Raw genomic sequence first — 144,179 nt, 5'->3', positions numbered from 1 at the left:
TATTTATTGGTCTAAAAATTAGACATTGCGCACTAAAATTTATTTGTAAAACTTTAGTCATTAAAGTTATTATTAACTTGTATATGAGTTAATCATAAGTAGGTGAAACTAGTTTTTCCAATACTTTAACTTGTTTTAAACATAACATAAACATTAGATATGTTATTTAGTTATAATATCTAACCATTTTTTTCATAGACTTAAATTCATCTTGATTTCAATTCATTTTGAAAATAGTTTTTAAAAAAATTTAAATTTATAATTAAATTTATAAATTGTATAAATTTATAAATTGTATAAATTTATAATATATTTTATGACTCTTTACAATTAAAGTTTTCTCTGTTGTTTATAGACAAATATCTTAAAAATTAATGAAAAATAATTTAAAATTTATGCTGAAATAGAAATAAAAAAAAGTATTTATAACTTCAAAAAAACTATTTGACAACTTTCTTAAGTTGTTTTATATGTTTGTAAAAAAGTTTTCTCCAAAACTTGCTCAATTTTTTTTTGTAAAAAATAACCTACAGTTTAATCTTAAAAGGGATTGTCCATAGATCCATTTTTAGACAGCTTTTTAGAATCTCTTTTATCATTGATACTATAACAGCCTAGTATATTTTTTAATCTGAAAACCAATTACTTTAGTAATTGCAGTTTTATTTTTCTGACATTATAACTAAACAATTCCAAAGTTTTTTAAAGATACATAAAACTTTTTATTTTGACTAATTTTTATGTAAGTAAATTTATCTACTAGTCTAACCAAGAATGGTCATGGAGGTAGTATTTATTCTAAAATTAACAACTAAGCTACCAATTGATTTTTGATAAACTTACAAAAAAGCAGAAACAGCTTACTATTTTTTGTATTTTAAATAAAATATTAGTTTGTTAGAAACTTTAAAATTGTTTCCAACATTTTTTTGATTCTAAAAAGATCTAATTCATTTTTTTTATTGATCAAAAACTGTAATGGAACATAACTTTTTAGCAATTATAGCATTTTTTCTCCTTTCTAATTCTCCCATTTTATTGGGAACCCATTGATTCACTAAATTTGATTATATGTACCTAAAAATTTACTTTTAATAAAAATTGTAACAAGAAAAATGTTGCTTGGTTTTAATAAAAGTGTTAAGAAAATTTTAGAAAAAATCTCATGTGGTTTTATTCATGTTTGTTCATATTATAATCATATGAGTTTCTAAATTAATTTTACTTATATGTTATATTAATATATTATACATATTTATTCATGTTTATTATTATTTATTTCAAACCTCTTCATCTCTAGGTTTTTTCTCAGGTGGTGGGGGCAAACTCCTGCCTTTCGGACTGTTGTCCGAACTTGACTTGTTCACACTTGGTTCACCTGAAATAAAATTGGTAAAAATACTTTGAGTTGCTTCTGAATTATCTGAAAGAAAGTAATACTTTTATACTTCAAGTATTCTAAACTATTTGGTTTTGGTATACATAAAGTTGGATACAAAATTATGAATAAACTTTTTACTTAAACACAAAGAATAAAATAAGTACAATTTGTTCGTTTTTGATTTGTGTTTTCAACTTTTATTTGAAAACCTTATGAGGTTGTCTTGTGTATAGTAAATAAGTCGTACTCAAAAAGTACAAAAAAAAATTATACTTGTAATAAATTTGTGGTTATTCACAAAAAACTTGCAAAAAATGCTGTAATTCAAACTTATTATTAGTTTTTGTTGAGTATTTGTAAAAAAACATAAATATGAGTAGTATGTTTTTTACTGTATACACAGTTTAATAGAATACAACTTGTGTTAATTTGCTAAACACAAGTTAGTTTTTCGAATATGACTAAATTAATATTATCAATTATGTATATCTTTAAAACTGAATTTTAATTAAGCTGTAATAACAAAACCAAGATACTTCCTTTAAGCTATATCTTATAAAAATTAAATAAAAAATTAAATAAAAAACTTATGAATCAAAGTGTGTTTATTCATTAGCACACGAAATAAAAGTTTCTTATTGAAATAATTATGTTACAAACTTATTTTTAAATTTTGTCTTAAAGTTAAACAATAATGTTTAATACAAACTGTTATTTATAAAACGTTCATGTTCCTGTTAGTTGTTTTTTAAATAAGGGAATAGTTATGAAGGTTTTTTATAATAATGAATAAATTTTAATCTAAATTATGAACATAACCTCATGCACAAGTAAAAATTCAAAATACAGACCAGTGTAGCTTTAAAATGTAAATATGTTCAACTATTTAATTTTATTCAAAATTAGTTATCTAAAAAAAGCTCAATGTTTGTGCTTTTTTCTTGCAAAAACACTTTAACATTGTTCAAATTAACCATGGCTTATATTATTTCATTTAAAATACTTATATGAAAAATAATAAATTCTTACTGTTTTTTTTTTTCTTGCAAAACTTAAACATGTTCAAATTAGCAATGGCTAATATTGATTACTTTAAAACACTTATTTAAAATAACACTGCTTGATATTGTTGTTTCTTTCTTCCCAAAACTTTAAATTGTTCATGTTCACCATGGCTCACATTATTTACTTTAAAATACTTATGTAAAAAGCACTCCTAACTATTGATGCTTCTTTCTCCTCAAAACTTAAACATTGTTCACCATAGCTCTCATCAATTACTTTAAAATAGTAAAAAACTAAAAACTAACTGTTCATGTTTTTTTCCTGCAAAACATTGTTCAAATTGACCATGGCGTAACCATCAGCCATATCCTCGTTGATCTCACTCTCATGGCTGTGGTGCCTCGACGTTTGGTTCGAACTGGTTGACACTTTCTTGCTCGGACTCTTATCCAGCACAACCTTCCTGATTTGAATGTTTATTATATACAACCAATTGCTGACCAATTACTTATTTTTAAGTTCATTTGGGGGCAGGAATTAAATATTTTTTAATTTAAATTTACTCTTAAATTTTATATAATTAGATAAGCTACTTGTTATTTTTTACCACTTGTTAAAATTCTAATTAACTTGTGAGATATAAGCGATCAAAGTTAGAGCTTTCAATAGGTTCTTTATGGTAGGCACAAACTAAAAGGGCAAAAATAGACAATTTACTGAACATCTATCTTCTCCTTCAGTTTTTGAGCAATTGTTTCAAAACTTTTCCAGAATAAGCTTTAATCAATTTTAAAAAAAATCTACTTTTGAAAATGAAAACAATAGAAAAACAAATTTTTTTTTTGGTCATAAAACTATTTTTTGACGTTTTTTTTTTAAATTTGCTTGGTATATGTTATTTATAATATTGAAAACTACACTTCCTGAAAATTTGAATTAAATTTCTTAAAAACAAAGGATGAGATAGATTTTTAGTAGATATTTCAAAAATCTTAGAAAATTGGTCTTGAAAATTTTTGATTCCAAGAGTTGTTTTTTTTTTTACAAACCTTTTTATATCTCAAAAGTTGATTGAAATTTTTCTATTCTATAAAAAGTATCTTATAGAATATACTCTAAGCTTTTAAATAAGTGCTAATGTTATTTTTTGTAAAAATATGTAGGAACCCCCACCTCCCTATGCCCTTAAGTATTATGCCTGAGTGATTTTTTATAAACAAAAAAATTACTAAAAAACTATTCTTTTTTAAATTTTTCAAGTTCAGGTTCGAAATGATTAAAACTTTCTACTCGGACCAACACAATCTTTCTGTTTTTTGTAATTATTTAATAAACTATTTGTGGTTATTTAGTTATTAACAGGAGGTCCAAAATTTGTTTATAAATAACATTGACTCTAATTTGAAAGCTTAGAGTATATACTATAGTATTAATTTTGTAGAAAAAATCATTTTACTTTTGATAAAAATAACCAGTTTTGTGATAACATCTGATACAACTGTATGAAATCTAAAATCTTCAAAGCTGTTTTTTCCTGAATAAAAAAAAAATCACCTGCTTCTTAGTTTTAAAGAATTTTACTTCAGTTTTAAAAGAAATGTGTTTTTCAGTATTACAAACAATTTTTACAACGCAGGTTTTTGAAAAAAAAGATATATGAAAAAATTATGACTAACATTTAAAAAAATTATTTATTTTGTTTTATTTTTTATACATTTTTTAAGCAATTATAAAATTTGATTATTACTGTTTCTTGAAAATTTATTAAAAATCACTAAAAACTAAGAAAAAGTTTTTAAAAAGTTGCTCAAAAAATGAAGGACAAGAAAGAAAATAAATTTAATAAAATAGTCTATTTTTGCAATTTAAGTTTGCACTTTCCATAAAAAACTTCCTAACTTTGTTTACATATCAAAATTTACTTCCAATTTTAAGATGCAGTGAAAAGCAGCTGGTTACTTTACTAATTATGTAAAAAATTAGATTAAAATTAAAAAAAAAAAAAGTTTCTCACCTCCCTCTATTCCTATTAATATGTAAATAATTCACATGAAGAATACTTTTTATACTACTAATTTCAGTTTTTCATAGTTTTAAAATTTAAGTTTGTTAAATTTTAACTATTTAAAGAATGCTTACTGAAAAGTTGAGGTCTTTAACTTAGAATACAGTAGATACTTTTTAGAAAAATTGCTTATAAATATGGTTATTTTTTTATTAGTTTAGTATTGATATATCTTTTCTAAAAAAAAACACAACTATTTCTTAAGCTTTTGATATTTGTAAAGAATTATGCTTAATAAGTATATAAATAGTTTAAATCAAGTTTGTAATTATTTTTTAATTGAGCACATTAAATTACATTAGGAAAATACACTTGCTGCACAAAGCTCGCTAGACTTTAAATTATTTTATAAAACCAGTTTTAATTATTACAGTTGCCTTTTATTTAATTAAGTTTAGTAAAAACTGTTAAGAACTAATAAAAAAAAATCTAATTAAAAAAAAAACTAATTAATAAAAGCTATAATATTAATTATATTACCTGTAAACTTTTTGAGTACATAATAAATTAATTGTAAAACAAATTTTACGCCAACTAGTTTTATGAAAACTGTTAAGACTAAAACAGGTTAGTTTATAATATTTTAGTTTCATTTAAAACTTTAGGTGGGTTACCAAAAAATAGACATAACTGTTGAAAAACATTCTTAAAATAATATTTTAAACATACTAGTTTTCAAATAAGAAGCAACTATAATATTAAATTATTATAACACAAATAAAGAATCAACAACTTGAAGTTGTATGACTTGTAAAACTGATAGAAAAGAACGCACTTAAAGCTTTTTTAAACGTTCTGATATATAAAAGAAACTGTACAACTAGTGCCTGTTTCATTTAAAATAAAACTGAAAAAGTTCAATATGTTGGCTTTGCTAAAAATATTTTTAGATATTTTTTTATAAAAAAATATAAGCCAGACACTTAATGCAATGAAAAAAGTCCCATTACAAGTAACACAAAACTCCATACTTATTTCATAAATTTACTTTTCAAATATTTAACGATGGTCTAGTAAAGGGTTTCCCAAACTTTTTTTTCAAATGGCCCTCTTTAAAGAAATTTAAACAGCTATGGCCTCCTTATACCAAGATTACTCAAAAACTACTATAAAAAACACCAAAGACCTTTTTTTTTGCTTTTCATTAGCAACTCCAGAATATCTAGTATAAGTTTCAAATTATGACCTCATGGCCCCCCTGTGGCTCCTTTACTGCTAATACAATCAGTAATTTATAGTCAATTTTAGTTAAAAGCTAATTTTATACCCCTTATGGCATTAATGTTTAAAGTATTTACAAAACAATAACAAACTTTTTCTTTTTTCCAAGGCATGAAAAAGTAACAAACACAGTAAGTCCAATTACTATAAAAATCCATGCAGGAGAACTCAGTACACTTTCTTTAAACATTTATTTTATTTCAAATTCATGTCTGAAATAGCAAAATAACAAAAAATTGTTAACATTTGTTAATGCAGAAACTATAAATAATCTTAAGAAGAAGATCTTAAGGTTATTTAAAATTGACAACTATTTTTATTAAACATTTAAACAACAGATTACTTTTACATATCTGGAAAAAATATAAACAAGCTTAAAGACTATTAGTAAAGTTTCATAAAGTTTTCATCAGTCTTTATTTAAACCGAGATAATTTTTATTATATTTTTTATTGTTTATAAAACCTCAAAAGATGAAATAATTTTATACTGAGCATAAAATTACATTGAACAATATCATTAAAAGTTACATTAAAGTAAAAACTTGATTTGAACTTTTCAAACGACCAAATAAAAGTAAATATTTATAAATAAATATAAATAATAAAACTTTAAGATTCAAATATACAATTTCATAAATCAAAATTGATTTAGTCTGGATTGTTTCACAAATGCTATTAAAAAATAAATAAAAGTGCTAAATATCTTTTTCACCTTTACAGCTTAAAATATAATTTTCTATGTGTACATCATGTTATAAGAGTACAAGAATATTTTTAACAGTGACAGTAACTGTTTTTTTTTTTTGTAATTTTATTACAAACAAAAAAAGTTTCCACTGTAATTTAAAATAAGCTGAAAACAATAGGTGAGAGGGTAGGCTATTTTTATGATTTTTTCTCATTTTACAGAATTTTCAGTAGCAGTTGCTTAATAAAATGAAACTAACTTGGGAGTAATAAGTTAATTTAAGCATAGTGAGGTCAAAAATAAAACCAGCAAATAAAAGAAAAAATGGTTTGAGTTTTAAAGATAAAATTGAGAAAAATAAATTCTAAAGAAGATGTTTTTTTTTTATGAAAAAAAGTATCCTATGCAGCTAATTAAAAATTTTTTTTTTTGTACTACAAAAACTTTTTAAAGCTATATTTACTTGTATTTATTTCAAACTTATTAAATATTGAAAAAAATGGTAACTTTACTTTTTTTATACATTGTAAACTATTGCTTCTAATATTAAACTTAATGTTATTATAACTGTGTTGAAACTATTTTCTTTAGTAGAAAGTTAAATTACATATATAATTTTCTTTCTTAAACTTAGAAACTTTCTTAAAAAAATTCAATACCTCAAAGTTTAGAGAAAATTATTTTTGTTTTATACTTTAGGCTTTCATATATGAGCCAATGTTAATTTTTTGTACAAAAATGTTGGACCCCTATAACCTGAACTTTAGAACCTACTTGTCAATTAATTTTGATACAATAGTGAGTTTTTAAAGAATAAGCTAAGTGTAGAAGTGAATTTTTAATTATTTAATTGTATCCAAAGTTTCATAACTACCCAAATAAATTTCAAAAAATACAATTTGTAAAAAGGGTTGTCACTCTTTGAGCCAACCAGCCTTAGTTTATTACAATTTCTCAATACATTTTTTGGAGAAATAAGCAACTCTCCATAGTCCATACTATAAATCAGTGGTTCAAAAATCAATGCACACTAAGCTGCAAAAAATAATTTCTGTGTATCCCTTAATTGCGCCGCTAGCGGTATAAACACGTAAATAACTATAATTTTCTTTATTAGGTTATTACAGTAACTTCAGCGCTTGTTAGAACTAGCTTAGTATTCATTGTAAACTCTCACAAAATTATACATTTCTTTATGTTTTCAATAAAAGTTGTTTCATTATTCTTATTTTCACAATAATATTTTTATCGCTCAATTCTTACTTTAGGGCATACAGAGAGAAAATGACCACTCTGAGTATATCTACAGGGCCTGCGAGAGAAAAAACTTACATAAAAAATTCAAGGAATTAAGTTGTATACGAAAAAAAATCTTGGGTTTTATTTGCAAGAGATACCAAACTTCATAATTAAAAAAAGGTCATACAGAATCAACAATTTGGAAAAGGAGCTAAAGTATTTTCGTGTGTTGAACGAGATTTAAATGTTTTAGCCAGCCAATAACTATTTTCTTCCACATCTTGAATAAAAAGGCTGCATACCTCTAACTTAAGATTACTTTAGCAAAAACATTTCAACAGCTAAACTTATACTTAGTCATCTTAGTATGCATAATAAACCAACTACTACGCATCTAATTTGTATTTACTTTCTTTTGTTGATTATTAATTGATTTAAACAAAAAATCGAAAAAAAAAAAGACAGAGTTAATGCAATTAAAAAAATTGAGTTTATTGATAGCTGTAACTATTGGTCATTTTTTCTTGTGCTCACTGCAGTTCTGTTTACTTGGTTTTGCACTGATATGGTACTTCTCAATCCGTATCCTAATTGTTAGGTGTTATAACTATTGAATTTTAAGTTGTAAACAAATAAAAGTAAATTTTAACAAATTAAATAATTTTAAAACTTTAGTACTTGTAAGGAAAAGATTACTTGTAAAATCAATATATTTACAAAACTTAAGAAATTTTTAACAATTTCTTCTTTAGAATTTAGCCACTATTTTATGGGTGCACGACTATTCAAATTCGGACAATTCAAATTCTTATAAAAAAATTGAAAGGGCCACAACTTGAAAAATAATGCATATTTTTCAAATATAAAAAGTGTATATGTAAGTCCTATTAATATCTATTGCTGTTGAATACAATAAAACAGGACTTTATACATGCAAAATTGAAAAATAGTCAATAAAAACTTTTTAGGATGTTTAGGAAAAACATCAAAGCTAACCTGTCTTTTACAAAAAAAAAACAAGCATATGTCAGCCTTTAAATATTTTCACAAAATTTAAAGGTATACTATCTAAATCCACCCGCGCTCAAAATCCATCCGATTTTTTTCTTTATTTGTTATTTTTTTGTATATATTTTTTGCATTTTTTCAAGTTATTTTTCGTTTGTTTTTCTATGTCACTGTTACCGTCAACCGGCGGTTCTCGAATTTGGATTTTGAACGTTTCCCAATTTAAAGTAAAATATGTTAACAAGCCAAATTAAAAAAGAAACCTTAAGTCCTGAATGACCTTAAACTGTCCTAAGTCATTGTGTTTATTTTATGATTTAAATAAAATACTATAAGCTTTTCAAAATCAAGTTTTTCAACAAAATTGTTTATAAAATAACAAAATACTAGAACTATATTAACTAAATATTTTTCAAAGTGTAAAAAAAAAAGCCTGAGACTTTCTGAGATTTTGCAGTAAACCTGATTTTTTTTTTAAATCAACTATCCGAATTTAAAAAACATAGTCAAGTTTCCTGAGTTATACTAAGTCATCTTAAATTCTTAAACTTTCTAAATAGTCAAATTTTATATTTTTACAGAATTTCAGGTTTTTGGAAATCCTGTTACTCTGAAGATGTTAAAACCCAAAAAAAAAAGACTACACTGAGTTAATCTGAAGTATAGGAAAACTCTGGTAGTTTTATTGACATTTTAGTTTTAGTTTATTAAAATGATTCCGTATGTTAAAGTATTATTGAACTACTGATTAGTTTATTACATATTTCATTATAATAGTACTTGATTATTTTAATTCTAGCAAAAAAGCTTAAACTGAAAAATTTGATGAAGTGAAATATAACTTGTAGACAAACCTTTTTCATACGAATGTCTATGAATTTTACTTAAGAAGTTTTCCAAGAGAAAAGATTTTACACTATTGATTTATTTATATTGAAAGTTTTAGAAGTATTACGTTTTAAACAAAATGGTCAAAAAAAAGGAGAAATATTTTAGCTATGATAACTTTAATTAATTTTATTGTTAAATTTTATCAGAAAAAATTATTAAATTAAATAAAACTTTAGTTTTTTTTCAGCGCAACCTGAAAAACTCATGCACCCTAAAATAAGTTTCGTGTAGACCAGTGTAGTTTCTTGACAACCATTGCTATACATTATAGTGTGAACAAAAAATCTAAGCCTAATAAAAAATGTTTAAATATGTGCAAAAATATTTTTGTATTTTTTAGCTTATTTTACATGGTTAACTAACTGAATAAAATTGTGTAATATTTAGATAACTATAACTCAAAAAGTTATACTAATCAATAAACAGAATTAAATTATCTGCTTTTCAAAATATTTCTGTGTGATTAACTTTGGAAAGTTTTTTTTCTGAGAACTTCTGTTTTATGTTAATACAAACATACGATGTACAAACATAAATTTTATGTTGATCATTTTATATGACATAAATCAGGAGTTTAAACATTCGCTTTTTGTATACAAAAGGCTATAAAAAGCTAGTGTCCAAGCAAAACATTTTACATATAATTAAAGTCAACAGTGTAAAATTAATAAAATAAATATGAAAAGCTAAACTAAAATATTATACTAAATAAGAAATAAAAATGTTTACAACTGAGTAAACTCAAAATTATTTAAAGTTCAAGAAAAACTGGGGTAAGATTTTCAAAAAATCTTAATACTAGCTTAGTCAGCCTGAGCTCTTTAAAATAGCTGAAAAAAAAAACTAACCTGAGTTCAACTACTAACTTCAAAAGTCTAAAACTAGCAAAGTATAGAACAACCATGTAATATCAGAAAAAAAAAACAACAACAAAAACAAAAAAAGCCACAAATTTAGCCTGATATGTTAAATATTATATACATATATCAAAACTAAGATATTTTCTGCAAAAAAAGTTAAACAGGCATGTGAGTTTATAATGTTTTAGTTTAACAACTTGACAATTTTTATGCTTATAAAACCGGTATAACTTAAGACATATTTTTAAGCTAAGAATAATTAAAAGTTTTTCGATTTTATTTTGAAAAGCAAATGTTAATTTTTACAATAAAGATTTTTTAATTAATTAAAAGTAAAACTAAAGTTTCTATAGCTTTTAAACAATGTGTAAAAATTATTATTTTTTAAACCATTAAAGTATGTAAAACAACTTAATGTTCTTTTAATTTATATCACTATGAAGCATATCAAGCTTAACTTAGAAGTTTTTTGAAAAGTTAATTTGTTTTTTAAATTTAAATATTTTGTCTTAATTAAATATACATTTTTTCATTTGATTACAATTGGTAATAAAACTTGATAACTTTATTTATTACCAAGATAACACGCTTGAACCTTGAAATACTTTAATAAATAAAATTAAGTTTCTTTTAAAACAGATACAAATGTATACGAGGGTTACTTTAGGTCGAAAAGCATTTTTTGCAACATTTGATAAATGTCCAATTATTAGATCTAATTATTTTCCTTATCTTTAATGCTAAATTAGATTTTTTTAATCTTGACAACGCTCCTTTGCCTTTAATTTTAAAAAATCCATTAGATTGAGGTTTGAACTTAGTAGTGGGACCCCTTTAATAATTTAATTTTTAACTTATTTTAGCTTCTCTTCAAATTTAAAATAAGAATTTTCTTTTTCATAACTTACTTATTAAACTAAAAATTTTATGATGTTTTTTTTTTATTCTTAAACTTTTTTTAAGATATCCCCAAATATCCCTAAATAAAATTTTCAAAAATGTTCAAATTTATTATGGCTTTACTACAAATATATAGTATTTTTAAAATAATATTTATTTTTAATATTTTTATTGAATTAAGTTTTATATCAAAGAAATAATAATTTAATTTTTTTATTGTATTTACATAAATTTACATATTTACAAGTTATACATAAACTTACAAAATTCGAGGGATTTCTGGCTCAAGTGCTATTAGTGGCTAAGTTACATGAATATTCAAATTTCGACAACTAAAATTCTATTAAAAATTTAAAGGTACAAATCTCTAAACATCGTTAAAATTAAAAGAAAATGACTAACAACCAATTAATAATAGTATGATGATTAAAATAAACTAAAATAAAATTATTTCAACAAATAAATCATAATGTCCAAAAAAAAAACCATGCTTTAGTAAGCTTTGAAATATTTTTAAACCATTTCTCAAAACCTTTTTCCAGTTGAAAACAAACGCTCATGTACAATCTATTTGATAAACAGGAGCACTAGAAAAATAAAATCAACGACAATTTACAGAATTTAACAAATAATATTAACTTTATTTACACAAAGACAATGTCGTTTCACCCTAACAACTTATTATTGTTATTAATTATCATTATTTATTAGATTTTAAAAGTTATTAGAATTTGAACTGTCAGAATCCAAGTAGTCGTGGACCTAGGTGAAACTTGATAATTTTAGCATCAACTCATACATGTTAAAATCGCAAAGCATTATTGTTGGTCTCACTGCCATAGCTAATGTATTGGTAATTCTTTCTGTTTTGTATAATATCTCAATACTCTTTAAATAAAATCTATATAGTTACTTGCAACCGATAGCTCTGTAGTCTGTAGTTTATAGGTCTTTTTTGCTTTGTTAAGTTGTCACTATGCCAAGATATTCAGAGTCACCATTTTGATTTTTTGAATGCTAATAAGTATAGGTCTGAAAAATTTGCATGTGTTAACTATAAAGTTGCCACAGTTATCCATGTATATTTAACTATTAATATTAAAAGATTATGTATACAAATTAAAAATATCTATATGAATTAAAAGAGCCATAATTAGTTTAATGAGCCGTTCAAAGTTTCACTGTACATGAGCTCGTACTTAAGCTTGCATGTCTTCACCTTTAACTATGACTACTGGCAGGATCAAATAGAATCTAGATAACTATCTGTTTTTACCAGTAGTAAAAAAACTGCTGACCAAAGCAAAATGTTTACCAAAGATGTAGAAAACAAGTTTCTAATCTTACACATTTTTATTTTGTCATGCATTTGTTTAAATCAAAAAAAAAAGGTTTTAAGGCTTTATGTAATGAATTTTAGAGTAAAAAATTCCAATGTTATAATTATTTTAATTAATCAAGTAATATTTTGATTAAAACTGTAACCTGCTAAAAACTTTTATTCACAATAAAGGTAAGTAAATAAGTATAACTGGTTTTGTTTACTCTATAATTGAAACTTATTTTGACTAAAAAATATGTTAGCTTATTATATCAGAAAATTCTACTTTGTCTACGAATTCGGATCACTAATCATTTAGTTTGTCAGAATTGAAAGCTTTTGTAAGCTTTTGTAAGCTTTTTTCCCACATACTGTATCACTTGCGGTGATACTTTAAAATTTAGTTACACTTGATTACAACATAATATGCTTATTAATAGTTGTTCGAGTTGCAGTTTAAACTATTACTGGTAAGCTTTACTGTGACGTGAGTATAAAAGAGAGTTTTGTTATGTATGATTTCAAATTAAAATGGTGACTGATAAAAGAACGAAAAGTTTAAAAACCCAATTACAATTTCTACAGATAAACTTTTTAATAGTTTTATCTACGTATGTTTTATATTTAAACTAGTTGCAAATAAAAAATCACTTTTGTTTTTTAATTTTATGATGTATACATTATTTAATGTGTTTAGTTTGAGTAATATAGGTAACTTAAAAAAAAAACCATACAACTTAAATAAACACTATTGGTCCTTAAAAAAATATATATCAAAAAATTAGAAAAATTAAGTAAATTTTATATAATCCATCAATATAATGATAGATATTTTTCTAGTAGTGAAATCTGTGCTACCCCATATGTAAAACCTAAGTATGGATAGTGCGCATTTGGTACATGTGTGTTAAATATGGGTAGGTGTAAAATATGCTCGAAGGGTCAATTTCGCGCAAGGGTTCACTTTTGCACGGGTCGAATTTTATTTTAATAGTTTATATTTTATTTATTTTGTTTTTACTATAAGTATTACCCGTAACCCTTACCCTCAGGCGGTAACTTTTTATTTTTTATTGTTTTAATTTTTATTAATTCTAAATTTTCAGACTATTTTTAATAAGTATTTTTTTTTACTATCACTGTTACCCCAAACATTTACCTTCGGTTGTAACTTTTTTTTTTTAAATCTTTTCTTTTTCAATTTTTTTAATCATCTTTTTTTATTAATAATTTATGTTAGTTATTTTTGTTGTTTGTTTTTTTAAATTTTACTATCACTATTACCTCTAACCCTTATCTTCGGTTGGTAACTTATTTTTTTATTAATTTATCTTTTTGTTAAATTTTTCCTTGTTTTATTTTTTAATTGTTTTTTTTTTGTTTACTCTCGTGCAAAAATGACCCTTCATGCAAAAGTGACCCTCCGTACAAAAGTAAACACTTGTGCATAAGTGACTCTTCTAGCATATTTTTCCTTTTGCGCATATTTGTCCTTTCGCGCATATTTTTCCTTTTGTGCATAATTGACCCTTCATGCATGATTGACCCATTTTGTTAAATACTCGTGGTGTTTAGGTGACTAAAATATAAAACATATGCTACTTCTAAACAAGTCTAAAAACAACAACACCAAGGCTTACAAAACGAACTAAATGCTGGAAATCTAAAAATAAATAAAAGTAGTTTAAATTTCATAAAATGTATAACTTAATGAAAAATACATAGAAAACAAACTTGTGTAATATAACATATAGAAAAAGTAAAGAAAATTTAAAAACTGTTTTCTACCCGTTTTCAGCAAAAAAAAATCAAAACAACCTTCTGAAGATTAAAAGAAGTTTAAAACATTAGTCGCTTTAACAAAAACGTTATTTTTATCAAAGTATGTTTTATAGTAAAAAAAAATTACAGAGATAAATGTTCTTTGTTTGAGGCGTTCGTTTAAAAGTTGGCATTCATTAATTTGTTGCAACAATAAATATTAACGGATATTTATATTTTTGATTTGTTTCAACAGTATAACTTTTTTAGTATCTAAATTTTAACTTCCTCCGGAATGTTAACAATTTGTCTAGGAAATTTTTTTAAACATATTTCGAACACTGAGTGTGATCTTGCAACATTCATTTCTAGTTTAATCTAAAGTTTTTAAAGTCGTTATTAGACCCCTACGCTATCAGGCAACAGAATTAATAGTTAAAAGTATAATTTTGCTGGGCACAATATACAAACTAAAAAAAAAATAAATGCTTTTTTATGAGACTAGCCCTTTACCGTAAATTAAAATTAAGTTATATATGAAAAATTCCATTTAAAAAACTTCATCATATAAAACTTTAATTCGTTTTTTTTTTATTTTTTTTCACAACTTAGTTTAAAGTGAGACAGTTGCATCAAAGAGTGTTTACAAGTTTAATAACTTATACAAAAACTTTATATTTTTTCTAATGTAAACATTATATCTAAAATATATAAACTCAAAACTTAAAATGAAATGTTTTAATTTAATACAATAAAAGTTACATTTTAAAAAAATTAAAGAACTTTAATACATTTTATTATAACACAAATTATCAAAGAAATAACAACACTTCAAAGCAAGGACTAATTCGATGCTACTTAATAATAAATTTTATCAAACAACTAAAATTGGTGTTTGATAACAAAACTTTGCGAGTTGATGTGCAAATTTTAATATTAAATAACTATATTTACGTTATAATACAGGGTATAAGAGCTGATAAGTATGAAACATTTTATTAATTTTTGTTAAGATTTGTTATAAGATTTTGTTTCTAACTAAAATAATAGTATAAAGGCTTTTATTATTTAAGGATTTTATTAACACTGACTAACAATAGCTAGCTTTTTTCGGCTTTAACTTCTATAATAAATAACCATTACTTACTTATTTTAACCAATTGATTTTCAAAACAACACATTGCTATAAAAAAACATATTTTAGTTAACGGTTTCAAATCTATAGTTAGATTAATTCTAAAGTTAAATTTAAATTTTCACGTGTATACTTCTTTAAGTATTAGAAAACATAACTTGTTTTTACATATTCATGTTGTACATATTTTGACACCCTTTGTAAAATACTGCATTTTGGCTTTAAATTGTTATGAACAACAGTGAAAAAATACTGTCTTGTTTTCACTTAATCAAAATAGTTCTAAATGGCGGTCGCGTGTGATGGACCAATATAAAGAAAAAACTTATTATTATTTTTATTTAACAAACTTATGGCCGCAAACGAATTGTGGTAATTTTAGTTCTTTTGTCATACTATTTTAGTTTTTAAAGTATAAAACTAAGGGGTTCCTTAAAAACTTTTATACTCCCCATAACAAAAATACCACGCGTCGCCATTAGACTCTGACTAAATTTGCTGATTGAAAAGTTTATCCAAAAAATGTAAATTTTTTACCCGTTTTTGTCTTGCGACTCTTATAAGCTTGTAAAAGCTATGAGTTTTTGTAGTAAAAACTATCTTAATAAAAAGATTTTTTATAAGTCTAAATATTAATAAAAAAATAATGTGTTTCAAAACGCCAAAAACGTCCGCAGAACAGTAAAAAAGCAGTTCAATCAGTAAACTATTAGTCTAACATTATAAGTTTTCAAAATATTTTAAAATAGTTTTTAGATGAATACTTTTTTTAAATTTTTATTGTATAGATATGTTTAATAGAGCTATCAAGAAACTATTAATAGTTTTCTCATTAGTATTCGGTCTAGGATACCAACGGGAGACTCTAAAGCCTCAGAAAACTTAGTAAAACTTGGTACAAACTAAGTACTGTAGAACATTTTTAAAACATTTCCACAAATCTACATTTCTAGCTAACTATTATTTTTGAATTCGTTCAACATTTATGAAATGAATAATGTAATTAAACAAATACTTGCATTTATAAATAAAAACAATATTTTATACTTATCAACTTTAGTCAACTTTTATATAGTTTGTAGTTACTCTTGTTGAATTTGATTTTTTTTTAATATTTTGTTAGTATTAGTTGCACAAAGTAATAAACAGATAAAACTAAAATATTTATTTGAAAGCTTTTAACTATTTTTTATTTTGTCTGGAGACACTCTAGTACCATAATAAAATACAGTGATGCAAATAAAAACGATTAAGAGAATAAAAAATAATTACAGAACACAAAATAAAAGCGGCTAAGAAATTCAAAGATATTAACAGTTTTTGTGATTAATTGTCTCAAAGATAAACTACGAGCATAAAAAGCATTCAGAATAGAAATAGCATTAAGCATAAGTTCTTCTACAAAGTCGATAACAAAAAAAAAACAAGTTTAACCAAACAATTTATTTTTTTAATAAAAAATATAAAGTGTCTAGCCGAAAAAGAACATCATAAAAATATAAACAACCGTTTTTTTTTTTGCAAACATCTACACTATTAAAAGATGGTAAATTTGTAGTTGCACGCAGTCTATTCGGGTAAAAGAATTAGAAATAAAAGACTAAATATAAAACAATAACAAACAGGCGGCCAGGTTCAATCAGACTTGTTTTTATACACTGGAAAGTAGTACGCGCGGCTCCAGTTTGATAATCGACAGAATCTCTCAGAGATCTGATTAAATAGCGATGACGGACTCTATTAAGTTGCTTTTTAATTCAAAACCTACTTTTTAGATAATGCCCTCGAATCAAAAAAATAAAACCATCTAAAACAAGTTAAAAAATAAACAACAGCTCCGATTAGATAACAAAATGACATATTTAATCACACAATACTAAACAGGTTTTTTACTGGAAAATTTTACGCGCGGCTCCAGCTGGATATTCAGCAGAACCTCTCAGAGTCGGCGTTCTGGAACGAGCTCAGGGACGACTTCGAGGGTCTGCCATCAAGCGGCCACGCCTCCTGAATGTCCTGCAGGACGCTCTTGGGCCGCTCCCTGCTCGAAACCATCTTCACCTCGTTGCGGTTCAGCTCGATGGTGAGCTTGTCTGTGGACAAAAAAAATTTAAAATTTAGAATATTTACGAAGTAAAATAATATTTTATTAAATATTATGTAATTAAAATATAAAAAATCTGTGAAAAGGTAGTTTTAGTTTTTAGTACGTGAATAAAAAGAGTTGTTTCAGCTTTTAAGAGTTTTTTTTTGTTTTCAATTGTTAACGCCTTTTTTGATTTTTTTTTAATAAATTTTAAAAATAAGATTTTTGATAAAAACTGAACCGATTGTTTGCAATGATTAATATTTAAAATGTTTTATAAAAATTAGTTCGTGTATACTTAGATAAAACTTTGAAAAAAACAAGATTTTGAGTTTTTTTTACAATTGTTTAAATAGTTTTTAATATAACTTAACCAATAAAGCATGTTGTAAATTTATTTTATTTGTTGTAGATAGTCTTAAACTAAATTTTATTTTTCAAGCTATTGGCTATAATAAGAAATAAGCTGTTTTAATCTTTTGAATGTATAAACTGAAACACAGTAAGTGTTTTTGTTCAGTTAAAAAGTCAAGTTTATTTAGTAAATAAAAAGCATGTACAAATAAGATAATCAGTTTTTATTTGAAGACAATTTAAAATAAGTTTTAAGACTAAGTATAACGATAATACCAAATAAAACTTTTGTTTGTGTTAAAGATAAAACAAAGTATTTAAAATTTAAAATTAAATTTACTAAACGTTTTAAAGACCTTTTAAACAAAATTGTTCTTGATCTTAGCCTAGTTCTTAAGAAATAACTTGCAAAGTTTAAATTTTAAATAAAATTACCCGAAATATTATGAACGAGTGTGCAAACAAAAAACCTTGAGCTGTTTCGATAAAGTTTTTTTAATTTGTTTGTTAACAAAAATGATACCATATAGTTGTTGAATTGTTTTGACTAAATTCCGTGTATTTGACTTTGCTCGAATATTTAAACGCAACTATGATGTTCTTGTTATTTAAAACTTACGGTAGAATTTCTTTTTTTATACTTGAATATTAAAGGTATGTAATCAATTCAACTGATTAAAAAAATAGGACAAATTTTGATATTTTTTTGCACAACGTTAATTTGATTTACTAGCTTTATATATTTTCAACTACTAAAAGTTGTTTAGGATAAGAATTTAAAAATAATTAAGAAATTATAAAATGAAAAAAAAACATTTTCAAACAAATTTATTTCAGCTTTTGTAATGACTTTTACTATCTAATTTTTAAACAAACAAAATAAAAACAAATTATTATGGTATTTCAGTATTGAGAAGCTTAAAATATTGACAATCGAATTCTTAAGAAAATTGAATAAACAAGAAAATAGTACAAGAGACTCAGATATGTCAGAATTGTTATAATTAGTTCTAGTTTTTAACGTACAGTACTATTCAAAAGCAGTTTTAACATTTAAATTTTATCTTCTTTAGTTAAATTTTTTAACCTCTTTAATAGAATTGGTTAAGAAGCTATAAAAAGAAACATTAAAAACACAAAAACTTTAATAACAGGAGTTTTGCTACTTATTGAAACTAAAACTGCTTTTTTTTATCACTTTGGTTATATTAATGATATAAAAGTGATTTACTTCAGTTATATATGACAAAATCAAGCAGTTTAAACTTTTTTTAAATATTTCTTAACATTTAGAGCTTAATTTTTTATATTTTCTAAGCTCAGCCAAATGTTAACTATCAAGTGATGATAATAATGCTAATCATTTAATATATGTAAATTTAAAATTTTACACACTTTGCAGTAACTAACAGAATTTTCGCAAGTTTTTTTCTTCACATTCCTTGCAAAATCTAGATACTTTTTGAAAAAAATATAAAAACTGTGCAAATTTTAAAACTTTATTAAACTAAATTCTGTTTCGTTTTTAAGAAAAACAAAAACATTATGCAAACAAATAAGTTTGTGGGTTTTTATCTTCGTAAGCTTTGTTTTACTTTTTGTAAGTTGTCTGCAATTCTCTCTTGCAGCTTTTTGAAAGCAGACGCTACATTATAATTATTATTTGTCACGTAAAAATCACGTTGTTTAGAAATATTTATGTGTACTTGTTACTAATTGTAATTCACAATAAAAGTTGCTTTTTGTATTTAAAAAATCATGTAAAGCTGCCGCCCATAAAGCAAAAATTTTGTGACCAGTGATATACTTTTTAATAAAAAACGTAGTGTTTGAAAATTAAAAAAAATTTCGTGTTAAAATTTAGAATTAGGTGTTTAATTTGACAACTAGTGATTAGTATACCATATTTAATCAATTTTTTGATTAAAAAGCTGTTTTCATTGATAACTAACGTCATTTTGAATAAATTCGGATCGAGAACTTTTTTATACCTAATGCAGCTAGCGAGCAGCTTTTTCTAGGAAGTCTTTTAAGGACTTTAAGGAAGTCTTTTCTAGGATGGCTTTTAAGGCTGATAGTACTATGTTATTAGTTAGTGCCCCCAATTTACAAAATTTTCCAAAAAGGGTGAAAGCAAAATACTTGAGTTTTTTAAACTTTAAGATTTAGTTACTTGTTTTTCAGAGCTCAAATGAATATAAACCAAAATTCTGCTTGTAAGAAATTATGGTCCAGCAGTTAATAGGATTTTACCAGAAACTTGTGTAATATAGATGGTTATAAAAATTATTGTTTAAAATCGTACTGAGTTTATTTAAACTTAAAGCTGTTTGTATAAAGAAATGCATTCAAATAAACTTAATTGCACAAAGCTTCAACTCGTAAACTTTGTATTAATAATATTTATACGCAATACGTCTGCAATACCACCACGCAAGCTTTTAGACAATGCATTTTTGTGATCTTTCCAAAATGATGACGTAAAAAAGGACTTTGTTTACCTAAGTTTCTATTTGTTTATTACCATAGTAACTCAAGGAAGAAAGTAGCTATTATCTGATCAATCATGTGGGTTTATTTTCAAAATACATTTGAAAACTTTTTCGTTATCTTTTCTAAGAGAAATATTACGTCACTATGAAACAGCTAAATCAGTTTTACAAAATGTCTATGTGTTCTACAAAAATGCTGTAAATAAATGTAGTCATATAAGTTTGTTTAATTATTAACCTAGTTGTGAGCAGCTTCTAATAAATATCTTTAATAATTCATTTGTTATTGTTTAAAAAGGTACTTGATAATAAGTTTTAAAATTTACATAATTTTTATGATAAATATAAACTTTTCTTATTTAATTTAAATTTTGCGTGATTTTTCTGACAAAGTTAAACTTCTGTTAACTTGTTTTTACTCAATTTACAATAAAAAATTAAACTCAGTATTACAAACCAGAGTCAGAGTCACTTAAGTCTTGGTCAGCAATAACATAATTGGCACTTTTGTTTGTACTGCACATGTACGTCCAAATAAGCTTCATCGGAAACAACTCTCCTATCTGTGTGATTATATATTGTTAAGCTATTTGATTTAAAAACATCTTAAAGATTTTCAAGTTACAAGGTTTTTTATAAAAGGTTATAATTATATAACATTGGTTTTTGTGGACGACAAAAAAAGCGCTAAAAATATTTGGTCTTAGGACCTGATGTACAAAAAACCCTTTTGGTTACAAAATGTACCACTTGGATTACAACGTTTTGTCCAGGGCAATATATTAATATAAAATGTTTACATTAAGACGTTTATAACTCACTTTTTGGTATTTAAGCATTTTTTACAAATTTTAAATACAACTTTATACTACCACCCCTTCAACTTAATTTTTACATCACTTAAGGAATGATCTTAAAAATACAAAAAATTAAACATAGTAAGTTAAACTCTCAGGCGATTATTTTGGAATAAATCGTTCCCACTAGTTTATTACTTACAGAGTTCATTGTTTATGAACTAACTTTTTGAAACATTTTCAGTCTAACAAAGGGTTTGCGTACAAAATCAGTTGTTGTTAAAACACATATGCTTATAAGAAATAATCCACATTTTTTAAATCATAAAATGGCCTACAAAAGTTGTTTGTAATTTAGTTAACAATCAAAAAAACAACAAACATAAATAAAAACAAACATGTAAATAAACATAAAGTACCTGCAGAAACATGTAAACAAAAAGTTCCTGCAGAAACATGTAAACAAAAAGTACCTGCAGAAACATATAAACAAAAAGTACCTGCAGAAACATGTAAACAAAAAGTACCTGCAGAAACATGTAAACGAGGGGAACGATGAAGTACACTCCGACTAACAAGGGACTGAAGGAAAGTTTCAGGATCGATGCGGATATCTGGGCATTCTGACATCCCGTTTCTATCATTATGGTTCGGCTGAAAATTACTTGATTTTGTTATGAATAAAATTTCAGTTTATACTATCATGATTTCCGGCTCTTAAATTAGTTGGTTTGTTTGTTGAACACTATTTTGTTGAGATCTATCTATACTTTTAATAGTTTCTCTTTTGAATATAAAATGTTCGTTGAGTCAACGTATTGAACATAAGATTCAGTTGTTGTGTTGTTTATCATCACTATTACGCTTGATACTTAAGACAGTTTTTAGTTTGTATCTCTTAATGTTTAATAAAAAACTTCAATGTTTCTATTTAAAAAAACAATTACCAATTGACATACAACGGGTTTAAAGCACGCTCAGCCTTGCAAAAATACAACCGCGCAGAAATAATAAAACAAAATAATAATAGTAAAAAGATTTTGCAGACAAACTCTGATATATTGTAGTACAGTCAAGGTTTACACGTCATAAATTTATTGAACAATTCTAACCATGATCTAGACTCTTTTAAAAAATGTAAGAAAATAAATAAATAATTTCCAATAGTTGTTATGCTTTTTTACGAAAAACAGATTAATTTAATATACTTGTCGAAACTAATTAGAAAAACTTTTATAAAAAATCCACATATTACTAACCATGATCTCGGCTCCAAACCCAGCATGTAAGACGACGTGAACCCCACACAGTAACCGACGAATGGGAGAATCGCGCACGCCCCCACCAGGTCGAAGGGGAAGTACTTTACGAGGAGGTCCCCAAACAAATATATTGCCATACCCATGACAACGAACGACACCAGCACGACGACGATCATACCGATCTGTAAATTAGTTGTTTGATTTGTTTGTGTACAACACTTGAATCGGTACAACCGAAAGGTTCTTCGTGCATCAGGTTCTAGGACAAAACACTTGGGGCATCATATTTAGTTTCATTAGTGTAGAAATTAACTAAAAAAAAAAAACTTTAAAACGTGCTAAAGTAAGCTTTTACTAAACTTGAAACTAACCATAACGGTCTGTTGAGTTTAAAGAGTAAAATATGATTAATAAAACCAGACTGAATTTTAAAACTAACACAACAAGATTTAACATAAGTTTACACATTGAGTTTCAAAACAAAAATTCAATCGATAATTCTTTATTTTGTTTTGCGTTTTTTGGTATTTTGAACTATTAGACTCAAACGCATGAAGCGAAAGTATTTTCAACGCGTAGTTTTACTTGAAACTTTATCACAAACTAAAATCAGTTGTATCTCAATTTTTTCAATAAAATAAAAGTTACATTGAGATCGACAAGAAAACAAATAAAACTGTACAACCATCAAAACCTTCGTTAGTTTCAACAGATAAATGTATATTATGTTTCATTATAAACTCGCATAATTTCAAACAAATAATAAAATAAAACAACTTAAGATATCATCTCACCCTCTGCGAGACCTTGGCGTACTTCTGCTTGTAGTTGCTGATGTAGGATCCGATCAGGACGGGGATGATGGTGATGGCGATGGACACCATGATCCTGCCGTATGGGATCACCAGGTCGTTGTGGGTGGTCAGCAACAATGACCACAAGTAGATGTTGAGAGGCATCAGGCCCACCCCGACGATTGACGAACAGCAGGTCAGGAGAATGCTGGGAATTTTTTTATTATTATTATTGACTGTTATATTTTACGGATAATAGTTAAATTTGTAAGTTTTAATCATAATCAGAGATCTAAATAAATATTTGAAGATCTAAAGTTATGTTTATGAACTCAAGCAGTAAACATTTAAACTTAATAAACAAATTTTAAATTACAACTAACAAGTGGGCACTTAAACAAATATTTCAAAAATATTTTTGATTATTAAAATGAAGTTGGTGTGTTGTAAAAAGCTTGTTTTTGTCTACTAACATCAAAGCATGAATATTTGCAATACTATTTTTTTGCTAGTTCTAATAAAACAAAACCTACAATTTCTTTGATTGATTTTATTTAAAATATGAATTAAAATTAACTTGCTCAAATTTAACTTGTAACATACACTTGTTTAACGGAATAAAACTTTTAAAAATAATTTGTAAACCTATCTGATGTTGTAAGTTTAAATTTAGGTATGTTGTTACATAAAAAATATTTACATTTCTGATAAAAGTTTATCAAAAACTTGTTTTGGTTTTTTTTTATCACTCGAACATAAAATAAAGCCAAGTTTAAACAGTAAATAATTTTGTTACACCTTTTCTAGTTACAAGCTTTTTAAACATAACAAGTTACATAAAAATCTATCAAAACAAGTTATTTATAAGATTAAGAAATTTTAACTGCTTTAAACTTCTTGAATAATGAAAAAAAAACGGATTTTCTACAAAGTATTAACTACCAGCCTTATTCAAACGAACAAAACTAGAAATTTTATAAAAAAAAATCCATTTTATTTTCTTAACAAACATCAAGAAAAATTTCTTATGGCTTATATACAATTTTGTCGACACAGTTTACAATGATACTTAAATATACAGTAACCTCTCGCTTATTTACGCACACTGTGTCCACAGAAAAAATGCGTAAAGATACGAGAGATCGTAAAGATACGAGAGGTACCAAACATACTTACTATAATGGCTGTATTTTGATATTACTTCTAGTTAAAAGCAGTTTGGGAACTTTCCCACTTTTAACAATTTGTTTACTTTATTTATAGATATAAATACAAAGTATAAAACTATACATATATGAAAAAAATGTTTTAAATCTATATAAAATAATAACACTTGTAGAAAAATTTATGATATGTTTACGAAAAAACAATTGAGATTTGTGTTCAGTGTAGCTATATATTTTTGCTATTAAGTTTCACTAGATTTCTTTTTTAGATGCTTATTCATATATAGGGCAAGAGTGCTGTATTACTTATTTGTGTTTTTAACTGTCATTATTTCATTATACTTTCATTATTTAACACAGCCATTTTTCTTTAAGAATTTTAATTAAATCAGTTATTTTTAATGAAATTTCTAATATACATGGTATAACGAAATATTTATCAATTTGTCAAGAAACATACGTTTACAAAGTCTAAAGATATAGAGAGGTGAGTTAGCATTTAGAACATATTTTAATTTGATAATATATAATAAACCTAACTTGTGCAATATTAAAAAAAGTTAAAAAATTTTTTTTAAATTTTTTTAGAATTCTAAATTGCGTAACTAAACGAGAGTGCGTAACGTCACGAGTGCGTAAAGATACGAGAGTTTACTGTAGGTAACTTTTTAATAAAACAGTACATAACTTTTGTATCTTTGCTTTTACTTATAACACTTGCAAATAAGAACAATTATAGAAAAAAAATCGATGCTAAAAAACTGCAAACTGAATTCCAATACTTATTTATGGTTCGCTTTACACAAAGCTTACATCAATAAATAGTAATTGTGAAATTTTACTAATAAAGATTAGTATTTAACTTATTGCTTTTATTAACTTTTCTATCAGTAAAAGATTTATTGTTTTTTTAAAACTTAAATTATTAAATATACAGTTATACCATTGTTTTTTTTTTTTAACTTAAATACTTCTTTGTGGTAATTAAAAAAAAACACATACAAAAATCAGTTTCTGTTTTGAAAAATAAAAATCTTATTTAAATTAATAGATATTTTATACTTATAAACTCTCAAATAACTTTTACTTTATAGATGTTTTTATGATCTAAATTAATACTAAGTATGTTTTTTTAACTATGATAAAGGCAAAAATAAGAACTAATCAACAATTTAAATAAGCATAATTATTAATAAATATATTTTTTTCTAATATACATAAATAAAATCTAAAATAGTTTATTGTTTTGCCCAGAACAACATCCTTCGATATTGATTATATTTGAAAGTGTATGTTCTCAAAACCAATATTTACTTAGCCCTAACATTAACTATGTTAGTAAAAAGATTATTTAAACCTGTTTAAACTAATGGTAAGTTTAATCCTCCGTTGTTTGTACTTTATTTTGTTTGCTTGTTAATAAGGTTTTCAATAAACATTTTACTGAAAGTATACCGTTGGTTTTTTAGGTAAAACTATCTTGACTTTTATTTTTATAAAACTTTTTTTATTTTTAATAACAAGTAAGCTATTGTTTTGATAATATTTAAACCTATAAAATAGTTTTTTTAATTCTCTATGCAGCAGTTTTATACTTAAACTATGAATCTTATTTTAACAAACAAATTTCTATCGTATTCTAAAGCTATAATAATTTTAACCAATCGAATTAATTTAATAACTGTTACTCAACTTCATAAAACTATAAAGTCTAATCCTTTTTGCCAAGTATTTTTTTAACAGTTTATAAATTTTAATCTTTAAAATTATGTTAGCTTTCATTTGTGTTTTTTGCAGAACAGTTTAATTTTCCATAGATTATAGTTGAAAAAGTGTGTAACAACAAACATTTATTTGTTGTTTAGTTAAATATTTCTCATCGCTGTAATTATTAGCTTAAATAACTTTATTTCAGTTTGTTTTTTAACTGATACAAGAGGATTTTTAAACAAATAGTTCACTAATCTTAAATTCTTTAACAATAATGGAGTTCGAGGTTATAGATAAAAAGATCCAAACACTCGTCATTAAAATAATACTGATAAACAGTTTTATTTCATGTATAATGTTGATGCAGTTCAGAGGATTTTTTTTCACTGGTAAAAATGTTTACTCTGAAATGAACTACTTAAGCAATGGATTTAGTTTTACAATTAGAAAATATAGATCGTAAGAGAATAATTTGGTTTTAGTATAAAAGCTAAAATTGCTATAGCTTGGGTTTTTGTTTATTTAAAAGTAATAAATGCTATAAACTTCTTTTAACATACTAGTTTTGACGAATTTACAGCAGCTTCGTTTTTCAAAAAAAAAATTTAATTGGCCACAAAATTGGGGTAAAAATGACAATTATCACTAAAATAATAATAATAAATCAGATAGACAACCAAATCTTATATAGTTTTCTCACATGCCTAAACAACTTTATCATTGAAATAACTATCAAAGTGAAGTTTAGCGAAATGAGCAATAAAAGAATTAAAACAACTATCTCAGCTTAGATTCGTACTTTGAGTTCAAAATAAGTTACCGAAATATAATTTTTATGCAAATTTAACAAAAAGCTTACAACAAAATTTTCTCACCTCAGGTTCATGTCGCCGTCGAAGAAGTAAGCCAGCAAGTTGGAAATATTCCCTCCGGGGGAACACCCTATCAGGAGAAGGGTGAGCGCCGCGTAGTTCTCGAGACCGAATATTTTCGTGAGCAGGAAGGCAGCAGCCGGCATGAAGCCGAACTGGCAGAAGAAGGCGATCATCACTGCCTTCGGTTGCTTCATCAGCAGCACCATCTTCGAATACTCTATTGTCAGGCCTGGAAGGTAAGTTTACAGGTACAACATTGAAACGATATTTAAATAAACAGAATGTAGTGAGCGTATTGTAAGCAGAACAAAAAAATTTAAAGCAAGGCAGTTAAAACTTCCAACTAATTTGTTGTCTAAAAAGTTTTGCTTAAACCATCGTGTGAAAAACTTTATTACCAGAAACGTAGAATAAAAAAAAAACCGACAAAATAACCAAATTATAGTTAACATGATACTAATAAACTATAAAAATTCACAAGTAACAGTCATATAATTGAAAAAAGCGGCCTGAAGTTAACATGCTAATAATAAGAAAAAATATATATATATAAACTGTAAAAAAAACACTTCTTTAATTAAGTTAAAATCAACAAGTAGCAAACATGATCCTAGTAGGCTGAAGGAAGACTTAAGAAAAAATAACTCTAAATAAACAACCAGCCAATGATGAACTAATCAATTTAAAAAATTACAATTCAAACAAACCCATAGTGAACATGATGCTGATCAGCAACAAATACATGAGATAGTTCATCACCTCATTGAGCTTCTGATTGGTTTCGTCCTGCATTTTCGTCATAATCCCGCACGTTGATTGGTGGAACATGGACGAGCACAGCGTCATGTTGGTCAGTATGGCTTGTTTGATTTCATCCTGCGAAGCGTTCGGGTTGCTGTACACTTCGAACGACATCCTCTTCAGCCACATCGGGAGGGGATTACCCTTGAATGAGAATGTTTGTTGTAAATAAACTACTACGAAAATGAGGTTTAAAGATCTGAAAAAAGGCTTTAGTTTGTTTTATTGGTTCAAATTGTTAATACATGTTAATCTGAAATAATTGTTTGAGCTCTAGAATATAGTTTAACATAAAGTTTTCCTTTTGATTGAGTTAGCGTTTTAAAAAATATTTAAAACTATATTTTCAGCAGATTTGGTTAGTAAACGTAGTACTTTCTTGCTTTATTTTAAACATTAAAATCAATCGAAACTGGACTTCTTATCATTATGTAACGAATTTAAAGACGCTCGCAATTCCTGAAGCATTGAGAAAAAGTGTTAGATAGTATATAGTTTAAGTCATTCAGTCGAGTAACTTAATATTAAAATAATAAACCTAGCGAAGCGCGTAAACGTTTAAATTTTTTATAAACACCAAATAATACAAACCTGTAGAGCATCCCTGAATATTGGCGGGAAATTGGGGAGGAAAAACTGATCGTCCATGACCAACTCGTCTTCTATCTGTTTGCGGGATTTCCCGCTTGTGAACAAATTGACGTACTTTTCATCCATCTCCCCTGTGAAATGTTTTGAGCTTTAATAGAATTGACACATTATGTTGAAAAGTTAAAAAATTATAATTACAAACTATCGGAAACAAAATTAAAATAAAAAAAAGTGGTAAAGAACATTGTTAAAATTTTCAGATAAATTAATAAACAATAAACTTATTATTAAATAAATAAAAACAGTTTTCATTAAATTAGTTATAGAGGTCGCAAAAAACATTCTAAATGAACTTTTTTGTTCACCTTTTGCTATTTTCTCCCTTAATCTGTCAGGTAACTGGCTGATCATGAACTCTTTGTTGCTTGTCAGGTTCTTTTTCAGCCAATCAGGAGTGATTATTCCGGTTGCCACTAGTTGCGCGGTGTTGGGTGGAAGGAGGCCCTCTTTTATGGCGTTGCCAAGCACTTTCATTTGCTGAGAAAAATAAATAAATAAATAAATAAATAAAAAGAGCTTCAGCACTTTGCTTCAGATAAAATTGTTGTAGCATTCTCAAGAATTAATTGATGAAAGTTAATTAATGATTATAAATTTAAGTGTCAAGTAAAAGTCAATGTTTTTGTACATACCTTAAGTGTAATAATTTTTAAGAAAACAATAAAAAAATATAATAAAAAAATGTATTTTTATAATTACTTTACATAAAATTCACCTAAAAAATGCAATAGTTTGCAATTGCTTTTGTCATGTCAAGTTATATAAAAGTGCTTATTGTTTGTTATTTTTCATTAAGAAATTAGTTTATTTTAGTTTATTGAGGCATCGAGTACTATTTTACGTTTTGTAAACAATCATACAGTTAATAATTATTAGTTGTAATCCAACTTAACTTAGTATAAAATATTGTGTTCGTTTCAAACAGAACAAATTTAAATAAAAGATTCATATCAAACGAACCTGCTTCCTTTCCTCGGGGCTCATGTTCAATATTTCCGCTGACAGCTTCGGCAAGGTCTTTTTCGCAGGAACTTTTTCAGTACTCTCAATAATCTCATCAACTTTTGCAGTGACTTCTTCAGTTCCGTTCGCAAGAACTTTTTCAGTACTTTCAATAATCTCATCAACTTTTGCAGGAACTTCTTCAGTTCCGTTCACAGGAACTTTTTCAGTTCCGTTCGCACTTGCAGTTACATTTTCAAAGTAGTTGTCAAAGTAAACGACCTCCCTGGAATCACCAGTCACGTTCACGCAGGGCGGGAGGGTGGGAAGGTCGTTGTCCTTTAAAATTTTCAGGATCATTTCCAATTTCTCCCGAGGCGTCCCTGACGCCGACTGTATCGAAACTGCTTCCATGAAAGGGATTTCCCCGCTGAACACGTGACTCGACATGATGTTGTACACCGAGTCCTTGCGTTCCTCCGAACCGCACACGATCAGCACTTCCTCCTCTGTGACGTCATAGTCGTGTTGCGGGGCGGGGGAAGCGTGCACGGACGCTAGCAGGATCAGAAGGAGAAGTTTGTAGTTCATTAGTAGTTAAAATTTAGAAAATTATACTGAAATAAAAACAATAAACAATTATTCTTACTCGAAAAAGTCGTAGGTTAAATTTAACCAAAAATAATATTGTAAAGTAGAAGATTACAGCAATTGTTTTTTTTTGCAGACTGTTTACATGTAAAATAATTTGTGAAGTATAAAAGCCTAAATTTTTGTATAAAACTGTATTTAAAACATCACTAAATGAAGACAGTTTTGATTAAGAAAAAGTAAGCTTATTGTAAAAAAATATGTATTAATGTTTAATTAAAATAATATAAAATGTTTATACAACTTTAAACTTAAAACGTTCTCTGAAAACGTTTCACTTAAAAATTTATTCAATATTTGTTTTTGCAACGAGGTAAGGAAAGGAAGATTGTTGTCTTTGAGCAAGTCTTCAACTAAGTGGAGCTTCTACCACAAGGTCGCTGAAGAAACTTGAGTTTTAAATACATAGGAAAAGTTTGGCACTAAAAACGTATTCATTCAGAACTTTCTTCACAAAACGACGGTGTTTTTTGCTCCCACAAATCATAATCCCTTTCTTAGTGACGTTGGTTTTGACGTTGTGAGAAGGACTTCCAAGATAAAACTCTGTTTCACCAGCTAAAGCAGTGCTAACTTTATAGTAAAAAGTTAGGTTTTTAAAATAGTGTAAAAAAAATCAAGTTTTAAAAAATGAAAAAAAAAAAAAAGCATTTTGTGCAAAACACATAAATATATAAAATTGTTTTGTATATGTCGATAAGTGTTAAAAATTCTATAAAAGCAACATTTATAGTCGAGATATTACTTTAGAAATGTTTGCATTTGAAGTTGTAAACAAATAAAATATATGTGATTTAAAGTTTTTTAGACTAAAGTCATAGCATTTAAAGAATAATTTTAGTTTAAAAATAAAAGTGTTAATGCTTAAACTTTAAATCAATACAATATTTCTTTTTTCAATTTACAGTGTATTTTCATAACGTTTTTTAAAACTTTTTAAGCAGTGTATAAATTTTTTTGAAAATATAAATTTTAAATAGATATCGCATATTGCTAATTTATTTGTTAATAATTATACATTTGTTGATATTAATTTGAAAACTTGTTTGTTTTTCCAGCAACTTGTATGTCTAAATTTATAAAGCACTAAACAAATAACAAAAGCCTAAATATCTAAAGTCAACTTGAATAGTTTAGAGTGATAAAAGATATTTTTCAATCAATTGTTAATAAACAATTAAATTATTTTTTAGTATAGTTTTGTAAAAGAAAAAAAGCTATAATAATAATAATAATAATAACCATATACTTAAGATATCAAAGCATGTATTAAATAACTTTAAACTCAAGTTTGTATTATTTTTAGTTCATACGATGTATAAGCGTAAAATAAACGATAAACGTTAGCTAGCTTCTAAAAATTAAATAAAAAACCTTCAAGCTATTCTTCAACTGTGTTATAAAACACTAGTTTTTAAATACAAACTAAAAAAGTTCAGATTAGTCTTAAAGAACTGTTTCTAATCTCGTTTTTGAAATCTTATGTTACTAAAAGAGTTAAAAAGAGTTCACTGTAAACTAAAGGAACTACTTGAATGTTATAAAACTAAAACAAAAAAGCAGCTTTGAAAATAAAAGAAAAAATCATTCTAGAAGTAATTTTTTGATAATTATGTAATTTAAAGTCCATTAGCAGTTGAAGTGCAATTAAATCTAATAATTTAGTTAGATTAACAATCTTTCAAAATCTAGAGCGTTTATTCGTTAATTTAAAGTTAAATCTAGATATTGTTGCAAAATTGATAAAAAATAAATTTATACTTTATTTAGTTAAAAAAACAGACTTTTTAGAAACAAGCAATTCAAAAAAAAAACTTCCAATGTACGAAGTCGCAACACTACTAATGCTAACTAACTTATAAACTAATAAACTTCTTTTAATTAAAAGAAGTTTATTAGCTTATAAGTTAAATTAAGTCGAAAAAACCAAAACCTTTAGTTGTTCACTAGACTAGAACCATTTAGAACTATGTTTATTACGTGCACCTCAAAGTAAGCTTTATGGAGAAAATATTGTGCAAACCTTCAATATACAAAGTTTAATACCATCAACGCTAATTAGCTAATAATTGATAAAGTTTATTTGTTACAATTTTTTTTAACAGGATCATAACTTAATAAAAAAAAAAGAAAAAAACAATCCTTTTTTAGTTAAAAACTTTTTCTACTAAAACAATGCTATCATAAAAATAACGTAATGGAATAAAAGATTAATTGATTAAACGCTTTAAAACAAACACATTCAATAAAAACCAAAAAAAAACTGCCATAATGTTTAAACTGTACTGTTCATGTGCAAAGTTGATGTAAGTTTTATGGTGAAATTGTGTAGTGATGAGCATATAGTCAGTTAGAATAAACATCAAATATTTACACACTTTGTTTACTTTTATTGTTTTCAGTTTTTGGTTGTGCTTTATGGCTGGTGATTAAACATATTTTCATTGTTTTATGTCGTGATTTCTGAGTTTAAAAGAATTTCGTTTTACAATTCTCAAGCTGTATTAAACTAATCTCTATAATAGATAAAAACGCTTGCAATATCTGGTCTTAAATAATAAATTGTGAACATAAAAACTATAAGCAGGTTTATGAATGCTAAATATCTATTCAATTACTTCTAACTTTTATAGAACAAGTTTTCATTCATTTTCGTATGTTAAAATGTTTCATTGAATATAAACTTAAAACTGTGCAAATAGCGTAAAACCAGCTACGAGTTCGTTTAAACTTGAATAAAAACCACAAACTTGTATAATACTAGATAGAAAATTTTATTAACATTTGTTTGTAACAGTTACTTGGTTATTTATACATTTCTCGTTTGGTCATTTAAACAAAAATAAATTAATAAATGTTTAGTATTTAAAGTATGAACAAAATAACCTACTTATTTCGTCTTTGAACTTTGAGCCTCGTAAACAATGAGTTTTCATTCTTAGGGACTGAAAAGTTTGTTGAACGTTTTGCTTTTACTTAAACTTATTTAGTTTAAGCGAATTAAAAAAACAACCGCATAAAAATTTTCTTCAAAATAATATTGTTGTAGTACACTTTTATGAAGTGAAGCTTAATTATAAACCTTAAAAAGCAAAACAAATGTGTTTCAAATTTGAAAGCAGTTAGGATTGTAATAATAAATTAGGCAGGACTTAGTTAAAGTTTTCAAACAAATAAAAATATTTAACTAATTGAATAGTTTAACTACTGACACTTATGACTAAACTACAAGTAGAGTAAATTTTAAATACATACTTAACGTTAACAAAATTAAATCAAAACTATGTTTCTTACTTTTAAATTTTGCGTTAAATAAGCTTAGATTTTATTAACAATTTTTTAATTAGTATAAATTTAGTTATGTTTAAAAATAAAATAAAACTTACATTTATAACAAGTGTAAATTCACTTAATACAACACAAATCAATAGAAATAAATTATAAATAAAATAAGTCTACTTAGCCTTCAATAAGTAAATTTTTTGCAACTTAGAATTACCAATTGACTTGTTTTTTCATAAATGTTTTAAGCAAAAGCACTTTTTTTATTAAAAATGCCTAACTTTTCTAAATCCTTAGTACAGGAGTGTTAAATTTGTTTATTTAATTAGAATAACTGCTTTTTTGAGTTTTTTTTTTTTTGATATTACATTTTAACAGCTTAATTGACTTTAAGTTTAAGATTTTTGCAGTATAAGTGAAATTTTGTTTCAAAAACTAAAATCACGAGTATTCAAAATAAAAGTATTATATTCGCGATTTTCGTATAAAGTTACTCGTTTGTTTAAAAAACTATTAATTTTTGATTGCTTTGAGGTTATAATTGTTGTAAATAAAAACTTTCGAATATCTATTTCTAAATAATGCAAAACATTAGCTTACTTAAATCGTTTGTTATTCTTTTGTAGCCTGACTTAATATTATAGTTTAAAGTAGCTATTAATTGCATAGATTTCTTAATCTTAAATATCACAGTCTCACAGATCAAAGACAACAGAATTTCTAAAAGAATAAGCACTTAATTCACATTGCACTTAAGTAAATACTTGGATTTTAACCGCTATATGGTTGTACCTTATAAAAGTACATTTGTAATTTAATTAATTAACATGTTTATTAAAGATTAATTAAGTTATGTCAACTTTGTTTAATACTATTGAAAAGCTTTTTTAGTTTTTTAACCTGCAAAAAAACACATAAAAGTGAAGGTTGCAACTAAGCTTAGAATAAACGAAGAAAAAATACGTAGCTTTTTTTGATAAAATACCAGAAAAACAGCTTAATTAAGTTAGACACTTCGGACTTTTAACGAACATCAACGTTATTATTACTTTATCAAAAAGAAAGAAATTAATTAACGAATTTATTAGTTTATTTACAAGCCGCAGTTGGAAATCATTCAAGATTTTTTTTTTACATTGCATTCAACAAAAACGCCTTAAAGTAATTCTCGTTTTAATACAAACTCGTAAACTTGAACTTACTATTTAAATTAAAAAAAATTGGTTAACAAAAATAAAATTGTCGATGCTTTATAAGTTTTTAGTCATTTTTAGTTTGACTATTGAAGCTGTTTGTACCTGTACAATCAATTGATGTTTTAGAGGTATAAAACATAATTAAATTGTAAAATGGATTCTAACAAACGCATCAAACTAAAATCACATGATGCCTAGTATAGGTCTGGGTATTATGATTTTAAATGTTCAGTATTTATTTTATACTATAAAAGCTCTTTCTTACAAAATATAAAACTACCTTAGCTTTTTATTGAACTAAATAAATGGAAACATACTTTATAGTACAGTTTAATGGTTTTGATTGTAAACTAATAAAAGGAGTATGTGGAAAATAAAAAACTGCCCAGTACACCAAAATTGTTTCGTATTCTTTAAAAAATGTCAAAATTTATTAAAAAATAAACAATAATATTACTAAAACGAGTAAGTACAAAAGTACATTATTTCCACCAAAAAACACCAAACTTGTTTCCCGCCAGATTTTACCTTCTGAAGCAACGAAAGTGGTGGAAAAGCGATCGACGCGGGATACCGGCCCATAGACAGCAAGTGATTGTAGCGGAACCAGCAGGAAGCTTTTTGATTGGATCAAAAACAAGATGGCGCCATTAAGAGGAAAGAACTTTTCGTTGTTTTTAAAAATAAAACTTTTTTCATTTTCACATTTGTTTATAAACATTAAAAGTGAGTTTTACTTCCTATAGTTTACTTTTTAAATGTTATTATATTGAAACAAATTTTAAAATAGTTGAAATAACATATTTATGTTTTTTCTGAACTTCAACTGTCTTTGATAATTTTTTTTTAATGTTTCTGTATATTGTGTCTATTTAGATTGTTATTCATTTAGATACCCAAGTATTTGTTTGTGTTTACTTTTTTTGTGATTTTTATATCTTTTTTTGTATTTATATTAATGCTTTTTTCAAATTTTGTTCTTTTTGAAAGAACAAACTTGCATCTTGTTTTGTTAACATTTAAGTTAAGTTTTATAGCCAGTTTTAAATTTTGTTAATTTCCAAACTAAGGTTAGCACTGTCTTGTACATATATGTTGTGAAATAGAAAACCTACTCTTTATAGATAAAAATAATTTGGCCATATGTATTTTGTTTAAAAGTTTAGAACTTTTAAGCTGTTTTTTTTCTGTAAGTTATTTATATGTATTGGAAACAACAGAGGTTTAAAAACTGAGTCTTGCAGAACACCAACATCAATGTTTCCATAAGTTGAAACAAGTCCTCCAAACTCACGAAACGTTTTCTTTCAATGAGATCTGATTTTAACATTAAAATATTTTTTTCCTAAAGCATAACATTCTAATATGTTTAAATTAATTTATCTATCCACACAAACAAAGGCTTTACTTATAGAAGGGGTCGGCTAACTACGGCCCGCGGGCCAGCTGTGGCCCGCTAAACAAAACTATATTTTAAATTGACTTTTTCGAAAAAAAAGTATTTTTATTAGTTTTGCTTTTAAGTTCCTGGTAATCATTCAAAAACCATTTAATATCTTCACTGCTTAAGCTTAAATATGTGAAATAAGATAGATAGTAGTTCTAGCAGTTTTTCTTTTAAGTTTAGATTTTGCTTTTCATTTCAAACACTAACGTCTTGGAGTGTATACAAAAGCTTACGTACTTGGATTGGAAACATTCTTAGATTCAGTAAGTTGACAATGCAATAAGTAATTTTATTTAGCATAAACGTTTTTATGTGTACAAACATTACAGTGTTTTACTAACATGTCAGTTCTTTATAATTTAGGTCTTTGCTTTGACATGTGATTATAAAAATGTTTCTTTTATAATTATTTTATCACTATATTAGATTTGTAAAGAAACATTTAAAATAAGTCAAAAACTATTTACTAATACTGATTTTTTTTTTCCTAAATTATTTTGTTTAAATATCAATCTTGGCTTTTTTAGATTTTTTTATCTTTTAAAAACACTGACTGGTTTGATATAACTAATTGTAACTTTTTCGTTTCAAAAAGTTGCAACCAAGAAAACGTTAATTAGATTATTAAAGTATTTGAAGGTTTTAAAATAAAAACTTGCTCTGTTTGAAATGAAATCAATAATAAAAGTTTTGTTTATATTTTAATTAACTTAACAAAATAACTGAAACTTTAAATATGTGCTGTGCAATGTATTTAATACATAAAGATTAATTTATCTTATAAAGAAGTTGATTATATAAAAAGTGTACATATCTGTTTTTTGAGCTTAGTTTTTTACAGATGTCAGTGAGAGTTGCTTGTAAACGACTACGTGAAATGGCTATCTTCAAAATTCAAAAGACTGGAAGAAAAAGAAAAAAATAACACTTTATGAAACCGAACTAGAAGAGGAAACAGATATAAAATTTTATTAATTGTTTTATTGCATCATTTAGTTGTAGTTGATCGTCTTTTTTTTTTTTGTATCTTTTAAATTTTTTTCAACACAAAACTGTTATGTTATTTAAACAAATTTATAACTAATGATAGAAGTAATATAAGGACAAAAGTACTATATTAAATATTTATTATAGACACTAAAACAAACATACATCCTAAACAGGCCAGGCCCCTATAAGTTGCTAAGTGTGACAAAAACCGAAATAAAAATAAAAACTGACTAAAAATAAAGCTGCGGCCCGCGGAACATTTTGAAATTTGACCCGTGACAACCAATTGCCTGCCAACCCCTATAACTTAGAGGCATTAAAACTGTACATACAGCTTGACTTCTGTCGAATAAAAATAGAATTCCTTCAATAAATTTAGAAAAAGATAAGGCGGTAGAATATCATTTCTGAAACTAAATTGGGAGTTGTTTAAAATATCGTACTTGGTAAAAAATAGTATATATAAACGGCTATATATACAGTTTTTAATAGTTTTGTTTAAGTTTGACAAGATTGAAATTAATTAAATACTGTTAACTAGAATCTAATAGTTTTTAACTTTGAAAATGAAATATAACTTTTCAACACAAGGTTTTTGAAATCATCTTCCAGAAAAGTGTTACTCATAAATTTATAAGACAAGCAGTTTTTATAGATAAGCATTGTACAGGTAGTAGTATACTAAAGTTTTAAATTAAAAAATATCAATCAGAAAAGATTTATATTCGAGTATTAGTCTACCAAGAGATTTGGTCTAATGACCGAATAATAAAAGCGTGTTGATATAAAGTTAAAGCTTGTCTCATAGACCATTAAAGTCCAGGGTTTGGCTCTAAAGACTATTGTCAACAATTTATATTTTGTAAAATCACAAACTATTATGTCATCTGTCTTGCACGTGGAAACTGCACAGCAATTAGACATTATGACGTCACTATCAAACAGTGGTTTAGTTGTGAGTATAATAGCTGTTTGTAGGTTGACTACTACAGTTTTCTCAATTCGTGACTAACTGACGAGTTTAAATGAGAACTTCGGACTTTGGCCTGACGATCAAGGTGGTATGATTAAAAGTTGTGTTAGGTAATTAAATTTAACAAAACTTAAATTTTTAAGATGATTAACACGCACAGACCGTTAGAGTTTACAAAATTAATTTTTACAATTCTATTGCGCTTATAACTTTCTCTGATTTTATAATATAGTATAAACATAGCAAGCAAAACATTAAGCAATAAACTCTTAAAAAGTAAAACGGTATTTCAAAATCCGCTGCCTTATAAAGGTTTACCACGGTCGTTTACACAGCTTTCAAAAAATTATTATATGATAAATCACCCGAATTAGAAAAAAGAAAAGTATTAAGCACTTCTATTTACATTTGCTACAGCGTTTCAAAACTTCCCGATCATTTTTTTAACTTACATGTCAGATGTTATTTATACGTTTTTAATTTTAAAATTTACTAAAGTTCTTTCAAACTCCCCTTTTTCTCTCTTTAATTGTCGCTATTTAAGCTATTAAATTTGTTACCATACACTTCAGTATACACTTACAAGCTGTAAAGTATTTGTTTTCTTAATAAAAATAGTATAATTATCAACAATATTTTTGTTGTTTTACTTAGTCTATTTTTTGTATAAAAGTAAAAGCTGTTTACCATTTTGTAAGTTTACCATAAAAATCTTTTTTAGCTCTTTTAGTTTTAATCTTCCAAATGATACCAATGAATTTTGAACTTTAGTTTTGATACCTTAAATTGTAAGCTTATTTTGAAATAACTACTAAAAGAAACTTATTGTTTGGATAAAACTCTACAAAATAAATATTACATTTACAACCCCGCCCTCAAGTTAAACTTATTCAAAACAGACAAAAACCAACATTTTCTAAAGTATTTTGCTGTAACTAGCTAATATTTTGGTGCTATCTTTTTATATGATTTGCGACTCACAAAAAGCTAAACTCAGAATCCAAGGTCGGGGCAACAGATGCACACTGTGACACGCAACTAAAAAATACAACAAATTTTAATTATCAAAATATTGGTAGCTATAGATGGAATAAAAACTGATAACTAGTATTAAGTACTACTTAATGAGCAGTAAGTTTGTTACTAAAGCAACTAAATAATTTAAAAATTATTCATAAGTTTTTTTTTTTAATGCACTAAAAACCAGCACAAGTTATTAAAAACTATCAGTACAAAATCATTTTTATATACAGCTCAAAAAAGCATAAAAAAGTTTAAACCAAATAGGGTAAGATATTTTAACAACACCAGTTCATTCTCAAAATAGGATGTAAAATATTCTTTAAATATTTCTTAAAAAAATTGTACACCTTGAAATAGAACTGAGTCAAACAAAATTCAAAAAATATCTTTGAAATATTGTAAGTAAAAAAGCCAAGTATAAAAAACTTTAACAAGTAGTAAATGTTTATTTAAAACTCTAAAATAAGTGGTATGTTGATTTTTAACAGAAGTATTATTTGTTCCATTTATCAGGGTTTTTACGAAGAGATTGAGTTGCTGTTTCTATAGCTTCAAAAATAGCCTGAAAATAATTTAAAATGTTGAAAGATACATAACACAACTAAACTTGTTTTAACCATAAGTGATTTATCTATAAACTTTTCAAATACAACAAAAAATTAAAAACTCTAGATACCGTTACGAATGTAACTATCTAGTAATCTGTTTTGAATTGACTGTTTATACGCACTTGTCTAGCTGAAGCAGTGTTGAAACGCATCAAATTGAACAGTTTGTCGTAATTTTCGTTGGTATACACGAACTTTGTGGTCTTGTAATCTCCATGCATACCAAACAGTTTCACGTCGCCAGAATTATCACCTTCTGCTCGTTTCACGCCTGATGATTGAATGTTACCAGTTTTTTTAGAAATAAAATGCTTTTTTAAACAGTAATATTATACTTTTAAGGGCGTCAGAAATGCACGGAGCATCACTTTAGAACGAACTAAATACAGTTAGTTTAATCAAAAAAGTTCAATTTTTAATGAACAAATCATTTGTTTTTATATGTTGGAAAAGAATGTTTCAAAGGAAAAATTCTTATCACAAAAGTTATTTATAAGAAAAATTGAAGCTCGTGGTAAAGTGACTCTGTGCAATTGTTACCTTTAAGACACTGTGAATAAAACTTGATAAAAAAAATTTAATGAAACACATTAAAACTTTTACATAGTTTGTTTGTGTTACACATTTTGCCTATAGATATAAACTCTAAAGCCAAAGAATAAGTGTTATCACAGCAAAATGTCATTGAACTTTTAGGCATTTACTGCTATAAAGCTTCTTCAACCTGGTTCGGAGTGGGTTTTGAAATTCACCGCGGCGATCGGTATGTGGATGACGACGGGGCACCGCGGCACGTCGGCATCGTGGAACACGTAATACTCTTTCATGCCGCCCTTCGAAAGATTGCCCTCACTGTCGACCGGAGTTTTGCCTTTGATTGTGGGGAACGGAATGCCGTACTGCTTGGCCCAGTTTTCGGCTAAATAAAGCTCCTGTTTGTGATTGTTTTTTGTCTTGACACAAACAAAAATACATATAAGCACCTTTTAAGGCCTTTGTAAGGGCCTTTTAGTCATAAGGGTAAATTTAGTAAAGCTAAAACATTGGTAGTATCTATATATATAAATATATATATTATTTATTCAAATGGCGATTTTAAAAATTCTGGAACATATGTTTCACAAAGCTTTAATTTTTCATAAAGCTTTGATCATCAGCCAGTTAAATTCAAAATACAAAGCACTGTACTAAACAAAGATACAAGAGTTATGCAAAAAAACAAAAAACAGTATGACGTAATATTGTACATTACAAATATTCAGTACAAAAATCGATCTACCTTCTAACTAATTAAACAACTAAAATTAACGAAAACAACAGTTAATTGACTATAAAATGCTTCAAAATTTGTTTTGTTTTAAAAGAAGCTTTTTTATATGTCGACAAGACGATATAAATTCGCTTCGCTTATTTAAACAACCTTCCTTTTTTAACGCATACATAACGGCTGTTGATTCTTTTAAGCACAGCCTACAAACAGGGTTGTTACCATCTGCTATTGGCTGTGCTCTTTTTATCACCTCCCAAGTTAATTTAAAATCAATGTTTTTGCGCTTAAGGCCGCAAACATACTTCGAAAGCTCAGTTTTATTTTCGTATACACCACCTTTAAAGGATTTTTTATGGTTGGCATACCGAAATCTGAATTGAGTGGAGCATAGGCCGATGTAGAACTTCTTTTCAAGGTCAGAGTTAACTGTTGCCTTGTAAAAAATGTTCTCTGACCGGCAATTGCCCCCCTTCAAATTGTATTTACAGCCACCGGCGCAATTACACTGATTTTTGATTGAATTACTTTTGTTTAAAATCCTTTGATTATGTGACTTGATTAATCTCTCCAAATTCGCCATACATGAATAACTGATTCGCATATTATGTTTGTTAAATATCTTTGATAATGGGTTATTTTTGTTGAAATGTTTTCAATTTTTGTTTTGAAAATTTCAACAAAAATAACCCATTATCAAAGATATTTAACAAACATAATATGCGAATCAGTTATTCATGTATGGCGAATTTGGAGAGATTAATCAAGTCACATAATCAAAGGATTTTAAACAAAAGTAATTCAATCAAAAATCAGTGTAATTGCGCCGGTGGCTGTAAATTTGAAGCCGGTCAGAGAACATTATTTACAAGGCAACAGTTAACTCTGACCTTGAAAAGAAGTTCTACATCGGCCTATGCTCCACTCAATTCAGATTTCGGTATGCCAACCATAAAAAATCCTTTAAAGGTGGTGTATACGAAAATGAAACTGAGCTTTCGAAGTATGTTTGCGGCCTTAAGCGCAAAAACATTGATTTTAAATTAACTTGGGAGGTGATAAAAAGAGCACAGCCAATAGCAGATGGTAACAACCCTGTTTGTAGGCTGTGCTTAAAAGAATCAACAGCCGTTATGTATGCGTTAAAAAAGGAAGGTTGTTTAAATAAGCGAAGCGAATTTATATCGTCTTGTCGACATATAAAAAAGCTTCTTTTAAAACACAACAAATTTTGAAGCATTTTATAGTCAATTAACTGTTGTTTTCGTTAATTTTAGTTGTTTAATTAGTTAGAAGGTAGATCGATTTTTGTACTGAATATTTGTAATGTACAATATTACGTCATACTGTTTTTTGTTTTTTTGCATAACTTTTGTATCTTTGTTTAGTACAGTGCTTTGTATTTTGAATTTAACTGGCTGATGATCAAAGCTTTATGAAAAATTAAAGCTTTGTGAAACATATGTTCCAGAATTTTTAAAATCGCCATTTGAATAAATTATTTAAAAGCCCTTCAAAGGGCTCAGTTGAAAGTGTTTACGTTTAAACATTAACCTTATTTTATATATATATATATATATATATATAGAGAGAGAGCTTTTTGAGACTCCGTAGATCTGTTCTTAAATTTATTTGAGAGCAGTGAAACGCCGTTAGTTGAAATAAAGTTTTAGCACAAGAACATCTGTTAATTTATTGAAATGGCGATTTTAAAAATACTGGAACATATGTTTCATAAAGACAAAAAAGATTGTCTTTAATCTTCAGCCAGTTCAAATTTAAAATAAAAAGCACTTTGGTAAACAAAGATGCAAAAGTTTACAAAAAAAAAAAAAAAAAACAATCTGACGTAAGAATTGAACATTGTACATTACAAATATTCAGTACAAAAATCGATCTACCATCTAATTAATCAAACAACTAAAATTTAACGAAAACAACAGTTAATTGACTATAAAATACTTCAAAATTTGTTGTATTTTAAGAGGAGCTTTTTCATATGTCGACAAGACGATATGAATTCACTCCTCTTATTTGAACAACCTTCCTTTTTTAACGCATACATAACGATTGTTGATTCTTTTAAGCACAACCTACAAACAGGGTTGTTACCATCTGCTATTGGCTGTGCTCTTTTTATCACCTCCCAAGTTAATTTAAAATCAATGTTTTTGCGCTTAAGAGCTTTCGAAGTATGTTTGCGGCCTTACGCGCAAAAACATTGATTTTAAATTAACTTGGGAGGTGATAAAAAGAACACTGCCAATAGCAGATGGTAACAACCCTGTTTGTAGGCTGTGCTTAAAAGAATCAACAGCCGTTATGTATGCGTTAAAAAAGGAAGGTTGTTTAAATAAGAGGAGTGAATTCATATCGTCTTGTCGACAAATGAAAAAGCTCCTCTTAAAATACAACAAATTTTGAAGTATTTTATAGTCAATTAACTGTTGTTTTCGTTAAATTTTAGTTGTTTGATTAATTAGATGGTAGATCGATTTTTGTACTGAATATTTGTAATGTACAATGTTCAATTCTTACGTCAGATTGTTTTTTTTTTTTTGTATAATTTTGCATCTTTGTTTACCAAAGTGCTTTTTATTTTAAATTTGAACTGGCTGAAGATTAAAGACAATCTTTTTTGTCTTTATGAAACATATGTTCCAGTATTTTTAAAATCGCCATTTCAATAAATTATTTAAAAGCCCTTCAAGTGGGCTCAGTAGAAGGTGTTCAAGTTTAAATATTAACCTTATTTTATATATATAAATTTATAATCTAAATATTTCAAATACTAAATGCTCCTTTATAAACACTGACTTCAAACGGCTGATAATCGTCACTTTTACGCGCGCTCAAGTCGCACGAAATTATGACGTCAATTTTCCTCTGATGACGCAACAGAAGAGGGTAAGGAGAATTGAAGGCCAGTCCGGCGTCGGCGAGGTTCAATTTGTCTTCCGAGGTGTCCATGGCTTCATCGCAGTCCGCAAACTCTTCTTCTGATAATTTAGTTTGTATTTATATTTTTACTTAAACAACTTTTTTTTGTGAAAAAAGGTAATAATATTTTTAGTTTTACGTGTTCGTTTAAATAACTTATTTTTAGTGAAAAAGTTAATCATTTTTTTAGTTTTACGTTTTTATTCAAATAATTTTTTTTACAAGTTAATTATTTTCTTAGTTTTACGTTTTTATTTAAATAATTTTGTTTTTAAAGTTAACCATTTTCTTAGTTTTACGTTTTTATTCAAATAAACTTTTTTTTACTAGTTAATAATTTTCTTAGCTTACGTTTTTATTCAAATAAATTACAACTTTTGTGAAACAAGTTGATCATTTTCTCAGTTTTAGGTATTCATTAAAATATTTTTCCCTGCGCATAGCAGAATATTTAGCGCGACTTTTTGCACTGCCGGTGGAGTTATTCTGACCTCGTAAGTAACAAATGAAAATAATTTTAACTGAGATAAATATCATATAACAACTTTCTCTTATGTCCTTGGTTCCTTTCCTCAACGGATTCAAAGGTTTTTCATTGGCCCACCTCAACCCCTGCATGAAACTCCAAGATTGTCCGGTTACAAACACTCGAAACTGTTAATTAAAATTAACCATAAAAAAATGTTTATAAACCACTATCTAATACAGCTGCTGGTTTTTATAAACTAGGTATTTGTAGTCTGAAAAATTTAATCGAAAAACTATTTAATATTGAATCTCACTTTGCAAAGCCCATCGTACATCTTCTCTTTCCAGCTTCTGTTATCTTCACTATCCTAATAATTATTAAACTTTTTTAATACAGCTGTCATTAAATAAAGCTGAACACAAAAATTAAAAATACTTGGTTGCTTTGTAGAAGAAAATCATTTCCCGCGTCCTCCCTGTTTGGTTAGAATTTAAAAAATTTAATAAAAATTCTCACCACACTTGTAGTTGGTTTTATTTTTTTCACTTATACTAGTCTCGTCGGTTTTAAATCCTTCTATTTTTGAAAATGCTTTTATGCTGAGTTGATTTTCTTTTGCTTACTTTGTAATTCATGTCAAAAAGTTTCAAAACTACAGTAATTTTAGCAAACTGTTACAAGAAAAGGAATAAAACTACAAATAATAATAAAATGAAAGATAAATCATTTCTTGCCTATCTTCCGCAGTTGAACTTGAATTAAGCAGCCAGTCTGTTGCGGATTTTTTGAAAGATTTTCTTAATTCTGATAAAAATAAAAGCTTTAAGGCATGATTCAAATTCTGACATTTAAAACTATGATAGTTTCGAAAACTGTGAACTATCTCTTTATATAACAGTTTTTTGGTTTTTTTACTACTTTAATCGTATTAGTTATATTATTTAGTTTTTTAATTTATTTTATTTTACTTTTAGAGATATGGCTAACAAGTTTCACAATCCACTAAAATATGGCTATTTTTGTAATTATGAATTTTATCGTTCAGTAAATGTTTTTTTATCATCATAAACTTATCAATATCTAGTAGACTTTTTATAATTTCAAGTAATTATTTTAGAGGCCGTTTAAAAAATTCTTTTAAGAATTTGAACTGTCATGTAACTTGTTTTAAATAGACATATTAAACGGACATTAACACTCAAAAACTAAACCATGCTACATAACTTACAAACCTTTGATGAATTTCCTAAATTCATCTATTTTCATGTTTAAAAACCTCGAAGGCATCATGGCGAAGGCGCTGCCCCAAACACCCTGTAACAAGTTTAATCTAAATACAACTCGCAGCACTCCAACAAATCACAATTTGAAAAAAGTATTTCGAATAAAAAAAAAACCATGAGAAAATGAAGGGGAGCTTCCTCGAAGTTGTGAACCTTGGTTCCCATCGCGTACCTGCAGTTGAAGTCTTCGGTGGGAACGTAGGCGGCGTATTTCGGAATGCCCACTTCGTAAGGGGAAAATTCCACCCATTCTGCAAATTATTACTTTAGATAGATGTTGAATAGCACACGATGGCGCGCCAGCAACAATTTCAACGTTTATGAGATAACTTAATAATGTTAAAGTAAACTACATTTCTTCTACGGGATTGGAAAACAAGCTTTGGTTTCAAAATAAATAAAAAAAATCAAGAGACGCAAACCGTGGAACTGCACGGAGGGTTCGTTCAACCGAACATTCAAGCAAGCCATTAACGGCATAGGGTTTTCCCCGTTATCGATAATATTTTTCATCGAAGACAGCTTGTGATTTTTCCAGCTTTCCATCTAAATTATTTTGATGTTTTCAAAATTTACAGCATTTCGCAGTGCAACAATTTACGACAAAAAAATTAGCTTCTAAAAAGTTTCTGAATGCCGACTTTTCAAAGAAAACTAGTATAGTTCCAGAAACAAAAACGATCACTCACGTTTTCGCCGAACAATATGCTACCAATGATATAGCCCCAATTGTCGACTAGCGATGCCGGCTGACCTTGCTCAAATATGCTGCATTTTATTTTCTCCGAACAAAGTCTGAAAAAAAGCTACAATACGAAAAGATTACATGTTTTTAATATTTCAAAATGTTTAAAATACAGGTTTTTTAAGTAATTTAAAATGTTGATTCATTCATCACCGAATTTAATATGCTTTTATCAAAACTTATTTATACTCATATACATATAAAGTCTAACAAAACTTTATTACGGCACTTGTATTTTTTGTACTTTAACGGATAAGTATTTAAAATTAAAAATTACTTTTTTATTTCAAAAACTACTACGTTTGCAAAATAAAAAAGTACGATTTAAAATATTATAAACTTTTTTACTTTTAAAGAACTTTTTTTATAACTTTATCAGATTTCATAGCAGTAACACTTTTTACGAAAATATTTTATTCTGAAAGTACTATTTTTTACTTTTTTTTTATACCGTAAAACTAACTTAAGAATCTTTTCATGATCACCTACTGTTCTCTTTGAAATTCTCTCTCTTGCCAACTTATTAACAGGGTCAATACCCTCTGAGGAAAACTCTGAGTTCATGTATGCAAAAGACAGAGCCCTGAAATTTTTTAGTCATAATTTTAAACTTTATCTTAATTTTCTTAAGCATTTTGTTGTAGATTACATCTTGTAAATTAAGTTTTAGCTCTATGGCTGCGTATCGAATGTTACCTTTTGACTATATTTAAAACAAAGTATGTTTGAGATAGAAAAAATGACCTCAGTAATAAATTTTGTGTCACTAATTTTGTATTGTAGAAGAAAAGTATAAAAAATTAAAGATAACTGCTAAAAATATAACATATATTGTTGTTTAAATGGTATGCTGTTTGAATTTGATTTTATAGTGCTTCAAAAATAAAACAGAGCAAGTTATATTTAAAATAAAACAAACACTGTTTTATAAAAATTACAACTTTAGTGTTTAAATTGAAATGTTATTGAGTGCACAGCAATTATCGCAAATCATATTTTTGCAATTTGTATGATTAAATGTAAGATTTAAATATTTATGCAATGTACAGCGTTTTTGCAAACATAATCAGCATTATAAATCTATTAAGTCATAAAATTTGTATTTTTGTATAAATATTTACTCTCAAACTAATATTTTTTCTGAAGATAGTTTAAGCACGGTTATGCTAACAAAACTTTTATGAACCTTTCTAACAAACTTTTTTTTAATGACTTTTTATTAAAATTTTTGTATTATATAAGTTGCCATAAGTAAAGCCATAAGGCTTATCCGGGCAGTTCGCCGACTCAAGCTTTCAATTAAACTTTTTTATTGGTATTAGCAAGGTTGGCAAATGTTTTTTGGCAAATTTTCTTCAGGTTTTCAAAATTTCTTCCAGGTTTTCAAAAGTATACATTTTAGGGTCTATTTTTATTATAAAGTTAAGCTTAAGGTAAGAAACTGTATTAAACAGTATAAAATCATTGAAAAGATACTGTAAAGCTACTTAAAACGTGTTTAAAAAGAAATTGATGATGACAAAAAAAATTTATCTATAGGATAAATTTTTGTGTCGAATCCAAGTTTTACTACTTAACATGTTAAAATTGTTAAAAATTCAAGAATTTTCCGGGTTTATTCTTCAAAAATTCTCTAATTCCAGGTTTTTTAGCCTAAAATGTCAAATTTCAGGTTTTTCCAGGTTTTCAGGTTTTTTGGCAACCCCTTATTAGAAGCTGGTTTGACACTTTGCTAGATAGCAGTTGCTTAAAGTTTATATGTTAATGGCATCAATCGGTTTATAGATACATCTGGAGTTTTAAATGTATACTAAGTGCAAAAAAATCATTATTACTGAAAATATAAGTTACTCTCTATAAATAAACAATAAGCGCCAATTTAGAGCATAAGTGAAGTCCGACATTATTTTTTACTAAAAATAACATTTCATCTTATATGAAAGCTTAAAGTACAAACTACAAGCCAGTTTTTATAGAATTGAAAAATCTTAAATAACGTTTGAGATATTTTAGTTTTTATAAAAAATTGTAGTACGAACGTATAGACCGCAAATTTTTTGGGAGTAATTTTCTCGGAAATTTTAAAAATTACTAAAAATCTATCTTCTTCTTCATTTTTTGAGCTAAAAACCTCAAACTTTTAGGAAACGTTCCTTTTATAGTTTAAAAGACTTTGAATGTTGGAATTTTAAAAATATTAAAAAATAAAAATTTTAGATAAAAAAAAACAAAAAAAAAAGTGATTTTTTTTAAATAGTAATTTTATTTTTCAAAATTAAAAAAATTCCTGCATTCAATCGTTTAGAAATTTCATAATACTTTTTCTGTAAAAATTTGAAGAAGATTGCTTGAAAAAGAAGGAGGAGATAGATTTTTAGTGAAATGGTCTTTTTTCGCATTTTTAGTTTGCGCCTTCCATTAGAAACCTATTGAGGTGACAGACTTTGATCACTCATATCTCAAAAACTACTTTGATTTCTTTGAAGCGGTTAAAAATGTCTTATAGCTCAGATAAAACTCTATAAAATAAGATCAACTTGTAAAAATCAAGGTGGACACCCCCCTATGCCCTTAATCTTCTTTGAATTTTTGAAAATGGTGATTGGTCTTCAAAAACTTGCGTCTATTGTAAATAGGCACAATTTTATTTAATACATTAACTCAATTTAAATAAAGAAAAACAATGAAGTTTATTTATGACCAAGATAATTGTAGTCTGGATAAAAACTTTTAATCTTATAGATTAAAATTATTTGCTAATAAAATTTTTATAAAAACTTTGTTAAGAACTGGGTGAGTAATTTTTCAAACGATTTAAACTTGCCTTATCTAGCTTTACAAAAGTTGTCTTACATCTCTGGTCATATCTCTATAACAATACTTTTGAATTTACAGTGTGGAAGTAAACTTTTTGCGTAATAAACATTAAAAATAAAAAAAATCATTTGAAATCAAACCAGGTCGAGCCGGACAGACCGCTGAGGTAACTCGTGGCGTCCAAAACCCCCATGTCCTCCAGCGCTTTCAAGCAACCCAGGTAGCCGACCATGGCGCGAATCCCGCCTCCGGACCCCATCACGGCCACGGTCGGGGTTTCGTTCAAATTTCTAGGAGCTTTTTCACCCAAAATCTTCTTCAGAGCGCTGAAAGCGTTCTTCTTCCTCTTTTCGATGAACTTCTTCTCGCCTTCGCACAAAGACACGCCGAATCGCATGTTGGTCACGTCTCTGCAGAACCAAATGTGGTGCTTAATTTCGCATACTTGTACACGAATAAGCAACAACACATACAAAGTAAAAACTTTTACACATTTTGAAGTGTTACTAACCTTGATGCTTTTCTCGTGACTTCAATGTTGATTGTTGATTCCTAAAAATCATTTAAAGTTTTCAAATACATCACTGTTAAATTTTATTAGCAAAAAAAAAGTTTTTATTTGAGAATTTTTATTTAAAACTCCTTAAGTCGTTTTTACAATCACCCACTTTGTAGAAATTTTTTAAATAATCGACCTCTTTTACTAGTTATTTACTTATTTTCTTGGTATCTTTAAAAAAAAAACTTTTAGGACATGAATGTAAAATTATTAAACTAGCTTCAGCTGTAAGTTAAACTTTTTTATCAGACATTTGAGGTTTAACAAACATAAAATTAAAAATTGATAAGAGATACATTGAGATATTACTAAAAAAATTGAAGTCATTTATGCTATATAAAAACTAGGTAAGTTTTTATATAAATTTAAACAAGCTTTAGGGGTAGTCATTACTATAAGCACTTTTACAAAAAAATTATAATATAAAACAAAATTAGTCCATTTTTTAGTTACTTTTTAAGCAAAACAAATGTATTTAATAAAATAAAAATTTTAAGACTTTGATAGGTGCACAAAAACGTATTTATTTATTTTCACTTGTTTAAAAATAATTATATTTACTTTAAGTGTTAAATATAAAAAATAATTATATTTACTTTAGAACTTATAACTAAACCAGTTTCTTACCCCGAATTTTAAAGAAACTTTTTCAACCTTTTCATATTCTACTGTGTTTACATCGAAAACAACAGTGTCTCCAACTTGAGGTTTTATGCTCATTTCATCTTTTAGTTTGAACTGAAAAATAATACTTTAACTATACTCCAGAGATATTCAGCAAAAGTTATCATGCTCCGTTAGTAGCCGCTCAATTTTACAAATTATTGTGGTAAATTAAAACATAAAGGAATTTTTAAAACTAAACATTTTCAGGGTGGCCAATGGTTTTTGAAAAATTTCATCTGGGTTTTTAGAAATTCCTTCAGGTTTTGAAAGTACACGTTTTTGGGTCTACTTTAAGTTTAAAGTAAAAAACTACTAAATAGTAGAAAACATTGAAAGATACTGTAAAGCTTCTTTAATAGGTTTTTATATTAAAAGAAATTTTGATAAGCACAAAAAATTCTTATTTATATGATAGATTCTTTGTGTCAAATCGATATCTCATTACTTAACATGTAAAAATTGTTTGAAATTTTAGGTTTTTTAGTGATTTTTATTCAAAATATCTCAAACTCTAAAAATATTTTCAGCCTAAATTATCAAATTCTAGGTATTTTGGGGATTACGGTTTTTCGCGGCCATCCTGCAAACTTTTTTGCGTTGAATACTACTTACAGAATATAAAAGTTGTTCAACTAGTTAAAAATTTTAGAATAATCGTTTTTTGTGTTGAAAAAATTTATAATAGATCAAAAACTAAATAAATAAGCTATACTTTAAAAAATAAAACATTGTAAGTTTATTCAAATTTGAATAAACAAGCTTAAGGTAAAATTACTTATTTTACAGTATTGAACACTTTTGATATTCATTATATTCAAAAGTTATAAGTTGTAAAAGTAGTTTTAAAATTCAGACAACCAGATTTTCAAAAAGACTTCCAATATGTCTAGAAAAGTAACAAAAAACTCACTTCAATTTGACATTTTTTTCCACTTGACTTTTCAGGAAAAAGGAAGAAGAACCACTCATTCCACACTGGGCTCTTGTTGTTGTCGACTGTTTCCGTTCTAAGCTCCTCATCGCCGACGGTTCCCATTCCTTTCAGCTTCAAGTACGGATCGGGATCATCAACTGTTAGAAACAAATTGAGTGTTTTGAAAAGTTTGTTCAACTTTTAATCCAAGCATTTAAAGGTGAAAAGTCAGTTTAGATGTATTAGGAAATTTGTAAAGGAATTTGTGATTGCTTTTATGATTTGACATGATGAAGATTAATTTTTCTGAAGCAGTGTTTAGTAAAAATAAGCGATAAATCTTGTTCATTTCTTTGCACTTGTTTAAGAAATGAAAGACCACTTAAATTTAAGTATTGAGTGTTTAATTAAGTGCAGTTATATACAATTCAAACTTTTTATTAAAAACAGTGTAAATACTTTAGAGTAGATTAAGGGTGGGAAACGTTTTCAGTCAGCGGGGGCCAGATGATGAAAACTTTAGTACTTAGCAGGGTGAAGAACTTTTATTCTACAGATTTACGAAAATTACTCAACTATCCAAACAGTTTAAACAAACTACTTATTCTATGTTACTGTTTGTTTACTTTGTCTAATGTAAGTTTCAAATCTTCCGTAAATTGTACATAAAACTTTTTTTTTTCTTTAGTATATCAGAAGATATAGTGCAAGTTTCAAAACTTGGTCTAGTGGCCGTATTTACATGCTTTCCGCGGGCTGTATGCTGCCCAACCCTAGATAAGATTATGGATGTCCAACATTTTGAAAACAGTAATTTATGAAGGCTACTAAACCTTCAATAATAAATTAAATATACTAAAAATTTAGATAAGTAAAAAAATAATGTGAATTAGATTTGTTAATATATGTGTTTTTTTTTAATACAGGACATTTAATATTAAATTTTGTTTTAAGTTGACAAAGGGAAGTTTCGATTAAATTTTGCACTAAGTCCATTTCAATTTAAATTAAAGTGCAATGTATTTTCAACATTAAGTAGTCAATTTAAAAGACTGATTTGGTTGTAGAAATTTCATATAAGTTTATTTAATTTAACTTATAAGTAATTACATGTGTCTAATATCCGTCTTTTTATTTCTCCATTCAGAACTTTTACTAATATCACATCAGAATTTTGATAGCGTTGTGTATCTACCTGTTTATAAACAAATTTAAGTTAAAATATTTGATTTTTAAAAGTTAATTGAATCCTAGTATGTTTAAACAGAAAACAAGTAGATTATTAACCTTTTTTTTACTGAAAACATATCTTTAACTATTCAAATAAGTAGAATTCAAGTATTGTTATTGAAATGAAAAAAAATAAAAAATACTTCAACTTGTTTTTAATTTGAAAATAATTAGCTACAAATTATTTATAGTTATAAATAACAAGTTTTTTGTTTCAAAAATAAAACAAAGTGTGCTTTAATATATTAACTTTTGAAATGTCTTTTAAAATGGATTTATGTTAGTTTTACTATCTTAACTTGCCGCGATACTTGTTTTGCCTAACTTCAAACTATTTTGCTATCTAGAATAAGAAAAGAAGAAAATACAAACAGTTACTTTTTGTTTGCTTATTTATATAAAATATTACTTAAGATAAACAGACTTATATTTACTTTAATTGGTTGAAAACTTATCAAGAGATATATTTACAACTATAACAGCACTATATACATGGTAATAAAAATTTACAATGAATCAAAAAAGTGTTCTTAAAAATAGGCTATGAACTAAAATGTGGTATTGCTGTATTTTGTTCAGATCAAAATATATATAAACTTGTGTACTAAAGCTATTTCTTTAAAAAGCTAGTTTCAAAAATTTTACTTTTTAACTTATTTTGGTTTAACAGTTAAGATTTTAAGTAAGTCTCTTTTTTTTGTTAAAAAAATAATACTATTTATAACAAAAAAGATATACTATATAGTTTTATTATCTAAAGATAAATTTTAAATAAAATTATAAAGCTTAAAGTATATTAACTTTTATATAATATTTTTAATGGTTTTAAATATAAATTTCAATTTTTTTAAGGAAATATGACAGTGAGGTAAATACTTAAAAGGTTTATTGTTAACTTTAGCTCAAAGTTAATGGTTTAAATAAAAAAAAGTTTCAAATTCTAGGTCAAGCGGCCTGCAGAGTTTAACTTTATGTTATTGTATAAACAAGAAATTATGCTACTTACTTCATACTCCTGTTCAAGGTCCCTTTCACCTCCTATATTTAGTAATAGTTATAATAGAATAATTTGTATTTGTAAAAACCTAAGAAAAAAATTACTAAAACATTTAATTATGATACTAAGAATTATATCTACGCAAATAATGTTTAATTGAGGAATTTATTAACATAACTTTTATTCTCAAACTAAAAAAAATTGTACCTGAACTCATTGTTGTTTTTAACTGCAATTAATTTCCAATTTATAAACACCTGTAATACAAATAGAGGACATAAATAAACTTTTAGTTTAAAATTTTTTCAAACTGTTACAATACTTTATTTAGTATTTACATAAACAAAGAAATTTTGTAAATGCTACATAACAGAGAAAGCTTAAACACTAAATATTTAGACTTAATTATGGATGGCAAGCTAGGCTATAGTTCACTTTTAATCTTAAAAAAATTAAAAGTTTATTGCAGTTTTTATCTAAATTAAAGTACTTTTTGTTCATAACTACTATAAAATTTTAGTGTATTGTAGTGTATTGCTTTTTTGCTGATTTTATTTTTTGCTAATTTAGTTTCAGAGCTACTGATGATGTTCAGAGTAACCTTTTAGTTTTCAGCTTCTTGCAATTTTTCAAAATGATTTAAGAACCTTGTTTTGTGTGAGTTGCTTTTTATTTTCTAGGCAGTCTTTAGTTAGTTGGACTAAGATCAAAAAAATTGTTCACGTAAGTATACCATTCCTCCTGCAAGAGTTTAACTACCTCTGAGTTTGTCCTTTCTACCATCAAATTGAACTACTTCTTTTTTTGTTTTAAGAACTGCTATGTAGTTATTTGTCTTACTAGAAAAGATTACTATATTTACTGAAATTTAAAGAGCTTATTTAAATAATGATGCACATCCTTATTTAAATTAAAGTATTTATTTTAGCAATTTTTTATTCTAATTTTAGTCCTAAACTTAGCAATGATACTTCACAACTTATGTAGACACAAGGAAAGAAATTATTTACGATTTAATTTTAGCAAACTTTAATCATAATACAATTTTTGGCTATTTTTCTATACAAGTATATATAAAAGTAGTTTGTTTTAAAGCTAATTTAACTTAAAGGGAATAAAATATAAACAAGGATATTTAATTTTATAAACAAAACAGTCCAAGGACTTTACTGTTTCCACTGTCACTGTTTATAAACTATTTTTTAGTTATATAACTTAGTTTTATAATTAAAGTTGTTTTCTATTTCATAAATCAAATGTACTTTTGTTGAAATCAGTTTTTTTTATCTATTTTTTATATCTTGGTTTGTATTTTTTAATGTATAACAACTTCTTTTCATTTTGAGCTTCATTGAATTTAGTTATAGTATTGAACCAACTTCACACTTTGCTAATTCAAAGTATTGCAAATTAATTAGAAAAAACTTAACCTAAAATTTGTGTAAAAATTTTTTTTATAATTCTTATAACAATGATTTTAGAATGTATAACCTTTTAACTTGGTTTGTGTTTAAGATGTTCAGATGTAATCACATTAGGTTGGAGCAAGAGTGTGAATACACTAAACATGATACACACTGATTCAAAAAAAAATATTAGAAATTTAGGGCATAGGGTGTCAACCTTGAATCTTTGAAGTTGATCTTATTTTGTAGAATTTTATTGAAGCTATTGAACATTTCAACCGCTTAAAAAAACTCAAATAAGCAATAAAAGTTGTCAAATAAGCAATGCTCAATAGGTTTTCTTGTGGAAGGTGCAAACTAAAAACAAAAAAACTATTTTACTAAAAATTTTTCTTCTCCTTTTTTTTATAACTAATCTTCTTCAAATTTCTACAGAAAGTCCATGACTAACATTTGAAAAGATTTTATTGAGGATTTCTTTAATTTCATTAAATAACATTTTATTTAAAAAGTACCACTTTTTTTTTTGTTTTTTTATCTAAATTTTTTGTATCCAATTCTTCTTGCCACATATAAAATCTTTAAAACTATAAAAGAAATGTTTTCTGAAAATTTGAGGTCTATAGCTTAAAAAATGAAGGTGAAAATAATTTTTTTAGTGATTTTATTGATTTTTAAGAAAATGGACCCTGAAAAATTTGCAGTCCATACGTTTGTAGAAGAAACTTTTTACAAAAATTACAACATTTTGAAAGTCAAATTATTTTCTTAATTAAAATAAAAACTAGCTTGTAGTTTATATTGATAGCTTTCATATATGAGTAAATGTTTGACCCTATATGAAACTATGCCCTTAAACACACTTTATTTGTTATAAAAGTAGTTAACTGGTTGTTGTTTACTTAGTTTGTGTCTAAAACAGGGTCTTTCATAATAATATTTATAACTCATTAATTAATACAAAGATTTCAGAATAAAACTAAGCTAAACTAGCTAAAGTGTGTGGTAACCCGGCAATATATAATTATATATATTAGGTGACTTCAACAAAAATTAAAACACTAAAGCATTTATATTAAAAAACTATAGTTGACTTAAGCAAGTTTTGACATACATCAATAAGTTAAGTAGTTCAATTTTGGAAAACTCAGGTAAATTTATGAAAATTTGTTGTGTTAATATGATATTGGCTTTAAATCACACAACCATCAAGAACAATCCATTCTGCAACTATTTTTTGGTGTGGACTCATCAGGTGATGGACATCTAATAAAACCAGGTAGCATAATGTCTCATAGATTTTCGTTGATGTTCAAGCTAATTCTGATAGCAGAAAAACATAACACATGGATAACCAAAAACAGACAAAGTTTAAATTATAAGTTAGAGGTAAGTTCATGTAAACTTGTCTTCAAATTTCATATGAAAGTGTTGTCAAGACTTAAATTTAAATAAATCAACCGCTGAACCAGAGCTCAATCTTTTAAAACAAAGCTAGCTTATTTTTCTTAACTATTTTTTTTAAACTTTCTTTAATTTTCTAAAATTTAAAACAGTTATTAATAACTCTCTGAAAAAATATTTTTTAGTTTATTTTTCTACAACTAATTAAATTTTAAAAACGCAAAGTTAAATAAAACCTTCTCTACATTTTGAAAACTTAATTAAAACTAATTGAATACCAATACTTTTAAATTTTTGGTAGTTGGTATACTTTTTTCCGTATTCTAAAATACTGATTAAGTAATGCACTCATAATGTCATATACTATATTATAAAGTAACCGGTAACATATTATCGAAAAAGCTTTAAAATTCAACAGGGGCGTATTTTCGCTGGTTTCTTGGTGATTGGCACACACTAAGAAAACAATAACAACTAAAAACGTTATTTTTCAGAAATTTACAAATGTGAAAATATTTTATCGTCCTGGACAAGACGTTGAAAGGCATCCGTAGTGTGCGACTCGATAACCGAAAGGTTCTTCCTGCACCATGTCCTAGTACCAGATATTTTGAGAGTCTTTTATTGTCGTTCAATAAACTATATATAGATATATTTATTGTGTTTATCACTAAACTCGTAAAAAATGAATGTTGTATTTATAAGATGTTCAGAAATTAATAAAATGTCAGCATTTGCGTTTGTACTACCAGACCAGCTGTGAGCTTAAAAAAATATAAAGTTTTAATTTAGTTGTAGTGCCATAACATAATGTCCTGGACAAGACGTTAAAAGATACCCGTGGTGTACGACTCGATAACCGAAAGGTTCTTTCGTTTACCAAGTCCTAGGACCAAGTATTTTGTAGCATTCTTTGTCGTTTAATAAATTATATAATGAATTCATTTTTAAAAAGTTCCTATGAAAATGATTAAACAAGTAGTAAATGATGATTGTGCATGTTTTTTAATAAGAAAGCAATTTTTGTCGTAAATAGTCAATATTAACAACAAAAGTTTTAACTATGTTTACTTGCTTGTAGAAATAAAAAGTATGTAAAGCAAACTTTTGTTATTTTCAATGATAAACAACTAAAAATTTAGTTAAATTAAAGTAGAACCCCAAGGTATTTTATATTATTATTATCTTTTAATGGTTTAGATGTCGTTATTATTTACTTTTCAACTACTGATTACTATTATATGTTTTAATTTTTATAAAACGAATCAAAAGATCTCAAATACTAGAGGAGAAATAATAATTTTATTCTTTCAAGACTTTATTTAACAAACTAAGTTCCGGTCAAGGACCTCGTCAGTGCTTAAATAAATCTTACCAAAAAGAACTTATTCTTATAAATTACTATAAATTACTTATAAATTACTTATAAATTACTTATAAATTAATGATACTAATTCTTATAATTAAATAAAAACTAATCACATCATTTTAATTACTTAACCAAACCTTTAGTTTGGTGATATTTCAGCATTTTATATAATAATTTTTAAGTTAACTAACATTTAAAATGGAATAAAGAATAAGCATTGGTGTTTAAACAAATTTATCTTATACATTTTTTTAAACATTAGTAACATAGGCAAATTAAATTCTTAGGAAAATGTTTAAAGTGCCACAATTAAAAAATATTAAAATTAGTGATTAAAATTAAATAAGAAAAAAAAGCGGTAGTATGTCTATTTAATTATATAAAGAAAGAACAAAAATTGAAAAAATAATTATTAAGAAAAAAATTAAAAAACTTATTAAAATTACTTTATTTTTAAGTTTATTTTAGCTATTTTTATAAAAACATTAATAGTTTTGCATAAAAAGTGTTTGTAGATAATGCAACTAAACTACAAAAAATATTTTTTCAATACATACAAATAGAAAATAAATTTAATAAACATCATTAGTTTATTCATAATTTGGTTATTTTTTTGTAAAGTATATAAATGAAAAGACTTCATAACTTTTAGTTCTAATATTTATTAAAAACTGAAATGTAAAACAGTTTTTCACCTTATTTTTACAATTTTCTTTGAAAGTTTTATACACTTTTCGACTATAATTTTGAAAAACGAAGTATGAAAACTAAACAGAACTAAACAGGTTTAAGGTAGCTTCATTTGTAACGCATCTGCTTTAAAACAATACAAAAAGTCCATCAAAATTTACCGTTTACTATTTATATTTTATAGTAATTACATTGTAAAGCTAAAATACAATGATTTGAGTGATACGTAAAAATCCTAGGCAAGACGTTAAAAGGTATCCAAGTGGTATACAACTCGATAACCGAAAAGTTTTTTCGTACTATGGGTCTAAGAACCAACCTTTTGAGTGTTTTTTTGTCGTTCAATAAACAATATGTATATACATTTATAATTTATTACAAAAAGTAAGATTTAAAGAAAACAACAGTACAACCGTTTCATATATGGTTTACCTTTTAATCTACAACTGTTTAAACTCAAAATGAATCTAATACACATAATTTAGCACACAAGTTACATTGTAAAAAAGATTATGACATAATTATAAAACTTTGTCGAAATGCATATCAGTGCAAAAAAGTTCACCAGTGTGAAGTTAGCTTGAATAAATTTTTTTTTTAAATGTCCAAACTTTGAATCCAATTATATTCCTTATCTTAATAGCTAATTAAAAACTGTTATATTCTAGAGAATGGTCCTTTGTCTAAACACTAAAAAAATCCATTGGGTTTCTTTTTTTGAGTGGGGCCCCTTAGAAAAAATTGGGTTTTTTAATCTTCTTAATAATATGTGTATAAACGGCTTTAATTTCTTTACTAACTGTCAATATTTTGCACAATTCGGCCTAATTTTTTTTCATGAATTCTTTTGTTTTATGAGTTTGAGTTCATAACTCATATAGCCGTTTATACATATGTTATTAAGAAGATTTCATAAAAAAGATTGTTATTATATTTTTTTACTCAAACTCATAAAATAAAACTATAAAAAATTTTTTTTTTCTAAGGAGCCCAACTAAAAAAACCAAATCCCAATCCAATGAATTTTTTAAATTAAAGACTAAGGACCGTTCTCTAGAATTAAAAAAAAAGCTTTTAATTAGCTATTAAGATAAGGAAAATAATAAGATTCAAAGTTTGGACATTTAAAAAAAAATATTTAAGCAAACTTCACACTGGTAAAAAATTCTATCCGCAAAGAATTGGTAATAAAACAACCAAAATTTTCAGGTAATTTGCTAAACGTAAGCTAACAAGCTTAAACAAAATAACTAATCACCTTTTCGATTGAAATCTATATCAAAAAAAAAGTTGTGAACTATCTTGATGTTAAAAACAGCAGGCTGCAAAATCAAAGCGTTAATAATTGACCAAAGCTTGTTTTCAGTTTGTTTCTAACAAAACTTCTTTAATTTATTTGTTTTATGTCTTGATAATGTAGTTTAAGGGTAGGAGTTATGATTTTAATTTCAAAATATATTGGGATAGGGGTTTAAAAGTTAGTAATCAATTGATGTATAAATCCCTTATTTGCAATATATTTTAAATAAAAAAGTTTCAAAACCTACTCCGGTTGACTCGTATTTTCACTTATATATATATGAACTTACTTATGGAACTAATATGTACAATTACTCCTCCTAACCTTGTAAAGATAGACTAAAAATAATTATATTAATTAACTGGGAATTAAACATAAATCTTTATATCTTAAGACCAATTATCTTATTTTTAAACTATTATAAAAAATTAAGTTTAAATATTAAACGAATTTTATAATGAAACAGTTACTTAAATTCTTAACTTTCCTGTTAGCACACGTTTCAACTAAAATGCCATTTTATTTATACTCGTTTAAATAACTTTTAAAAAATATTACCAATGCTAATTTTTATACATATAAAATCAAAAAGTTAGCAAGAAAACTTTCGAATATACTTTATTACATAAACCGACAGCTTTTTTCATCATACGTACAAAGGTGGCTAAAAAAACAAGACACAGTATTTGAAAACAACAACCGCAAAAAAAATCACAACCACCAAATTTTCAAAGTAACAAATATGATTGCAATCAAATTGCAGAGTGAAAAAAGTTTTACACAAAAACTGCCATCTTAACACACAAGTTCTATTTATTCTCGGGTAATATTTCCTTCATGGCTGCTTCTACCTGTTCGAACACTTCATCCACGGGCAGCTCGGAGTTCACCTGAAAACAATAAAAAATATTATGAAAAAGTATTTTATTGCATTGATAATCTGTGCTAGGGGCGGGCGATTTTTCTGGTCGTTAACTTAAAAATCTCGGGCGTGAAGTATTCAAAGAAACCCTGACGGGCAGCGTGACTTTGAAAAGTTATAACAAAAAAAGTTAAGTTGTGTACAAAATAACTTTAATGAACACTAATGTGTGCCAAAAATAAAATTAATTCAAAACATTAGTTACTGGCTCTTTACAAAACTGGCTGGAACCGGTAGATCGCTACTTATAAATTCACTTAGTGACATTTTCCAGTAGTTCAAATCTCAAGTATTGTGGTTTTAAAGACGGTTCTTTTATTTTCAATTTTTGTAGATAATTGATAAAGTTTAGCTTGTTGATAAAGCATAACTGTTAGCAGTTGTTGAAATGTTTATTTTAGAGGACATATTTTTACTTCGTTATTGTAGACAAGTTAGTCAAAACTCATAAAACTTAAGGGGTGCACGCCTATTCAAGTTCAATAATTCAAATTTTAGTATTTCTTAACTATCTATTTTAATAACTTTTTTTTCAAACTACTTTTAATAAGTTTGTAATCTTATTTACATAAAAGAGTTTTTTTGTTTAAGCAAGCTTTAAACATTTTTTTGAGATGTGCCTAAAATAAGTTTAACAATATAGTAACTTTTAAAATATCTTTTAGCAAATTTGTTTCGTCAATGTTTTTTACTATGATAATCTAATTAAATAGACCTACAACCGCTTTTTTATTTTTTTCAAATATGTGTTACTTTTTGAGTCACGGTCCTTTAAACATATTTTTAAGAATTTGAATTTTTGAATTTGTATGGTCATGTAACCATTTTAAGGGAGGTGCTGAGTCTACAAAAAAAAAACTATTACTATTAAAAAAGAAGAAAAACAGTTACAAAAAAAAACTTTGGGCATAATTAATGATGGAGTGGATTATGATAATAAAAAACTTACCATTTTTATTGTCAATAAATTCTTTTTAATATATAATTTGCTAAAAAAAACAATTAATTTGATGTTACCATGTTTCGCTATTTTAATAATTAGAAACATTTTTATTTTGTTTTTAAACTTTATTACAGAAAACTAAAATAGCTTGGATAACAATGAATAGCAAAAAGCAGTTGCGTAACGATTTTAAATTCTTTTGTAAATTAATCTGCTTTACATTAAGCACTTTAAAAATATCACTTGCTTTAATTATCCTTTTCTCAGCTTAAACTTAAAAGAAAATGATACAAGTTACGAAAGTTTTTAGAAACAAGTAAATAAAATGTTGTTCTATAGCCTGAATATTTTGTAACTAATTTAACTACATTTATTATTCTGCAAAGTTTATAGGAAAATGTTCAATTTAAAACAAAACATCATAACTATTTTCTTTAACTTTTTATCTGAAAAATTAAAAGGTGAATACAGCGTAATTTATTTACAAAAAGCAAGTGTTTCAAAAGCAAAAGTGTTCTATTTATTATAATGGTTTAGAAACTATAACTTATAAATTTTGGAGTACACGTATAACAATTTATTAAGGCCATAAGGAGTTTTATTCAGCTTTTTTTGCATTAATAGCTAGGCTACAAGTCGTTTTTAACGATTAATAATATTTGAAGTTGATAAAAGTAATTAAAGGTTAAAAATTTAAATAGGTTCTTAATGGAAGACATCTAAAAAGGAAAAAAAATATGCCGTTTAAAAACTATCTCATCCTACAGTTTTTGAGTAATTATTCTTAAAGTTTCTCAGTCTAAAAATTATAAAATTAAGATAATTTGTTGGAACAGAATTATAAATTTGTTGTAGTTCTTTTTTAACAAAGAAAATTCTTTTAATTTTAGTCATAACTTTATTTTTCAAAAAATCACTTTCTACAACGACAATAAATAGCAAGGGGGCAAAAAAGAATCGAAATTTCGAGCAGTTATGAATTTATAATTTTTAGTTTGCTATTTTACGAATTACATTTTGCTATTCAATATGTTTCCTTAGGTAAGATTTAAACAAAAAAGTTCATTTTGCTCAAGTAAGAAAACATAAATAAATAAGTGAGTGATAACTAGCAAGGCGCCAAAAAAGTAAATTGGCAATTAAATAGTAAAGGGGCGTATCTAATAATAGCAGGGGTCAGCTAACTCTGCAACCCGTGAATGATAAATTTGTTTTAACCTGAGAGCCGTGAGCATGCAATTGTAACCAAAAATTATTGAAATTTACTTCTGGGGTTTATGACGATGGCTAAATAAAACAGGTCTTAGGTATTCAACTGGATATTTGGTAACTTACACTACAACAGCACGGCTCAAGAAGATTTTTAATTTTTGAAATTTGGCCTGCAACTATTAAACGCCTGCTGTTAAAGGGGGGGGGGGGGCACTTTAAAAACAAGTTTAGGAAATAACATTGCAAGACACGTTTACAGAAACTTTAACTCAAACTGCTTAAAATTAAAAACAGGGATAGCTTTTTAGTACACATTTTTAATAATCAGAAAAGAACAATCATTCCTCTATGTTTGGAAACTTTTTACAAAGTAGACTTTATTTCAAAAATTAATTCATTTTTATTTGTATGAAAAGCACATAAATGTTTATTACAAAAAGGCGACCTTGAAGTTTTCAGCTATATTTCTTTGCAATAATAAATTCCAGCTGAAAACTTTACAGTTGTATTTTTTTGTGTATATAATACAGTCTGTATTGTGGTGGTTTTCAGAAAATTGAATGGTGAAAGTTTCTTTAAATCACCTAAATATTTGGTGTTTTTGTGGTATTTGTTTTTGTGTAAAAACTATAACTGAATACTCAAAAGTCCCGTGTACTTATAAGTACCTTATTATTCATACTTTGAGTTTTCAAGTATAGCCCATTGTTGGACCCCTTTAATTTAAATAAAAACAGTCTATTGGAAGTTTGTACACCTCTACCCAAACAATTTTTTAGATACAATTTTTATTTTAATGAAAAATTTTTTTTTGGATTAAACCAAAAAAAAAAAGAAGGAAAATGTATAAAACCATAAAAAACCTGTTTAACTTTATTTTTCTTCTTGTAATAGTCAATAACTGGTTCGGTTGCCCTAACAAAAGTATCTAGTCGATTTTTGATCGTCTCCTCATTATCATCAGCTCTTCCGCTTGTTTCAGCTCTATGTAGCAGTCTCTTCATCATTGTTTCCTGCGATGCATCTATCCACAGCACAAACGTGCAACTAGCTATCTGTCACGTCATAAAAATAAATGTAAATACTAAATAATAAATGTTAAACTGTTAATTTGGCTTAGGCTGTATGAAATAACTTATTCAATCTTCTTAAAAAAGTACATGTTTTTTGTAGATTTCTTTCAGGTTTTTTAAAAACAATTTTTTGGTCAGTTTTTATATAAAATTAAACTTAAGTTTAAAAACTGTTATAGATAGTTTTGCAGCATTAAAAATATACTGTAAATCTACTTTTAATATATCTTTTAATGAAAAAAAAGTTTATTTATACAAAAAAAAACGTCTTTATGGTAGATTTTTTGGGTAGCTGTCAAATCTGCACGCGCGTACAAAAAATTGCAACAGGGGACAAAACTGCACGAAGGCACTTTTGCATGAGGGGATAGAATTGCACAAAGATACCTTTACAAAAAGCGTCATTTTTGCTCAAGCAGAAAATTTTGCACTGAGAATTTTTGCACGTTTTGAATTTTTTATTAACTTTTTTATTTTTACTATCACTGTTACCCCTAACCCTTACCCTCAGTCAGTCACTTTTTTTTTTAATTAGAAATTTTATTATCTTTTTTGTTACTATCACTGTTACCCCTAACCCTCAGTCAGTGACTTTTTTTTTATCATTTAGTTTTTATTTTGTTTTAATTTTAAATTTTTTCTGTTTTTTTAATCTTGTGCAAAAATGTAACTTGGGCAAAATTGACCCTTGGTGCAAAATTGTCTTCCTGCAATTTTGTTCCCTTGTTCAAATTTGTCTTTGTGCAATTTCGTCCCTTGGAGCAATTTAGTAACCTTGTGCAATTTTGACTCGTTCCCAGTTTTTTTGTATCTTTTCAAAATTTTGTTACATTACACGAAAAATAGTTTAACAATACAGGATTTTCAATATATTTTTTATTTGTCAAATTCCAGGTTTTATTTGCCTAAATTGTCAAATTCCTGGGTTTTCCAGGTTTTTCGGCAACCCTGAATTTAAAAAAGCTTCTACAAAAAAAATCATTTTATTTAAAAAAATCTTGAATTAACTTAACTCAAGTTGTTTGTAAAAGAAAGGATTATAGTAGCTGTTTATATAATATCAACCACTTTATAATCCTCATTTACTTTAATACCACAATAGAAAAGACAATATTTAAAAATGTATATAACTATTACTTGAACTGCAGAATTTTAAATAACGCATTTCTATAAATACAAAAAAAGCAAAAATTTAGGTATATTGTTTTACCTTCTTTTCAAATTCTATCCCCTGTTGAATTTCACGAGGGTAACCATCAATAAGAAATCCTTTACTCGTGGCTGCATGCTTGCAAATATTTGATTTTATCAGTTCCAACACTACTTCCTGTAAAAAAACAATTGGTAAATATTAAGAAGAAACATCATTAAAAAAAAGATATCATAAACATAAAACCTTTTAAGCACTAACATTTGCTTAATCTACATTGATTGAAAATAACATTTTTAATTTCATCAAAAAAATATCATTATATTACTTGGCCTAATATTTTAGAAGTAAACAAAAGAGCAACAAAGATTTTATATGTGTACTTTTTGAAGACTTTAAATTAGAGTTCTTTCAATCTAATAACTTTTCAGATGTAGTAACATGTTCAAGATATTTTAAAAAAGAAAAAAAAGTTTTGTTAAATTTATCTTCAAAAATTGATTAACTGAAAGAGCATACTTGATCAACAAGCTCTCCTTTTTCCATGATACTTTTCAACCACTTTCCTTTATCAGATCCTGAAGCAACTTCAGCTCTTAATAAGTCACCAGATGAAAAATGAGTGAATCCATATTTTTCTACTATTTTCTCACATTGAGTTCCTTTTCCGGACCCTGGGCCACCTGGTTACAAATAAAAGTTGTTTGGAAGTTTAATTTCTAATTTTAAGTATTTAATAAATACCAAAAAATTATTTTAATTTAGAAAATACTTTAATAAGTTTGCTAAAGTTTTGTAAGAAAAGCTTTGTTATTTTTTCAAATATCTAAAATTAGATAAAGTTTACATGGCTATTTATAGTTTGAAAACCTTTTGTAATTTAATTATTAGTTTTAAAAAGTAGCTATATTGTATTAGCTTATAAATTAATTAGGTAAAAGCTGAAATTTTATTATTGCTCTGGGGAGCCCTAGACAAAACTCTAAGAAATATATCTTGTTTAAAAGTATAGTGCTTAAAAGTATTTAGCAAAAAAAAATATTAATTTAGAAAACTATTTTATAATAGTGCTTATATTTTATTTGTTTAACTTGTATAACAATTACATACTTGTTCAAAATATTGTTGGTTAAAATTAAAAAAAATCATACACAATTATAATTATACAGATCCAAAGATTACTAATCTAGCAGTTGTTGACTTCCAACGTTTATTTGGATTTAAATTTTTGATGATATTGTTAGCATTCACAACTTTTAATTTCTTAAGTCAAAAATCTACATGCTAACGTCAGACAAAGATAAGGGACTTTTTTTTAATTGATTTCATTTTAAAGATTATTTTGTAAACCTAGATATTAAGATCAGTTTTTGAGACATAAGGTATAAAGTTTCAGAGTCAAATAAGCTCAATATGGAAGGACCTTATTAAAAATGCAAAAGCAGACTATCTAGTCTTCACTAATAAAAGCTTTTGAGAAAGTGTCTTTAACTTTTTTGGTCCTGTATTTGTATAATAAAAACTCAAATTGTAGTATTTTATATCTAATTTTAAGTAAAGTTTCTCACTTTTATACAACAAATTTGTTTTAATTAAAAAATATTTTAATAAAAGACTGGAAAATACTTTAAAAATTAGCTTTTAAAAATACAAAAACAAATACAAAATAATATGGGTAAAGAGGAAGTTCACCTTGTTTTTCGAAAGTTGTTCTTATTTTGTAGATTTTTATAACTAAGCTATCAGACATGTTTTAAATTTAAAGTAAGATCAAAGTGATTTTTTTAAGCTCCTTTTGGAAAGGCAAACCAAAATGTAAAAAAGACTATTTCACTAAAAACACATCTTCCTTTTAATTTTTGTACTAATATTTTTTTAAATTTTCACAGTAAGTCCATAAATTTCAATGTAATTTTTTTTTGTAGTAAACAATAAAAACAATATACTTAAAAAAAAAACTATATTTTTTGTTTTTTATCTAAAACTAATAATTTTAAATATTTTTATGATTTCAAGAATTAGAGACAAAACACTTAAGACTATTTCACTAAAAATATTTCTTCACTTTCATTTGAAACTAATCTTCTTCAAATTTTCACAGTAAGTGTATAAATATTATTTAAATCTTTTCAATGCACAAACTTTTTTGGTTGTTAAAAAAATAGTTAATATTTTTTTTGTTCTAAAACTTTTGTTTTTCTATATTTTCTAAGTTTCAACATTTAAAGTCTTTCAAACTGTTTATGGAATATTTCGTTAAAATTTGAGGTGTCTAGGTTAAAAATGAAAAAGATAATTTTTTGTGAATTATTAATTTTCTGAGACAATAAGCAATGAAAAAACTTCGTTCATAGAAACCTTTTACAGAAAACCTGAATCTCAAAAGATAATTAAAGTTACTATATTCTATAATTTCCTATGTATTTCAAATTTGTAATAATTTGTTCTAACCCTATAACCATAATGATAGGAAGTCTGAACTTTATAGTTGCATTATAATTAATGTTTTAGTTCTGATTTTATTAAGGAGTTAAAACAATATTACAGATCCTTTTTTAAAAAAAGTAACTGATTTTAAAGATTAATTAATTAAATATGTTTAAGAAGATGATTTGTACAAAAAAAAAACCAACTATTAATGTAAACAGACAAAGTTGTTTTATTATTTAACAAAGTATAACAAATAAAGTTTTTGTTTTAATAACTTTGTTGTAGAGGGAATCATACATAAGCAACTTAACTTGGATACTGGACTTTTAGAAATTTCTTCTACCTATAGAAAATATCCTCCAAAAAAACAAAAAAAAACACAAACTAACCAATAACAAAAATGATAGGCTTTCCTTGAAGATCAACTAAAAAGTGATTAAGTTTAGTTATTGGAACTAAATAACTTAATTTAACAACACATACAAGTTTTCAAAAAGTTTGCTTTTAGTAAAAGAGTTTCAAAAAATACTAAAATGTTAAGATTTTATAAAAGAGAGTATAAGTTATGTACAAAAATTTTCATAAAATTAAAAACAAATGATAAAAAAAAGAGATTTTGATTATAAAAATTACTAAAAATGTATGCATATATTAAACAATACGTTTAATGTTTTCTACTAAAGTTTTATTTAACAAAATTTTAGTAACAAACTTTTTAAACTTACTGCAATCAGTTCCTTTTGCCTTGCATAATGACAAACCCATAATCTTAGTTTCTTTTATAACAATTATCTGAAATTTTATTAAAGTTTTGAAACTTAATCTCTATTTCTACTATTATTTAAATTGCATTTGTTTAGTTGTTTTATATTGTTTAAAATTAATTTTAAAAAAAATTACTATTTTTAAAAATAGTGACATAACATACACTGTACAAATATAATATAAATTAAATAGCTTAGAAGTTAAAAAAAACTATAAAAAAGATTTTTGTACAACACTAGACAATTATATATAAATAATTTGAAACTTAAAAAGCGCTTTTTTAATACATTACATGTTAATTTTTATTTAATAACTGTTTTATTTTCTTACTAAGACTTATAAAAAAGTATTTTAGAAGTTTAGAATCTAAATATACTACAAAACCGATTTCAAAAAATTAGCTCAAACCAGTTTATCTTCATGTAAACTTTCTTTATCAATAATTCTTTTATATTTAAAATACTAATATATGTTTTGGTTTTAAGAAAACAAATAAGGAGATCTCAACTACTAGAGGAGAAAAAATGAATTTATTTTGCAAACTAATTTTTAAAGTGAGTAATTATTGCTAAATAAGCTAACTAAGCATTAACTTTGCTAACTAAGCAATAATTTGCAAAATGAGTTTGCAAAATAAATTTTTGAAAAATAAACTCATATTTAAGATGCTGTTATTATTATTTCCTCTATTTGTCACTTGTTTGTAAATCAAAACATTTGGGAGTTACCCCAAAAACAAAATACTTTTAATTTTTTTATTAAAAAGCATAAACTCAAAATATCTTTGTTTCGTTTTAATATTTAATAGTAGAATGCGATCCTTAACTGTAAACGTATTTTTTTAGAAAAAAATAACTATTAACTAAATAAATAGCATAAATTATAAAAGCTTGTAAAGTATAAATGCTTGAAAAGTTTGTACTAAATGCTATTTACTGGTTGCTAGATTTTACAATTTTTTAACATCTTTTTCTAGTAGTACATGTAGGTTTTCGTGCTATAAGTATTAGGAACTTTTGAAAATAAAATCTATTAATATTTTTTATAATTAATAATAAAATTAAAATAAACTCAAAAACTTATAAAAATTAGTGGCACAAACATTATCTACGAAATACGTCTAACGAAGTTATTATAAAACTAAACTGTTTTTAGAACTAAAAACTTTCAATAAACCTAAATGTGTGTTTGTGAAACTGAGAAAAACTAAGTAAAGCTTTTTAAAATCATTCAACTTATTGTTTATTTTACCTTTTGTTTGGTAAAGCTTTGGAGCATACTTAAGAAAAGTTTGATTACACTTGTTAAAAGTACCTACGTTATTTTTAACCTTTAACAAAGTTTTAAATTTAACTATTACCAAATATGTTGTAAACTTAACTTTTGTATTATTAGTTAGAAACTAAATCGTAACAAATTTATTTTAAATCCTTTTTAAACACTGTTATGAGAATAATTTTTGCTTTATAGTAACAATTTTTAGTATAATTTAATCAAAAAAACATTTAATTATAAACTACCAAACAGTTTTTATTTAGTTTAAAGGCAAAGTAAAATTTGCACTATATAAAATTTTAATTATCTAAAAATAAAAATGAATAATTCTTAAAAGCAACTACAAATTAAGTCAAAATTTAATATTAAAATCAGAATATGTTTGTACACTAATTATAAATGAAAAAAAAATGTTTCCTTCTTAAAGTTTATATACTTATTTTTCCAAAAACTTTAAAAACTAATGAATGTTACATATATTACAAATTTTTCTAAAGTTTTAAGAAAATAAAAACTGTTTTTTAAGGGAATATCTTAGTAGTTTATACTAAATAAAAGTGTTTAGTTTTTACTAGCTTACTGCATAAATAAGTTTTTTTTTAAAACGAAACTATCTACAAACTAGTTTTTCCTAATGACTTAATCTGATTAGTGAAAAAATTAGTTCACTTACATATTTTTTTTCTTAAATACTTTTATTTTTACTTTTTTTGAACAAAATATGTTTAAACTAACAAAATATAAATAAGCTTTACTCGATTTCTCGAATTTGTTTTGATATAAACAGTTATCTACTGACACAACTAAAGTATTCAAGATATTTTTTATTTATGAGGCTGAAGTTATTTTTTCCTTTAGATAGTTTCACGTTATTTGCTTTCGTTTTAAAGCCACATGCTTTATGTAGAAATGTAGCGACAGCTTTTTTATAAAAGTATTTTGTTCATAGCAACAAAAAAGCTATTTTTTCTTATAGCTAAGACGTCTCAAATAAGCGCTTTTTTGCGTTTAACAAATTTAAAAACATTTTTTAGATTTAATATTTATTTGCAATAAACATGTTGTTTTATTAAACTAATTGCACTATCACAAGCATTTTATATAAATTTATGTTTTAGCTAAGCTTTTTTATTTGTTCTTTGATAAGTAATGTTTTGTTAATGAACTGGAAATCGATGTTTGTATTTAAAGCCATACACTTTTTTAGTAATATAAATTAAGAAAAAAACTTCTTACTTATTTTTTTAATAAGTTATTAAGATTTTATAAGTAATTGTAGTTAAATTTCGTGTAAAAAATTTTATTATTGTTTTACAATTGTTTTACAATCAAAATCTACTTAAAACTTAATAAACTTAAAACTTAAGCAAAGTTGTATAAAAATACAATTAAAAATTTTAAAATTAGGATTTCATAAGGCCAATTAAAATAAACTTTAAAAATTGAAAGTAAAAAATTTTTGTAAAAATTTTGGACCGAAATCAAAATTTATATCTCGTTTTATTACAACATTTTTACTGCAACAGTTTTCAACTTGTAAATTATTCTGTTTAAATGTTTTCGTTCCAAGTTTCGAATGATGCTATTAAACAAACTAAAACTGATAAAAACGAGATTTACTTTAAACTTACGAAGTAAATATTTATTGTAATGAAAAAAAAATTGTTTGTACACAAATACTTTTAGGCATTCTTTAAGGTTTTAGAACAAAAAATGTAACTTTAGTATAAAAGATATTTGGCTTAATAAGTACAATTAAGTTATTTGTTCTTGAAACTCGTTTAAGTTGTATAATGTAGTTTTTGCTACCTTTTGCGATTACATAAGTATTACTTGTTTATACTAATTCAGCAAACTATTTATTGTAAAAAATTATTTCTTTTCTAATATGTAGTCATAAAGATTTATTTAATTCGTTTTAATTTTGGTATAATAAATAAAAGCCTAAATACAATTATGTTTTATAGAAACTTATTACGATGCATTTATTACATATTAAAGTTAACTAAAAAGTTTAAATACTTTTTTAGCAATTAAATTTGATTTAAAATATTAAATTGAAATAAAAAATGAAAAAGTATATAATAAACAAGCTACCTTTTTAAACTTTGTTTTTGGAACTTTCAAAGTCAGTTTCCCAAAGGAATACAGTACATGAGATTAAGAAAACAAATTAACTACTAATCTTTTTGTAGTTCAAATTTAATACATATAATGCATTTGATATTTACTGAAACTGAAGCAAAGGTTATTTTAAAACCTGTTTTGTTGAACTTCTACTTTAAATTACTGAGTTATAAAAATTGAAAAGTTTAGACTTTTATAAGGTTTATTTTTTCAAAAAAAAAAAATCACTACAGACGGATTTAAACAAGCTTGACTTAATAATGGTACACTATTTTTTTTAACAGTAAAAAATCAAAACTTAAATACCTTTTAGTCTTTCATTAGTAATTTTTAATATCTATGTAACAAAAGCTACTATACCACAGTTTTACACAATTGAATTTACTTTATAAAATTTTTAAGCATAGTTATAAATTAAATATATTCATTCATAGCAAGAACTACTTCAGCAAAAACATCATCTTTACTTTGTTCGGAATTGATCTGTAAAACATTTAAAAAAATTAAGATTAAATTTTTTTTTCTTAACAGCTACTTTTCTCAAGACACAAATAGTTTTTTTATTTGTTTAAGCAGTAATATACAGATCAGTAACAATTAAAATTTACTAGTTATTAAATTGTATAAAAGTAATTTGGTTAAATTCTACTTCAACTTTTTTAAAAATAAATTCAAAGAAACTATATGAAAATCTGCATTAGTAAGTAAAACAAGCGAAGTAGTTCTATATGTTATGTATAATTGATAATTTTTCTAATGTGATTTATCACAAGGAAAAATACATAAACAGCGCTTTTAAACTTGGTAAACTCTTAGGTTAGTTATGACTTTAAGTTTAGAATTCACGTACATTAAGTCTAATTAAATTAAGTATATTCTTAAGTCTAATAAAATTTTAAACTTCCATAAATAACGATGGTATTTCAAACTAAATGGTATTTTAAACGGTAAAAGTAAGGCTAAAATTTTTATATTTCTGTAAATTTTACATAACAATTAAAACTTATATCAGGTGATCATTTAATTATCCTTTTATGTTTAAGTAGAATGTAATTAATTTTGTTAACTAGTATAAAACCTATCAAAAGTTTATTTATATTTATTGAAAACAAGCTGTAATTTTTGTAAGAATTATGTTAACTGTTTATATGTGATTAAGCTGCTTTGGTTTTTTTTAACAGTAAAACTAAAAAGTTTGTTCTACTTAAGTTAATAACTTTTCAAATTTAATTTAAACTTTTTAAATAAATATTGAACAGTATCTTCGAACTTAAAAGTTGAATAAAAGTGGTTTAAAATTTATTATCGACATATTATTGTTATTATTTAACTACAATGAAACACTTTATGCGCAGTTAAAATAAATAAAAAGCATACTTTTTTCTTAATAAACTAGTTGAAATTTTTAATAAATATTTTTAGTTGTCTTAAAATACTTTGGTGGGAGTTTTTGACAGCTATAATTGAACATTTTCAACATTGAAAAATATAACAACATGGTAAAACAGGCGTTATTAATAAAAATAAAAAGAAAAACCTGTTTAACTTTATTTATCTTCTTGTAATATTCAATAACTGGTTCGGTTGCCCTAACAAAAGTATCTAGTCGATTTTTGATCGTCTCCTCATTATCATCAGCTCTTCCGCTTGTTTCAGCTCTATGTAGCAGTCTCTTCATCATTGTTTCCTGCGATGCATCTATCCACAGCACAAACGTGCAACTAGCTATCTGTTACGTCATAATATAAAATTATTACATCATAGTAGCGATGCCTTAGAACAAAAGGATTAGACAAAATGAATGCTACGTCAAAATAAGTAGCTAGAAATGTCATGTTGTTTTGTTTTGAAACAGCTTTCATGAGTTGCGTACATATGTAAGATATTTTGTTCAGCTTTTAGATAAAGAATGTTTGATTATCTTAACAGCTTATAATGATAAAAAAACTTTAGTTAATAAAAGGGAGAAGTTAAAAAAAGTTTTACATGTTATTTACACAAAAGCTTTGAGTTTTAATATTTTGAAGTTTCAGTATTTAACTACTTGAAAGAAATATCAATTAAAATAAAAAAAAAAACAAAACAACAAAGTTATATAATAAAAGTTCACTTTTTAATTTTAATTATTTATTTTATTAACCGTATTTTCAAATTTAATTCCTTGTTCTACTTCACGGGGGTACCCATCAATAAGAAATCCCTTGCTAGATCCGCTTGCACTGATCATGTTTGATTTTATCAGTTCAAGTACTTCCTCCTGTAAAAAGTGAACAATTTTTAAGGAAAAGTTTATTTCTATTCAAACGCATAATACACTTTTATACAAAAAGTATGTACTGTAAACACAGGGTAGTCATTTATTCTTAGATAGCATATAGTTGTAGTAAAACAATTTTAAATAGGAAAGTATTGACAGAGTAAATTTTTTAAATTCTGTTAAAACAACCATTTGTGTATACTTTTAACAAACCAGTGGAACGAGCTCTCCTTTTTCCATGATACTTTTCAGCCACTTTCCTTTATCAGATCCTGAAGCAACTTCAGCTCTTAATAAGTCACCAGATGAAAAATGAGTGAATCCATATTTTTCTACTATTTTCTCACATTGAGTTCCTTTTCCGGACCCTGGACCACCTGGTTACAAATAAAATAGTTAAAAAAACTTTTTAGCTATCTAGTTTAAATTGTTTTATAGCTGTAGTATTGGAGAGCTATTGAAAAATTTTTGTTTAATAATTATTTGTTAATTTTTACTTTAGCTTAAAATTATTATGATTTAAGTATTTTTATATTTTAGAGCACAAACTTTGTATAAATTTTACAAAAAAGTCCTTACTATTTTGTAACTCTTTTGAATTAGTTTAACGTTTATTAGTTATTTTTGAGCTAGTGTTTTTTATCAACCTACTAGTTTTTTTAACTCACGTTATCAACTTAAAAATCTTTAAGAATGAGTTTTTCAATACTAGCAACATTTTATTAAAAGTAAGCTTACTAATATTAAAGAGTAAATAACTTAATCTACAACATTGAAAATAAATTTGTCTCAAAATGCTTACTTGAGTATTTATAATAATGCTGATACGTTTTATTTTTGAAAATGAATTCTACAAACAACTTGTTAATTACTACATGGCTATAAGTAGTATTACTATACTGTTATAAAAACTAAGTTAGTTCTAAAAAATGTAATAATTAAAGTACTAAAGTATTAAAATAAGTTTTATTTTTGGTTTTTATATAAAAGTTTTTTAAGTAGACGATAAAAAATAAAGTGAAAACTTTTGAAGAAAAAGTTAATCAACATTTTACATTGTGTTTTAACATATTTGTAACTAATTTTGATTTAAATCAATATGTTTTTTACTATTTTATTACCTATGTTTTTAAGAGGTAAGTAATTAAAGTTGTAAAACTTTACTAAATATAGACCCAAAATGAAAGTTAATTGTAATTTTAACAGTTTATAAAGTCATTAATCTGACCAGTTATAAGAAATATTAATCTAGCTGTCATTTTAATTAGGTTCTTATTATTTTTCTAGAGTTTCTTTTCTTATAATAATTTTACTGTATAAAAAAATAACTTTAATAAGTATGTGTAAATTTAATATCTTATGTGTTTTTTGCTGAAAATGCAGTACAATTAGCCATAGTATCTCAATAAATTCTAAACACAATAAAAGTTTGGATAATTTTTTTCTAGAAAAATAATTCTTCAAATTTTATTAATTAACTTACTTAAGATTTTAAATTAGAAACAAAAATTTATGATTCATAGTTAAAAATGCACAATACTTGTTTAAATATCAAGTTTACACCTAAAATATATTTTAAAGTTAAAACAGCTTACCCACTACGAACACAATCGGTTTTCCTTTTAATTCATCTGTTGAAAAAGTTATATATTGGCTGTTATTTTGTTATTTTAGTTTGAGTTTTTGTCGTTCTTAATGATCGTGTTTAACGACAAACAGTATTTAAAAAAAATTGTGTTGGTGTTGTAAAAGTTAATTGTTTTATAATCTTTCTGTTTCGACAAAAAGCAATTTAAAAAATATGACAAAAAGCAGTTTATTGTAATTTCTAAAAACTGATTATTAAATAAAACTTAGTTAAACCTGTCATTATGGTAATCGGCAAAAACAGAATGTGTAAACTGGTTAAAAATGTTTTCCACCAAAGATTTTCTTTATATATAATTAACAAAATACAGTTGACATAAAGCTATACTTTTTAAATTGTCTCTGAAATATTAAGTAGGTTTGTTTTAGTTTTTGTTAAAATTTAGCAAACATAACTGTAATACTATTATAACATCAACATTTATTTGGAATAAACTATTAATTTTCAAACTAGCTAAAGATTTGTTAGAAAGCAATCAAAAGAATAAATCATTATTCAAAATTAAATTTGATTTTTTTTTTAATAATAAAGTTTTAAAACCAAGAGCTAGCAATAAAAAGAAACAACTAACAAGAATAGAACTAATTTAAAAACTTTTAAACAAATATCTCATACAAAAAAAAAGTAGTTAGTTTATTTTGATTATACATAAAATGTTAATAATCGTTTTTATTTTGGTTAGTCATTACGCAAAATATTAAAAATACTTATATGGCAAATAACAATGTAAGATAAGTACGAAGTTTTTTAAACTTTACAGTAATGTCTTTTTTGCTACATTTTTGTTTTATATATTGCCTTCTTTTATAATAAGTTGAAAATCATATTTAAACTTATTTTTAACATCATGTTAAAAATACTAAATACACCGTAGTAAATATCACAACCAACAGCTTATGTTTGTTTTATTTAAATTATTACAACACTACTTCCACCTGAAACATTTTTAATTCGTGATAAAATTTCTATATGTTGTAATATATTATTTTTGTCAAAAATTTAAAACAATTATATTTGAAAAACTTTTAAGCTCAACTTGTTTTTATAAGTTTAAAAAAAAAAAATTGTTTTTCTTCAACACTAAATATTGTTTACAAGCTTGGAATTGCAAAGTTTAGCTATTAAAGTAAACCAAATAAAGGTTAAAAATAACTCTTTGTACGAAACAACTAGTAATAGCGCACATAAGTTCATTAAAAAACAAAAACATAGTGTGTAACAAATATATTTTCAAGTTTTTTGTATCAAATTAATAAAAACTAAAAGTTAGCTCAATGCTAGTCATTCATGATATTTACTTCCTTAAGTTCAAGTATGAATAATTTATTGTTCATACAACAGTATAAACAGGATTTGCTTTCACTAACAATCATGCATAGAATAAATTGAAAAGCCTGCTATATTACTTTAAGTGGTAGTTATCCTTTCTAATCAAAACATTATAATTTCAAAGTGAATTTTATATTCTTAAAGGTATAGTTTTGACGAAACAATATAAACAAATATGAAGTTTCGAATAACTAAATTTAATAGATCTACTTTCATAACGGCTCACTTTTGAAAAAACAACTAAAAGAAAATTCCAGAAAGAACAAAAGATAATTGGCAAGTATTCAAAATAGTTATTCACAAGTAAAACGCATTAGATAGCTCTGAGTTTATATAAAACAATATAAGTAAATTATAGTGTACTTAAAATGTATAGAGTTTATAACCAACAAAATAATCAGCTATCTATTTCTTTTAAATATTGAACAAACACGTTTTGTAAATGTAAAACAGATTTTAAATTAGCACAGACTTAACATAACTAGCTTTATTCTAAAAAACTACTAGTCAAGTCTTTTACGAATGTATATATATTTTTAATATTAAACAAAGTTTTTAGATTAATGCTTGTAAGTTTTCTAACCAGTAAAGCTTAGTTTAAGCAAAGAGCAAATTTTTATTTCATATTTGATAAAACTAACGTAAAAAAAACAGTTTATTGCTTTTTTAAAATTATATTTAGGAACTGCATACATATTTTGTATAAATATTTTTCTAAACTAATGCATCATATGTAATAAAATTTAAATTATAATTGCAGTATTTAGGTAAGTATTCCAAATAAAAACTTAAACACTAAACACATAGTAATTAGAAAATTAATTAGAATACATCGATGACTCAGTTCTTTTTAATATAAAGCTTAACTAGCAGTAGAAACAATTACGTTTGTTATTTCAAAACAATTACATGCTTTTTGTACTTAAGTAACCAGTAAATTTAATTCATAATACAACAACTTTCATGATTCAAAGCTTTTATAAACTACTAGTTTTTGTAAGTCGTACTTAAATGTAAAAGTGTAAATAATTAATTACCACTGTGACAACGAAAACCTTAAAAACTAGTAAGCAGATGTTATTATACCTTTTGATAACAATTTTGAGCGTTGACTTTTTAATCGGTATCAATAAATTAATATATGGATAAAAATGTAAAGAAAAATAATTTGCATAAGAAATTATATTAAAGGAAGTGAAGTATACAGATGCAAATAAATGTAAACAAAAAGAGTATAAAATATATTTCAGTATAAAAAAGGTTAAACAAATAACTTAAATTATTTCAAAGTCATTACTTGAAAAAAATGTGATAAAAATAAAATATAAAGCTTTATTAATAATATAAATCTTATTTGTAAAAAGCATAAATTTTGATTTACAGGTTTTTTGATGCAACTGTTAAAAAAGTTTAAATGAAAAATTAAATTGATATGAACGCTAAAATTATAAAAAATATACGCTGAAAAATAACAAAAACTAGAATTTTTTTTACATTAAACTAAATTTACATTGTTTAAGTCAAAAATAACTCCTTTTTAAGCAATTTAAAGGTAAATAAATATTCCTTCATTTTAATAACATCTTAACTAGCACCTTTAGCACAATAAAATTTAAAATAATTCTGAATAAAAAAATTCTATACTCTAAGCAAAAACAAAAGTAACTTAAAAAACCTAAAAGTTTTATTAAAATTATTACTTCAAAGATATTTTGTAACAAAGCTTTTTTCTTAATCCAAAAGGGATAACAAATAATAATTGTACACTTTGTAAATTTATTTTCTTAATATGCAAGACTGTTTTATTTTAATGTCATTTATAGTGATGTGTTTTACAAACTTAAATTAAAAACTAAAATTTTTATGAGTGCTAAAGTTATAAAAAACAGATAAGTAACAAACTCAGAAAAAAATCATAACTTTTTAAACAAGCAAATGTTAATTTTTAAGTAATAAAACAACTAATTAAAAATTGAATATTGTAAGCTTTTTACAACGTAGAACTATTTTAATAAACCTTAACTTGTAACTTAAACTAAATTAAAAAAAAATCTACACTATACCTTTTTAAATATTACTTAATAAAATAAAATAACAAACAACTTTTACGTTTTTTATACGATTGTCTTTATTACAAATTTAAATCACCTTGCATTGGATCATGATAAATAAGAAATTACAACAAATTTGCAATTCAACTGATGCAATCAACAACAGCAGACTTGAATGACAAAACTTGAAAGAAAACATCTTTCATATCTTTAGCGCTGCTCAGCGGATAGAAATATCAAAATTACAAAGCGGTACTATCGAAACTACTAACTTAGTTTTCAAAAATAAATAATTAAAGTTTTATGCTAATGGATTTAATTAAAAGAATTTAAAAAACTTTAAAAATTCCATCCATTGCAAAAGCATTAACTTTTTTAAATTAATGGAAATCATGTTTTGTCAAACGGTACTATTGAGTGAAATTAAAGTGATGAAATAAAATGTTGTTTTCCAATGAAGAGTAAAGCAATAAGTTTTGGATGTACATCTGTAAATTGCAGCACTGAATTAAAAAAATAATGGGAAGAACAATACATAAATTTCAAATTCACACAATTTATAAAAAGTCTTTCGAATCCAAGTAAAAGTATAATATTAGAAAATGAAAACAAAAACACGGTGTACTTATATTAAATTTTTATAAAAATTTTAATACCACTTTAAGGGCAGTCAAAGTCGAAATAACGTTTGAGTTAAAACTCTAAAATTTTAAAGTAAATCACTACCTACAATAAGCAATTTTAAGAAGAAAAAGGTCTACTTTTTTAATTCAAAACAATCTAATCTATTATGTAGTAAGCTTTTTTGAAAATAGTCAGTAACTTAACTATATATGTATAGAAAATTAAAAAAAAAAACTTATAGTGAATGATAAGCATAAAATATAAAAGAAAAACAAAATTAATAAAGTTGATTTTCACGTGTAAAATAAACAAGTTGTTATTCGACCACCAAAATATATTTTTTATTGAGGTTTTTATCTTGGTCTCTGTGGAATCGTAGGTTTTGTAGATGGTCTCCTGTAAAATAGTATTATTATTTATTTACAAACTTTACACATAATGTATTTCGAGTTTAAGTTAGATATTCATATTAAAATAGATCCGTAGATCTGTTCTTAAATTTATCTGAGAGCAGTGAAACGCCGTTAGTCGGAATAAAGTTTTTACACAAAAACATCTGTAGTATAAAAACATCAAGTTTAATCTAAAAAATTGTTTCAGAAGCCTTCAAAAGTAGTCAGTTTATTAATAAAGTATTTAATCCTGAATGTACACGTTTAAAAATTATTTTGAAAGCACTTTTACGTCATAAACTTATTCAACTACGTAGTATGTTCGTATTTGTATAAATAATAATACTGTAAGCGACGTGCGAGTAATTAAGTATTTCACACTTTTAACTAAGGTTAATGAATATTTATTTTAGAGATATAACATATTTATGAGCGCTTTTAAAATATTAAGTATCATGTACTTATAATTTTTGTATGTTTATATATTTAATATTAAAAACAAGTTTTTAAATTATAAAGCCATTTCATGACAATTTTCAGCAAGCTTCTTTGTTACAGCTTGAAATATATAAACTTTTATTTATTTTTAAAGCAATATCATAATAAAACCAAACTGTATTTGAGAGCATTTAGAAGTACAGCTAATACTTAACCGTTTTCAACTAAAATTTATGGTAATTCATTTTTTTGTACCTAGTAAAGCGGTAAATGATAAACTTTCACCAGAACTTTGTATCTAATTTCTCATTAAAGTTACTGGTAAGTCTTTATTCTAATGTAACAAATCGTTTAAATAATAACAATAAATATACGATAAACACAAGTTCGACTGACTTGGGAAGAACAGGCTTCCTCGACCCGGGTCTGTTTGGAATTGGCGGGGCGCTCATTTGGGGCGGGCCCGGTTGGTAACTGGACTGGAAACCCTGCTGGGGTTGGGACTGGTAGCCTTGGTAACCGGACTGGGGTTGTTGGAAAGAGGGTCTCTGTGGCGCCGTTGGTGGCTGCCTCCTGTTCGGACTGACGCTCCGCATACTGAGTTATTTACATTTATTATAACAATGAGTTTAATATAAAAATAATTGAACTTTTTACATGAACTTATTATATCAGTATAATTTTTACAACAAGCAACTTGGTACTGAGACAAAAGTTTTTGTATTAAAAAAGTTATTAAAATATTTTTGTCTTCAAAATGAATATTACAAACTTAAAACTAAAATTCAAAATTACAAACTACTTAATTCAATTAACTCAGTCAATAATAAACTAACAATGGGTTATTTTATTGTTTAATTATTTATTTAATCAATAATTTTAATAAACTAACGAAGGGTATCCCCCGCTTCCGAAAGTGGGCGATGAAGAATAATTTAATCTGTTTTCGGTTGAGGCCAGTGGCGGCGGTGTCGGCTCAACCTGTTCAATTATTATGCAATATTTTAATTAATATTTTGTTATATTTTAAACAAGACATGTAAAAAATTACAAGAACCTTTTCGTGCAACAAGCTGTTTGCTTAATTATAAGTTTGATTTTATTTCAAGTAAGTTTTATGTAGCAATTTTTCACAACGATATGCTTTAACATCCTATAAGTTTGCTCACATAGAAAAATACAACCAATTTAATTTTTTTTTATTAAATGTACAACAACAACAAACCTTCATCAAATTGAGATTACCAAGCACGTTCAACGCATCTTTTAAACCTGTGTGCAAATTGCATTGTTACATACCATATTTATTATATTAAATATTATTTTCAAACCTTTGTACATATTAAGCAAGACATCTCTTCTCTCTTTCTCTTCAGGAGCCTCTTGCATCAAGTTGTCCTGAAAATATTTGCTTGTATCATTTTATTGGTTATTTAATAATTTAAAATTGTTGTGTTTATTATTTAATAAAACCTTTGTTAAATTAGCAAACAAGTTGTCTTTAAAACTTGTTTGAATTACTTAAAATATAATTTTTACGTGTTACAAAACTCTAAAAAAAATTTTGTACATAAATTATTTTTCAATTTGTCTTATTTAGATGTGTATTCAAAGTGTATATTTAGAAGTTTTACGATGTAAAAGCGTGTAATTATAGAACACAGCTGTAAACCAGTGCGTAGAGCTTTTATTTAAAATTTTGCAATTAAATCAATAAAAAGTCAACGCAACTCTTACTGTGAACAACTGAATTGAAAAGGTTTCTACTTTTGAATTATTGTAATTATGTGCATTTTTTATTAAAGTTATTAGAAAAAAAAAAGCTTAAATATCTAAGTCTGTATAAATTAGACGGAGAAAAACAATTAAGCATTAATAAAACAAATTGGTCAAATATAAGTAATTGCAAATACAACTACTATTCATTAAAAAAAAAAAACTATAAAACAAAGACTACCTAATTCTAATTATTTAGTCGTTTTAAAGCACGTTCTTATTTTTTAAGCTTACTAATGTAATTTAACAAAGTAAAAAAAGAATGGATACTTTTTAGTACATCAGAGTTAATTTTCAACATATTAATGAATAATCAAAATAAAAACTACATTTGCACTTAAACATAACTAATTTATAATCACTAATGCAGTTAGTTGCTACCTAATAACTACAAAAAAAGTAGCAGTTTGAAAACTCGTGTACTCAATACACTACTCATTAAAAGTTGATACTTTATTAGTTCATGCTTTTATAATTGTTTATTTATTATCATAATTGTAGTTTACTATATAAAAATCTAACCGCATTAGCCGAGTAGATGTGAGCTTGAATTTCAGTTCTCAAGAATTCTTTTGTCTGAAAAAAATATTATTACGTTTGGTAAGTTTCATAAATAAAATTAAAAATCAACGTTCATAGAAAAAATTAAAAGGTCAACCTTGGCGTATAAAACAAATTAAACTTTGACAAAAAATGTAACTTATTACATTTTTTACACTTTTAAGAGTTTATAGTGTATTTCTTAAATTCAAAGTAAAACACACAAATCTAAACTTTTCTTTACAAAATTGGCAAAAATTGATTTTAGTATTGTCGAAAAATTAATTTGATTTGTCAAAAAAATTTAAAATAATGATAACAGCATTAAATTTAAAAAGAAAAAATAGACCATAAAAAATCTATTTTGTTATGATTTTTGTTGCTAAGCATGTACTCATTTATCATAAGGCTTTTATAAATTTTCGGATTAAGTTTCAATAAAAACTAACTACTTATAAGTTTTTTACTGTAAAGAACACTTTTAATTCTGATTACTTTAACATGAAATTTAAAAAATTCAAGCTCATTTAATCACAAAATCAGTAAAAATAGAAGTATCAACAAACTTTGCAATAAAAATCAAACAATACTGACATTGTTGACCATCAGGGTCATGATTATTTTGGGGACGATGTCCTTCACGCTCTGCCTGACAATGGACAGGTAGCTGTCCACCAAGTTTCTGATGTTCTCCACCCTCTTGTCCAACGTCGGGTCGAAGTTGACCACGTCCGATTCGCCCACCGACTGTTGAATCAAAAAATATTGGTATTTGTAAAGAATCGAGTGTCTTAACTTTGTTTGCTCGGTTGTTTATTTTTACCCTGACTTATGTGCGTGTAAACTAACAGACTGCTAATATAACTTAATTTATAAAATATTTGAAGTACAACTGTAGAAACGTTTTCATTGATGGTAGTCGTCTCCTGATTGGCTAAATAAAATCAAACTCATTTACACGATGGTTGTAAAGTTATCATTCTTTTGTTTTAAGACAACTATGTACCCGGTTAAAAAGTGTTTTTTATAAAAAAACATTTGTCTGTTTTAATAACAAGAACTTCACTATTAATAAGAACTTATATAATTAATTAGATTTCACATAATCGAAAACTAGATAAATCTTGTATTTCTTTCTTTAATTGTGTATTGATTACTGCTGTTATATGTTATATTATGTCAAAAAAAGTAACTTCCTCAAGTAAAGTTAACAAAACTTATTGTATCTTAATCAAAAAACAAACATCTTTTATACTTTTAAATCTATATTTAAATAATAATAACTATTTAGAGATATAAATTTTAATTTTTAGGTAGTAAATTTAGGGAATCTTGTTAAACTTTTGAAAGCTAATAACTATTTATAAAAATTTACTTTTACTACTTATAACATTATGTGGTAAGTATTTTTTTCAAACTTTGTATTTTGTTTATTAAAAATTAAGCATGTAGGTGTGAAAACATTACTGAAAATTAAACAAACAGTATTGTGTTGGTGTTGATATAAATAAAAATGCATACTCGTAATAATTGTTGTATAGAATTATTGTTAGCAAAAAAAGTATAAGTTAATCTTAATCAAAAAGTTGTGTTACTGTCACCTAGAAAATATAATTTACTATGAACTTAATCTTTAATTGCTGAAAGTTTTATCTAGTTAATGCGCAATACTTATATATAACATATAATAACTTCTAAAGAACATTAAATACAAAAAAGTTATAACTTAACAATAACTAAAAAAAACATAATTTATTTCGATTGCTTTTTATAACCTATATTTAGCAACTATATAATATAAAAAAATGGGAACAACATAAAAATTAAAAATATTACAACTGTAACTTTTAATCTTGGTTGAAAAGCTTTAAAATATGTATTTCCATCAAAATAAAAAATATGAGTTTTTAACGATTCAGTTTGTACCTAATTTTAAAAGTAAAAGATTAAAAAGAACAGGTCTTACAAACATTTTAAACTGAATTATAAGAATAAATATGGGCAACAAATATTTACTTTTTTATCGGCATTTTCATCAGAATTTTCGCCAATCAAATGAACACCAGCCCTTATCAACGAATGTTTCCAATCGTCTAGTATGTCCTCATTCTCGGCTGCTAACTCGATTGATCTAAATATAAATCGATGAAAAATTATGAAGCATTTATTCAATGAGGGTGTACAGCATGTTGAATTACGATAATAACATGTTTATAACAAGTAGAAAAAATTAAATTATTAATTGTACCTAAAGCGGTTGTGTGAAATAAATAGGTCTCTCTCCTACATGAAAGAGTTTAGAACGAAAACAATAATACTAAATCTTTTACTACTTTACAATGTTATTGAAACAGATCAATTTAAATTAATATAAGTAAAGATGCATTTAATAAGAACATTTTTAAATTCGAACATACATTTGATGATAGAAATACAAGAAAAAAAGTAAGAAGTTCGTTGCTCTGAGTCAAAAATATATACTAAGTCATTTATCAAATAAACAAGGTGAGCTTCCTCTTTTCATACCGACTTAATAAATACTAAACATTATAAAACACCACTTTTGCACTTTTGATTCGCACCTAATATGAAAAACCTATTAAGCTCATAGACTTTGATCCTATGTATCTCAAAAGTTACTTTAACTTTTATAAGTGGTGAAAAGTGTCTGGTAGCTAAGATAAAGCTCTAAAATACAATGCGGACCCTACTAAGTCTTAAAGTAGTTGGTAAAAACAAACTTGCTGTCTTTCCACACGTTTCTTCCGTTTTCGTTGAACAAAACAAATGAAGGCTTGGAACTTCCCAGGGTGAATCCCCCCTTTTCAACTTCTTTCAAGCTCAACCCCTCACACGACATCGCGTATCTCTTCTCGTCTTGCTGTGGGGGATGTTATTTATAATATTAATAATAAAATTTATTGGATTCGACTAAGTGTCAGAAAACAAAAATTGTAATTTTTTTACGACCATACTTAAACAAAATTAGTTTCTGAAAATTTTTAAGTTAAGCAAACGAGATATATTTTACTCTAAATACATAAGTATACAGTTGCTGCCGTAAAAAAACCACTTGTAAATAAAATATCTACATTGAATAAGTATTTTAATGCTAACTCATTTATTAGTTGATAAAAAAATACTGACATGAAACATAAAAAATGGATTTTTTATTAAACCTTCAAGTAAAGCACTTTGTTTCAAAAAATCTAAAGATAAATGCTCTCATTTACACAGATTAATTACTAGCTAAAAAAGAGGTGCCTTAAAATCAACTTTGTGAAGATTAAACGTTTTTCAAGATAATCGACAAAACACTAAATTTACATTTTTTGAGAAAAAAGACATATTTTTTAATTATTTCAACCATTGCTGTCATATTATAAATTATTAAATAACAGAAACAAATAAGAATAGTACTAACAGTTTCGTTTTTGTACCATGTGAGGGTGTCTGTGTCGAGCACAAACCAGAACTCCTTGCTTCCGGACATGACGCCTTTCGAGTGTAGCATCAGCCACCCTTTCTTCAGCATCTGATGATATGTTTATTTAAAAAAGATTAAACCTTGAAATTTAACTGAAACCTTTCTATAAGCATCTGATGACATATTTATTTAAAAATTAAACCTTAAAATTTAACTGAAACCTTTTTTTAGCATGTTTATTAAATAATATTTCAAAATGCAATCAACCATTTAACTGAAAAGACAATTGATAGCCGTAGTTAACAATTTGTAACATAAAAAATAAAACCGTGCGAATTGGGCTTTTTTGATCTCAACATACTTTAAAAGTTACTGTAAACTATTTTTATGAAATTTTAACATAACTTTTTTTATTAAAGTTTTACCAACATACCTAAAGTTTCAGCATATATGCATTTATAAAAACTTATTAAATAACTTTATTATGGTAATAAGAGTTTTATAAAAAAGAGTTTGAGTGACAATTCTATATTAAAAGTACACTTAAAAACTATAAGACTTAAAACATTACAACTTAAAAAATAAGCTTTAAAAAATAAAATAAAAATGATGCATTGAATAAAACCATGCAGTAGAAAAGTAAAAATTTTAAACTGTTTTCTAAATGCTAACAGTTATATTTTATTTAAATTGAAAAATTTTGTTATTGTTGCATGCTTTTAAAGTTGTTACAGCATATAGAAACTTCTCTCCATACGTTTTAATAAGTCGAAAATAACCTTAATATTCAATGAATTGTTGGTTGTGCAACATTAATACTGTAAACAGACATTAAAAAAACAATTTATTTAATTTATTAAACTTTAAAACAACGTAATTGTGAATTATACATGCAAGCAATTTAAACAGAAAAATAAATTTTCAAACAAATTAACTACTTAATTGTTAGTATTAATTTTTAATCATATTACTAACCTGGTGATTATTGTGGTCCATCGTTCTCTAAATTAACATTTAATTAACAACTAAGTAATAAATAGAAAAACTAGTAATTACGAAAAAAAGAAAATTAAAGATACTCTAAATTATATTTTCACTTAATTAACAACTATCTAATAATTAGAAAAATTAAAGAATGCATAACTTTTGATTCGTTAAGGTAATTATCGCTAATTTCAAACAGTTAAAAATAAAACTGATTTTTCAGCTTATAAAACAGTATGCATAGTAAAGCAAAAAAGTTGTATAAGTTAACCTACATACGTACAAATTTTTAAAAGATTAGCAAAAATCTAACATAATTTGATACATTGTTTTAAATAATTACTAATAAATAAGGAAGAGAATTACTTAATATAGCTTTAGAAAAGATTTAAAATTAAAATTCTCATAATTTTTACATAACTAAGTACGTAGCAAATTGTCTTAAATATTCCTAATAACCAAGATAGAAAATTAATGTATACAGCATGCTAGAACAGAATAAATAATAAATATTATTAAAACTAAGCAATAAGCTACAAGACCAAGCAAAATTATGTCAATAAAGATTAACAAAAAAAATTATGCAGTAAAATATATTTAACGTTTATTTTGTTGCATACTAAACAAATAAAATGTTTTAAGTAAACAAATTTGATTTTTTGTAACGTTGTGCAAGGGTCAGTTTATTTTTTCAATATTAAGTGTAACTTTTCCTGAAGAAACTGATGTACTAAAAACAAGTAAAATTGATGTATAAAATATTTTGTTTAAACTTAAGTTTAAAAGTATTAATGGCTATTGTTGTAGAACGTAAACAAGAATTTAAATAAGATAATTTAAAAAATTTTAGTGGTTAGAAAACCTCAAAATTAAAGTGTTACGTACAAGAGGTATTTAATTGAACTTACATTTGTAAGTAAGCTATTCCAATATATAACCTATTTAGTTAAAAGTTTAACAAAAACAATTTAACTAAACAATATTATAAACAAAAACCGTTAAAAACTATTTAATTAAACTGACCTTATTACTCGACTGGTCGTTATTTCTCGATCTGGATTGTGAAACAGTAGCGCTGTAAATATTTTTTGTAATAAAAAATAAAGTTTTGGTTCCAAGAATTTTTTTTCAAATAAAGTTTTTGTATAGAAACTTCATTTTAAGCTTACAACAAATTTGTAAAAGAAACAATTAATGCGTACTTAACTTAATAGAAAAAAAACATATTCAAGTTTTTACATAGTTTATCACAGTTTAACCATGTTTTTAAATTTCTAGAATATTTTCAAATAAATCAGAGGTTAAAGCTAAGTAAAAAATCAAACAAAACAACTTAAAATTTTCAACAAATTAAATAAAACTAACTTGACATTTCCAATAAAATCTGGGTGATGAGTATCAATGTAAGCAAGTTCGGTATCAATCACTGTTTGCATCTGTTGTAATACTTTACTGTTATACAAGCAACACATTTAGTGAATAATATGAAAAGCTTTATGCTAAAATATTTGAATACAAACTATTTTTTTAATAAATACTACAAAACCATGGTCAAACTTAATTTTAAATTTTTAAAAAGAAAACAATGTAATTTACTTAGCATTTAATAAGAAACACAATAAACAAACCATGTCTTTAGTTCTGACTTCTTGTTCTTTGACATGTTCAGTTACAATTCGGTCCGTTTCTTCTCTCAGCATAGGGTGAGATTTCATCTATGTTTGTTATATTGATTAAAATAAAAACATTAAAAATTTTCAATGTACTTTTTTAATTTAAATTTATTTATTATGTTTCAGTGTCAATTTAAATAAAACAAAGTGTATACTTTTGATGTACTTTTACTTGTATGTGTAACAGAACTTTTAACTTTACTTTTACTGCAGTAAAATATGCTGGCATGTTGTCCAAAAAATATTGATTAAAAAGCATAATAAAGTTGTTTCATTTGAAGAAAATTTAAAAATAGTATTACCCTTGAACATTGCTTCATCTTAGTTAATTTATAATTCATAAAAATTTACGTTTTTTTTATTTTTTTTTAGATGAAAATAAAATTTGCTGCTTATCAAAACCGACGTGTTAGTCTTAAAATAACTAAAATATTCATAAAAACAATTATGAATAAAAAAAAAACAACTAAACAAAAAAAGTGAGACATATCAAAACATTTAATACTCTTTTGAACATATTTTAAAGTTTGATAGGCTAATATAAACTATGGTTTTACAAACCCTTTAATAAGTGTTTGAAGTATAATTTTATACTCGGTTACATAAAAACTGCTCTTTTATCTTTTAAGTGCTTTTTGAGCAGTTTAACCTACAAAGTAGTCACAAAAAAGTTTAACCTTTAAGGTTATTCTTTATTTTTTATAATAGCAGAACAATTACAGTTTGCCTAATAATTCCTCTGCTTAAAAACCGGATAGAATAGTATTTAATTGTTAAAAACTTGATAACTTATTTAGATATATTATAAAACTCCTGCAAATTCATACTACTCTAAAATTTTAAATATCAATGCAAACTTTATTAGTTTAAAAATAAATGCTTTGTAGTTATTTGATGAACAAAGCTATTAATAGAATAGTAGACAATAATAATTTATTAGAAATAAAAAGTTTATTACTCATGTTTGTTCTCCTTACAAAAAAATTACTTAATTAACATATATCACTTTATATTTATAAATTAACTAGAAGTATATTGGAAAAAAGTTAATTACTTAGCAGAAAATAATAAAAGTAATACTCAAAGAAAAACTCTATAAAAATTATATAATTAAGTTTAGTTGAATCAAGTTAAAAGTACATACTTAGTTATATAAATATAATAAAAAAAGTAAATATAACACTTTTCATTATCAAAGAAGTAGTTGAGTATTCCAATTTGGCTTCGTATTTCTACTTTATTATAAAACCTTATTAAATCAACGTATAAAATAATAGATGTAAAATAAATGTTTTTGATGCTAAAGAATTATAGATTATGATGTAATTATGAAATTTAAATTAAATAAATTTCATTCATGTTCAGCAAATTTATTAAATATAAATTGATTTAAATTAAGTTTTATAGGTTCGTCAAAATATGTTTAGTTCTTTTGCATCAAATTATTTATACTAGCAGTTATTACTTTATGGTTTGTTGAAAACGGATTAAAAATTCAAGCAAAAATAAAGAGCTAAACTAAAAAAATTGTAGACTTTTTTAAATGTTTTAACATACTTAATAAAACAAGATCAAAAAAAAAAACACAAAAAACTGAAGACATACAAAGAGAATTCGAAGATGTAAAATACTATAATACTATATTATCTTGTAGTAAGAAACATTTAGAGCAGCGGTTCTTAACCTTTTAAACCTTGGGAACATTTATTGGTTAAGAACCGCTGATTTAGAGCATATTGGCAGTTCAAAATCATACAGGTTGTTTGTTGATAAAGTACTTTTAATGATTTACAATTATACTTAGCAACAAAAATTCACAATAAATACTATTTTTAATAAATGTAGTATACAATAAAAAAACAGCTTCACTACAATCCCTCAAAATATAAGTAAATAATAACACAATAAATAATATTATAATATTTAAATAAACAAACTAACCGCTTCACTGCAATCCCGCAATATATTAGTCAGTTCGCTTCCTACTGCTTCTACGCACCACAGTGCAGGTTCCTTAAATAATTATATAATCAAATAAAGTTACTAATGTTTATTTTTAAATTTTGTTCATTTTTAATAATTTTTAAGTTATTGCAAAATATAAAAATAAAAGGTTTGTTTTAAAAAGTGCAGGTTTCTAAAATAAATGAATAATATGTAAAACAAAATTTATATAAATAAAAAACGACTAGTGTTTGCTGGTCATCTAATAATAATGTTTTGTATTTATCAATATCAATTTAAAAAAAAAAATTATGAGAATTTAACAAAAAAAAAACTTGAATACTTTTAAGCAATTTACAGTCAGGGGGGATATAAATACTTATTTATTAGAGATTTATAAAAAATTCAAAAACGAATAGAAAAAACAGCATTTCTTTTAAAGTTATATACTGAAAGGTAAGAAAAACTGCAAACTTACTACATAAAAAACAAATTTACAATAAGTTTTTAATCTAATTTTTAAAAATAACTGACAATGAGTTTTTTAATTTGACCCCTGGCAACCTCCTCGAACGCCTGGTCGGGAGTGAACAGACCCGACCTGATCGCCCGAACGTTCTGAATGCACAACCTGATCTCCTTCCGCAGCTGCTTCTCATCCGTTTTCAACTTTAAAATATTATTATTTGTTAAATTATTACTTATTTGTTAAATTATTAATTGTTTGTTAAATTATTACTTATTTGTTAAATTATTACCTATTTGTTAAAATATTACTTATTTGTTAAACTATTACTTATTTGTTGAAATATAATTATTTGTTAAATTATCACTTGTTTGTTAAATTATTACTTATTTTTTAAATTATTACTTATTTGTTAAATTATTACTTATTTTTTAAATTATTACTTATTTGTTAAATTATTACTTATTTGTTAAACTATTACTTATCATTTGTTAAATTATTACTTATTTGTTGAAATATAATTATTTGTTAAATTATTACTTGTTTGTTAAATTATTACTTATTTTTTAAATTATTACTTATTTGTTAAATTATTACTTATTTGTTAAATTATTACCTATTTGTTAAAATATTACTTATTTGTTAAACTATTACTTATTTGTTGAAATATAATTATTTGTTAAATTATTACTTGTTTGTTAAATTATTACTTATTGGTTAAATTATCACTTATTTGTTAAATTACTACTTATTTGTTAAATTATTACTTATTGGTTAAATTATTACTTATTTGTTAAATTATTACTTATTTGTTAAACTATTACTTATCATTTGTTAAATTATCACTTATTATTTGAAATTTACTCAACAGTTTTCAGAAGTTTCATCTATTTTTTATTATTGTTAATCTGTACTATTTATGTAAAATTGAACCAATATTTCATTAAATAGTTCCTCAACAGACTTTAAGTGTTCAACTTATTGTTCTTCATAATAACATGAATAAAAAATAGTTTAACGAAACCGAATATTTAATAAGCTTATTAAAATTACTTTAATACAAGAAAGTTAGTTCTTTCAGATTATAACTACTAATCATATTTAAAAGTGATATGTCTAATATTGATTATATTTAATCTTTATTCCTAAGCTTTTTGATATATTATACTTTATACTAATATTATAGAATTTTCTTTTTTTTTGTTAAACCCTTGTTATTTTCAAACATATTTTATTTATAAATTTTAAACAATTTTTGTCAAAAATTTAATTTTTATTCGTTAACTAAGGTAAAACTCTTGTTCATAAAATACTAATAAAATATTAAGATAGTACTTCTTAAGTGATGTTTTTTTTTTGTTTATTACTAATAAATTGATAAAAGTAAACAATTCATAAAACAGCGACTTGAAAAAAAATCATTATTAGTATATATAAGATAGATGGACTAAATTAAAAAATAAACTGTATACATTAAACTATTAAAAATATAACTTTATCATTTTTATTAAAGTCATACCTACTTAGAAAGCTAAAACAATGTTCTACTTAACTTGTTATTCTATATCATATATAAAAAGCTTTCAAAGTTTAATTGTTTCTACAAAGGCATTCTTATTTAATTAGATTTCCGTACAGAATTATGAAAAACGTAATATGCACATGTACCGTGTACAAACTTTAATTTAACTTTTCTTATAAAATACTTAACTAAAGAAGATTGTAATAGAGATTCAGGCACTAAAAAACATTCACTGCTGATTTTTGAAGAAAAGTTCTATACGTGCTAATTTATTAAAATATTATATATATTTTTTTAATTACTTTTGATAATTTATAAGAAAATACAGACTTCTAACAACTTTATTAATTACTTATAACGAGATATTTATAAATCAGTTAACTACAAAGACATTTCAAAAATTATATTAAAATATAGCAGATAAAAGATGTAATATTCAAAATTGAATTTTCGATGGAAAAGCAATCTAAAAAAACACATAAATTTTATTGTTTAACCTACTTCTATAAATTGTAAGCAATTTAATTCAACGTTTTGCAGTCTACTAATAAGTAAGTTTCGAATTATCTGAGTACAAAAGTTTTTATATACTAAGGAAAACATCTTTTATGTCAAGTTTGTACCTAATACTGTTAATCAAATGTACATTCAATATATTGCTTACATAAATCTGCCCAGAAATATAGTGCAAATATTAAGAAGTATGCTTATTTAGCTTAGGTTTTGAAATTTGTTTTTAGCTCTAATTTAGAACAAGAAAAATAAGTAGTTTCAACTAAAGAACACAGCCGTTTTAGTTGTTTAGTTATTTAAAAAACTATTCTTACAAACTTAAGAGCGGATAGTTTAATAATCATAAAAAAGATAACTATTGTGATTTTTTCATATGTGAGATAATTATAACAACTTTCATGTAAAGAAAAGTATTGGTATTATAGTTAATCGGATATGTATAAAAAAGTTAAAAAGTTGTATTTTTATTCAATATAATAGCTAGTTCCAATTTGAAAACCTAGAACTATAACGACCTTAGAATTATTCTAAGTAAAAAATATATTACCCTTCTTGAAATCAAAAAACAGCATATTATATAAACAGTTTAAAAATAGTTTTTGCTAGTTAATTTAAAAACTTATTATTGTAAACATGTAAACAGTTTAATAAAACTTTACTTATAATCATAATGTTTAGAAACAAAAAAACCATTAGAAGTTCAGTACACTGTTTAATTAAACTTGTATACAACACTAAACAGTATAATTTTTGAAAAAGTGATTCATAGTTCTAACTTTAACCTTTCCTGATGTATAAACTAAAACTGTATAGTACTGTTACAAACATAACTGTTATTACGTTTTTAATAAAATAATATTTTCATACTTTTTTTTACATTGCAAAAAATAACTTTTAATTAGTGTTTTATCAAATTCGACGAACAATATTTCCAATGATACGTTATGAAAAATACACTAAAACTATGAAAGATCAAGAAATAATTTTAAGCAATTTAACAATGAATTCATATTGATTAATAATGAGTAAGCAGGCGCATGATAAATTTCTTACAATTTTTCTTTCAAACATTCAAAGCTGCTCTGATCAAAAAGATATATTGTGTCAAAACTCACAACGAAATCACACTCTTAACTACAATCTGTTTCAAACTTTTAACCTGATTCATTTGGCTTTTACTCATAATTCTTCTTTTGCTTCTGCTTCCCAGCCATGAAAACGTCTACAACAACAAGTACAAAAGAAAATGTTATAATTTTTTTTTTGAATAGATAGTTGAACATAAACAAGGGTATTTACAAAAAGGTTTGTTAAAAAATAATTTACTCTTTCAAAAAAAAAAAAACTGGAACTGAATAGAACCATAGCTAGCAATAAAGTAAACTTTTTCTTTATTTGTTTTTTATCCATAAAAAACTAACTCTGTTCTAAAACTTGATAAAAATCAAAACACACAAACTTAAAATTTTGGGTTGTAATCTATCTCGAAGTATATAAATACTAAAAAACTCTCCATTCAAAAGAAAAGACTGATTCAAAACAAAAACAAAGCTAGCAACAAACCTGTTTTAACTTTAAAATAGTGAGCTTCAAATAAGAAACAAACTTTTTGTATTTGATAGTTGAATCTCTGATGGAATATCATGTTAATTTTGGCTCCCCCCAACAATTCGTTCTCGTTCAGTGACGCACCTGTTCCCTCAACTTGCAGCACAAAATTGTCGTTCACGCTCTGCACCATCCTGTTGAAACGTCGCTACATTAGTAGTTGAAACGTCGCTACATTAGTAGTTGAAACGTCGTTACATTAGTAGTTGAAACGTCGCTACATTAGTAGTTGAAACGTCTTTACATTAGTAGTTGAAACGTCGCTACATTAGTAGTTGAAAGTCGCTACATTAGTAGTTGAAACGTCTTTACATTAGTAGTTAAAAGTCGCTACATTAGTAGTTGAAACGTCTTTACATTAGTAGTTGAAACGTCGTCACATTAATAATTGAAATATCGTTACATTAGTAGTTGAAACGTCGCTACATTAGTAGTTGAAATGTTGTTACATTAGTAGTTGAAACGTCGTTACATTAGTAGTTGAAATGTCATTACATTAGTAGTTGAAACGTCGCTACATTAGTAGTTGAAACGTCGTTACATTAATAATTGAAAAGTTGTTACATTAGTAGTTCAATTATTGTTAAAATAGTTTCAAAATTTTTTTTATTTTGCAAAAATTTCAATTAAAAAGACTGTACAAACCAAGATAATTGTTTTTAAACATTTTTAGTTAGAAAACTTTTTAAAGAGGCTTCAGCTATAAAACAAGAATATATAATACTACTTATCAACTTTTTGACGATTTATTTTCTAAATAAAACAACAACTTGTGAAGTGAAAACATTACTAAATACAACACATTATAAACATTATAAATCACAAACTTGGTCATGAGCCTCATTTTAGTGCTCGGGTCGTTGGGTTTCAGGTGCTTGAACTGCTGAACGTCCTTCTCAATTTCGTTCAGTTGCCCCTGCAGCTTCTTCTTCAGCTGCGGCAACGTGGCCTTGATGTGCGCCGTCAGTTGCTAGGAGAAAAATAAACATTTTCAGCAAATATGGTTTAAAATTAAATAATATTTAGTACCACTAAAGTTGTAATGATAAAAATGAGACTTTTTAGATTTTTAGATTCTTCATCAAATGCTTTTTTTTTGTAAATCGTTTTCACTGCAAAAAGAATCCACTACACTTTATATATAGAGATACTCTGTATGTCATACGCAAAAATTCAGTTTTAAATATTTATTTCAAAACTATTTGACTTTTTTTCTGCATATATCATTTTGAAATATTATTAGATCTTTATTAGATGTTAGAAACATAAGAACTTTATCACAAAACTTTACATTTTATTTCTTCATACCTCATTGAGTTTCTTCTGCAGGTAGCCGGTTCCCATCCTGTCTACCATGTGCCTGTAGGCTGGATGCTGCAGGAAGTACTGCCTCTCCGCCGCCAACGCCGCCCTGATGTCCTTGTTCTGCGTGATGTCCTTCTGCGACCTGTTCACCACCCCAACGTACCCTGTGTTGAATGTAATGTTGAATACTGAACATCAAATATTATTTTCAAAATACCCTGTGTTGAATGTAATGAAGTTTTATAAATATCAATACTATTGATATTATTGAATTAATACTCTTATCTAATCTTATCCAAATATCTCTTAATAATTGTGAATTGAAGGTTTTTTAATAAAATGCAAGTAAATTAAACACGTGATGTAGTTGGGATGAATATCCCCTATTTAAAACAAGTGAATAACACGTAGTTAAATTGTACTGTTAGGACTTATAATGAAACTTTGATCACACTGAAGCTGCTCTTACTTTTCAAATCGCTAGAAATAAATTTGTGGTTCCACAGTAAACTTTTTTTTGAGTGTGACTCGAATGGGACAATTTTAAAATATATTTAAGCATCGCACGAAGTTTAATAAAAACTGAGTTCATAAAGCATTATTTAATTACAATAAAAAAGTAATCATCTTTCTAGTTTAAATGAGTTAGTTTACAACATATTAAGTCTTGCTTAAAACTTCATTAGGATAAAAGTTGCTTTTGTTAAAAGAAATTAATTTTCAAAGTTATTTCTACAAAAAGTAAAAGATTTATTTAGTAAAATTTATTTTCTGTTCTAGTTTATACAAAAATCAAAAAGATATAAATTTCAAATAATACAATACAAAATACAATAAAAACACCCTGTTCAATCACCTAGTCATTAAAATTTTAATTAGTTAGATATGGAGAAAATACCTAATAAATGAAAGTTTTAGGTACTTCAATTGGTTATTTAACGGTTTTAAACACGTTAACAGGTTATTTTTAACAGCAAAAAAATAGATAGGCTTAATGAATTTTAAAAATAAAGCTTTCTTTAGAAATACTGGTTTCAATTGAGTACTTATCAAATAAATATTTAAACGACAGATTTGTACATTTAAGCTAGACATTTGTAAAAATTATGAAATTTTAATTTGATTAAAAAAAACTAATATTAATATAAAAATATTTCAACATACCGTTTAAAACACTTGAAAAAAATTATTTTATATATAGTTTGATTTCATATTGGGAAAAAATTATTTAAGTACAATTTTTTGAACTTTTTATATAACAATGTAAATATAGAAATGACTTCAGTTTCATTATTTTTTTATTATATGTAGTTTCTATTAAAATTTTGTTTTTACAGCACTAAATATAAAATTAAAAATACTTCATACTGCTACAAAATCTAAAATTTTAATCACTTACATAAAAATACTAGTAAATGTAACAGAGAGAAAACCTGAGAATACAACATTTTATCGATTTATGTTCAAACATAAATGACTACTTAACTTCGTGCAATAAAACTTAGTTACTTTTTTCATTACATAAAAAACAAATCGTTGTTTGTGATGATTTGTTTTTTGACAAAAAATATAAAAAATCTAACTGATCTTAATTTTCTAAGATTTCATATTATTTTACTAATTCTATTCTTGTAAAAAATAATTGATAAAAAATTTAAAATATTTCATATTGCCTAAACACACTGAAATTGTATTTCATCCATTTGATTTCGATTTTATATAAAAACTAACAAATAACTTCTATAAAACAAATCTTTAATTAGCTTTTTTTTTAACTTTTAACAAAATGTAAATCAAAAGTTGCAACCAATTATTAAAAACTAATTATTAACCTCTCCTCAGGGGTAAATGTTTGTTTTCCAAGATGGCTCTCGCGTCAGTGCCATCGTCCATTAAATCAAGTTTTGTGATAACTCCGATTGTTCGAGTTCCTAATTTCATACAACATTTTAGCTTATTTATAAATAAACATTTTATTATTAAGTCAAGTTTTGTGATAACTCCGATTGTTCGAGTTCCTATTTTCATACAACATTTTAGCTTATTTATAAATAAACATTTTATTATTAAGTCAAGTTTTGTGATAACTCCGATTGTTCGAGTTCCTATTTTTACACAACATCTTATTTTTTATCAATAAATTATTAATAACTTATAAGATCAAGTTTTGTAATTACTAGAGTTGCCAATTTTTTTGGCAAATTTTCTCCAGGTTTTCAAAATTTCTTTCAGGTTTTCGAAATTACACGTTTTAGGGTCTATTTTTAGTTCAAAATTGAGTTTAAGGTAAAAAACTGTTTTAAGTAATATAAAAACATTTAAAAGATATTGTAATCTTCATTAAAAGTATTCTTTAATTAAAAAAAACTTGATGATGAAAAAAAAAAATCTATAAGGTAAGTTTTTTGTGTGAAATCAAAATTTTACTACATACTTAACATATAAAGTTGTTCAAAATTCCAGATTTTTTTTGAAAACTTCTCGAATTCCAGGGTTTTCCAGGTTTTTTGGCAACTTTGAATTACTCGAACTGTACCAGTTCCAAATTTAAAAAATACAACAATAGTAGAATATATATTTTAGTTTAAAAACTAATTTGAAATAAAGAAGCAATTTTCAGCACCTATAACTAGTGCCGTTTTTTAAATCTATTCTGTTTAATAAAGAAATTTTAAGAAAAAAAGACAAATTTAATTTGACAGATTTTAATAAAAGTACATTATTTTAGAAGAACAAAAATCAAATATTTTATTTTTTTTAAACGCACTAGAAAATTTTTGTGTGCAATCTTAAAACAACTGAATTGAAACTTTACAATCCCAAAATTATTCTTGAAAAAATGGTTGAAAATTACAAATACCCAACCTTGCGGATCGAACTCCTTGGCGATCTTGAGGGCGTCCGAGTTGGCGAGATCGGTGTTGGCGGGTGATACGGCGAGTATCAGGCAGTTGTCCTTCTGAACGTACTCTGCGATCATCCCTTTTATCTGCTGCTCGATATCAGGTGGCTGGTCGCCCACCGGCACCTTGGTGAGGCCGGGAAGATCCACCAGCGTCAGGTTGAGTACTGATGGGGAATATTTAAATGTAATTAAGTACCACCTTATTGCAAGACAAACAATTTTTTATCCATTTTGTCTTAATCGTTTATAAAAAATCCATTTTTGTTAATTACTTGTCGTTTTAATTAGTTGTGTTTTTAGGTTGAGTACTGTTGAGGAATATTAACTGTAATTAATTGTAATTAATTTTCAGTTGATTCAAACGGGGTGCAGACGGTTTCAAGTATTGATAATAACTGGTAACATTTAAACTTCTCAATAATTAATTTAAAATAATTAACTACCGGAGGGTCAATTAACAAACTTTGTAACGAAATTAACATTTCGTTTTAATATTTTAAAGATCGTGAATAAATATGGAATTTTTTGTAACAATAAAAGCTTTTCCAAAACAAATTTTATAACTCTCAAAACAATTTTCTTAAAACAATAAACAATATAGTTTACTTAAAGGAGTTACATTTGTTTCAGTGCTTATAAACGGAATTTTACTTGCATTTACTCGCAGTATCGTTTGGTGTAGCTCGTAATGTTGCATTATAAAATGTTTAAATTTAAGTTTGGAATGCTTCGTTTTCTTTAGTTTAAGATACTTCTTGTTACTTGTGTTCAATTGTAGTTTTAGTTAGTGTGTCATGTGATTATTTAATATTTGTAAATAAACTTTTGTTTACTTTTAAGTATCTTAGATGTATTTATCTTATCTACCCATATCTATCCCCATTTAATTACCCTTAGCAAAACAGATTGGTTACAACCTTAAACTTTCTAGATGATTTAAAATATCAAAACAAATTGATTTATCAAACTAACCACGACTTAATTAAACAAAGCAACTGATGAATGATTTTTTTTTTGTAATGTTCCTTCAGAATTACGAGTTAAATAACCCCAACTTTAAAATTTAAATATTTCTAGTCAATCAAACAAACCATGGGGAGAGTGAACTTGCAGGTTGATGGGTCTCCTGCTGATTCCCTTGTTGCTTCCAGTTTCCCTGTCCGTTTCAGCTTCTATTTCCCGCCGAATTTCGTTGAAATCCGTGAACTTTTTGGATGGATCGTGCAGAAATGTTCCCCATTCTGAAAAAGTTATGTGTTTCAATATTAGGAAGATAATTTAAAGAATGCTTGCCAATGGATGCACTTATTTTTCCAGAATTTTTTTTATCAGAATAAAAAAGTCGTTACATTGGAGGAAAATAGTCTGAAATATCTACTTCATGTAAAGTTGACAAAAAGAATGTTTATATTTCAATCCGCATTTTTTGAATATGCTATTTTAACGTACACCTAATGTGATACTCTTTAAAATTCTTGTTCAAACACCAAAGAAAACCGAACTTAATGCTTAGTTGTTGTTAAAAATAGTTTTTTGAAAATTGTTAAAATTGTTTTTTCAACTACACTTGGTATAAAACTGCTTCTGGGGTCTATTAAATGTTTAAATTAATATGCGCAGCAATTTACATTCAAAACAAGTTTCAACTCAATGATCAATTTGAAATATAAAGAAATCTTAACAAGTATACAGTCAGTTGATTTGTTTAAAAAAAAATATTATATCGGACAGTCTGTCTATGTTTTTTGAAACTTTAAATACATCAAAATAAAATTTACAACATCTTACATTGTGTATTAAGTTATAACTTAATTGATAGGCTAACAAACAATAATAATATATTAAAAATTTCATTTAGCATACAGCAATTATTAATATTAAGATATAAATAACATCAAAATCATTTCTTTTGTATAAATAAAAACAAATATAAAACTAAATACCTTTTCTAGTATTGAATGTGTTAAAACTGAGGCACCAAAGCTATAGATATTTTTTTATTAATGCAAATAATTAATTCAAGTAAAACTAAGCTTTAAATATGTATTTTATAAGTAGTTTTTTTTAAATTACAATATAATACTTTACAATTACGATGCTTACAAAAAATTTATTAAACTGCTCAAATAGTTTAATTGATCAATACTGTGATATACATGATCTCGATAACTAAATTTTAGATTATTTTTTTAAACACTTATAAAGTATATTAAAAAGTAATACTAGCTATATGTTATAATAATGTAGTAAAAGTTCTAATTAATTTTTTAATTGACAAGAATTACAACATAATCAGTCTATATAATTGCTTATTATATCATTATTTTTAAAATTTACTTAGTTTTTGAAGATTTAGATAACATAAAAATTACTATAATGTAATCAGCTAAAGTTGATACTTTGCAAGCTGTCTATTTGGAAAACTTTGAATTAAAATCAAAACTAAAGCATTTTTTCAGTATTTAAATAAATATCAAAATAAGTTTGACATCAAAAGACAATTGAACGTAAATTATATTAAGCAAGCTTAGTTTATGAAACATTGTAAAAAATAAAGTATTAAAAAAAAGCTATAAAATACATCAAAGTAATAAATTAAATTGATAAAAATAAACTCAAATAAATAAACAATTTTAAAACTGTTAGTTAAAAATTAGGAGTGAGGATTTTAACTATTTAAATATATGACAAACCGAACATTTAATATGTAAAATGGATTTTAGTAAGGAGAACTTTTATTTAATGTTATAAAAAAATTAACTTATGTTTAAGCGATTAAAGTTTGATGTGTATGCACAAAAAGCACTTAGCAATTTTTTTCAACTTATAAAACATGAATTTTGACAAATCAAGAAATAAAATTGCATAGACACTTCGAAAGAGAATTACAATACTGAGAAAACTTTAAAAAAATTAATAACATGTTCGAGTAAAACAAACAAAAAACTGTTTATTAAAAAAGCTAAGATCTAAAACAACTAAAACTTCTATCAAATCTACAAAATTTAAAAACTATAATTCATTTCAGTCAGCAATAACTTGAACTAGTTACTTTTAATAAATAACTAAACAAATACTAAATATTTTTAATTAAGAAGTTATATGAAACATACCTCCTCTAGGCTCGTTGATGAGCTGCAAAACCAATGGTCTCCTCGTGACTATACCAGATCCACGAGGTAAAAAATCCCTGTAAAATTGTGAGTTTGAAATATACTATTTATTGCTGAGTTAACACCCATTTATATAAAATTTACTTCAGTTATATTGTTCAAGCATGTTTTATACAGTTTTGATAAACAAACTAATATATTTATCAAAGAGAATTGTTTTTACTATAAGTAATTATAAAGCTATAAAAAGTATTCGGTTAAACGAAAAATATATTTTAAAGTTAAAAAACTTAGTAGTCCGATCTGACTTTTATAGGCTTCTATAGTTTCATAAAAATTTATCATCTTTATATCACTATGCTTATGTTAAGTAAATCTATTGTTTCATATATCAAAGCTGATAACAATTAAAGTGTTTTTAAACTAAGAGTCAAACTCTTTTATTAAACTAATTAATCAAATTAGACTATTTTTGAATAAATATTCACTTACAGCAGTATTATTCAAGTTTGTATAGTTTATTCTTTGTTTAATCGTAAAGTTTATATAACATATTTTTAAACAACTAAACTCTAAATTGTATTTTTTTTGTTTTTTAAAACTTACAATTTTCAGCTTATGCTAGAATAGGACCACAAGTTTCTAAAATTCTTTTTTTTTAAATTACTGAAAAAAGGTTATATGAAAACTGCAAAATATTGTACTAGAGATTGTGAAAAAGTTAGCTAAACTAATAATTTTAATTTCATAAATTAGTTTCAAAATTTTTCGAAATATATTTGTATTAAACATTCTTAAAGTTTAGATGCTAGTTTTTATTAAATACAATTTGAAACCTTTGAAAATTATAATAAATTTGGTAATAAAATTTGTTTATAGATTTAAATTGTGATGCTTCAGATGATTTAAAGACACTAAAAATTATATTAACAAATTTTAATTCATCAATTTGATTCAATTTACTTTTTTTTAAAGATATTAACCAATTATATGTTCTTACAAGTTTTAAACTACTTACAACAAATTATTAAAACTACACTCATTTTTTAACCTAAACATTTATGAATACATACTAAACTATAGAAAATAATTATAATTTTATCAAATTATATCTAGAAAAACAGAAAATAATAAACTTTTATAGCAAAAGTTTTAGTTATTTTAAAGAAAAAACTACACAATCAATGAAAAGTTGAACATAAAACTATTGCTATAAATACTTAATTCTTTTTTTTTATAATGTTTAAAAGATATATGCACATTAATTTAGTTTTCTTATAGTGATTTTACTATTTTTGTTTAAAATACCTATTGCTACAAAATTTATTTAAAATAAAGCTTAGGCTTTTATTTATTCTCTTACAAAAAAAAAAAAAATACTATAAACAACAAAAGCTTTAAACTTATAAGTTACATTAGTTCAACAAAATAATTCACCAAATTTAACTATTATTATAGTTATGAATATAAACCTATTATTCTTCCCTAACAAACAATAAGTTAATATAAACATACTTAGAACGAAACTAGAAACTATACTTGCATAAAGTTTTTTATACTTTGATTTGAAAAACTGTAAAAACAAAATCCAATAAGTCTGCTAACAAAAATAATTTTAAACTGTTTATATTTTTTCTTCTAATATAAAATGAACAAACCTTCCAACAAAATTTTCCAACACACTACTTTTACCAGCACTCTGTCCTCCAACCACGGCTATCTGGGGCAGGTCAATGTCCAAATTTCCACCTAAATAATTTTACTATGCTTTAATTAAAGGATATTACAAAATTAAAGGGAAAAAAAATAATGAATCAATAACTTTTACCAGTATAATTTTCATTTATTATACTTAAGTCAAGAAACCATAATAAAATAAAATAAAAAGTAAAAAAAAAAATAAACTTTTACCTGATATTATTTTTATCATATTTTATTGAATAACAATTACAAACCTAAAACATTAAAGATCAACATCTATATTTCCAGGTCAAAAATATTTCTTTAAATATTTATTTTACTAAAAATATGTTTAAGGTAAAATTAAAAACTATTAATTTTCAAAAACAACAGCATAGATTTAACCATTTAAACTAATATGCATCCAGAAATAAATTTAGTGGTTATACTAACTCCCTATTAAATAAAAATTAAGTGTTAGGAATTAATAATTAAAATAACGCATGTGGTTTAATATCAAATATTTTGATAATTTGAAATACACCAACGAAACAATAATAAAACAACAAAAAATGTTTGGATACATTATCATTTATATAGAAAACAAGCATGTTTATACAACTTAAACTACCTGATTGAAACTTCAAACAAATAACCTGGTTACAACTTCCACTACAACTATACCACAGTACATTTAAATGACCAAAATATAATATAAATTACCTGTTTGAGCAAATGCATCTTGCAGTTTGTTGACCATCGGAATGAGATGCTCCATTCCCGCGTTTCCAGACATTTTGTTTGGTCAATTTTATTAAAAACTTATTAAACTTATAACTGCTTGAAGATTATGTAATTAGCTTTAAGTAGTTGTTAAGTTTTCTTCTTCTTTTTATTTAACTTTTAAAAAAATTTTTAGTTCTATATTTTTATTTTATGCAATTATTTACTTTTTTTAAATTTTCTATTACAAATATCTGGAAATTATTAGTGTGAGAATTAATGATTGTAGCTGAGTAATTTACATACTTTAAAAATTAGGAAATAATAAAATAGTTTTTCTTTTTTATACTTTTAAGCACATATATCTACAGATTTTATTAAAACATGTCATACTTTACAGTTTATGTTCATCTAATGTTTGCTTTTATATATCTTAAGATATGAAATATGTTTTTTTATAGTAATTTTACTTCTCCTTTTTTAATTTGTTAACAACATACCTGTTTTTTTGCATTTTCAGGGTTGCTCTTATAGAAAAAGCAACAAGAAAAATGTGAGCATATACGATCATAAAAATTGAAATCTTTTGGAGATGGTGTAGTGCCAATTGTGGCCTATTTTTGTCATGGTTAATATTAGCAGAAATGGGTTTTTAAAAGAGTGCATACCATTTTTTAGAATTAAGTTTGTTATTTAACGAAAATAAAAATAAAAACAAAAATTATTTTTTATTGATTAAATAATTAAAACTGATCAAAATTATTTTAAAAATATATGGTGTGAGACTTGATGAATTAAAGATCTTTATCCAATTTAATCCATTGACCACAATTGTGATATATTCCAGTAGTCTTGTAGCTACACTGTGAGTACTTGAGGGCATAGTTAGTACAACTTTTTTACAAAAATGTAATTGGCTTCTTAATAAAATGTTAAATTGTGAAATATAAGTCAGTGTCAAAACAATTTCAATTGTTTTTTGAGAATAAATCATTTTTTGAAAAACTTCCAATACAAACCATAACTCTTTTATTGACTGTATAAATTTGGAAACTTAAAAAACCACTTAAAATTTATATTTGTTTTTAGTTTAATAATTTACATATCTAAAATTTTTACATAACTTTTTATAGAATACTTAGATAAAAAATGTTTTTATTTTAAATGAAAAAAATAAAGTATTATGTCTAAATAAAAAAGTTATTGTTTATAAATAATATAAAGATAAAATTGAAGTTTTTTAAAGATCGCTACAAAATTGAATGAAGAGATAGATTTTTAGTAAAAAAATATTTTTCAGTTTGCTCTAATCATAGGGAACCAATCAAAATACAGAACTTTAATTACTTATATCTCATAAAAATTTCAAATTAAATAGACAAATAAAGATAACTGATAGCTTAATACCTAATGTAAAAAATGTAGCTACAAAACTAGTGAATTAAACCTTTTTATACCTCTAAATTTATTAACTTTGAAATATATATAACTGAGAAAACATTGTTAATTTATGTACAAGTGTTTATATAAAAATAGAAACGTAAAACATTTTCCTGGTAACATTTTAAAAACCTTAGTGTATTTAAAAAAACTTTAAAGGATATAATGATAAACATAGTCCCTTTAACACAAATTTTTGCAGAAGTTCAAAATAATATAGCTACTCTAAAGTAAAATTAAACATTTGCTTTTTTCAATAATGTAACAGGAACAAACCGGACACAATGTGTATAAACTAGATTAATTATATATTTTGGTTTCCCTTTTGATTTCTGTACAAATTCAAGTTTAAATATTTTAAGTTATTGATCTTATTTTTATTATATTATTATTATATTGTTTATTGTGCAATGTTGAACTCAGGCATCAAAACCTGAGCCACTTAAACAGGACACACAAAAAGAAAAAGAAAAAAAAATGATATTCAACACTTTAAGATAAAATATATATATACAAAAACATAATTTAAATGAAAACACAAGTCAAACACAATATGATATACAAATGAACTAAATTAAAAAAATTCAATTCAAAAAATTCAAACTTATATATTACTTAGTACACACAATAAAGAAGTTTGCCTAAAATCATCGCTTATAAAACAAAATTCATAATTACAAAAAAAATAAAAGTAAACTAATAGTTTGTAGGGGGAGGAGTAGAAAAAAGAATACTTTTTTCTTTTGTTTATAGTGGAAAATTAGTGAATTTTACTAGTATTTATTGTATTTAAATCAAATCTTTTTAGCTTTAAACAAAATCGTCTAACCCCCTCACAATATACTATATCCTAAGGTAGTCTGTTCCACATAGCTTTTGCTCTGAAAAAATGAGCCTTGCCACTGACTGTTTTGAAAATCATGTTTACATTTTATTTTCAAATTATTTCCTCTTAGTTGATATTTATTTTGGGAAAAACTAAAAAACTGGTTAAAAAAACTTTTATATTTGCCATTGATAATTTTGTAAAGAGTTAATAGATCAAATTCCCATCTTCTATATTCCAGTGATTCCAAACCAAATTTAATCATTCTATCATTATATGATGTGTAAGATATGTTGCAACGATTACAAACAAGACGGGTAAAACTCCTTTGCACAGATTCAATTTTATTATTGTCCTTTTTTAAATAGTGGGACCAAATTTGGGTATCAAACTCAAGTTGAGGGCAAACATATGTTTTAAATAGTTTTGTCAGAATTGAAGCAGAATTAATTTTGAATTTTTTTAATATTTGATAACATGAAGTTTGTGCAACCTTATATAAATAGTTGATATGTTCATTCCATTTTAAATTTTCAGAAATAAAAATTCCTAAATCTTTAAAAACTTTAACTTCTGGTAACTTGGTGTTATTGATTAAGAGGTCAGTTGGAGAAGATTTTTTTTTTGTTAATGGTTAGAATTTTACATTTGCTAGGATTTAAGTTTAGCTTTCTTGTTTTTAACCATGTGTAAACATTATCTAAAGATAGTTGTAATGAAGTAATTGACTGACTAAAGATTTTGGCATTGTCTGCAAATAAGCTTAACTCAATTTTAATATCAATGTTTGAACAAATATCATTAATATAAATTAAAAAAAGAAGGGGACCAACTACACCACTTTATGGTACTCCACTGTAAATTGTTAAAGAGTCAGAAATCGTATTATTAATGAGTACTCTTTCTTATATCTATTATTTAAAAAGATAAATATAAATACAAAGGAATATTTCTGTTGAGATGTTGTACTTTTTCTAATATAACTTTGTGATGAGAGAAAATATTTTTCCAGCTTTTAAATTTTGATCAAGATTTGTGCTAACAATAAATTACATTAGTTTTTGTTTTTTCTTTTAGAAGTTTGTTGTTTTGTAGTTGTTTGTTTTTAATTTATACTGCTTAATGGTATTTGCTACTTAAATTTTCAACAGCTAGTTGTGGAATCACTTTGGTGGCAGTGATACCATAAATGCTATTGTAGTTTTGTTCAGAACGTCGGCAGGACTTGCTTGGGGATTTGAGCTTCAGGATTTTTCCACACCATGTGGTTTTTAATGTTGAGATTATAACCTTGTGAGCATTTGCCAAACAGCGTGTCACAAGTGGTTTTTTCAATAAGGGTTAGAATTAGTTTTTTATTGTGGTTAATTAAGTGTTCTCCTTTTTTTGCTTATAGATAGATTTAGTTTTATTTTTTAATTAAAAGGAAAAAAAAATCTTGATAAATTTAAAGATAGGGCAGGTGGAATAACACATGATGAGCTCAAACTCACTCGCTTGATGACTCAAATTGAAAAAATTTAATGTTGCAGAGGGGAGTTCTGATGTTTTTCTACCCTAAAAAATATTTAAAAAATAAAATGATTGTTTCAAATTAGTTTTTAGATTAATTATAATCTTTAAAACAGTTAGCTAATTAAACTTATTCAGTTTGAAGCATGCTACCTTTGATAACCATTCAGAAAAATACACTAAACATGTGACAATTTCTTCTTAGTTAATCATTCTTACTACCTTATTATGTTTTGTTCAAAACAATGTTAGACAAGGGGAGGTTTACAAAATCACTGTAGTAGTGGCTTAAAATTTAGCATTCAAAATTAACAATATTTACAGCGAAAGTAGGGTATTTATTCAGCGTTTTTATGAGAAAATTGTAACATAGTTAACTTGAGCATGTAATTTTATCTTAAATTAATCGAACGTTAATTTAGTATTTAAAATTTTTTTTTGTTTTATTTAAGCAAAACAGCACTTATAAATGAGATTATTTCTAATCTAAAACAATAAACAAAATAACATTTATAAGAAGATTAGGTTTTTAATTTTTACAAATAAATTCAAATGTACAAATAGTTCAAATATATTTTAAAATTATATTACATATTTAAAATAAAGTCTATATTTATTATTGAAAACGTATAAAATGTTTTATAACCACCTTTAAGTTGTCTTCTAGATTTTTTAAGTGATCACAAAAGCTACTTGTCTGAAAAAACTTTAGGACATAATTTAAAATACAAATGAGCATTTTGAAAAAGTAAACAAAGACTGAGTACTTTCAGTTATTAGTACTATTATTATTAAATTTCTCTTTATACATAATTGAAGTTATAGCAGATTTTGAAAAACTATCCTTTAGTAAAAGTTTAGTTTATATTTATGTTATAAATTTTGTAAAACTAAAACAACACTTAAATATACGAAAAACGTTGAAAAATAAATTTAGTGTTTTTATGCAATAGAACTTTTAGAAAAAGAAAAAAAATTGAAATATTTTTATTATGAAACCTATACTTCAAAAATGCAGAACAATGAATAAAATAAAACAAGTTTTTATAAGTAAACTTGACTTTTCATCTGTTTTTAGTTAGGTTATAGTATTTGTTTTGTTATTTAAATTATATTTGTTATTTTTCGACACTTTTCCACAAATATAATAATATACTTAATTTTTAAAGTTTTGTAAATAATTTTTTTTTTGCTTACATTTTCTCTGAAAAAAAACAACAATCTTTAATACTAAAAGCTACTAAAAAAAACTAATTCAAAAGTGTTAAATAAGTTGTTGATGTTTAGTTAAAGTATATATTTAATTTTGTAATCAAAATAAGAATTTATTTTGCTCATGTTTTACAAAATACTCATGTGTACATTGTACAACTGTACACACATAATTTGATTTAAAAGACTTCACTCCTCTTATTTAAACAACCTTCCTTATTCAACGCATACATAACGGCTATGCTTAAAAGAATCAACAGCCGATATGTATTTTTGAAAAAGGAAGGTTGTTTAAATAAGAGGAGTGAATTCATATCGTCTTGTAGACATATTAAAAAGCTCCTCTTAAAATACAATAAATTTTAAAGTATTTTATAGCCGCTTAATTGTGTTTTTGTGAATTTTAGTTGTTTGATTAGTGAGATGGTAGATCAATTTTTGCACCGAATATTTGTAATGTACAATGTTCAATTCTTACGTCATATTGTTTTTTTTTTGTATAACTTTTGCATCTATGTTTATCAAAGTGCTTTTTATTTTAAATTGAATCAGCTGAAGATTAAAAACAATCTTTTTGTCTATATGAAACGTATGTTCTGGAATTTTTAAAATCGAATTTTCTTAATAAATTATATATATAAGGCTAAACTCTTAAATCCTTAAAATTAAAGTATTTAGCTTCATGAAACATATGTATATTAACTTTGAATTTTAATTTCTTTTTAAACTATATAAAATTGCTTATATATATATAATTATATGTTTTTGATAAAAAGATTTTTTTTTTATCGTTGGAGCAAGAATAATTTATTAGTAATACATTTTTTTCAATTAGTTAGGTCAATAAATACAAATGTTATAACTTTAAGCAATAAAATAGTATTTTTTTTGAGATCAACACATAGATCAAACATAAAACCAACGACTAAATTAGAATCAATATAAAAAACGTTCATTTATTTTTAGTTTCCTTTAAGTTAAAGATTTAAAAGTTTTTTATCATTAGTTTTACATATCAAAATATTTATACAACAAAAATAAATTTTAGGTACTAATTACATAATATTAAATATGAGTTACTTATGTTAATAAGTTAATTGCGTTTCAAGTTCTGTTTTACTCAACAACTCGAATGTTTATCACAAACAATGTAACAAATTATTAGTGACAGTAGTTAAGAATATTTAAACGTTACGTATATATGCGTTTATATTTACAGAATATTAATAATACATGTCCTTTTGTTCATATTTTTTTCGATAATATATACCAATGATAGTTGCAGAAATCTGTAGCAAAAAATTTAAGAATTAAATTTTTTTTTGTTTAACTTAAGTGATTTATATTGATTACATATACAAGAAAATAGAAAACGAGCTCAAATAAATGTACTTTATAAAAAAGTATGAAAAAAAGGTTCTTACATTTGAAAAAATAGCTGAGATTTGAGTTAATTTAAGTTTTATTAAGAATATATAAACATTTTTTTGATTGTAGTTGAAGAAGTTAAACGGTTTCAGCGAAATATGCTACAAATGCTGTATGTATTACGTATAACATACTAACTAAACTTTAACTTACAAGAATCAGAACTTTTTAAAACAAATTGATAAACAATTCATTAGGAGTAAATTATTAAGCTTGTTTTGTTAAGAAAAAATTTAAAAATGTTTTTGACTCGTTATTATTAATAAAAAGAGTCTTTGAAATTAATAAAATATGGTTTTAGAGAAAAGTATTTATATAAATTTTTTTTTTTTAGTTTTTTCTATAAAAACTTCTAACTGTAAATAAAAGCTATATAAAAGTTAACAGCAATTTTTAATCATAATTCTATACTGATTTACTCACGTATAGAATTAATTTAGAAATATATTTAGAATACTAACTTTAGAAATATATTTAGAGTGTTATAATAGTTTTTTATGCTTATTGGTATACACTTTTAAGTATTTATAACATTTTTTGGTAGTTTATTTTAATCAAAAAACACAACCTAAATGATTACTTTAACATTTTAGTTACCGTTTTATGTTAAACAAAAAACTTAAATCAATCTAAAGCTAAAAATTGAAAAAAAATCAGGCACCTTTAAACAACTTTTAAATTTTTACTTCAATGAACAAGAGTTTATGGAAACAGTTTTAAACTTTTAATCTTAAAATAATCTTTACAAGTAAACTAAATTGGTAATTTTGAAATTAATAAAACTGAGTAGATAAAATAATAACATGTTAATCTTATAATTAAAGTTAACTACTTAATTTTGGTTTAAATTAATTTTTATGGGGTTAAAAAAAATATTTGAAAAAAAGTCATATGGATTAAAGTTTAAACTTATAAACTAAAACTTTTATTTTTGATGGCTTACATTCAAGACTTACAAAAACTATAAACAAAGCATAAAAAGTTTAATGATTATTATGTGTAACAAAAAACTAAAATAAACTAGTTTTCTAAAGTGATTTATTATTATTAACAAATGTTAAGTGTTTATTATTAAAACTTGTTATATTATTTCTTCTCCATTTTTTTACTAATCTCTACATAAAAAATGATTATATGACTGAACTTTATTTATTTCATTATATTTTATATACACTGCAAATATACAACAACTTATGAGCTGATGTTTTAGAATGCAACTTACTACAAATAATAATACAATTATATTAGCATACTAAGTTTATAGAATTTAACTTGAAATGATAAAATGTTCTAATATGCTTAGCTGTAGCAGTAAATTATGTTTTTAATGAGATTGCATTCATTATTTTCACCTAGTTCGTTTTTATACTTTGTAGCTATCACCTATTTTACTTAATATTTTTTTTAGTTTGTTATTCTGAGCTAAAAGAAATTAAAGTTTATTATTTCATTATCGTGATTTTATAAGTCGGTTTTTTGGTAAAAATAATATAATAGAAATATAATAATAGAAAATTTAACAAGTACTAAATAAGTAAAATGGTTTGAGATAGTTTATTTAGTTTAAATGCGTTTATTACTTTGAACGTTTTGTTACAAAAAATATAACACATTTATTAAAATTATCTAATAAAGTTCAACTTTAAATATGTTTGTTTTTATTTAATTTAAAAGTAAGTATTACTTAGTTCGCTTTTTTGTTTAGTTTGTTCTTTTTGTTATTACAAATTATCAAAGTTTACTTGTTTATTCAACTTTATATAGAATTTTGTTTTAACTAATAATTAGTTTTATTGAGTTAAAAACGTTTAAATTTTTTTAATTTTTATGACTTTTAAAGTATGATTTAAGTAAGTTAATTTAAAGAAAAATTACAATATAAAAATTAAATAAAAATCAAATAAAAGGATTATTTTGATTAATATTTTTTGTGTAATTATTCTACTTTACATCATTTATTTAAGTACCTCTGGTATTTTATATAACAAAAAGGGTTTTAAACAACTTAATACTTTAGTATTATACAAATGACGGTTTTACTTTAGTAAAAGTTATATTTTCTATAAATTAGTTATTAGATTAAGTGATTAGTTGAAGTTTATATTTATAATTTACTGCCATTTATTAACATTAAATAAATCTTACCAGGTTTTAATACGGCGAAATGAATGTTAGTAATACTACTGCTCCGGAAATGATAAGAATCACTAGCGATGTTACTACAGAAATTATGAGAATTACCAACATTAGTACTATGGAAAGTGTGAATGTCACAAACAATTTTATTTCTAAACTTGATACAAAACACCATAAAATAAACTGTAACTACACCGTTCAGACGATAAACATACTCAACATTTTGTTTTGCGCGTGGATGTTTTCTGCGGTGTTAAACTTTGCCATACTTAGAAACAGAAAGTGCAAAAAAACGAAACAGAGGACGTTTTTGGTGAACTATTCTGTACTCACAACCGCATTTCCACTCATCAGTAACATCCTCGCTCAATCAATACTATTCGTGGAGTGGTCATCAAAAAAACCGAGTAAAACGGCGTGCCAAACAGTGACCGACTCGGCTGAAGCTTTCTTCTTCATTTCAATGCTGCTGATATACGCGTACCCTTGGCTCAAACAACGCTACCTGTACCGGCAGCCGCCTCTCAAGCACCTGAACACGAAATCGGTGAAAATGATGAGCAACGTCGCGCTTGCGGTTTTGGCGGTTTTAATTCTTGGCATTTGTGGGTTGGTGGTCGTCCCGCGTCGGGTCGAGATGGACCGCAAAACGATGAAATGCGTGGCGATGAATAAAGGTTTAAACGTTTCGGTTTGGAAAATTTTCTACTACATCGCTTCGCTCGGCGTCTTTGCGAACCAATTGGTTTTGTTCGTGCTTCTAGCGCGTCCGTTACGCGATTTCACTTGCAACAAAAACACCAAAAAGTCAGAAACGAGCAAGAAGGTCGTGAGGACATTGAAGCAGGCGGTTGTGAGTTTCGTCATTTGCTCCGTCGCCACAATCGCGTTTGCGTTTTTGGGCGAGTACGTCGACCTGCAGAAAGACATCCGGGCGAGTTTGAGGAGCTCCGTGTTCAATGTGGCGATGAACGCGTCGCTGTTTTCAGTGGTGGTTTCCTACGAGAACTGGTGGAGCATCCTCACTTTCTCGGTGAAAAGAAGTTCCGTGCGCGAAGGAACGTCGGTTGTTAGTAACTCCAGTCAGACGAAAAGGCTTTCTAAATTTGCAGAAAGAAGTTAAAGGAAGTTATTTGAAAAAATAAAACGTTTTAATTGTACTGTTTAACTTCATCACTGTTAAATGATTTGTATTTTGTGAGTTTTATCAAACTAAGGTTTAAAACTAATTCGAATACTATACTTTATTAACTAGAAAAATCCTTTATAGAAAATTCAAGGTCTAGTTAGAAAAAAATATTTTTGACTATAAAATAAAGCAAATTTTAAGTAAAAATTTAAGTACTGTTAATTGAACATATAATACTAAAAAGATTGATAAAATAACTATTTTATGAACTACTAATCATTTTCACTGAACTAAGTTTGTGTAGAATTTTTACTTACTTTAAAGTTTACTTAAAACTATTTGCGCTTTTAGTTTTTAAAGCAAATTTTTTTAAAGCATTCATGCTATACTTTGTACAAAGTAATCTACTGTATAAAATTTTGCTATGTAATTTTTTTTCAAACCATCTACAGTTTATTGATATGCGTCTATTTTGTTTCAGGTTCAATTTTTATAATTTAATTTATTAGAGCTTATTATGAAAAAAAAATTCAATAACGTCTAACGTTTAATGTCTTAACGCATTTGAAAACAAAACATTTTTTGACGATTAAACGAGTTAAAAAAAAATATTAGTCTGACTAATTTTTTTCTTTTTATTTAACTTATTAGTATTGTGCTTTATTTTTTTTTTGTACAAGTAGTATATTTTGATTTTAAATAGAACAGAAAATTTCAAAAGAATTAATAAAGATAAATGAAACAACTTGTATAATGTATATGCTTTGTATAACATTACCTTTTAATTCTACTACTAATCATCATTAAAAATTTATTTTACTTTACATAAATTGTATAAATATAAGATTTGTCTAAGTCTTTGCAGAATCTGCTTAGATTTAAACAAATAAAAAAATTACCATTAAGTATTTAGCATTTAACTTATAATTTGACTAAGGCTTTGTATAGTTTAATATTTTTCTAATATATTATTATAAAAGTTACTTGAATGTATGTAAGAATCCTAACGCGGTGTTTCATGAAAAAAAAAACTAAACGAAACAAATAAAAGTAACAATATTTTTTTGCAAACAAAATTGACAAAAAATTTAAATAGATAAAGTATAAATCTTATCAATTTTTATGTTTAGAATTTTATAAATTATTTTAGAATATAAGTTATTAGTTTACTGAGGTATTAGTTTAATATAGAGCAGAGATTAGCAACATGCGGCCCACAAAGGGTAAAAGCATGGTCCACAAGCATTGTTTTTATCTAAATTGAATGCGGCCGATGAAAAATAAAACTGTGGCCGGCGAAAGGTAAAGTGTGGCCCGCAAGTATAAATATTTTTTAAGTTTGCCAAATATATCCTGGGGTCTAAAATGAAAAGCAAAAAAGGTCTTAAAAACATTAATGGGAAATTTAAAATCTACAGTAGATACTTTGGGTATTTTATGATGAAAAATACTAAAATTACAACTGCGGCACTAATACATTTTTACTTTCCAACTTTTTTCCGATACCAACAAGTTCATACCGACCCTTTTCATAGAAGAACAACGTTTATTTTAAATATTTTGAGTATTTTTTATTATTTTTATTTTTTGAAGTTTATTGTCAAACGAAGGACCTAGGGCCTAGGCATTAAAACCTAAGCCACTTAAACTGAAAGACACTTACATAAGAAAAAATAAATTACAGTTTTAAAACAAACATAAAACTCATACAACGCACAAACTGAAAAAAAACTCAAAATTTCACAACAAAATATTCAACGATTCCAAAGCCACCAATCTCCAATTATACATATTTTTATATTAGTTTATACATATTAATTATGCATACTTTTTATTTTGAATTTTTTAGATGTTGTAATTTAAAATACTAAAATTCTAGGTTATTAAATATTTTGATCTCTGAGTACTAAATTGGTCGTTTACTACTAACTCTAAACTTTTTAAAGGACTTTAAGTATTTAACTTTATTACTTGTCGAATTATTTATGGAAGTATCTTTCAAAAACAAGTTTTATTAAATAGATAAAAATCAAAATTTAAGAAATATTTCTATTTTAAAGCAACATAAGCATTATTGAAATAATTTTTAGATATTTCAAAAATATTTACACAATATGTCTAGTTTGTTCTAAAAAGATAATTTTTAATATTTCTTTGGAATTCATATATGCTTTTTGCAAAAAATATAGAAAGATTAGTACTACTTGTAAAAACTAGTAAAACAAGCTTGAAAACTGGAAGTAAGTTAATAGAACTAAAAACGTTTAGCTTGTTAAAAAATATTTTGGTTAAACTACTGTGCTATTTTTTTTCACCACTGCTATAAAACAATACAAGTATAAGACACAATATTAGTCCGTTTTTTTTTTGTTATCCCTCCTTATCTCACCAATAAAAAGCTTTTTGACGCACTGTTTCAGTTATAATAAAATGTTTTGTTGTTTGTTGTTATGTAGAACTTAGCTTTCAACACTCATTAGTTAGTGTTGGGTTGGGTTGGTAAAAATTTACTTGTTATTAAAAGTTCATTTATAATACAAAAGTCACTTAATGTTGAACCTTAGTATTCAAAGATATTTACGGCTTGCTAATCATATGTAGCGCGTAAAGTAAATTTATCCGGTCCGTCAATACTTTTAAGCATTACCATTTAACAACTTTAGTCTTTATTTTTTTGAATAAAAATTTACAAAAGATTTTTGATAAAGTTAGTTCAACAGAAAAATTATAAAAATTCTATTGTGAAGTATTACATTCATTTGTAATATTTTTTATTCTAAAGGTTAATCCGAACGGTAAAATGTTTCCTTTGTTACTTAACTAGTTTATCGACCATGAGTATTATACATGTTAATAAAAGTAAAAGTTAAAAAAAAACATATCTAATGGTAGTACAATAAATAAAGAAACGTTTACCGAATATTAATCTATCAGTTCTGATTTGATCAACAAGATAAAAATTTTGAATACACAAGTTTTATGCCATGTTTATAAAGTAAAATTCCCTGTAACGAGACTTGTAAAAATACTAGACTTGACTGCAATTGGATAATAATTTGTAGGTTGAATATGTGTCTGCATTTAAGTTATAAATAACAACCTAATAGACTTGGCAATTATTTCAGATATCAAACAATAAAAAACATAAACATCAACAGGATGGCCACTAAGTCTGGAAATTGACAAATTAGGCTAAAAAACCTGGAATTTGAGAAATTTTGAACAAAAATAACTAAAAAGCCTGAAATTTTAAGCAATTTTACTTGCTAAGTAGTAAAATTTTGTTGCAACACAAAAAATCTATCTCACAGATAAGAAAAAAAACATTTTTATTTTTTAGTAGTTTAGCTTTACAGCATATTTTCAATGTTGTTATACTATTTAATGTAGTTTTTTTTTTAAGGTTAATTTTAAACTGAAAAAATGACCCAAAAACATTTACTTTGAAAAACCTAGGAGAAATTTCTCAAAACCAAATTACCATTCTGTAGAAAACTTCTCTTTTTTTAATTATTTACGGCATCAGTTAAAATTTAGGTACTAAATTCAACTACAATAACATAACTAAAAAAAATCATTAAGTTTTGGAAAGCTTTAATCTCTTTATTTACCAAAAGAATATTTTTACTGACAATAATAAAAGAAAAAGAAATAAGTATGTTATGGTTAATTAAATATGTACTTTTTTAAAAGATATTTTCATAATTTTTTTAGAGTTTGTATGGACCTGGGGCAGTGTTGCCAGATTGCTATTCTATGCCAACAGAATACTTACCTGATGTATATCCATTAGATTTAATTTAAAAGTTTTGCGTTTTGTTAATTGATTTGTGAGTTCAGCAATTCTATTTTTTTAAGAAGCTTTTAAGAAGCCATAGAGGTCCTAGCAATGCCTTTGAAAATTTTCTTAGTTGAACTTTGCAAAATCATATCTTAAGGGTCAACACAAACACAAAATGAAAATCTTAAGACTAAAATTATGGCTGAAGATCATACTTTGCTAAACTAGTCTAGTCATCTAAACATAAATACTTGATATTTTTACTCTTTCAGTAAAAGTTCAAAATTATTTATTCACTTTTCCCCAAACTTAAAAGAAAGTAAAATGTTTGTCCTTGTATAATTTAAATCTTATTACTGAAATGCAACACAGTTTTAAGAATTTATTAATATAGTTTTGTAGCATTTTAATAACATACAAGGTAAACCCTTTTTTACTAGTTGAAATTAATTAGAGTTATTCAACTTATATAGCTTTTTACTGTTTTTTTTTTAAATTTAATTAATTTTTGATATATAAAGGTATATAAAGTCAAATATTGTAACTGGTTCCTTATAGAAAGACTAAATAACAAAGACAAAAAAAAGACTAATCTATAAAAAAAAAAAATCCTACAGTCTTTTAGAATCCTACTGCAGATTTTTTTTTAGTTTTGAGTAAAATGTATTTTTTAATATTTGGTCAAATATACTTGCTTTTATTTTTCAATTGTTACAATATAACTTTTTTTTGTTAAAGCAAGGAAAGTTTCCTCACAATTTAAGGTTAAATGCTTGAAAATGAAGGAGAAGATAGATTTTTACTAAGTTTTTAAAATTAAGTGAAATACAAACAATTGAAAGTTCCCTTTCATATATTTGTAACTAAAACTTTTTACTAAACTGACCATATCTCAAAATTTGTTTTTTTATCAATCAAATAATTTTTAAAATAAATAATTTAAGTTTTTAAATATACTTAAAATTTAATTAAAAGATTCAGATTTCCTTTATGATGTTAAATTAAATGTACAGTAACCCTATTGTCACACATATAATGTTTATAGTTAGTTAATACTAATTGTAAGTGTCAAAGATTTAAAAAGTTCATTAACAATAACTACATTAATGATAAATTGGTGTAGTTTTTTTACTACATTAATGATAAATTTTTGATAATAAAAAAATATTTTTTACTACTTTTTAATTCTTCTAAAATTTCATTTAATTTTTATTTGATATGATAAACACTCATACCAGAAAAGAGCTACAACTTTTTCAGAAAGTATAATGGCACTGAGGTTCAACAGAGCTTCAACGCTTGCAAGTGAGCTAATTTCGATCAAACCCACCTGTTCCGTTGTAACACATAAAAAGTTTAAATCTACCTCATTTGAAGTTGTGGAGTCATACAGAAATCATGGCATCAAATCAGCAAAAGTAAATCCGTTGAATAGTGCAAACTCAGCAGAATTTCCCACTTTGTCTAGTTTCAACCTAACTGATGATACAGAAGTCTTGCACAAAGGTTTGTAGAACTTGTCAAATAGTTTTTTTAAATAGCTGTGACCAAGTTATTTATTTACTGGTATTATGTAAGTTTTAAAACTATGTTTTTGTATAAAATAAATACTCGAAGTTAATCAATTGATTTTAACTTTAAAATTTACTTTATCAAATGGTTTAAAATATACTATGTAATTGCAATATCAAATTATTTATTTCATTTTTATTTATTTTCCAGGACAAAAAATAAAAGTAAGGAAGTTAGTGGAGGAACTGGAAGGTTTGTACAGTGGCAAGCTGACAGTTGACACGACAGGAATGTTCTGTTCACAAGAAGCCGAGTTTGTACATGATACTTTTCAAAAGTTTTCAACACTTGAAATTGAAGATGAGAAAAAAGTTGAGCTTGCAAAAATTCTTGTTAAATCTCAAGTTAGTGTGTTCAATTATAAAGTAAAATTAAAAAAAAAATCTTCATCCCCATAAAACAGTTTTGTTTAAAATTTTATAGATCCTTTAAACTTTTTAAAGTTAAACTGCTTCTTTAAAATGAAGTAAAACTACAAGGTGAGTTTTTAATATATAATTTTGTACCAGTTGTAGTTATAAATAAATGTTTTTCTTTTTGTTATTGAAAACTGATTTTGTTGATTTTACTGAAAATATTTTTATTCTAATCATTAAACAGTTTATTTAAAAAATTGATTAATAACAATTTAATTTCTATACATAAATAGCAAAAACCTAGACTCAAAGTTTAAAACAATTCTCACTTAACATTAAAAGTAAACTTAAATTTTTATTTAGCTTAATATCACTGCTTAAAGCTTTTACATGGATAATGTTTTATAACTATTGCTTTTAATTACTTATAACTTTTTATACTAGCATAGTATTTTGTTATTGATAATAATTTTTAACCTTCGTGTTCAACTCAAAAAAGTTATTCAGACTTTTTAAATATTAAACAGTAACTTTGAAACTTAAATAAAAGTTTACTCTCACTGAATAAAAAATCTAAAACTATAAAAGTACAGCTATTCAGCAAATCATTAAAAAAAAATATAAAAAAAACAAACTTTTTTTACATTTTTAGGCTTGATATCAAAACATTAAAACCGCATGTTTTATTTTGTACTAAACTTATTACGTTCTGTTTTTTAAAATCAAAACTCTCGCAGTGCCTTGACAACTTCCTGGCAAAGAAGTTCCCAGTACTGAAGAGGTACTCGGGTGAGGGGGCGGAGGGGATGCTGGTGGTGGTGAACCAGCTGTTGAGGCTGATGTGCGGGCAAGGCGTTCAGCAGTGCATCATCGGAATGCCTCACCGGGGAAGGAACAATCTATTACATGGCGAACTTAACTTTCCCATGCAGGTTTCAATATGAAGTTTTTCGGTTTTTTGGTTTTTTTGTAGACTTCAATGACTAATTGTATTATTATTTTTACAGGAGTTTTTGTTGCTTTATTTTTGTTGTTAAGGATTTTCTGTGTGATTTCAAAATAAGATTTTTAAATAGTTTAAGTGCTTTCTTGTTTCTAGGCTGTGTATGAAACTCAGGATGTTTACTCAGGATGGTATGATAGTATTGAAATTGTAATAAAAACTTTGATGCCTACCTTTTCAGTTAATACTTATTACCGCAGTTACTGAAAATCCATTTTTAGGTACTTTTTAATTGTTGTTTAATTATGTTTTTGTAATTACTTGTATTGTTTTGTTTAAAAATTTTAAAAATATATATTTTGATTATTTATTTTATAGTAGGTATAAAAATACAATTGATTTTAATATGCTTAGTAGAATTAAATTATTTCTTACTCTGACTGTATCCAACCAAACTCATTTGCCTAAAAATAAGATAAAAATCCCCTTGTAATCAGATTGTCAAATTTAGTATTTTTTAATATTAAACGTTAAGCATTCATTTTAAATATTTTGTTATATACTTTGTGACCCTGAGTTTCATAAGGGATGTAGAAATAATATAAAAATTCTAACTTTTAACAAACATTTGTATGGAGAAGTATTTTTTACAGCTACTTAGATTTAAAAAAAAAAATCTTAATCTAGTTTGCTGAAAACTAATATAGTAAAACATTAATGTACATTTTTTCTGAAACAAGTTTAAAGTAGTGTCCGTTTTATTATTAATACACAGAAAATATATGTTTATTTAAAATTTCTATGATATTTTTACTTCTCTTTTTTCTTACAAAAGTGTAAAAAAATTGAATCTGTTAAACAATAAATAATAAACTCTAACAGGCGATTATGTACACTTATCACATGTTGAAAAAAGTTTTAATTGAAATAATATTTAAAATGTATTCTTATTTGAAAAAATCGAAAAGTTTTATGAAGTGAAATTTTCTGTCTCAAATACTTACAAACATTTAACGTATTCGGTATTTATGTATTTCATTTTCCTTGAAAATGTTTCAAAGGTATTGTGATAAAATTATTTTCAGTTGATGCTGAGAAAGATCAAAGGGTTGAGCGAATTTCCCGATGACGTCATGCACGTTGCTACCGGTGACGTGTTGTCTCACCTGAACGCGTCAACCACTTGTTGCTATGGCGACAAGAAGATCAAGGTCAACCTGCTACCTAACTCTTCACATTTAGAGGTTACTATAAAGTGTTATGCTGAAAAACATATTAAAACTTATATTATAGTTAATTTATCATATTATTGAAAATTTTTGATTGCTTTAAGCTTAAGTTAACTTAATAAATATGATAAATAAATATTAAACAAACTGTTATTTTTTTTTGTAAGGGATAACCATGTAAAATTTAAGATACTTTTTCAATATAATTTTTGTTTCACTTTTAAAATTCTCAAAACATCTACAAAGATAACTAGTGTTTTAAAACATATAATCGCGAAAAAATGTAGATGCATGTAAAATCCACATATGAAAAGTCATATCACCTCTTAAATACCAGAAAACAATTTTTAAAACATGACGTATACGTATTGGTCTTTATACTCATGTATAACAAATTTGACAGGCGGTGAACCCGGTAGCAATGGGAAAATGCAGGGCACGCCAGCAAACACTGAACGATGGTAATTACAATGAAGGTGGTGATATGAAGGGTGGTGATAAGGTGACCAACATTCTCATACACGGAGATGCCGCTTTCACCGGGCAAGGTTTTAATTGGTGTTTTGGTATAAATTTTCTCTGATTTATTTTTACTTAAAAGTTGTAGACTTTCCTTTTTTATCTATTCCGTTAATAGAATAAAATATTAGTTTTTAAGTTTTAGATTTTCTATAAAACAATTTGTTAGTAGCCCAAAAAGTGTAAAAAGCAGGAGCTGTTAAACACAATTTATAAGTTGCTCTTCTTAGCTTACAAAGTATAGATCTTTTTATACCAAACTCATATGAAATAACATGTTGTCTAAATTAAGTTTTGCATACGAATACTACATCAGCATAGTGGTTACACACAGTAAAATTACATAGGAATAGTAATGGAAGGGTTGAACATGTCCCAGCTACCCGGTTTCGACATAGGGGGTTCCCTGCATGTGATAGTGAACAATCAGATCGGGTTCACCACTGACCCGTCCATGGGAAGGTCTTCCAAGAACGCAAGTGATCCTGGTACGTAATTATAATAAGTTATTGTTTTTATATTTAATTAAAGAGATCACTATTTTTTTTAAGTGAGTATTTTGGATTGAGTAAAAAAGTGACCCCAAATTTTAACAAGTAGAATAAAATGACCCCGAAAGTTTGAAGAAGTAAAAGTAATGACTCTAGATATATTTTAGCAAAAAAAATAGCTATTTTGAAATAACTTTTAATTTGTTCACTTTTGCACAAGTGACAATTTTGCACAAAACTAAAAAAAATAAAAGAAACAATAACTTGAAAAATTATAATAAATACCGACCAAGGGTTAGGACGATTGTTTTTATACTTTTTAAAAGAGATTACAATTTTTTTTTAAAGTAAGTTTTTTATTTAATGGATTTAGTTAAATAAAAGTATATTTAAAACTACTTTTCACCTAAATATTTAACCCATTTCAAAATCTGTACAACTTGAAAATGTAAAGTTTTGAAAAAATTTAGGAATAGTGATTTATCTATTTGTTATCTTAATTAAATATATAATACAACTCACAAAGGAAGGATGATCGGATGTCCTGTTATCAGAGTGAACGGAGATTCTATGGTAGATCTTGTTATTGCCGCTAATATTGCTAATGAATACAGAACCAAGTACAGAAAGTAAGATTTTGATATAGTTTAAATGGAATATTAAGCATTTTGACAATTAATATACTTAAAAGTTGAAATTCATTTAAATTTTTGTTAAGAAGTTTAGTATTTTTGCTCTAAATATCGGTATTAGCTTTGTATTAATAGAGTTTCTATTTGTATAACTAAATTTTTTTGGAGGTTATATAATTGATATAAAATACTAGTAAACCACACAAGCACCTTTAAATCAATGTGGGCGACCAATGTTTCCCACGTAAGCGCCTCCTCGGGGCAATTTTAGCCGTCTGGGAGCAATAACTAGTAAAGGTGCAAATATCAAATGGGAAATTAACTATAGTAGATGGGGAGATTTTTTAATTTCTGCTAAGTGGGCGATTTTTAAAATGAATTGGAAAATCCTGAACTATACTGATATACCACAGTGAATCAGACTATAGATTTATTTCTAATAAATATTAATCAAAGACGTAATTATAAGTTTTATTTTAAATTAGTATTAAAAATAGGCGTACTATGTGATATAATTTATATTAAATATTAAACAGAGACGTTATTATTGACATGATTTGTAACAAATATTAAACAGAAATGTAATATTTGACATGATTTTTATTAACTATTAAACAGAGACATTATTATTGACATCATTTGTAACAAATACTAAACATAGATGTAATATTTGACATGATTTTTATTTAATATTAAACAGAGACATTATTATTGACATGATATGTTATCGAAAGTGGGGTCATAATGAGTTGGATGACCCATCCTTCACACAACCCAAAATGTACCAACTAATTAGAAACAAGATGTCCTTTCCCGACTCTTTTGCAGAAAAATTAATAGTTTAGTTTGTTTTATTATGGATTATTTGTTCGTGTTTTTTTGTTTTTTAAATATTTTTTACAACTAGTTTTGAAAAAAAGTTTTATAACTAGGTGCAAGATCAAATAAAGTTTGTTCTATTATATTTTTAAACTATATAAATTGTTCAATTATACTCGGATTATTCTTTTCAAGGTTGATGCTAAAAAAAGTATAATAATTCATAAAAAAATATTATATCATAAGTCTTTACTCACATAATACTGGCAAAACTTTTTACACCCAGAAACTCTTCACTGTTTTATGCTCGGAGTTTTATTTCAACAAAGTCATATCCTATTGTAGGTTGTTTTAAGTATAACAAACAAACATTTAAAGGAAGAAAATGTGGTCACGAAAGAACAAGTTGAGGGCTGGAAGTCTGACGAGATGGGGAGGTTGGACACTTGCCTGTCACAAGCGGACGAGTACCAGCCTCCCAGGGACTATTTTCTTTCCGGTAGGTGGAGCAGTATGCGGGTTCCGAGCGAAAATTCAGTTTCTAACTGGGACACCGGAATCGACACTGAACTGTTCAGGTTCATTGCTGCAACCTCAGTCAAAGTTCCTGATGATTTTGTTAGTTTGCAGTTTTACAGGATTGTCTTATACGCATAATACTGTTTGAAAAAATTGTAGATTTAAAAAGAGTATTTTAATAAATTTTACATTACAACAAAGAAAGTTTCGATTTTCAAATTTTTGCCTTTAGCTTGATTTTTTCTCTTCAAAACTGTTTGTACGTTTTATTTCTATTTAACAATAAATTTTCGCCAAGAATTAATTTAAAATTTTAATAGCTTGTTACTTCAAATAGCCGTAGTTGAAAAAAATTTTAAAATAATTTACGTTAATTCCTAATCAAAGCACAAAATTCATAATCTTTGTTTTTATTTCATAATTTTTTTACTTGATGTTTTTAGATAAATAATTTTACAAATTTCAGCAAATGCACGAGACATTGTTCAAGATGCATGCCAGGCAGCGATTGGACAAAATTCAAAACAACAAGCCCTGCGATTGGTCGACGGCGGAGGCGGTTGCCATGGGCAGCATACTATTGTCAGGGAGCGGGGTGAGGTTCTGCGGGGAGGATGTGAGGAGGGGAACTTTCTCCCATCGTCACGCTTCGCTGACTTGCCAGCAAACTGAAGATCAGTTCGTTCCGTTGAATCAACTTTCTGATCGACATAAACTCGAAGTAAAATATTTTGCATTGAGCATATTGTAACTAATATGATAACTTTAACTATTTTTATTATATTAAGGCCATAGGGGGGTAGGCCATGTTTTTTACAAGTTGATCTTATTTTATAGAGTTTTTACTAAGCTTCAAGTTGCTTTTTACTGTTTTTAAAAATTCGAATTAGTTTTTGAGATATGACCGGCCAAAGTCGGGCCGCATAACAGGTTCCTTATGGGGAAGGAAAAACTAAAACGGCGAAAAAAGACTAATGCATTCAAAATCTATCTCCTCCTTCATTTTTTAAGCAATCTTCTTCAAACTTTCACAGTCTATTCTTTATACAATAACAAAAAAATGTTATTTGTGATTTTAAAAAATTTCAAGTAAAAATACCTTTTTTTTGATAAAAAATTACTTTTTTTTTTTTATGTCATAAAATTTTTAGTTTTTAAAATTATTAAAATTCACAAATAATATTTTTTTCTCATAATGTAAGGAACATTTCCTGAAAATTTGAAGAAGATTGCTTGAAAAATGAAGGAGAAGATAGATTTTAAAGCCCGTTTTTAAAATCTCGAGAAAAACGGCTTTAAAGTTACCCTTTATATACCCTTTATAAAGACAACCCTTTATATAACCGGTCATAAAAAAAAATTTACTTAATATATTTAAAATCTAAAAAAAGCATCTGAAAGATTATAAAATTTACTATAATATAAGTCTATATGTTATTTTTGGTCAAAAAATGGCTTCTACCCTCCCCTATTGCCTTAAATGTTATAATATAGTGAAGTATTTTATAATCTGGTATATATAGTTTTTCAAAATTTTTGGTAATAACTTTTTTTCTTGAAAAATATAGGATTTGACATAAACTAGTGTGTTATGTAGTTTATTATACCAAGTGAAAATACAATGAGTGTAATCACATTCAAGTAACCATAATTTATTTCCAAACCCATTGATTACATTTGAAGTAACATTTGATATCAACAGATAGTGTCGTCGCACTTGTCAGAGGAGGCGGTGGTTGCTTACGAGTACGGGATGTCGATTGAAAACCCGGGAAGGTTGTGCGTATGGGAAGCCCAGTTCGGTGATTTCTTCAACGGAGCTCAAGTTCAGCTCGACGCGTTCGTGTTGAGCGGGGAAGGTTTGTGCAATATTGATATACTGATGTTGCAAATATAGTGGTTTCAGGTAGCTTTTTCGTGTTGAGCGGGGAAGGTAAAATGTCTGATGCGGATAAAATTTTAACAATAATTTTTTTAAACTTTAACCATACAAAATAGTAACCATGCTTCAGGTATTGTGTGCTATTCTTTGGAAAAATTTATTTTGTATGGTTACAGCGATGGTTCGTGTAAAATTGATGCGAAATTATTATTTACTGATAACTATTTTTTTATTTAGTTGATTATACTGATGGTACATTGTTGTGTAACTTGTGTTTTCAGATAGCTGTTTTGTGAAAATTGAATATATTTTGTATGGTTGAAGTTTGAAAAGATTTTTTTTCTAAAAGTCATGCTTCAAATAGTCGCTGTCATTTTAAACAAGTTTTGCCAGAGATAAACATGTATGCTTTTGTGTTAAACGGGAAGGTTTACATTTGTGTTTGATAAAATGCTTTTGTAGATATTATGTTTTCACCCAACTACCTCACAAAAACACAAGCATTTGTTTTGCAGTTTAAAAAGATAACAACTTGAAAAAAAACTTTAAATAGCTGGATTATATAGCATTTCATCAAAATTATACAGTTTTTTACTAGGACTTGTTGTTTTGCGATTAAGTTGACCATAATGTTTTGTTGACATTACTGATAAATGGTATTTTTAAGCAAAGTGTATGATAAATCAAAGAATGGAGTCTTTTTGAAAAATTAAATTTACTTATCCCGCAAAATAGGTGCACCAGTCGAGACTTATTATTTTTAGATAGAATTTCACACATTTTATTCAGCGAAATGGATTCAAATATACTGAATCTTTAATCATCGAAACGTACACACAAGTCCTGCTGTTTTATTATAACGCAAGTTAACTTTACACAGCGCATTAGATGCACTAATCGGGGCTTGTAGTTTTTGAAATAATTTTAATTGACTTAACACAAAGAAATTATTGTAATTAATCTAAATAGATTTACACAGCAAAGTGGATGTATCAATCAAGACTAATTAATCTTTAAATAATAATTTAGCTCCAATATTTAAATTACAAAACGAAATAGTTTTATAAAACTAATTAACTTAACTAAACACAACGAAATGAATTTATACAAACAATTAATTTAAGTAAACACAACGAACTAGATTTATAAAATTAATAAAATTAACTAGGCACAGCAAAATGAATACAAATAAATTAGCTTTGAACGCAGCAAAATGGATTTATAAATCTAATTTAAAAACTCTATACAGCAAAATAAATTAACTTTTCACAGCGAAACAGATACAAAAAATTAACTTTCCACAGCGAAATGGATGCACCAATCGGGGTTGGTGGTTCTTCTTCCTCACGGAATGGACGGATCAGGTTCGGAACATTCGAGCTGCAGAATTGAAAGATTTTTACAATGCTGCGACAGCAAGCAAGACGGTCAGTATTTTGATAATAAAACTAAACTAACAAAACCTTTTTTTAAGGTAATTGAATTTAATTTTTGATCAGGTAAAGTTTTTTTTTCTGTGCGATCTATAAAATTTTTATTCTATAGTACAGTTTAAGTAAAATAGTTTTTAAAATTTAAATTGGTTAATCATATTGCTAGTCAGTTATTTTTTATTCTTGCTTTCTTAAATTACTTATTAGAAATTTAAATTAAGGATCGTGTCATTTTTACATTGTTAATTCAAAAGTAAGCTATGTTTCTTAAAAAGTATAACTAATCTAACCAAACTGTATCTTAATCGTAAACCCATACTTTTAAACTGCACAAATCGAAACTTGAAACTTAATTTTTTCTCTGCTGCCCAAATCCACAACTTCCAATTTCCTTAATATTCAACTCCAATCTTTAATGACCCTATAATCCTTTATATGATAAAATTTTCTGTAACTCATAGCCCTTAACCCTTAAAAATGTCCTATTTGAACTGAGTTAAATAAGAACCTTTGTGAAATAATCGAAATTAATAACTTCCGATGTGTTCCAAAACCAACATTCAGTAAATATTTTTTCTTAAGGGATCGACGGGGACTCGGTGAACTTCAGTGTTTGCAACCCGACGTTGCCATCCCAATATTTCCATTTGTTGAGGAGGCAGATGGTCAGGAATTTCAGGAAACCGCTCGTAATTGCCGCCCCCAAAACCCTCCTTCGGTATCCTGTTAGTTAAAATTTGTATGAATAACAGTTAGTATATAGTTTGCTAATACTTAATTTATGAATAAGTATTTTTTTTAAATAATAAGAAAGTTTTGAGTAAATACTGCTTAATGTTGTTGTTAAAATTGTCAATTTATTTTTTGAATTTTTAAAGAAAATTTTAAGATGTTTAATATTTTGAATACTTTGATTTAAGATTTTAGTTATATTTAGACTACAAGGTATTTTATGCCTTAACTAAATAAGTTGATTAATATTTGTATAACAGTCAGCAACATCAAGTATAGACGAATTCAAACCGGGTACCAGCTTCAGACCTGTCATTGATGACGAAATTGCAGCTAAAAACCCTCAAAAGTATATTTGTTTATTTGAAATGTTGTAAGAAAAATTTAAAAAATATTAAAAAAGTGTTTTCACTTAAATGCACCAGTCAACGATTTGTTTTAAATTTTATTTCATACAAACCTTTACAATGTGTTTTGTATTTTAAACTAAAACAAACTACTACAGATAAGTTAATTTTGTTGGAAAATTAAAAGTTTAAAGATTAATTTATATAACAATCTATATTATTTTTTTTAGAATTAAAAAGGTGATATTGTGTTCCGGCAAGCACTACTACACATTGATAGAAGAAAAAGAAAAATTAATTGCTGAAGGAAAGGATTTGAAAAATGTGGCTATAATAAGGTTGGGTAAATACACGATAATAAATTGAATACAATATTAAAAGTACAACAGTTTTTTAAATTAGACTAAATGTTTAATGTATAAAAGCATAAAATCTTTTGTTTAAACTTAATTATTGCATTCTTTAAAACTTCTCAGCTTTTTAGCTTAAGTTTATCAATTAAAAAGTAGCATAAGTAATAGTATAAAAATTTTTTAATATATATTTAAATTATATTTTAATAAACTTGAAAAAAAAATCTCATAACAAGGTTGGAGGAGTTGTGTCCGTTTCCGGCCGTGCAATTGTCCGAAGTGTTGAGAAAGTACTCCTCAAACGCGGAGGAGTTTGTGTGGAGCCAGGAGGAATCGAGAAATGGAGGGTGCTGGAATTTCGTGGAAACCCGGATGAAAAATATAATGAATATCCAAGTTTTTGTTTATATTAAATTTAATATTTTATAAATATTTAAGATTTTATTTGATGAAAAAAATGTTTTGAACAATCAAGTTTTTGTTTGTTTATTAATTTTGAATAAAACAATTATAGTTTTATTTGTTTTTAAATCGAAATAGTAATGTTTTTTAATATAAAGACAGAAAGAAAATACGATCACCTTTTTGTATTTTTTTTTCTTCCATAAAATAACAAATAATTTTATAGCTGAAATACGCGGGTAGAAAAGTTCATCCGGCAGTTGCAACCGGAATTTCAAAAATTCATCAGCAAGAAAAAATACAAATCATCAACGACACATTTCAGTAACCTCATGTCCTTAATAGTGTTTCAAAGCAATAATAATTAAATAAGAGTGTTTCATTAATAATCCGTGTATACCCATTCAGAAACAGATTTTGTTTGGTTACCATTTAAATTTACTTTAAGTAATCAAGTGTTGAAAAAGTGTTTGCTTTTATTTAAAACTATAGTGTAAGTATTCAAAATGATATTTTTTTTATTTTTAAGCTTTCAGCAATTTATTTTATTCAAAATGTGTGTATAGTTATTTTAAATGGTTTATTTTATTTTCAACACTATATATCGATTAGATTTAAAGTTTTCAACATAGTTATTTAAAATGGTATTTTATTTGGTGCTTTTAATTTTCTTGTTCTTTTTGTTACAACAGTTTGCCAAAGTTTCTTATCCACTTTAACTAATGTTGCACACTTTTAAATGTAATCAAGTTTTTTTTCAGTATTTCTTGCTAAAATTTAATATTTTATAACTGTAATCAAGGTGTTTTGTTTCTTTAAAACTAAGATTTAATCATATATATTAATTTAAAAAGTTAGCCAACTGATCTAGAATCAATTTACATTTGAAATATTATGGTGTGAAATTCATTTATTGTTACACAACTAGTTCTTGCAAATCTTATTTTTATTCGCTTGTAAATTTGTTCACAATTATTTCTTATTGTAAAAAAAAAAATTATAATTTAAAAATTATTTATATAACTTTCAAGTTTATACTAATATTCAACTGTTTGAAAAGCTAAAAGTAAAAATAAACCGATTGAAAATAAGTAGACAATCACAAGTTTTTATCAACAATGATGCTTGCTAAAACTAATCACAACATTGTTTGTACCACCAATAAAGTAAATAACAATAAGTTTGAACTCTAGGTTTTACAACCTTTACAATGAACTTTTTGATTAGTTTACTTGTTCAAACAATATAGTTTTTTTTGTTGTTTTAAAAGAGAAATACAGATTCTTTTAAAAATATTAACTGCTGTACTTTTTAGTTATAACTTTTTTAAGAATAAAAAATTACTTATGCACTACTTTATGCAGAACTCTTTTAAATTTTACAAGTTGATCTAAAAAAATTTCGAATATTAAGAGTTTCTATATAAGATCTATGATAATAAAATTTAATTCAAACTATGAAATTCCATTTGTTTTGATAGAATAAGGTTGTTATTGTCATTGAAACATTTTTCACAAAAAAAAATGTATAAAGCAGTTCTATTGATAGTTTACGTTGACAATTTACATCGTTGTTTGAATAGTATCTTGATTTAAAAAAAATTTAGTATAAAAATCATAATTGCTTTATAGTCTATATATATTAATAAACGTTAACTACAAACAAAATTAGATTATAACTAGTAAGTATTTAGTGTAATAGCGATATTGTGAACTAATAATTGAAATTTAAAGAGATAATTAAATTAATCTTAGAAAGTGGCCAAAAACTAAAGTACACAAATTTAATGCAAAATAATTATTATAAAATTTATCTTGTTTTTGTATTTTTTCCTACTTATCTAACTAATAAAGTTTAAAATACTACATAAAAAGCAATCACCACTTTAACATAAAAATACTTTAGTATTAGTTGAAAGTAGAAGTGTTTAAATGATAGAATCTTCAGTGAATACCTCTTAAAAGTATAAACTTTTAAATTTGAGAGTATCTGCTTTATAAAGAATAGTTTATTTGTTAAAAAATAATATAAACAGCTTCGACTAAAGAATTTGTTAACAACAAATTTTAAAAATTTATCTAAAACTAATTTGATCTTTTGCACTAAAACTTATCACACAACTAAATTAGCACAAAGATTAAATTGAAGAATGAAATAAAAGAAGAAAAAATACTAGATTGACTTGTTTTAAACGGAAATATTTGTAGTATATTGAGTTTTTAATGTAAAATAACGTATTTTTTGTCTATACCGTAAACTGTAAGACTTCATGAAACTGTATAATAACTATAATATACGTCAATTTCGATTGAGATACTTTTCATGAACTTTTACAAAAAATTATAAAGGAGTTATTAGCTAAAATTTTTCTTGTACAAAAAAATTATATCCAAAATTTAGGGTCATTATGAAATTAGTTACTAACCTTCTATGGTCAATATTAATTTTCTATGGTTTTAACAAGTTTTAAGAATAAGTGAGATACCACATTTATCATATGACGCATGCAAGTTATAAACAATATATGTGCTGCACTGAATTGTATTATAACAGCTTTTTTCTCATTCAAAGGCTAACATTTTGGTTATCTTCTTAAGTGCTACAAAATTTGTTTTAAAATTATTATAATAAAAATGAATTATATATCAAGACCTATTTTTCTACAGCAAGTGATTAAATATTTTGACTATTTTTTTTAAGAATATTTTCTTTACAGGGCTTGTTTATTAAATGATATATAGAACCAAACTTTTTGTTCTAATAATAAATTTTGCTTCTAAAGTCATGCACAAAACTTTTTATGTACTTTTGGGAACTGACATATTTATTAAAGTACGCTTTTTAAATATAAACAGCAATTTTTAAAAGCTCAAATGCAACATAAACATTAGAAGACTTGTGGGTGTGTATTTATTCACTTCTATTTAATTTTTTGTTGTATTAAAAATTAAATTAAAATGTAAATTAAATTAAAAAGAAACAACATTTTTATGTAAAAAGATAGCATATTCTTTAAGCTTTGTTTATTTAAATTAATTGTCTCTTGATGTTTTTCAGTATGTTATTTAAAACGTTTTTAAGTAAACAAAACTGTTATTTAAAGTCGAAAGTAATAGGCATTTTATTATTATCATGTAGAGAAATGTTTTTTAGGCGATAATTTAGTTTACATCTATGATAAACTTGATAGTTGTTAAAATGCTTTATTGGCTGTTTTTAACAGTATACTTACAATTCCCATCCAAAATTTTTTTTTATTTGCTTTATTTATTATTTCTATTTTTTCTAATTTTTTTCTATTTGCTTGTTATTTATCTTTTACTATTCTTGTTACTCCTAGCCCATACCCTTGGTCAGTAAGCGGTTCTGTGGTTTGATCGGATGCGAATTGAGCGGGTGGTAAATGTGAGTGAGTTGGAAATGATGGCCGGTTGGAATTGAGTGGTTCATGCTGTTATCGATACTTATCTTTATTAGTTTATCGATACTTATCTTTATTAGAACATTAATCTAAATAAAATTTTTAATACTTTAAATTAAGTTCTAAGTTTTCGATTTGCTATATTTTGTACTGTGCGTATTAATGGTCTAGTATAGGAGTTGGTAACTTTTTGGTTGGCGAGCCAGATTTAATAGAAAAAGCCTCTCTTGGATCAAACTTATTAAAAAGTTTTTGTAATCAGATGTAAAAAAAATTCAAAAGCAAACTTTTATCAAGTTTTACTTTAAACTAAAAAAAATAATTGAAGAAAACTTTAAAATACTTCTAATCAAAAAGATTAATGTAAGTTATTTTTAATCCAGAAAACACATAGCGAGCCAGAAATTTCTGCAATCAGGTCCGAGGGACGTTTTTCACCCTTAGTCTGGTTTATAAAAGTTTTTTAATAAAGCATGTAACGAAAATATAAAATTAAAAAAATATAGATATTGTAAGTTTATTTTATTGTTTCTTGAGATCTGTTGTATAAATTTTTTAAAATAAAAATTAGGTTTAACTCTCTCTTTTAATAGAAATGTTAAATTGTAAGTAGGCACACTAAATACACAATTACTTTTCTGTTTTTAATCTTATGCTAAATGTTAAATAAAAAAGTTATAATAAGTTTATATCATAGAACTACTATAACGAGACAAAGGTGTTGTACAGAAGAACAATTTATGCTTTTACACTTACAAAAGATTCCACATACTTCATAGAAATAAAAAAAGGTAGCCGGTTTCAGCCTTTAAAACAGTTAATTTTGTAAATGAGATTTGTTAAAATATCTGTTAATATGAACGATTTGGCTGTGTTATCTTTTTGGGCTTTACCCATAAACTGTGGCTTCAGTGCATATGCACTAAAGCCCGCTTGGTTAAGATCACACCAGCGGTCTCTCGCGACTATGCCTGCCTGATGAGTCCTAAAAAGGACGAAATCGGTCGTAGGTTGTCTCGGATGCTTTTGTTGTTGGTCGTGCGGTGAAGTTCATTGTTTGTCTAATTATCTTTTAATGTATTTCCAAGTTTCAAAAGAATTCAATTAAGTTTTACATATTGCCCAAGTATTAATAATTTTTTTATAAATCAGTTTAAGGTTGTAAAAATTTTCTACTGTGAAAAAATTATACTTCCTGTTTTTTGATTTAGTTTCAATTGTGCTTGCTGTTTTTTCATTGTGATTTTCGCCAGAGTTTTATCAACTATATCAACTAATATCAACTATTTTAATTTAAAGTTTTAATGTGAAATTCCATTAGTAGTTTGGCCCTAAAACATCTTTCACAATTATTCTAGAAACAAGTTTGTAATGCTGCTTTGTTAGGGTTTACTTAGATGTTTCATTGTATAAAAACTTGGGCTTCTTCCACCCACTCAGGTTAATTAAAATAAGATCTGTTTATTAAACTTAATCAGCTTGAACAAATCTTATTTTAAGCTAATTTTTACTGATAAAAATTATTGAAGATAAGCCAAATTACCTTGTTTATGATGTCGAAACCGCCATTTCGACTGCTTAATGTATGTGAGCCTTCGTAAAAAACTTACTACATTAAATTTTACTCTGAAAAAGATAATGATTAATTTGAGACTTAATGCAAATCATTTTACTGATTTGTTTTTTAATTGTTAACTGCCAAATATTGATACATACAAGCGATTTTGGATAACTGACTGTATAGTTGGGTTTGAAAATAATTAGAAATATTGCAAAAAGACGATTTTTGCTATCATAAGGCAAAAAAAAAAGTAAGGTAGTGAAAAATTATATGAGTATCTAGCAAGTAGGTAGACATAAAAAAAAGATTAATAGTTTAAAAAATATATATTTAGTTGTCAAGCGGCGATAAAAAAAGTTGAATACGGATTCACGCTACAGACATATATAAATATCAAATAGGTAGTTAATAATTTAAAATTATTTGCCTTCAAAATCTTTAGGACTGTTCATTAACTACATAGTTACAATTAGGATTTATATTATTTTACTTCTGACCAGAATCTAAAGTTGCTATCATAGTGAGATTAAATTTACCCAGATCTAAAACAAACTAAATTAGTGATCTTAAATTGAAAAATAGATCCGGATCATATTTTCAAACTAGGATCCGGTCGGATCCATATCTATGTATTAATTTAAGATCAGGGCGGATCCTAAGTGTTATAAGTTTTATGTAGATTAAATAAAAAACAAACTTATTTATAAGGTAGTTAATTAAATGAACTATAGTAAAAATTGTCTGATAAAAATATTTTGTTAAAAAACCTAACGTTATTGTCTAAATATTTTATTTGAACACTAGGAAAAAAACTTTAAAAAAAAATCTACCTATACGAAATCCTTAAAGTTTAAATGTTAATTTTAAAGCTACTTATACGACTTAACTTGAATGTTGTATGACGTAAAAGAAATTAAATGTTACAATCGGTAGGACTTTTTATGTGTACTATTTTATGGGCACTATTTTATGTGTAGAATTGCTGCAATCAATTCTGCTTATAATTTGATGTGACAATGCTTTAATAAGTAACGAAATTTATTTTTTTAATGATTAGCTTTATATTGTACTTTTATTTACAAAAGTTCGAACTATAGGATGAACAACAACTTCTTTAGCAACTGTTTACACATATAAAAGTAAGTAATTTAGTAAATACCATTCACACATATCAACGTCTTTAAGCTACAAAGAATCTTATTCTTGTTTTTCAAGTTGTGATAAAGAAACTGAAGTTTTTCGCTGGTTTTTAGAAGCAATCGATTTCGCTTTTGTTCGTACAAGTTACCAGCTTCTGAAAATAACCTTTCAGAATAAGCAGAAGATGGTGGTGCCGAAAGATACCTTCTTGAAAACCTGGCAAGACGTGTGTATTTTTTATTGTTTGAGTTTCACCGAAACAAGACTTAAACTTCTTCAGTAGAATTTTTTTTTCAGTCTATAAAAACTTAATTTCTGTCTCAATCTCTTGATCAACTAAATCTTGTTGTTCACTTTCGTGAATGTTTGCGCTTGTTTTCGATTTAAATGTAGAATAGAATGACAAAAATTTTTTTAAACTTAATTTTTAGGTAGCTGAGCTTTAGGTTTATAAGGCGGTACTAAAGGAACTTGACCAGTCTCACGACAACTATGATTTTTTACTTGTGATTTCAGTAGCCTTACAACCTTCTGTTTGAGATTAGCAAAGAAAAAGTCAAGTGGATCAACAGCTGATGTGAGTAAAAACAAGTTGTTATCATGAAGAATTGTTCAGGTGCTGTTACTAATAGTATAAATCCTTTTTTTGAAAGCCTTTTCTATACTATCTCCTAAGTTTGTTTAACTACTTTGACCTGGTGGACTATAAGCTTTATGATTAAAGCACGTTTTTAGAAGTACTGCTTGCGGGATCAAATTTGACAGCAATGTGTTGGTTTTTCTACACTGCTGCGTTACTATGTAAAAATGAAATTTGTGCTTTCAGGTCATAGGATTATTAAACCTAAATATTATAACAGGTTAAATAAGCAATGTCGTAATAACTATAATTTAAATGAAAGTATTTAAGTTGCTATACAATAATATTTTTAATTAGCCTGTTTTGAGCTGACACGAGTTATAGCTAAGATTGAATCTTAAACTACTATTGGAAATAATGCCACAAACTAAAAATAGGACCAATCATTTTTATGAAACAAAAGTTGATGCGTCAATTAGAAGTGCTCTAAACTAATAACTCTAGCCGTAGTAATTCTACTGATATAAGTACTCAATCCATTCATACAAAATTTGCCTAAAACTTCAATAGACTAGTTATTAAAACAATGAAAACACAGTTCAACAAAAGCTTTTAGGATAACTTTGCCATTGTTCACCTTTTAGTTGAGGAACTAACCTCACTTAGAACTTCTATAGGCACAAAAAACGTTTAATGATCACTGTAAATTTAATTAAAGGTTTCACAAACACTGTTACAATAAATTTATTTTTTCGATAGTTTCAGGCCTTTCTAAGTAAGGGTAGGGTTTATTTGTCTGCCTCAGATCTGAGTCCTAGTAGAAAGGTAAAACTAAGTAATCAAAGTTGTAATTAAGTTCTAATAAATCTTGAGATCATTTTACTGCTATCAAAATAATGTTAAAAGCGCGTTGTAATTTCTTGAAAAATCGTTTTTGCAAGTTTTCTTCAAGCAAAATTAGCCATGTCGCGTAGGTCGTCTACCCAACGCGTAGCGTTTTTAAGGTAGTTAGAATAACTGTTACATTTCCAATAAACAGTTAAATAAAAATATTATGCATTGACCAATGATTTAAGAGCCAGACATTATTTTGAACCATATCATTTAAACAAAGTTAGAAACACAATTGATCTTGGATTGTTTTGTATTTTAGTTCGTAAGATTGGCTTTTCAGTCGTTGTTAAATGGAAAACCTTTGTATAAGTGATCAAAGATTATCGTGAAACAACATATAAGACTATTAAAATTAAGGAACCTAAATTAGAACTTGAGGAACTCAAGTTAGAACTTAAGGAACTCAAGTTAGAACTTGAGGAAGTTATTACTTAACTCGTTATGTAACATTATAAATAAGTCTAAATATCTAAATTAGTTTTTAGGATTATAACATTTATTAGTTATTTTTACATAGTTCTAAATATTTAATAAGTATGTTACTATTTAATTTCTTATAACTTTATTACTTAGCGTTGCTGATTTTAAATACTACTTGTTCAAAAATGAGTTTAAACATTTAGCATTATAAAACCGGGTAGATTAAAAATTCGGGTTTTTTTTCTTTTGGCCAATCAAAACAAAGCTACTTTTATCTTTTCAAACTAAATTTTTTTGAATTTGTTTTGATACTTAAAGTTTGTTTACTATCACTCAAGTACTAATACAACCGAGACAACTTAGGATATGAGTGTGAAAGAAGGTATCTAACTTAACTATTTTGTTAAACTTATGAATGTGTAAATATGTTTATTTAAAAGTACTTGTGGGAAAATTTAACTAGTTTTTCTCACTATCATGGTGATGTGTATGGTATATATGACTTTTATTACACCAGAAAATAATATTTTAAATTAACAAACGATAAAAGTATGTTATCTTTTTTGCATTAGTTGAAGATTATACTTAATATAAGTTTTAACATTTTTAAAAAGACTAATATTTGGGAAACTGTTAAGTGTTTTAATCAGACATCTGTCTATGAAAATTTGATTCGATTACAGATTTAATTGTTTTAAAAATTCACTTATATATTTCAGTTTTTGTTTAAATTTTAAATAAAAAGTCTCCTTATAGTCAATACTTACATAATTTCTTTTTATAAAGTTTAGTCGTTTTTTTTATTATTAATACGTGAATAGTTAATTAAAATGTATGGTTTGATTTCTCAAAACCTCATTAAGAAGGTCAAAAAACGTTTTTATAATCAATTCTTAAAATTTTAGTAAATAAAAAAAAAATTCAACTATTTTTCATTTTAAACTTTACAAAAATTATATTTTTTGTAAACCTACTGTACGTAACATTTAAAATTTTAAAACAGATTTATTTTGCTGTATAAAAAATACGTTACATACTTAAGAATTTTAATTTTAGTAAAAAAAATATACTTTATTAGTATTCAAATTTGGTTTTAGTTTTATTTTTAAAAACAACTTATCTTAGTTATCATCTTAATAATTTTCAGATAAGTAAAAGAAACAACTTAAGAATTAAAAAAAAAATTATAATAGTATTACTTTTTGTAATTTTTTTTTTAAATAGTAATTTCTTAAATACTATTATAGGAAGGTTTTTGAACGTATTTATATACCATTTGCAACTTTATATAAATAAGTTATTCATTTTGTTTTTTATATTTTATTACCCCAAGCTTTTCAAAATCATACAAGATTTCTTTGTCAAGTGATAAATTTTAAATGAAATTTGAAAAAATTTTTGTTAAGTGAATAGCTTAAAAAATAACTTTAAATTATGACGTATGAATAAATTAAAATAAATACAAAAATTAGAGTTTCAGTAATTAAAACTAAAGGTATGATTATTAATAGATTGCTAATAATTTTGTTTTAACATTTAATGCTACTTGCGTATTTAAGTTAGGTCGCTCTTCCTCAATCAATATTGATTCCAGGCTGTAAAGTTAGCTTTTCTTACATCGGTTTAAAACTTTAAAATTTTGAACAATGTTAGAGTTTTGACAGGATGTGCAATTAAAAAGATGTTCAAATATTGCGCTGTTTTTATCTGTTCCGCAGTGGTCTGTAATTCGTCGGAATGTTTGCCGTGATGTTTCTCCAATTTAAGAGATCACGGCAAATATTCATTGGAGGAACATCACGGCAAATGGATCAACAGAGTGACATCTCATATTTAATTGCATTATATTTTAAATTAATAAGTAAGTTCGAAATTTTAATTATTTTAAAATTACCGTAACATCATAAAATCAAGTTAGATAATGAAATAAAAAATCTTAGACTGACTTACCATATTAATTTTTTTTAGCTGATTTTCTCGTGTATCTTGGTTAAATGTAACCCTATAAAGTCACTGTATAAATTAGTTGTACTTGTTTTTGCTTTAATTTAAAAAAACAGCTTTTATAGAAAAATACTATTTTTTAAACAATAAGTTTGAAAATTAATTATTTAGTTGCCTTTTTTGGCACAAACTTAAAACAATCCCATACATTAATGAGTTTTCACCTTTTAATAGTTATTCATTTAATTACTTTATATATACAATGTCCTTTTTAGATAATATTAGTTTATACTTTACATTAGTGTAAGATAACTAACTATTAATAAGGCAAAATAATAATAAAAAAATAACTGTAAAGAATTTCAAAACCGTCCTCAGTTCGCATGTAACGCTAGTTATTACTACCTCTTTTGTGAAACCCTGATCGCTAGACTCAATCATGAAATTTTTTATATAATGGTAAAAACTTATAAAATTTGATAAAGTACTTTTAGAAGGACAAAATGTAACCATTTCTTATAAATCTAGCTAGTTTACGAGTTTAAGCAAGTTATTTATAGTTTTTTTTGTGAAATCTTTAAACAATAATAAAAAAAAGTTAATGTAAAATTTTGGAAATTTTAGGTAAAAACTGTTTTTTTTTTAATTAGGTAAAACTTGAAACCAACAAAAAACAGTTAATCATAAGAAAAAAAAAACTTCATAATTTTTTTCAAATAGAATATTTTTATTATATTGTAATAAACTTTTAAAGATAACATTAATATTCAATACAAATGTATAAACTCACATATACAACAATACAACTACACTTTTTTGCCATACCAGAAGCATGCGATGTTATTTATCTAGTGAAGAGAACATTAATAATGTAAAAGTGGTTAGAAAATCTTAAAAATCAATACTTTTAAAACACCTAAACAATAGTAAAATGTTTTAGGGATATAAAAAAGGTTAAAATTTTATGCATAATTAAACCTTACAAAATTTAGAAATTAAATTTACCGTTGCCAGCTTTATAAAAGTCTTTAACCACAACTAAATCATTATAAAAGTTTAGGAAGTATAAAATACTTGAGCTGCTTGTATTTTGAAAAGTAAAGTAATAAAAACTAGTTTGTCGAGTCTTAAACACAACAAAAGTGAGCTACAAGCAAAAATTATTTGATGAAGACTTCTATAAAGCAAAAAACTTTACATTATAACGTCATTTTAGGTGCAAGTGCACCACTAAAACAATTTCTGTTTTTTGTTACGTCAAACTTTTTTTCAGACCATACATTTTTTTTCTACGTCATAATATAAAATTGTTGGTGATTCGTTACCAATTGTTACTAATTTACTTCCGATGGTGAAAGTGTTGATTACATGTAATAAGTTGAACCTAAATGTGCTCGGGAATTGCTTCAACAAATCAAATTTTTTATTTTTAGAATCAAAAATTTCACATGGTTTAACTCCAATGACAAACAACTTGTTTTTCATAGCAACTGACGCATGAAAAGATCTTCTTTCAACCATGTTTGGCATTGGTGACCATTCATTACTTATATGATCATATGCTTCAACTGTGGTCAAGCTTTCGTCTGCATTATTAAAGTCATTGTTAAATCCACCAGTAACAACAATTCTTCCTTCAAAAACTGAACAGGACCCACACACTCGGTTTTCACTCATACTAGCAACTTCCTTCAAGCTGTTATCTTTTGTATCAAATTTCACACACGTATTTAAATATTCATCATATCCAGTTTTACCTCCAACGATATAAATTTGATCCATGAAAGCACATGCACAAAACTGATAAAAATTATCATTTATTTCAGCAACTTTTTCCCACATTTTATTTTTTAAGCAATATTTCTCAAAACTTTTTCAACCTGATCGTCTTGATCAAAACCTCCGAATACATAAACTGCTCCTCGACAATAAACAGATTTATGTTCTGATCGTCTCATAAATGGGTCAAGGTTTTTTACAACGTTGAAGTTTCTGGCATCAATTTGTTGGGTCTTTTCTGTAGCTCATTCCAGCCACCAGTAACTACTAAATCAAAATTGTTTTGTTTACAGTGTCTTATTGAAGAAGAACTATTATTATTTGTTTCTTTCTTTCTGTTTTTCAAACAATCTTTAAGTGTCAAAACACAATCATTGACCTTGTTAATAGCCAAATCACAGTTTTAAAAGAGTTTTTAAAAGAGTATTCATGGCTTGATCTGATAACAAATCAAGACGAACTTTTGATAAAAGACTAACTGCAAATTCGCTTCTTTTGTCAAAATCAAAGTTCACCCAATCATCAACAGCGTTCAATACTTCCAACTCTGAATGGGTATTCAACTTAGAACTAGAAACTATCTTTGCAATTTGAGTGAAATCTAAGAGCATAAAACTCTTTTCTTTACTTACTAACGCAAAAAAACGTTGAATGTAGCATAAAGTTGGTTTAGCAAGTTTATTAAATTTAAAGCAATCTGTTATTTGGTAGTAAGTAGCTGCATTTTCAACAGTAGCCTTATTTTTGATGTTGTGGAAGTTTTTTAAACTTTTATTCTCCAAATCTTTATGCAGAAAAATATTGTTAGCTTTAATGAACGTAACAAAGTTGCTTTGGTTTAACTGTCTTTTTCCTAAAATAAAATTTTGTTTTTATACTTACATATATATATATATATTTATTTATCTAAATGGCCGGGTCAAATATTAACGAAAACACTTTTGCACGAAAAGTCAAAGAGCCTTGTTGTAATGTAACAGTGTTTCCCCTAATATATGCTGATTCAGCAAAATATAAAGGTTTTTTTCTTCAAGTTTTTATTTTAGTTACTAAATATTTATTTCATGAAATTTTTTTTTGATATGTTTGAGTAAGGCGGGTTAGGGATAAGGGTATAAATTTATAAAAAAAAATTATTCTATTTCACTGACTCAGCAAATATTAGGGGAAACACCGTTACATTACAATCGGACCCATAAGTCAAATATGCACAAAGGGTGACTTTTGCACATAGGTTCATTTTTGCACGAAATGAAAAAAAATAAAAGGAAAAAATTAACACGAATAAAAAAAAACATTTTTTTAAAATTACCCAACAAAGGTAAGAATTAGGGGTAACAGTGATAGGAAAAAAATTGTATAATAAATTAATAAAGAACTATATGAAAAAATAAAAATGGAATAAATAATTTAAAGACTAAAAATAATAAGAAAAAGGTTTACAACCAAGGGTTAGAGGAAACATCATTTTAAGAAAAGTTAAGTTATAAATAAAACAAAAATAAAATAATAACAGAAAAAGAGTCTAAGCAAAAATATGTTTGTGCAATTGTGACACTTAGTGCAAAATTCTCCTTTTTTTTGTATATTTAACACCTACTAATATCAAAAACTTTGTTGAAGTATTAGACATAAGGAAAAAATAAACATTTTTACTTCAAACATATAATTTTTGTAAATAATTTTACTTAACAGAATTTTCAAATAAATTATGAACAGATAGTTTTCGAAAAGCTACTTTTTCATCTTTTTAGAGTTTTTTCAAAACACAATATCTACTTTTTTTAATAATCGGTATAACTACACATGGAAGTGCGGAGTAACTTTATTACCTCATTCTATTTTGCACGTTTTGTTCTGACACTATATAACGTTTAAATTAAAAAATTAAATATTAGAAATAGTTTTATACAAGACAGTTTATACCAATATGATGCGTTGCCCTTATTTATAAATACTTTATTTATATACAGCTGTAACTTCTTTTTATTTATTTCAAAAGTTTTTATGAACTTTTAAAACATGTTTTGTTCTATACAATAAAACAGTTTTACTGTCTGAAAAGTGGGCAAGGATTCAAAAGTTTTATCATGATTTTCATATTAAAAAAATACAAGATGATATATGTATGCTCATTTTTTGTATTTTCTATTTTAAGTTTATAATTATACTTTTTACAACTTTACCTGTAACAGCAACATCATGGTATACTTTCAAAATATGTTTATCTTTTATACTTGACTTTATACAAGAATTGACAAAACTTTCATCTTTATTGTAAGTAGAATTGGCAACAGAAT

At 25.6% G+C, this 144,179-nt stretch overlaps 6 protein-coding genes across 7 annotated transcripts in view; 1 reads left to right on the top strand and 5 right to left on the bottom strand.

Moving 5' to 3' along the window:
- Positions 1-5,886, bottom strand: part of LOC145844201 (uncharacterized) — a 15,035-nt gene extending 9,149 nt beyond the window's left edge. The window contains exons 1-3 of the mRNA XM_082951570.1: positions 5,765-5,886; positions 2,692-2,849; positions 1,287-1,378 (exon numbers count right to left, since the gene is read on the bottom strand). Of these exons, the coding sequence (XP_082807696.1) occupies positions 1,287-1,378; positions 2,692-2,849; positions 5,765-5,862 (348 nt within the window). The 5' untranslated portion in view covers positions 5,863-5,886. The remainder of the gene's footprint in view (positions 1-1,286; positions 1,379-2,691; positions 2,850-5,764) is intronic.
- Positions 5,887-39,462: 33,576 nt separating this feature from the next.
- On the bottom strand, positions 39,463-53,680 carry LOC145844944 (cytosolic phospholipase A2-like). The gene is made up of 17 exons (XM_082952362.1): positions 53,671-53,680; positions 53,473-53,504; positions 52,347-52,431; positions 51,234-51,394; positions 50,285-50,395; positions 49,610-49,650; positions 49,239-49,508; positions 46,745-46,864; positions 46,226-46,331; positions 45,959-46,082; positions 45,651-45,787; positions 44,567-44,620; positions 44,330-44,438; positions 43,662-43,843; positions 40,302-40,509; positions 39,700-39,848; positions 39,463-39,531 (listed from the first exon to the last, which is right to left on the bottom strand). Exons 1-17 carry the CDS (start codon positions 53,678-53,680, stop codon positions 39,463-39,465), a joined length of 1,968 nt encoding a protein of 655 aa, XP_082808488.1.
- Positions 53,681-60,290: 6,610 nt separating this feature from the next.
- On the bottom strand, positions 60,291-68,127 carry LOC145844943 (adenylate kinase isoenzyme 1-like). The gene is made up of 6 exons (XM_082952361.1): positions 68,088-68,127; positions 67,752-67,787; positions 65,452-65,615; positions 64,993-65,109; positions 63,573-63,764; positions 60,291-60,522 (listed from the first exon to the last, which is right to left on the bottom strand). Exons 1-6 carry the CDS (start codon positions 68,125-68,127, stop codon positions 60,442-60,444), a joined length of 630 nt encoding a protein of 209 aa, XP_082808487.1. The 3' UTR covers positions 60,291-60,441.
- A 3,586-nt stretch (positions 68,128-71,713) lies between these two features.
- Positions 71,714-75,777, bottom strand: LOC145844663 (adenylate kinase isoenzyme 1-like). The gene is made up of 6 exons (XM_082952069.1): positions 75,650-75,777; positions 75,382-75,417; positions 74,000-74,163; positions 73,670-73,786; positions 73,067-73,258; positions 71,714-72,012 (listed from the first exon to the last, which is right to left on the bottom strand). The coding sequence occupies exons 1-6, from the start codon at positions 75,654-75,656 to the stop codon at positions 71,944-71,946; spliced, it is 585 nt and encodes a 194-aa protein (XP_082808195.1). The 5' UTR covers positions 75,657-75,777; the 3' UTR covers positions 71,714-71,943.
- Positions 75,778-78,895: 3,118 nt separating this feature from the next.
- Positions 78,896-104,566, bottom strand: LOC145844631 (dynamin-1-like). 2 transcript variants are annotated; one of them, XM_082952030.1, is made up of 25 exons: positions 104,448-104,566; positions 103,703-103,793; positions 102,045-102,121; positions 100,023-100,172; positions 98,892-99,095; positions 97,859-97,957; positions 96,030-96,190; positions 95,549-95,691; positions 94,720-94,855; positions 91,147-91,281; positions 90,610-90,681; positions 88,624-88,710; positions 88,361-88,431; positions 88,019-88,070; positions 86,987-87,013; positions 86,009-86,119; positions 85,326-85,465; positions 84,601-84,715; positions 83,179-83,331; positions 82,567-82,620; positions 81,600-81,666; positions 81,494-81,540; positions 81,161-81,249; positions 80,665-80,865; positions 78,896-79,834 (listed from the first exon to the last, which is right to left on the bottom strand). In XM_082952030.1, exons 1-25 carry the CDS (start codon positions 104,518-104,520, stop codon positions 79,792-79,794), a joined length of 2,598 nt encoding a protein of 865 aa, XP_082808156.1. In that variant the 5' UTR covers positions 104,521-104,566; the 3' UTR covers positions 78,896-79,791. The 2 variants fall into 2 exon arrangements, with proteins under 2 accessions (XP_082808156.1, XP_082808157.1); XM_082952031.1 differs by lacking the exon at positions 86,987-87,013.
- Positions 104,567-119,154: 14,588 nt separating this feature from the next.
- LOC145843812 (2-oxoadipate dehydrogenase complex component E1-like) lies at positions 119,155-131,501 on the top strand. Its single transcript, XM_082951048.1, has 17 exons — positions 119,155-119,417; positions 119,634-119,827; positions 120,577-120,771; positions 121,868-122,026; positions 122,415-122,559; positions 122,878-123,018; positions 123,548-123,650; positions 124,354-124,492; positions 124,851-125,090; positions 125,458-125,712; positions 126,694-126,850; positions 128,178-128,300; positions 128,889-129,031; positions 129,299-129,387; positions 129,616-129,723; positions 129,975-130,134; positions 130,367-131,501. The coding sequence occupies exons 1-17, from the start codon at positions 119,180-119,182 to the stop codon at positions 130,466-130,468; spliced, it is 2,691 nt and encodes an 896-aa protein (XP_082807174.1). The 5' UTR covers positions 119,155-119,179; the 3' UTR covers positions 130,469-131,501.
- The last annotated feature ends 12,678 nt before the right edge of the window (positions 131,502-144,179 follow it).

The sequence above is a fragment of the Thalia democratica genome, chromosome 9 (assembly GCF_965202585.1).
Source record: "Thalia democratica chromosome 9, ktThaDemo2.hap1.1, whole genome shotgun sequence".
Classification (NCBI taxonomy): Eukaryota; Metazoa; Chordata; class Thaliacea; order Salpida; family Salpidae; genus Thalia; species Thalia democratica.
This window is presented reverse-complemented; position numbering and strand designations above follow the sequence as displayed.

What these genes read in the sequence shown, in the direction of transcription:
- LOC145844944 (XM_082952362.1), bottom strand. An exon ending in AACCAAGGACATAAGAGAAA is followed by an intron (nt 43,844 to 44,329) that starts GTTGTTATATGA and finishes CTAAATTATCAG; the next exon opens with AAGAAGAGTTTGCGGACTGC. An exon ending in ACGATTATCAGCCGTTTGAA is followed by an intron (nt 40,510 to 43,661) that starts GTCAGTGTTTAT and finishes AATCACAAACAG; the next exon opens with GAGCTTTATTTAGCCGAAAA.
- LOC145844943 (XM_082952361.1), bottom strand. Translation starts at nt 68,127, where the DNA reads ATGGGTTTGTCATTATGCAAGGCAAAAGGAACTGATTGCA. An exon ending in GCCTATCATTTTTGTTATTG is followed by an intron (nt 65,616 to 67,751) that starts GTTAGTTTGTGT and finishes ATTTGTAACCAG; the next exon opens with GTGGCCCAGGGTCCGGAAAA. An exon ending in AAGGAGAGCTTGTTGATCAA is followed by an intron (nt 65,110 to 65,451) that starts GTATGCTCTTTC and finishes GTTTTTTTACAG; the next exon opens with GAAGTAGTGTTGGAACTGAT.
- LOC145844663 (XM_082952069.1), bottom strand. An exon ending in ACCGATTGTGTTCGTAGTGG is followed by an intron (nt 74,164 to 75,381) that starts GTAAGCTGTTTT and finishes ATTTGTAACCAG; the next exon opens with GTGGTCCAGGGTCCGGAAAA. An exon ending in AAGGAGAGCTCGTTCCACTG is followed by an intron (nt 73,787 to 73,999) that starts GTTTGTTAAAAG and finishes CACTTTTTACAG; the next exon opens with GAGGAAGTACTTGAACTGAT.
- LOC145844631 (XM_082952030.1), bottom strand. Translation starts at nt 104,520, where the DNA reads ATGTCTGGAAACGCGGGAATGGAGCATCTCATTCCGATGGTCAACAAA. An exon ending in AGATGCATTTGCTCAAACAG is followed by an intron (nt 103,794 to 104,447) that starts GTAATTTATATT and finishes AAAATTATTTAG; the next exon opens with GTGGAAATTTGGACATTGAC. An exon ending in CATCAACGAGCCTAGAGGAG is followed by an intron (nt 100,173 to 102,044) that starts GTATGTTTCATA and finishes TAACTTTTTCAG; the next exon opens with AATGGGGAACATTTCTGCAC.
- LOC145843812 (XM_082951048.1), top strand. Translation starts at nt 119,180, where the DNA reads ATGGCACTGAGGTTCAACAGAGCTTCAACGCTTGCAAGTGAGCTAATT. An exon ending in TCAAAGTTCCTGATGATTTT is followed by an intron (nt 125,091 to 125,457) that starts GTTAGTTTGCAG and finishes TACAAATTTCAG; the next exon opens with CAAATGCACGAGACATTGTT. An exon ending in GCAGCTAAAAACCCTCAAAA is followed by an intron (nt 129,388 to 129,615) that starts GTATATTTGTTT and finishes TATTTTTTTTAG; the next exon opens with AATTAAAAAGGTGATATTGT.